Source organism: Hibiscus syriacus, unplaced genomic scaffold (genome assembly GCF_006381635.1).
Source record: "Hibiscus syriacus cultivar Baekdansim isolate YM2019G1 unplaced genomic scaffold, ASM638163v2 tig00110621_pilon, whole genome shotgun sequence".
Classification (NCBI taxonomy): domain Eukaryota; kingdom Viridiplantae; phylum Streptophyta; class Magnoliopsida; order Malvales; family Malvaceae; genus Hibiscus; species Hibiscus syriacus.
Window position 1 is genome coordinate 455,460 of NW_024062802.1, and position 103,691 is coordinate 559,150.

The following is a 103,691-nucleotide window of genomic DNA, read 5'->3' on the forward strand; positions in this document are numbered from 1 at the left end:
TGTTTAAAGAACTATGTTAATTAACTTTATGAGTTCAAAAATATAGTTTGAAAAATAATGGAATTTTAATTATTATTTTTAATGGGTAAACTAAGCTATTCAACACTTAACTTTATTATCTTTCCTATTTTACTCATCATACTTTTAATATTTTTAATATACTTACTGAACTTTGCCATTACTCCTATTTTAGTCACTTTAACTTTTTTTTTTCACGTGACATGGCAATTTTATTATTATTATATTAATAAATGTAGAAATAAAGAAATTATATTAATAATTGAGCCATTTTCTTTAATAGCATACCTTTAATTATTTATAGTTGAATTTGAGTGTTCTTCATGATCGGTGCTTGATTCAGTGAGGTTTTAAGGAGTTTGAGGATGAGAAAATGCAGCCGCCACCATCACACGAGACTGCAAAAAGATATAACTTTCTTTTATACATTTCCTTTTAAAAAAATTCAGTAAATTACTAACCACGAGTCTTGATTTTCATGACTGATAACATGAAAACAAACAAATTTTAGGTAATTTATGCATTTAACTTCAACAGTAGTGAAAAAACACGGGTTTTCTAGGTTTTCAGAGCTAATGAAGAAAATAGTACGTACCGTGAGAGATTTGGGCAAAGAGAAGAGATTCAATTGGGATTTTCCGGTGCAGTGTTCGTGGAAGAAGGATGCCCAGAAATGAAGGTGTTGTGCCGGTGGGCGGGGGATGGCCGGAAAGGAAGGGTTATGTTGGTGAGATTGAGACTGTCGAAGGTGGGGGTGAGAGTTTGGATATAATTTTTGAGTTTATATATGATTTTAGATTTTTTAAATTTAATTTAATATATATATATATTATTTTAATATACATTTATTAACGTAATAATAATAAAACTGCCATATCACATACAAAATAATAAAATCAGTTAAAATGACCAAAACAGAAACAACATCAAAGTTCAGCGAAAAAATTAAAAATATGATGAGTGAAATATGAGATAATAAAATTAAGTGATAAATGATATAATTTACCTTTTTTTTTAATTGAATTAATAATAAGATTAGTGCTTAGGGGAGAGCACAAGGTTCTTAACCTTGAGGTCGTGGGATCGAGTCCCACGGAGGGTATTTCATAATTCGAAAGTCTCTTACGGAAGTTGCTCTCAACCTGGTGTTGGGGGTAGCCTATTATCTTACCTTCCCTTACCCCATATATATATATATATATATATTATATATATGAGAAAGAGGGACAATCATTTATTTTATTAGTGCTTAGGGGAGAGAGAAGATTTGAGAATGGTGTTTGAGAAAGAGGGACAGTCATTTATTTTATTAGTGCTTAGGGGAGAGAGAAGATTTGAGAATGGTGTTTGGGGGGGGGGGGGGGAGGCTTGGTCTATGGGTTAGGGGTCAAGAACTCAAGATTGAAGGTGAGAGATTTAAGGAACTGCCCAAAGATGCTGGGCACAGTGGGAGACAGAAGTAAAGTGGGCCCCAAATACCTGATTACCGTAAACTTAACAAGAAACAATGTCGTGGGCCCTGCTTTTCCCTGATTCGCTAATTCATACAATTTTTTTAATTCATCGGTCACACGTTAATTTAGTATTGCTTTTTAAAATTAAGTCAAATATTAATTTTAACAAAATCAATTATTATTTGATATGATACTTTCTATGGTAAATTACATATTTAGCATCTAATTATTACTTTGATTTCATTTTGGTCATTCAATTTTTTCTTCAAAATCATCACAAATGCTTCGTTTTGATTTTATTTTAGTCATCTACCGTTAAAAATTAACATTGATGTTAATGTGTAATGATAAAATAATATCACATAATCATTAAAAAATGTATCACATCAATAGTTTTACTAATCTTTTAACATCGAATGATCATAATAAAATCAAAACAAAACCTTAATAAAGATTTTGATAAAAAAATAATTCGGTTACCAAAACAAAACTAAAATGATAGTTGAGTGACCAAATATATATTTTTACCATACTTTTAACCCATTAATTGTTTTATATTTTTCGTTAAAAAATCTTATAGCCTTTTGAGTTGGACGTTAACCTACAGACTAATGTACGATAAAATCATATTTTAATGATGTATACTGACACTGTTGTTGCTTTTTAAGCACTTACTCAACAACATAATGCAAATGGATGATCGATCCATAAAATAAAATTCAAATGGTTATAAGATCATATTTTATTATATCTCAATCAACATATTAACGTATAGCTCATACGATCGCCAAAATTTTAATGAAAAATTATGAGTTCAGAAAATATGAATAGTCGAATAAATATTTTATAACTTATAATAATCGGATACTCAACAAAATAACACCTTATAATAAGGGACTATTTTTATAATTTTTAATATTCGACTGACTTATAAAGTAATATTCTATAATTGGAGAAAATTTATGTTCTTTACCCTTTATAATATTATCCTAATAAAAATTAATATTAATTTATGGTTTTTTAATATTTTTCTCTTTAGGTCGTACCGGGAACGGTAAGTCGTGTCTCTGGGTCTGCCTGCTTCCCTGCTCTGCAACAGTCACCAGATGCACGTCAAGTCAACTTCACCGACGCAGATATTTCACCTCACCTGAAACGATATTTTATATTGTTTTACGTATTTACAAAATATCTATTTTTTTTTATAGAAATCTTAATATTCCAATATGTTTAATTTTATTAATTATGATTAATGTTGTTATCACTTGAAAAGCCCAACAAATTTATTAGAAATAAATGCGTATTTAACAGATTTAATTTCAAAACAAACAACAGTGGAATATTTCAATGAGGATGGAAGAGTTTGTGGTTTCGGGGTCTGTCATAATTACATATGCGGAGGAGTGATGTCCACATTCTTTTAGCCAGTTCTGTGCGGAATGGTCCTTGAACTAGTGCGAGTGCGACGCGTGTTAAAGAATTTAGTATACACTCTGATTATGGATGTTCTCTCATATACTATTTTATTAATTAATTATTAGTTGTCTATAGTTTTTGTTCATCAAAAGTGAAAATAAATTTTAAAACTTTAGTTTTAATATTGAGAATTCTCTCATTTAAATAAAATAAAATTTTATGACTACACATTTTAATCTTCACTAAAATTTGTCGTCAAATATGGAATAATATTTTAAAAGTTAAAAGCTAAATTAAACAAAAATACCCATAAATTTAGAGATCTTTTAAAATACACATTTTAATCTACACCGGTTTAAAAGATCATTAGCGGCAATATTTTTTATAGATTGAATCAATTTTTTTAGATGATAAACAAATATTAATATTATCGGTGATTGGTTAAAATTAATATTATAAGTATTTGAGCGAGCAACTGAAAATACAAGGGAAAAACATATTATTTTAGTAAATTATAATTTGGTTTATGGAAATTACGTAAACTGTTTTCTGTAAATAATTTTTTTTCCGACAAAGATTCCACCATTTGTTGCTTTAGACAACAAGGTGGGTCCCATCGTACTGTTCCCGCTGACACTTTGCATTTACACGTGACTTGCCGTTTTGTTTCTCGTCCCTTCCACTTAATTATGCATCGTACTGTTTTCTATAAATAGTAGTGACCAGAAAGAGCGGTAGAAATTCAACCTCACTTTCGAGAGAACGAACTAACGGTGGACAACAAGAAAATCAAACTTAATAGAGGAGTTTCAGAAGAGTCAGATTAATGCCCTTCAAACATGTTATCCTGAGCTAAGGTACATTTGATACATGTATTGAGCCTGTTGAACATATTCTAGAAGTTGCCAACACAGCATAGTTGGTTATCCAGCTCAGCATGATTAGTTACTAGACTTAACAAACTTAACAAACTCACAAACTCAGCTGCTAATACTAATCTGTTTCAACATGCTGTATATATATACAATGTAGTGCATTATGAAAAAATACGTGAATAACACTTCTTGAATTACTTCAATACTTTGTTTTACAACATGGTATCTTTCGCCATTGATCTTGGAGGCTTCTTCCCTCCGTTGCTTCTCTGATAATTTCTGCAAAGTTCGTCTTCTTCTTTCTCAACTAGTGTTTCGTCCATGGCTGATGAGGATGTTGTACACAGCCTTGATCTTGGAGAGTCATCGAGACACAGTCGCTTGTTCACCAACAAGAAAGTTAATATTGTGCTCAATGAAATGAATTACCTGTTATGGAAACAACAAGTTCTTTTAACAGTAAGAAGTCATCGCCTGGAACGGTTGCTCACTGGGGATCTTAAACCTCCGCCGGCGCAGATTCAGTCCGGAGATGGCACACTAGAAGTTAATGAAGATTACGAGATCTTTGTAGCACAGGATAGTGCCTTAGCCTCCTGGCTATTATCAACAATCAGCGATCACATTTTGCCTCAGTTCGTTGGTGCAGAAACGGCCGCGGATGTATGGTCAACGGTTCTCAAGTTTTTTGCCAATCGATCCACAACGACGGTAATGAGTCTCCACTGCAAGTTGAGGTCGATTAAAAAAGGTGATGAGAGTATGCGATCGTATCTTACACAGATCAAAGAAGTTTGTGATGCACTAGCTGCGTGTGGAAGTGCGATTTCAGATTTGGAACAAATAGCCACTATATTGAATGGCTTACCGTATGATTATCAACCGTTTATGGCGGTTATAACGGCGAGCAAAGAAGCTTTCTCTCTTGATGGAGTAAAGTCTGTGCTAGTTGATGCCGAGGCACAACTTAAGAATTTTCAGCTTCAAACTCAAGTTTCCATGAGTGCAAATGTTGCTCGTGTGCAGAGCAACAATCAAGGCCATGGTCAGTACAATCGACCTTATAGTTCGAGTGGCAGATCTGGTGCACGAACGGGAGCTCGTGGTCGAGGACGTACTAGGCTTCAATGTCAACTATGTGGCAAAACTGGTCACTCAGTGGACAGATGTTGGCATCGATTTGATCAGAATTTTCCAGGAGTGTTAGCTCAAAAAGACGAATCTAATGCTGTAGATATTAACTCGTGTGAGGTGACTAATTCATACAATAACAATGCGCGTCCTCAAGTTCATATGGTCTCTCCAAACTCAGACATGTGGATTGTAGACTCGGGAGCCACACATCATGTCACCCCCGAGGCTTCTAAAGTAATCGATGGCTCGGACTACACTGGTCCAGGTAAGCTGGTCGTGGGTAATGGTCAAGCTTTAAACATTAGTAAAACTGGAACTGTGATTCTCAATGCTAAGAATCGAGCTTTGTTTATTCATAACTTGTTACATGTTCCATCAGTTACTAAAAACTTACTCTCTGTCTCAAAGTTTGCTAGAGACAATGGTGTCTATTTTGAGTTTCATGCAAAGGAGTGTCTTGTTAAAGATGAAGAAACGGATGTTGTTCTGTTGCAAGGACAAGAGAGTGGTGGACTGTATCAGTTTGTTACCACAGTGGATGATCAACATAATGGTGCAAACGATTTAGAAGCAAATGTAGTTAATAAAGTTTCAAGTGATGTGAAAAGTTCTTATACTTTGTGGCACATGAGACTTGGGCATCCAGCTCATGCATCACTTGTGAAAGCTTGTAAACACATTGGAATTGTTTTCCCTACTACTGAGAGTACTGTAAATGGTGATATGTGTTGCATGTAAAATGGGAAAAAGCCATAAGATTCCCTTCAATGAATCCTCTACAGTTTATACAAATCCCTTCCAGCTTGTATTCTCGGATCTGTGGGGGCCCTCGCATATTGTTTCAAACAGCTTTTACTATTATGTTTCGTTTGTTGATGCACACACGAGATATTGCTGGGTATACTTGTTGAAAACTAAGAATCAAGCCTTACATGCTTATCAGTCGTTTCATGAAATGGTCAAAACACAGTTTGGTGTTGTGATTAAAGAAGTGCAAACAGATTGGGGAGGTGAGTATCGTCCTATATCTTCACTGTTGACAAAGCTGGGTGTTCATCATCGGTTGTCTTGCCCACATACTTCAGAACAGAACGGAGTGGTCGAAAGGAAACACCGCCACATCGTTGAATTGGCCCTTGTCTTGATGGCTCAAGCATCCTTGCCGTTTAGATTTTGGTCATATGCAGTAAGCACTGCAGTTCATCTAATCAATCGCCTTCCCACACGAGTTTTGCAAGGAAAGTCACCATTTGAGGAGTTGTATAACAAATTACCAGATTATGGTTTTTTAAAAGTATTCGGGTGTAGGTGCTTTCCCCATCTTCGAGCTTATCAAGGTCATAAACTGAGTTATAGATCACAACCGTGCACCTTCCTTGGATATAGCACACAACATAAAGGATATCAGTGCATGGCGTCTGATGGGAGGATTTACATCTCGAGACATGTCATTTTTGATGAACAGTTTTTTCTTTTTGCAGGTAAACAAGATATTCAAAACAATGGTCACAACCTTACAAAGTTGACCATGCAGCTGCCTGTGGTTAATGGAGCAGGTAGAGTTTGCATGAGAGTAGGTGTGCCACACGAAAGTCAAGAACAACCACCCATCGTGCCTGTACAACCTGCTACAATGTCTTCAGATGTAGGACAACAAACGTCTAGTTCTAGTCCTACTATGGATCCAACTAGAGACAGTGTGGAGCACTCGAATGAAGTTGAACAAGAGATTATCAATCAATTATCTAAGGACACTAGTTTAACTCAAGGTGAGTTGCAAGGAGTGATGCAAAACACGATTGATGAAGCACAGTCAGCAGCTGCTCCAGTTACTCGACATCCTATGATGACCAGGAGCAAATGTGGGATATTCAAACCAAAGCTCTATTCCATAGCTCATGTCGAGGCTGATAAGGAACCAAGCTCGATATATGAGGCGTTGCAGTCTCCTCAGTGGAAGACAGCAGTTAATGAGGAGTATGAAGCATTAGAAAGAAACAACACGTGGTCCCTTGTTAGGTTACCTGAAGGGCGGTCTATAGTGGGGTGCAAGTGGATCTTTCGAGTAAAGAAGAATGCAGATGGATCGGTGCAGAGATACAAGGCCAGACTTGTGGCCAAGGGATTCACACAAGTTCCTGGACAGGATTTTCAGGAAACTTTTAGCCCAGTGGTTAAAACCTCTACCGTTAATGTCATGTTAGCACTTGCAGTTCAGAACAATTGGGAGATGAGGCAAGTTGATGTGAATAATGCCTTTTTGAATGGTGAGCTTCATGAGGATGTATTTATGCGGCAACCTCAAGGCTTTGAGAAGGTAGCTCCAGATGGTTCTCAGTTAGTCTGCAAGCTACATAAAGCTTTGTATGGTCTTCGCCAAGCCCCGCGTAACTGGTTTGCAAAATTGAGGAATTATGTGATTAGCATCGGTTTTAAGAGCTCACAAGCTGACAACTCACTGTTTATTAAGCAAGAAGAAGGGCAAGTGATGTACATTCTGGTTTATGTCGATGATATAATCATCACTGGCTGCTCAAAGGATGAGATTGAAAAGGTAGTTGTCTTGCTGGGGAAGAAGTTTTTCCTCAAAGATCTTGGCCAGTTGAACTATTTTCTTGGCGTTGAAGTTAAGCATACAGGTGGTGCTATTTTCCTTAGCCAAAAGAAATACATCATGGAGTTGTTAACCAAGATGCGAATGGATACAACTACTTCAAATCCTACGCCTATGATTTCTTCACTGAAGTTTTTCAAAGATTCGGGTGATGAGATGAACGATGCAAAAGAGTATCGAAGCCTGGTGGGATTACTCTTGTATGCGTGTCATACAAGGCCGGATATTGAATTTAGTGTGAACAAGTTGGCTCAATTCATGCATGCACCCCGGGAACAACACTTTGTTGCAGCAAAACGGATTCTACGATACCTTCGAGGGACTCTTGACTATGGTCTAGTGTTTTCTCCAAGTAATGAGCCAATTCAACTTACAGCATTTGCAGATGCTGATTGGGGAGGTAGTATAGATGACCGACGCTCGATATCTGGATGTTGTGTGTGTATCTAGGTGGGAATCTTGTCATGTGGAGTTCAAGAAAACAGAAAACGGTGTCAAGGTCCACCACTGAAGCCGAGTATCGAAGCTTAGCAGACGTTGCATCAGATGTAACTTGGTTGGATGCGTTGTTAGCAGATATGGGTGTTCGAATGGGAGCCTCACCTGTTATTTGGTGCGATAACTCAAGTGCAATTGCAATGAGTGAAAATCCTGTGTATCATTCAAAAACTAAACACGTTGAACTCGACGTTCATTTCGTTAGAGAAAAGGTTGCAGCTGGGAAGTTGAAGGTCAATTATGTGCCTACTGCACACCAGGTGGCTGATGGGCTAACCAAGGCTCTGCCAAAAGATCGTTTTGCTGAGTTTCGGCAAAGGCTGGGAGTGTTACCGTTTGAAAGCTTGGAGCAGCAGGAAGGATGTTGAAGAATTGAAGCAGCAGGGGAGGATGTTGAACATATTCTAGAAGTTGCCAACACAGCATAGTTGGTTATCCAGCTCATCATGATTAGTTACTAGACTTAACAAACTTAACAAACTCACAAACTCAGCTGCTAATACTAATCTGTTTCAACATGCTGTATATATATACAATGTAGTGCATTATGAAAAAATACGTGAATAACACTTCTTGAATTACTTCAATACTTTGTTTTACAACAGAGCCCGACCTGATTTTATTACTATGGATGTTTTAATAATAGTTGACGGTAGTATGAATACAAATTTTAAAAATTAAAAATCAAAATTAAAAACTAATATGAGGTAATTAAAAATCAAACTAAGTTATCATAAATAAAAAATTTGATCAAATTAAACCGATCTCATACTACGAGATATTTTGTAAAACATCCCTTTTTAGGTGCGTACTGTAGAGAAAAAGGCAGAACCTGCTGAAGTGCACGAGAGGTTTTTAACTACGCACACCTGGCCCTACCATAAACCCTAGCCCCTACCAAAGCTAGATTAGCATTATCTTCTCAAACCATTTTCAGTTTCATATCCACCCAAAGCTGCACGAAAACCCCCAATTTCCACCCGTAAAAACAAAACAACTTTAACGTCAGGAAAACGCCGTTAAACTATCCTAAAATCCCCGACGTGACGGAAAGGCACGGGAAAAACAAAGGGAAAGCCGCCTTTATTTAATTAACCCAGAGAGTTTTTTTTTGTAATTTAATTCAATATTATTAATCTTAATCTGCCTGCACCTCTGCACTAGTATCTGGTCCCCTCGATCCCTACCACTATAAGCTCACAGGAAGTATCCGGTACCACAACATAGAGCCAGACCGGTTAACGCCGGTTGTCGGTTTTTCTGTTGGGTTAAAATTTGACCCTGGTTTAAATGATTGCCCTTTCTCTTCCAAAGTTCTGACTCAACCTTTGGTTAAGTCTCTCTACCCCTCATTCGACACAGACAGAGACGAGGGAAAGATAGACAAAGAAAGGAAGTAAAAAAGATTTGTTTTCCTTTTGTTTTTGGGTGTTGTTTACAAGCTTTGATTTTTCATCTTCTGCTGCAGTTGAAGGTGGAAGAGAAGAATATAGAGAGGCTTAGGTTTTTTTGTTTTTCAGAAATGGAAGAGTGAAAGCGACTATAGATAAAAAAGTGGATTTTGATTGATTGGTGCTGAAATCGCGAAGATTGCTTGATGAACTGAGAGAAATACAGGCTTGTGGTGATTAAATTTCGTCAAGGTGTTGATTTCGTGTGGTGAAAAGGTGAAACTAGTGATTTAACGACGGTGTTGCTGGTAGATTGTGTGGAAATTGGAGTTATGGTTTTTAGTTGTCGATTGAGGAGCTTTAGAGTGTATCAAATGAGAGATCTGAGCTGAAAGCTTTTGGGAAAAAATGACTATTTCGGAAGTATCAACAAAAGGAAATTGTGTAAACGGAAGAGAGAATTTTTCTTCTGGTTACAATGAGCAAAATGATGATAGGAACGCCATGGAGAGGCAGAATGGTCATTGTGCTCGTTCAGCTGCCGTCAGAGGTATGACCCCTTTCTTCCTTTCAACTTCCGGTTCCGGCTTTCCTTTTATCCATAATTGTTAATCTCGAGTTATTTATCCTTTTTCTGGGGTTTTTGTCGACTGCCTTTTTAATATTTATTTGGATTCGTATGTGGGAACATAGACCCTGAAACGGCGTTGTATAAGGAGCTATGGAATGCATGTGCTGGACCTCTGGTGACGGTCTCTCGCGAAGGAGATCGCGTGTTCTACTTCCCTCAAGGTCACATAGAACAGGTTTCTCTTTTACTTTTTTGTCTCCTGTTTTCTTCTTCCTCAAGATCACATTGAGAAGTTATCTTCCATTTCGGGGTTTGTTTTTTTAATTTGCTTCCTAACGTTAGTGTTTCTGGTGAATCAGGTTGAGGCATCTACTAATCAGGCATCAGACCAACAGATGCCACTGTATGATCTTCCATCAAAGATCCTTTGTCGTGTGATTAACGTTCAATTAAAGGTACCTTTCACCTCCTTTATGCATGTTTCTATTTTTTTCTCGGATTTGGTTTACTAATGAGATGAATAACCTTTTGTTGTTAGGCTGAACCGGATACAGATGAGGTTTTTGCACAAGTAACTTTACTTCCTGAACCTACTGTAAGTTTGGACTCTGTTTTTCTTTTTGGGGCTTTAGGTTCTGAGTTGAGGAAGAGTTGAGTTTCTAATGTTTTGTTCTTTGCTTCATCTGATGTTTCTAGCAAGATGAGAACATAATGAACAAGGAACCTCCCATTCCTGAACCCCCACGGTTCCAAGTGCATTCCTTTTGCAAGACCCTGACTGCCTCAGATACGAGCACCCACGGTGGGTTTTCGGTTCTCAGGCGGCATGCAGATGAATGCCTTCCACCATTGGTTTGTGTCTGTCTGTTGCTTATGTCTAGTTCCTGTTTTTGTTTCCTTTTCTTTTATTATGATGATTTGGTTGTGATTCTTTTGGGTTTTTTCTTTAACAGGACATGTCTCTGCAACCTCCAACACAGGAGTTGGTTACTAAGGATTTGCATGGAAATGAGTGGCGATTCCGTCATATCTTCAGGGGTAATGCCATAAGCCTAATTGGTTTTCATGCTTATAGTTAATGCGCCATGGAATTCAAGGAGTTTGGTTTTAAAATATGCTCACAAGTTCTGGCCTTTGTTTTTTCTTTTTTACAAAATAAGCTGCAATTTGCTTGTAAAAATCCCTTTCTTTACTGTTTGGTTCTACTATGATAATACCAGGTCAGCCACGAAGACACTTGCTTCAAAGTGGTTGGAGTGTTTTCGTTAGCTCCAAGAAGCTTATTGCTGGGGATGCGTTTATATTTTTAAGGTTTTTCTTTTTTCCTCAAATGTGCTTTGAAATATGGCGTTTTAGCATTGAATTTTTTGCTTGAGCTTGAGGGCTTAAACGTGAAAATGCATGTATATTTTCTAGAGGTGAGAATGAAGAGCTACGGGTTGGTGTACGACGAGCATTGAGACAGCATGGGAATGTTCCTTCGTCCGTAATATCAAGTCATAGCATGCATCTTGGTGTGCTAGCTACAGCATGGCATGCCTTCTCAACAAGAACCATATTCACTGTGTATTACAAACCTAGGTTTGTAGATCAATCTACCATTTTTTCAAGCCGAGTTATTTTTACTTGCATGACATGTTTAATTTCTCAAAATAGATTATCGGGTGATAAAAGTTAAAGTGACGTTTCTGTTTAAGGAATTAATTTCAGTTTCTTGTCTCTTATAGGACAAGTCCAGCCGAATTTATTGTTCCATTTGATCAGTACATGGAATCTGTAAAGAACAATTACTCGATAGGGATGAGGTTCAAAATGAGATTTGAAGGTGAAGAATCTCCTGAGCAGAGGTATGGGACCTATCTTCCTTATATGGCTGTTTCAAAACAATTTTTCATTAAGTTTCTAGTATTTTATTGTTTAAGGGTATGCGTTCCAACATGATGCGAAAACTAGCCGAGTATGTATTTCAAATTTCTGTTCTGCAGGTTTACTGGGACGATAGTTGGAATTGAAGATTCTGATCCACAAAGGTGGCAAGATTCCAAATGGAGATGCCTCAAGGTAGACTTATTTGGTTTGACCATTGTTTAATATTTGTTAAGAATAATTAAAGAAATTATAGAATTTTCAAGTCATGGGAATTATTCACAATGTTTTAATCGCTTGTAGGTGCGATGGGACGAAATATCTTCCATACCTCGTCCAGAGAGAGTTTCTCCTTGGAAAATTGAACAAGCTCTGGCTCCTCCTGCCCTGAATCCCCTTTCAGTGCAGAGGCCAAAGAGGCCTCGATCTGTTGCCGTATCCCTGTCCCCCGATTATTTGGTGCTTGCTAAGGAAGGTAGGTGATAGCCTGTTAGGTGCTGTCTCATGTGACAGATTTGTAATATATTTTCATGTTTTCCACGTAATAGCTCATCTGGGAAAGATCTATTGACCAAGTTTGTTTTTAGGTTCATCTAAGGTTACTGTAGACCCTTTACCAGCCAGTGCGTTTTCAAGGGTCTTGCAAGGTCAAGAATTTCCGACCTTGAGAGGAACATTTGCTGAGAGTAATGATTCTGACACTGCTGAAAAGTCGATGATGTGGCCACCTTCAGCAGATGATGAGGAGAATGATGTCCCCGATGAAAGAAATTTTGGGTCACAGAATTGGATGTCCTCTGGGAGGCATGAACCAACATACACAGATCTGCTCTCTGGTTTTGGGTCAAATGCTGATTCATCTCGTGTATGTCGTCCGTCCTTGATCGATCAATCTTTAATAGCTGGTAATTCAATGAGAAATCAGTTATTAGATCAAGATGCTAAGCTTGGCTCTTGGTCCCTCTCGCACTCTGGTCTCTCACTCAAGTTAGCTGACACTAGTGCAAGCCCCCCTTTGCAAGGTTCCGATGTGCCTTCTCAGTCACGAGGAAATGGTAGATTTGGTGGTTTTCGTGACTACCCTGTACTTGAAGGTCGTAGGATTGAGCACTCACATGGTAATTGGTTGATGCCTCCCCTAACCTCATCTCATTACGAGAATTCGGTCCATGCAAGAGGCTTGATGCCCAAAACATTGCTGGTTCAAGAGCATAAGAACGGAAAGTCCAGAGAAGGAAACTGCAAGCTCTTCGGTATTCCTCTCATAAGTAATTCTAGTGGCTCAGATCCATCAGTCTCTCATGTTAGTGTGTTCAATAAGCCTGTGGGTCATGTGCAAGCAGCATTGCACCAAGTTCATTCATTTGAATCTGATCAAAAGTCTGAAAAGTCAAAGTTCTCCGAAGATAATTCTGCTTTTAATGAGCAGGAGAGAATATTTCACCTGGGTCAGCCCCATACAAGGGAGAATGTTTCATCTACTGCTTCAACTAGGAGTTGTACTAAGGTTCTTTTTCTCGTTCTTGATTTTTCAAGCTTGCAGTTATAAAATATACGATGGACTTGCTCAATTTTTTTTAGTTTTTGTTATCAGGTTCTCATGCAAGGGAATTCTCTTGGTAGATCTGTGGACCTTACTAAGATCAAGAACTATGAGGAATTGATCGTTGAATTGGATCATATATTTGAATTTGGAGGCGAATTAATGCCACCTCAAAAAAATTGGCTAGTTGTTTATACTGACAATGAGGGTGATATGATGCTTGTTGGCGATGATCCCTGGCAGTAAGGGTTTTCTAGAATCATCTTTCTATTTCATTTTTCACTATTTTGTGTTATATGGTTTACACTTCATCCAATTCTTGCATGTGAATTAGGGAATTTTGTGCCATGGTTTGCAAGATCGGTATATACACAAGGGAAGAGGTCCAGAAGATGAAGCCAGGGCCCTTGAGTTTAATGGTTGATAACAATCCAGTTGCTGCTGAAGGTGGAGATGGCAAAGGAGTGAATTGCCTGTCAGCATCTAGAGCTAAGAATTTATGAAATTCACTTATTGGTACTCTTCATATGGTCATGTCGCAATATCATAAACTTGTTTTCAATATGATGTCTAAAATCAATCTACGTAGTAAAATTGTTTGTTTCTTCTTGTTTCAGGTTTTTGATGGACGAATCTGGAGTGCAATAGTGACATTCCTGCTTGTAAGAACATGAACTTACTATAAAGCTGGGAACTGATTTGTGAGTATATTAGCATAAAGTTCACCTCATAAATCGTAATCCGATATATTTCGCACTGATGCCATGATCTAATTTTGGATATGTTAGTAGCAATTTGGTGTTTTTTATTTTAATATTTTCACATGTATACCCGAATCTTAATTTCATGCACTGCTGCACCACCCTCTGTACAGATGTTTGAACCTTTTTTTTTGCTGTGTATGTAATTAGGTTAATACTGATGTCTTTTCAAGTAAAGCATGTTTTTTTAAATCGTGGATAACATTTGGTGCATTTCAAGTAATGCTTTTTAGCCAGATCCATTTTTGACTAAAACATCAACCGACCAAATGTTGAGGCTTTCAGAACTGAAAATTGCATGGTGCAACAATGATACTACGCGCCCATCCTTATAACATGGATGTACAGCTTTCATAAGGTGTTCTGAAGTTTTTGAGCGCTATCTTTAATAGTCTCACATGTATTGTCTCATAAAATTCTAAGTTCTCTGATGAAGGAAATAATATGCTCTATCATATTAAAATCGTTAAAAATCGGAATTTGAGTTTTACCCGAATCAAACCCCAACAATTTGCGAACTTTAAGTGTTTGTTTACAGAGAAACTGACCAGCTCGTTGACTATGGACTGTGGGGTGGGGGGACTGAGTTTATTCAAACTTTGTTCAATGTGCCATCAGTCATGAGAAGCTTATCACAATTAAACCTTGAAATCCATTCAAAGAACTTCAAAAATGCTGAAACAAATGTTTATTCTTTCAAAAACTCAGTTAAGGTCTAGTTTCCTACCGATCCCAAATTAATGTAGGAACTCTCATGTTTTCAACTTGTAAAACTTGAAAAAGAAACTGCAATTTGCTTGGTTATTGTTCAGATAGAGTTGCTGAAGAACCCTAAATCATGTTGAAACCTACTGAAACCGAAAGTACGGCTTTGATTTACTCGGGATGGATGTCCTGCCCCTGCGTTGCTGGATAAAAATATGAACACATCAATGAAAATGAAGAAATAAAGAATGGGAGATTGAAATAAGATTATTAGCCTGCTAGGGGAAAGTATCAGATATGGATGTGTTAGATTGTTCAGAAGGTTTTTTCATGTACTCAAGAGACCCGGGGTATCATATTAGTTATATCAATTTATCTATGTCTAAATACGCACGTGAGGGAAAAAGAGAGTTGGAGCAATGTTGGTTGAAGCAATACATGGTCAGAGATTACCTCAGCTCGAAAGATATCCTTGGAGAAGCCATTGAAACAGCTAATGACTACTTGCTGGATGTCGGGCCCGAGGTTGTACAAATCCCTCATTGTGGAGTGCAAAAGTACCAGGTGTTAGACTGTTCGCCCACAAAACATGTGGATGTTCACACCTTTTCCTTCTCTCAGCCTCACTTCAACCAACATACATATACACACACATTAAATGGAGCTTTATGTGTTCTGGAACTGATAATGAACTGATGGCATACAGTACGAGAAAGGCGGAAGCAACATGTTGCCCTTGCCGTGGGACTCCGTAACGAATTAGGGCAAATTTCTTCCTTGATATGACAGGACAAGGTAGTCGGAGTGGGCGTCATTGGATGGAAACTGGTTGTAGGTGTGATCCCAGAGCTTGGGAGTCCGACTCCTACTCGTTATGCAGATTATTGATCCTTTGCAGAAGTTCCTTTAGGTACCCAACGGCATCCCTAGAATAGAAGCTCTATCCATCTATTAGTAGAAAGGATAATGTTAAACTATACCATTGCTAAGAAGCAAAAAACTGAGAGAACATGAAACTCCAAAACTCTTCCTTCGCAAGCAACCGCATCACGTAAATCATACTTTTAAACAATCAATGAACTGCAGAAACTTAAACATTATCGATTATATCTATCCATGGCTGTATATTGTCGACATCGGTATCATGAGCGTAAACTATCGAAATAGTTAATATTATTTAAAATAAGCAAATAAATGATATGATTTTAAAAATTAAATAATCATTTTAAATATTTTTATAATATCATTAATATTTTTTAGAATGATTTAGTATGAATTTTATAAAAAAATATGATTATTTATTTATTTATTTATTGTTTACAAATAAAATTAAAATTTATTCTTTCGTCTTAATGTAAAAAATAAATATCTAAATGATATCCATAGTTAATTTTATGTGCTTATTTTTTTCTTAAAAATAAATTCTAACGTTTTCAACGTTACACTTTTAGGTGCTTTTACCGCTAAATGACATGTTTCGGGATTATAAAAATTGAAAAAATTATTTAATTTTTTTATATGTCTAATACAATCACTTAACAATTGAACTTAACGATGTTAATGGTCTAGACACCTAAAAGTATAACGTTGAAAACGTTAGACATATATTTTTACTGAAAAATTCATTAGGCACCTAAAATTAACTTTAGGTATAGTTTGATTACATATTTTTACATTAAGCATTCATATAATAATAATACTAAAGTTCAATATAATAAAAATATATTCACACTATAATTGAGTGACTAAACTTTTGGTCATTAATTTAAAATATCCTAATTTTAATCTTATAATCGTAGTAAAATAATTATTTTGTGGTGATAACATTATAGAAGTTAAATACAAAATATAACGAAATTAATCTAAATGACTAGCTTAGCTCAATGGTTGAATGTCTTACATCTTATGCTGTAGAGTATAAGATTTAATTCATGCTCGGAGCAAGAATGATTTTTAACAGAGAAAGAGAAACATGACGTGAAAATTAAAAATATAATAAAAATTGACATGTCATGCCATATCAACATTGTCGTTAAATTTTTAACGGTGAGATATCAAATTAAAACCTAAACTTTTTGAAAAAAAAATTAAGTACTAAAACGGAACAAAAGTAATATCTTCGGTACTAAATATATAAATATTAAAACGAACAAAAGTCATAACTTTGTACTATACGTATAGTTTACTCATATTAAAAATTCAAGGAGTAGTTCATAATTAATCTAATTATAATTAAAATTAAATTCTTAAAATAAATTAATCATGGAGTGATGTTTGAATTCTTTAATATTTACTTAATAAAAAATTAATTATTGATATATTTCATATGTCACATTAGTGATATGTTTAGACATTTAATGTAGATTCATCCTATTAGAAGATATTTGATAAAATATCCCGCTTTCAGTTGCGCACGGTAGAGAAAAAGGCAAGAAAGCAGAACCTACTAAAGTGCACGGGAGGGTGTTAACTACGCACACCTAGCCCTACCTGAAAGCACTAGGCCCTACCCAAGCTAGCTTAGCATTATCTCTTCAACCCATTTTCAGTTTCACATCCACCCAAAGCTGCCCGTTAATAGCACGACAAACCCCCGATCCCCCCCGTAAAAACAGAACAACTTTAACATCAGGACAAACGCCGTTAAACCCCAACTCCCTACCCTACTATCCCCGACGTGACGGAAAGCCACGGAAAAAACAAAGGGAAAACCGCATTTATTTAATTAACCCACATATTTTTTTTGTCATTTAATTCAAAATTAATTATTATACTGTAAATTATATGAATAATGACTAATATTTGAGTAATTTTTTATTTTTATTTTTTAATTAAAATTTTAAAATAATAAATTAATCATTAATATTATCGATTTATAACAAATTAATTATTCTTAATACCTGTTAGTGTGGTGCTACTGAAAGAAAGCTGGAAGCCCAAACAGAAGCACTGTCCACTTGATGTTTCAAACGAGGAGAACCTGAACCATCACCATCCCAAGGCCATGAACTCCAACAAAGAAGAATAAGAAGATGGAGGCAACATTGGATTTAGATTACTCGTCAGCGGAGGAGGGATTCCTCTACACTCATTGTCTGCGTTTAGTAGTAAGTGGTCTTACGTTGACCATAAAGACCACACTTAAATTGATATGTCGTGGCCTTTGGTGCAACACCTCGCGCGCTCACAATTAAATAAAGCTTTTTATTTGATTTCATTATTTTCATGTTGCCTTCTTTGGGAGTCTTTATGGTTTCACTTCTCTCAGAATAACCTTCCTATTTAGATCCTTCAAGTTGAACATTATTGATCTACACTTAAATTTCTGGCTGTCATTTGATTTATCCATCTTCTTAAACATCACAGATACTACGGCTACAACAATTCGGATCGGATCACAAGTATTAACATCATCAAACTTGTCCTTGTCAACCTCACTGGATAACACTTGGCTCCAGTAGTTTCTCCAACTCAACAGCACATGTGGTGTCATTTTACTTGCTCTTGGCGGTCTCCTCTATAACAAATTTTTTCCACAACTCAGCAAGACATAAGCCACAGTTTGAATCTTCTCCTTTCTAAGAGACCGTAACCTTTTTCCATCCTGTAATATATATATATATATATGGGAGACAAGTTTTTCTAAAGTACACATATTCAACAACACATATCTACATGGATAAGATTATATATATTTCGAAAAGATCCACTAATAGGTTGAAATTAACCACCATGATTGTAAAGGATCAAACATGTTTTCCTCATTGAGCCATGCGACTGTGGTTAGCAACATCTTTAAGCTTAACGACGATAGCGGAATTGAAAGAGTCAATTTTAGGGATGATCAACAGTTTTGGGGAGTCAAACCCGATATACGCGACTGTGTTATGTGGTAAAATGATGTCAAGTCACCAGTTTAACACGCCATATTAGCATTCCATCACCCCAAGTAACGATTGTTAACAACGAGCGTCCGATTAGTTAGAAATTGATAATGTAAATGTCCCATTTATAACTTTAAAAACTTTAATGGGAAAACAAAAAATTATTCAAACATTAATGGTCATTTATCTAGTTTACCTTTATTATTTTAATCTTAATCTGCCGGCCCCTCTCCACTAGTAATCTGGTCCCCTCGATCCCTACCTCTATAAGATCACCGGGAGTATCCGGTACTACAAGAGAGAGCCAGACTGGTTAACGCCGGTTGTCAGTTTTTCAGTTGGGTTAAAATTTGACCCTGGTTTAAATGATTGCCCTTTCTCTTCTCTTCCACAGTTCGGACTCACCCTTGGTTAAGTCTCTCGACCCCTCATTCGACACAGACAGAAACGAGGGAAAGATAGAGATAGAAAGGAAGTAAAAAAGATTTGTTTTCCTTTTGTTTTGGGGTTTTGGGTGTTTAGAAGCTTTGATTTTTCATTTTCTGCTGCAGTTGAAGGTGGAAGGGAAGAATATAGAGAGGCTGAGGTTTTTTTTTTGTTTTTCAGAAACGGAAGAGTGAAAGCGACTATAGATAAAAAAGTGGATTTTGATTGATTGGTGCTTAAATCGCGAAGGTTGCTTGATGAACTGAGAGAAATACAGGCTTGTGGTGATTAAATTTCATCAAGCTGTTGATCAAAGTTTCAGAGAAAGAGTGTTGATTTCGTGTGGTGAAAAGGTGAAGCTAGTGTTTTAACGACGGTGTTGCTGGTAGATTGTGTGGAAATTGGGTTTATGGTTTTTAGTTGTCGATTGAGGAGCTTTAGAGTGCATCAAATGAGAGATCTGAGCTGAAAGCTTTTGGGAAAAAAATGACTACGTCGGAAGTATCAATAAAAGGAAATTGTGTAAACGGTATAGAGAATTTTTCTTCTGGATATAATGAGCAAAATGATGATAAGAACGCCATGGAGAGGCAGAATGGTCATTGTGCTCGTTCAGCTGCCGTCAGAGGTATGACCCCTTTCTTCCTTTTAACTTCCGGTTCCGGATTTCCTTTTCTCCATTATTGTTGATCTCGAGTTCTTTCTCTTTTTTCTGGGTTTTTTTTTGTCGACTGCCGTTATAATATTTATTTGGTTTCGTATGTGGGAACATAGACCCTGAAACGGCGTTGTATACGGAACTATGGAATGCATGTGCTGGACCTCTGGTGACGGTCCCCCGCGAAGGAGAGCGCGTGTTCTACTTCCCTCAAGGTCACATAGAACAGGTTTCTCTTCTTCATTTTTGTCTTCCGTTTTCTTATTCCTCAAGATCACATCGAGAAATTATCTTCCATTTCGGGGTTTGTTTTTAATTTGCTTCCTAACGTTAGTGTTTATGGTGAATCAGGTTGAGGCATCTACTAATCAGGCATCAGACCAACAGATGCCACTGTATGATCTTCCATCAAAGATCCTTTGTCGTGTGATTAACGTGCAGTTAAAGGTACCTTTCACCTCTTTTATGGCTATTTGTATTTTTCTTCTTTTGGGATTTGGTTTACTAATGAGATGAATAACCTTTTGTTGTTAGGCTGAACCGGATACAGATGAGGTTTTCGCACAAGTGACTTTACTTCCTGAACCCATTGTAAGTTTGTAGTCTGTTTTCTTTTTGGTGCTTTAGGTTCTGAGTTGAGGAAGAGTTGAGTTTCAATTTTTTTGTTCTTTGCTTCATCTGATGTTTCTAGCAAGATGAGAACATGGTGGACAAGGAACCTCCCATTCCTGAACCCCCACGGTTCCAAGTGCATTCCTTTTGCAAGACCCTGACTGCCTCAGATACGAGCACACATGGTGGGTTCTCGGTGCTCAGGCGGCATGCAGATGAATGTCTTCCACCACTGGTTTGTGTCTGTCTGTTGCTTATGTCTAGTTCCTGTTTCTGTTTCCTTTATGTTGTTATGATGATTTGGTTGTGATTCTTTTGGGTTTGTTCTTTAGGACATGTCTCTGCAACCTCCAACACAGGAGTTGGTTACTAAGGATTTGCATGGAAATGAGTGGCGATTCCGTCATATATTCAGGGGTAATGCTTTAAGCTTAATTGGTTTTCATGCTTATAGTTAATGCGCCATGGAATTCAAGGAGTTTGGTTATAAAATACGCTCACAAGTTCTGGCCTTTGTTTTTTGTTTTTACAAAATAAGCTGCAATTTGCATGTAAAAATCCCTTTGTTTACAGTTTGGTTCTACTGTGATTATACCAGGTCAGCCACGAAGGCACTTGCTTCAAAGTGGTTGGAGTGTTTTCGTTAGCTCCAAGAAGCTTGTTGCTGGGGATGCGTTTATATTTTTAAGGTTTTTCTGTTTTCCTCAAATGTGCTTTGAAATATGGTGTTTTACCATTGAATTCTTTTCTTGAGCTTAAGGGCTTAAACGTGAAAATGGCATGTGTATTTTCCAGAGGTGAGAATGGAGAGCTACGGGTTGGTGTACGACGAGCATTGAGACAGCATGGGAATGTTCCTTCGTCCGTAATATCAAGTCATAGCATGCATCTTGGTGTGCTAGCTACAGCATGGCATGCCTTCTCAACAAGAACCATATTCACTGTGTATTACAAACCTAGGTTTGTAGATCAATCTACCATTTTTACAAGCTGAATTATTTTTACATGCATGAAATGTTTAATTTCTCGAAATAGATCACCGGGTGATAAAAGTTCAAGTGACATTTCTGTTTAAGGAATTAATTTCAGTTTCTTGTCTCTTATAGGACAAGTCCAGCCGAATTTATTGTTCCATTTGATCAGTACATGGAATCTGTGAAGAACAATTACTCGATAGGGATGAGGTTTAAAATGAGATTTGAAGGTGAAGAATCTCCTGAGCAGAGGTATGGGACCTATCTTCCTTATCTGGCTGTTTCAAAACAATTTTTCATTAAGTTTCTAGTATTTTATTGTTTAAGGGTATTTCTGACATGATGTGAAAACTAGCCGAGATTATGTATTTCAAATTTCTGTACTGCAGGTTTACTGGGACGATAGTTGGAATTGAAGATTCTGATCCACAAAGGTGGCAAGATTCCAAATGGAGATGCCTCAAGGTAGACTTATTTAGTTTGACCATTGTGTGATATTTTTTAAGAATGATTAAAGAAATTTTAGAATTTTCAAGTCGTGGGAATTATTTCACAATGTTTTAATCGCTTTTAGGTGCGATGGGACGAAACATCTGCCATACCTCGTCCAGAGAGAGTTTCTCCTTGGAAAATTGAACACGCTTTGGCTCCTCCTGCCATGAATCCCCTTTCAATGCAGAGGCCAAAGAGGCCTCGATCTGTTGTCGTATCCCTGCCCCCCGATTCGTCCATGCTTACTAGGGAAGGTAGGTGATAGCCTGATAGGTGTTGTCTCATGTGACCGATTTGTAATATATTTTCATGTTTTTCCACGTAATAGCTCATCTGGGAAAGATCTATTGACCTAGTTTGTTTTTAGGTTCATCTAAGGTTACTGTAGACCCTTTACCAACCAGTGCGTTTTCTAGAGTCTTGCAAGGTCAAGAATTCCCGACCTTGAGAGGAACATTTGCTGAGAGTAATGAGTCTGACACTGCTGAAAAGTCAGTCATGTGGCCACCTTCAGCAGATGATGATAAGAATGATGGTGAAAGAAAATTTGGGTCAGAGAATTGGATGTCCTCTGGGAGGCATGAACCAACATACACAGATATGCTCTCTGGTTTTGGGTCAAATGCTGATTCATCTCGTGTATGTCGTCCGTCCTTGATTGATCAATCTTTAATAGATGGTAATTCAATGAGAAATCATTTACTAGATCAAGATGGTAAGCTTGGCTCTTGGTCCCTCTCGCACTCTGGTCTCTCACTCAAGTTAGCTGACACTAGTGCAAGCCCTCCTTTGCAAGGTTCCTATGTGCCTTACCAGTCACGAGGAAATGGTAGATCTGGTGGTTTTCATGACTACCCTGTAATTGAAGGTCGTAGGATTGAGCACTCGCATGGTAATTGGTTGATGCCTCCCCCAACCTCATCTCATTATGAGAATTCGGTCCATGCAAGAGGCTTGATGCCTAAAACATCGCTGGTTCAAGAGCATAAGAACGGAAAGTCTAGAGAAGGAAACTGCAAGCTCTTCGGTATTCCTCTCATAAGTAATTCTAGTGCCTCAGATTCAGCAGTCTCTCATTTTAGTGCGTTCAATAAGCCTGTGGGTCATGTGCAAGCAGCATTGCACCAAGTTCATGCATTTGAATCTGATCAAAACTCTAAAAAGTCAAAGGTCTCGCAGTTGTCCGGCGATAATTCTGCTTTAAATGAGCAGGAGAGAATATTTCATCTGGGTCAGCCCCATACAAGGGAGAATGTTTCATCTACTGCTTCAACTAGGAGTTGTACTAAGGTTCTTTTTCTCGTTCTTGATTTTTCAAACTTGCAGTTATAAAATATACGGGGACTTGCTCAATTTTTTTATTTTTAGGTTCTCATGCAAGGGAATTCTCTTGGTAGATCTGTGGACCTTACTAAGATCAAGAACTATGAAGAATTGATCGCTGAATTGGATCATATATTTGAATTTGGAGGCGAATTAATGGCAGCTCAAAAGAATTGGCTAGTTGTTTATACTGACAATGAGGGTGATATGATGCTTGTAGGCGATGATCCCTGGCAGTAAGGGTTTTATAGAATCATCTTTCTATTTCATTTTTCACTATTTTGTGTTTGATGGTTTACACTTCATCTAATTCTTGATTGTGAATTAGGGAATTTTGTGCCATGGTTCGCAAGATTGGTATCTACACAAGGGAGGAGGTCCAGAAGATGAAGCCAGGGTCCTTGAGTTTAATGCTTGATGACAATCCAATTGCTGCTGAAGGTGGAGATGGAAAAGGAGTGAATTGCCTGTCAGCATCTAGTGCTAAGAATTTATGAAATTCACTTAATGGTATACTCTTGTGATGGTCATGTCGAAGCATCATAACCCTGTTTTCAATACGATGTCTAAAATTGATCTACATAGTAAACTTGTTTGTTTCTTATTGTTTCAGGTTTTTGGTGGAGGAATATGGATTGCAATAGTGACATTCCTGCTGGTAAGAACATGAAGTTACTAAAGCTGGGAACCGATTTGTGAATCTATATTAGCATCAAGCTCGCCTCATAATTCGTAATCCGATATATTCCGCTCTGATGCGATGATCCGATTTTGGATATGTTAGTAGCAATATGGTGTTTTTTATTTTAATATTTTTCATATGTATACCCGAATCTGAATTTCATGCACTGCTGCACCACCAGCCTTGCATTTTGCAACCCCACCCTCTGTACAGAGATGTTTGAACCCAACTATTTTATTTTTTTGAAGCTGTGAATGTAAATTAGGTTAATACAGCCATTTCTACTAACGTCTTTTTCAAGTAAAGCATACTTTTTTAAATCGTGAAAAACATTTGGTGCATTTCAAGTAATGCTCTTTAGCCATATCCATTGTATGGAGGAAACTGCTTGGTAAGCACGGCAACCCATTTTTGACCACAAGAATTCTTATATCTGTGGTGGCCGGTCGACTAGTGGGGTTGGGACTTGGGGTTTGAATAATAAAAAATATCTCATTTTTCTAAGGTTAATGTTTACTTTCTACTGGGAAATTATGTATAATAGTCCGACTCAGACATTAATATTATCTTCTCTTCCATTAAACCGAGTGGTCAGGTGCAGTGCCCATAGTCTCGTCAAATTACATCGAACCAGGACCCCATGCATTGGACATTTATTTACGCCTGTAAAATTTGACTTAAATTTTTTATTGATTTGTTAGAGTTAATTTAAGATTTTGATGCAGAGTTTGACTAAGAGTTTAATTTATTAAGTTTAAATAATTAAAAGAACTAAAAATTGTTTTTTTTAATTTTGAGTTTATTTTTATCAAAATTAAACTATGCAAATATGTGTAAAACTGTTCATCTTTCTTAATTTATTTGAACTATTAACAGCAATTTTCCATTCAAATAAAAAAAATAAAGTATCTAAAGCGGCTACAACCTCATTTCTCATTCCAATAAAAATAACAGTAGTAGCTTTCAATGGTGTATGCATGCATGCAAAATAGAAACCTGGATTATACCAAAAGTATCATTTCTCAAGCAAGAAGATGATTATACCAACCATTACCAACCAAATTTTGAGAAGTGAAAATAGCATGGTGCAACAACGATACTACATGCCCATCCTATGGGGTGGGGAGACTTGGTTTTTGCAAACTATATTCCAAGTGCCATCAGTCATGAGAAGCTTATCATAATTAAACCCAGAAATCCATTCAAAGAACTTAAAAAGTTAATTCTTTCAAAAATTCAGTTAATGGCGAGTTTGCCGCCAGTCCAAATTAATGCAGAACCTCTCATGTTGTTCTCAATTTGTAAAACTTGAAAAAAGAAACTGCAATTTGCTTGTTGGTTATTGTTCTGATAGAGCTGCTGAAGAACCCTAAATCATGTTGTTGAAGCCAGCTGAATCCAAAAGCACGGCTTTGATCTGCTCAGGATGGATGTCCTGCTCTTCCTTGCAGTGCTGGATCAAAATATGAACACATCAATGAAGATGAAATCAAAAATGAAAGATTGAGATAAGATGTAAGAGTTTCATTCAAATTTAAAAGTGAGACAAATTAATCAATATATAAATTTGGGAAAGATTAATAGTAAAAAAAATATATGGAAGTAAATTTATATTTATATAATTTCATTTGTAATCAAGTAGGACTCCTCTGATATTCTTCTTCTCTTGACATTAGTGAATTTTTTCCTCTTTTGCCTGTGTTTTTTTCTCGAAATGATTTTCCACGTATGTCAATTTTATTGGGCGATTATCATGCATGTCGTTATCCTCTAACATAAGATTATGAGCCTGTTAGGTGCAAGTATAAGATATGGATGTGTTCGATTTTTTAGAAGGTTTTTCCATGTACTAAAGCGACTTGGGGTATCATATTAGCCATATCCCCGTATCTGTCTAAATACACATTGGATTGATTGCCGGATACGGTAATGCGAGGGAAAAGGAGATTCAGAGTAACAACGGTTGAAGGAATACATGGTCAGAGAAGAGATTGTTACCTCCGCTCGAAAGATATCCATGGCGAAGCCATTGAAACAGCTAATGACTGCTTGCTGTATGTCGAGCCCGAGGCTGTCCAAAGCCCTCATTGTGGAGAGCAAAAGACCAGGTCTGCGCCCACAAAACATGTGAATGTTCACAGCTTTTCCTTCTCTCAGCCTCACTTCAATCTGCATAATACACACACACACACAAAACTCCATTTTATGTGTTCTGGAACCGATAATGAACTAATGGCATACAGTACGAGAAAGGCGGAAGCAACATTTTACCCTTGTCGGTTGCCCGTTGGGACTCAGTAACGAACCAGGGCAAAGTTCATCCTTGATATGACAGGGAAGGGTAGCTGGAGTGGGCGTCAAAGGAAGGAAACTGGTAGTAGGTGTGACCAAAGAACTTCCGGGGTTCGACTCCAATTCGTTATGCAGATCGTTGATCCTTTGCAAAAGTTCCTTTAGGTACTCTATGGCATCCCCTAGAATAGAAGCTCTATCCATCTATTAGTAGAAAGGATAATGTTAAACTATACCATTGCTAAGAAGCAAAAACTGAGAGAACATGAAACTCCAAAACTCTTCCTTTGCAAGTAACCGCAACACGTAAATCATACTTTCAAACAATCAATGAACTGCAGAAACTCAACATTATCGATAATGTGAAAGGACAATCTTATTTTGCTGATCTTCGGAACGACTGATCGCAATATGTAAAAGCAAAAGATACCATTCATTCACATAATGCACAAATACCACACCATGAAAACAAGCAATAACTAAAGTGAAAGGACAATCTTACTTTGCTGATCTTCGGAACGACTGATCGCAACATGTAAAGCCGATCATTGAGTTTCTTCCGACGGCGCCTCTCGGCCATCAAGTTTTTAGCTGGAAGCCCTTTCCTTTTACCAATTTGATCTCCTCCTGTAACTGTACTGTTTGCATTCGAGGTGCTCCCACCATTTTTGAGAGTTTCTTCAACCTTGTTAGTCTCGGTGAACTCATCCGAATCATAATTCAAAACTGACCCATCAATGCTAACATCTTCCAGTTCATCTCTAATGCAAATTTTATTCTTCTCATTCACTTTATTCATTTCTATCTTCCCTTTATCCCCCTCGGTTCCACTCGAAGCATTAACCTTTCCTCCGCCCAAATCCCCATAATTCCCTCCATTATCAGCCAAATTCTTCCTCAAAGCCGCCCTTTTCTGGAACAGAGTCGGCTGTGCTCCGACAGAAGGAAAACTATCCAGCGGCCTTAGCAATTTAGACCTACTTAAAAACAGAGAATTCCCAGGATTCTCAACGAACCCTTGAAAACCCGTGAACCCGGAACCCGAATTAGCAGTGTCTATCTGATTGCCAGAGATTATGTCAGTGAAACCACCCAAAACCCCAGAATTTTCCCTGTTCAACAAAGGACTAGCGTTTGTTGCTTGGTTGTCAAGGAATCCGATTTCGCCGAAATCAAACCCGTGATCTAAAGGGTTGTTGGAAACGACATTGAGGAGCGAAGATAAACCTGGTTTTGGCTGCAAAAAGAACTGTAACTGAGACGGGTCGAGATTGTTGAAAACAGAAGAAAATGGCGAACAAGAAGAGGTAGAATCCACTGGATGATGTTGCTGTTGCTGTTGCTGATGATGATGGTGCAGTAAGAGATTATTTTGATGGTCCCGGAGAATCGGTGGAAAGATACTGTTGTTTGGAACGTACCATTCGTCATCTAACATGGATTTGAGCGAAAATAAAGAACCCACAGTTTCTTTGTTTTCAATTACAACACCATTGTTGTTGTTGTTGTTGTTAACGTTGGTTCTGGTCCATGAAGCTGAGTGTTCGTTTCCTTTGTCTTCCGTCAAAATGACACCGCTGTTCACCTTCGAAAACATGGTCTTTGTAAACAAAAAACAAAACTGGGTTTTTTTTTGGACAATGAGAGAAGCAAAGCCTGAGTTTTTGTTTTGCGGAGCTTGAGCGGTTATGAACTTAAATAAAAAAAAAAAAGCAGCTTTGAAGGAGGGAAAGATAATTTTTTTAAAAAAAAATTAAATAAATAAAATTGAAAGTTTTTTTGACAGAAAGAACAACCTTCCCTATTTGTCATTGTTGATGAAGACACCGGAGGCTTTAACGACCGTTTTGCAACTTTATGCGTTACCCTCTTTTCCAAGTTTCAGTCACCATATGTTTTCACAATTCCATAATATATAATATTTTATTTACATTTAAATTCAGTTAAACTGTACAAATCTAAGACATATTTGTTGTAAAAAAATTGTTGTTATTTATTGACGTTCTTGGCTTAAGTATCAGTATTATCAGGGTTATGAGCGTTTAATGTCAAATAATTGTGAGTTATATTTCAAAATATAATACTTTGTTCTTACTCCATATTATAAAAAACAAATAAAAATAGTTAATATTATCATTGTGGGTTGATTAAGTGGTATGTATATATATAAAATTCTTGTCGATAGATTCATCTATCAAAATCAAATGTATAATACGATTCGATTTGAATTTAATCAACATATGACGGAATCAAAGTGGACACGAGAGATTTTATCTCTTAATTTTTTTTTGATTTGATGATAATTTAAGTTTCTCGTAATCAGATTTTAAATATTTAATAAATTATTATATTTTTTAATTAAGTAATTTAATTTTTTAAGAGTTGATTTTAAATTTGTCCCTATTTACAGTTTTCTACTCTTGATTGTTGGGATTTATTTGAAAATGGTAATATTTTTTTATGTTTAATGGTAAATTTATTTATGTCGATGTCAGAAAACAATTTGCATGAAAGGGGCTCCCAAGTTTCTTGTGATACCCTTCATTTCTTGGATCATTTTCACACCTTCATATCTGTCCCTTCTAAGCTTCCGGTCATTTTCAAGTAATTTTTCTCTACAAGTATAAATTTTCTTGTAGGATAAAGTACCTATTTGGTACCTCACTTATTTTTATATTTTTGTTTTAGTCATTTATTTTCTTCAAAATTATACTAAATATTACATTTTATTTTTATTTTGGTACCCCACCATTAAGCTTGGCTGTTGGTTTAACATAAATAGCGATGTGGCATGGTATAATAACTGTTTTGGTCTTAAAACTTGTACATTCTATTAAATCGGTCATAATTTAAAATAATTCAATAAATTCTCAATACTTAAAAAAATGTTAAACAAACTATTATTAAATTATTTCAAATTAAAATGAGGATCAAATTGATAGAATTTTTAAATATAAATTTAGATTTATTGAAATTAAATAGAATGTGTAAATTTTGGGACTAAAATTGTTATTATACCATGCCATATCATCATTTTGTTTAGTCAATAGTCAAATTTAACAGTGGAGTACCAAAATAGAAATAAAATGTAACATTAGGTATGATTTTAGAAAAAAACATTTGAGTAAAACATAAATGTGAGAGTATAATGGGTGCCAAATTGATAGTTTACCCTTTATTTTATTGGGAAGGGCCTACTAAATCTATAAGAAGATCACCTTAAGGCAAATGAGACAATGGACCAAATTTTAGTGTACTAAAGGCTGGATGTGTGTTAGAGCGAGAACCCGAGGAGAGTAGCCTTCCCTCTTGTAATCGTATTTAAAATATTTCATATTTATATTTTGTTATTTACATAATGATATATATTTATTTATTTATTTTATATAATTTTATATGTTTTTTTAATTTAAGGTGATTATAAAGGATAATATATGTTCTAACGATCTTTAATTATTTGATAATAAAAACTCAATCACTATTGTAGTATTTGATGCTCAAATCAATTTTTTAAAAAATAATAATTATTCTTTTAATCAGTGAATAATTTAGTTCATATAGTAAATTATTTACGTGATATGAGGAAGTGATGGAGTATCTTAAACAAGTTGCAGGGAGCATTGAGCATTGGGAGTGTCTTTAATATTTTTGGACTGAACCCGTGAACATTGGGGCACATGGAAAAGTATATTTACCCTTCAATTTGTTTTTTTCCCTTTTCCCTTTTGACTTTTATTTAGGGGTAATGAATCGAGCTTAAAAGATTAATCGGTTATGTTAGTGTTTGTTTATTTATTTTTTAAAGTGTTCGTATTCATTTATTTATTGTTGCAAACATGCTCGTTTAATGTTCGCGAGCGTGTTCATTTAGCGTTCATGAACATGTTTGTTTATCGTTCATTTATTGTTCGTTTAGTGCTTATTAACAAGTTTATAAACGAGTTTATTCGTGAACATAATCAAACTGAATACACATTTATTCATGTTTCTTTGTTTATTAAATGAACATAATTTTTTTGTTTTTACTAATTTGTTTAGTTTAAAACGAACATAAATGAACGTTAAACAAATAGTTAACCGAACACTCTGTTCATACAAGTTGCTAGAATGATTGGGTTTGAACATTTAATGAAATTTATGGTGTTCACTCGCCACTCTCTACTTGCTTCATCAAATGTAGTTTCATGGAATTTTAATTTTTAAGTTAAATGATTAAAATGTCGCGTATTTAAACTCGATTGAAGTTCATCAGAAGTGGTATCAATCAAACTTCAACTTGGATAAGTACATGGATTAAATTGGTTGAATTAAAAGTAGATGGATTAAATGTATAAAATCAAAAGAGTATAGGGATTGAGGGCATATTAGACCCTTCCAGGTCATCTTTCAACAGAGATTTTGTTGCAAATTGGTAATCCATGATCTATTAACCGGAATCAAACACTGCTCAAGTAATCTTGTGCAAATTTGACACAACAGATTCTGTGTTTTTTCTCAGACAAATCACCATGAATCTCAACTCTTTGGTTCAGAAAACTTCGGGGAGAGGCTTTCCTTCAAGGAATGACTTAAATAACATGAGTGATCTCTCTGGCTGCGAGAATGGAGCTTCATGAGAAGCTCCTCTGATTGTTGCAAACGACAGCATATTTCCATATACTTGAGTCCACCCACCAACCTGAAACAAATCACGAACACGGTTGGTTTTCGGATACGAAATATTTCGAGTAAAATGAAAAGACGAAGCCATGTCGATGAAAATACCTGCTTCCCTTCGAACCAAACTCTGTAAGGTACGGTTGTTTCCAGTCCCAACTCCTTTGCCAGTCGGCTAACCAGGCAGCGGCTTCCGGTTAATGGGATGACAGAATCTTGATCTCCGCTGTAAGGCCGAAACGCCTTGATGAATGATGATGTTTATTTTTATGGCTACATTACAGCATTGAGATTTTGTTACCTGTAAACCAAGACTGGTATTCCGGCCTTGATTAGTGAACCGACGATGGTGATTGTAGGGCTCTCCAGGTTCAGCAGCTGATAATCCAGTATGCTGTCGACGAAAAAGAAAATCTGGTTCAATCGGTCATGTCCGATACATATTTGCACATATAAACTTTCTTATAGTACAATGTATGTTTAGCTATGTCAAAAAAATAGTACTTGCTGCAGACGGTCCATCTCTGAACCCCTACAAGCCGAGCATGAAGAGCCTTCTGAACATCCTTCCGGTTTAGATAATTCACGATTTTGTCTTCGACACATACGTCTACCCTTTCGGATACTTGCTGTAGTTTAAAACAAAAGATCTTAATCACATTGGAAAATAATATATACATATGCAATTGGTTTTGCAGGGAAGAGTTTTACCTTGGGATTTATAGCCATTGATTGTGAGAGCACTGATGATATGCAGACGTCGAGTGTGACATCATATTTGTCTACGAATCTACTGGTTTCTCTACTTACTTGGCTCATCACGTTCGAACACGACGGTGAAACCGAGTCTCTGTAGTACTCGCTGACATATCGAGAATAGTTGCAGACAGAGGTGAACATTTTGTAGGTTGAGTCTGATATTAATCCATGGGACCAGAAATACTCGGCCCTTGAATTGAAATCAGTTGCGAATTCTAGAACCGGATTACCGAGCTGCCAAGCAAGAAATCGTTCTCTTAGATACAAAACATATCCGTAACATAATGTTGAGCACTGTAAAAATCGAGATTCGGTCATTCCCCTCGTGCCATCAACCCACATTCACTTATATCGAATCTCGATTTTTACAGTGAGGACAAAAGGACTCGGCAAATCTCGGTATGTACACGAGGTAGATGTCCGAATCCCGATCATTACTATTACTGTTTGTTTAGCATGCAAATTTGATTTCAACATAGTAATATACTCACAGCAATTCCTCTTAAATTGAACAGATTCTGCTTCTTGTTGAATTCTACAATAAGTTTTGCCAGTTGAGGAACATAATGACCTGATATTATCAGTAAGTTAGCCAACAGATGATCAGTTTTCGTATGGATTTGGCGTCATTTGTATCGAATCTAAAGTACCTGCATAGCTTTCTCCAGTTACATACAAATCCCTCTGCCTGTAATTTGGAAATCTTTTGTACCAGTTTAGCAAGAACACAAGATTGTCCCTGGCTTGAGAACATTAAAGAAAAAAAATCAAATTTAGAAGAAAATAACACTGTTATATCTATAAACAGAACACTCGTCAACTCGACAAACTCGAAATTTTTTGGACTCACTCGATGGAATTCTCACCCCTACACTTATATCTATAAACATAGTATACAGAAAATGAAATACCAGTGGTCTCATCATCCACTGCTACATAGGAAGAGCTGTTGGTGGCATAAGAGAACCCTACTCCAATTGGTGTCTCTAAATACAACATATTAGCTTCTGCAAAAAAACAGATTAATCGTCATTAGGAATTGATAAATAAAAAAAAGGAGATTAAAGAGTGAGAAATCTGTAAGAAAACCTCTGTTCCAGCTGTAATGATTTCTTACTAGAACCTCTCCATTTGGTCTGAAAGGGCCGTTTTCAGAGAATGCCCCAACACCAAGTGAAGAACAACCAGGTCCTGTAGGAAGAAAACAAAGTGACAAAGATCATTAAAAAACCCAGAATTTTCCAGGACCCGGTTTCATCTTTGAAGTAAAAAAAAAGAAAAGAAAAAAGAAATGCAGACCTCCATTCAACCAAAGAACTAAAGGCTTTGAAGCAGGATGAGTTTCAGCTTCAACAAAGTAGTAAAAAAGAGATTTGCTCTTCTTGTAATCCACAGGAACATACCCAGAGAAGTGTTGAAAGCTCAAATTAGAGGGTTGTCCCGGAAGCCTAGCGATTTTATCAGCTAAAAAAGATTCAATCTTCATGACAAAACACAGCTCTAGCAATAGTACCAAAGCAACCGCCATTGTTTTCCATGAAGAAGAACACATTGTTTCTAGGGAAATCAAGAGTGAAAGGCTAGACAGAGAAAAGAGAATGGAATCTGGGACCTGAACCAGTTCTGAGTTTGTTGCTTTTGTTTTTTTTCTAGAACTGAACCAGCAAAAAGGATACCTTTAGAGGGGAAAAAACATAGAGCATGTTCCTTGGAAAGTGGCTTTACAGGGATAACTTTTCCTATATTTTCTCAGAAAATAACTAGCATTAATCATAAAGTTTAGTTAAAACAAATCCCAGTTCTTAATATTCTTGGCATGTCCAATTCCAACAGTGAATATTACTTGGGTTTTCTTTTTCCAGTAAACTGATGGATTGAAACAACTTTTCTTGATCTGCAAGTACAAACCCAGATTTTGTTTTACTGATTTTCTGCAGATTCTGAGATTTCTAGGAAATTTACAAATGCATGAGTGTTAACTAACCATGTTATCCACCATCATTATTGCTGGGATTTCCACCCCCTCTCTAGATAGTATAAGTGGGAATAACTTAAGTTACAAGGATCAAGTTAAAAAGAAAACATTAATCAAGTATACTTTCAATGCCTGACATGGATCTTGTTTAGTGGGAAACAGCAAGTCAGAAAGCAAATTTTAATCTATTTCTTTAAAAATTTGAACACAACCTCTTTTTATATTTACATGTTGATGGATTAAAATCCATTTTAATACGTGAACTTGATTTCAAGTTTTAATTTGATATTTTTCTCAAGCAGTGCTCCATACATACACACCACAAGTTTCCCATTATAGCTTCAGGAGCAGCTATATATCATGGCTTCCAAGGAGGACCCCTCATTTTCTGCAACAGTAAAAGTAGCTGAAATGATCCAATATGCTTTAATGAAATGCCAAATTCTTGCTGTGTACTACTGTTATATTCTGTTCGGGGTTCTCCGATATGAATACTTGTCGTAATAATACAGTGATTTCGGACCACCTTCGGGGGCAAAAAAGAGGGTTCTGCAGCTTGAGGCGGGGTGGGGGTTAGTTTTCCTGGAAAATAAAATGAATATGAACAAACAGCAAGAGGACAAACTCCATCTCTTGTGTTTGGTACCTATTCATAGTAAAATAAATGGCTGTCCCTTTTTCCCATATATATGGGATAAGATGGAGGTAAGATAGTAGGTTACCCCCAACATCAGGTTGAGAGCAGCTTCCGTAAGAGACCTCCGAATTATGAAATGCCCTCTATAGGACTCGATCCCACGATCTCAAAATTAAGAACCTTGTGCTCTACAAACTGAGCTGGATGTAGTAAAATAATATCAACTAAATGCTTCACATAAAATAAAGATATGGTTGGTATAATTCGATTTTATTTACATTTTGTTAATTAATAAATGTTATTTTAAACTTAATTAAAAATAAATATTTAATTAAAATTAATTGAACCAAATAATATTGTAATTTTACTTTTTGGAGGAGCCTTGATCAATTATCATCATTGCATGGCAAAAATAATGTGAGTGAATTTTTTTGGGAATATCTGTTTCATGATTCCCAAGTAAAGTATTTTGAAAGGCTGTTCACTTTTTCATTCTTCAAATGTGATTTAATTATATAATAATCTTTATTTTTATAACAAATTTTTTCTCTGTCCTTGTGATATAATTTTTATGATTTTTAGTATGTTTTTCGTATATCTTTATGATTATTTTAGTGGTCATACAATGATCATCGCGATATTTATTTTCTGATTAGTTTATTGGTAGTCAATTGTAGTAAGAACCCCTCTTTGATGAAATGTCATTTGCCTATATAGTAAGTACTGTGTACCGAAGTAACTTGTCAAATAATCTGGTTCGCTCACCACTCCTTTATCATTCGTAAAACGTCTCGTTCGATAGAGATAAATTTTTATGAAGGAATATTAAATTATTTGATGTTAAAAATGAGTAATTTTTCATGTTTTATTTTTGCATGAACGTTGTCAATATTAAATTAAGTTGGATAGTGGAGAAAAAGAGAACCAGCTTTTCTTATTTCCGTTAGACTTGTAAAATAGATTTTAAATTTTAAATTATTATTATCAAAAATAGGTTATTAATACTTTTTTGTTTTTATTTTTAAGTCATTCACTAAAAAAAATTATCTAAGGAAACGAAAAAAAACTAATTTTGTTTTTTGAGAAATCTAAAAATTCTGCATCTTAAAAATTCAGTAAATCTTGACGCATCAATTCGATCTATATCTCCTTATTCTCATTTTTCTTACGAAAAAAGAAAATCTAAGTCTCAAATATTTCGTTTACGAAAATTTATAAATTCATAAGTAAAACCATATCTCATTTAAAAATTAATCATAAAACACTTTAGATTTCAACATTTAATAAAAAAAATTGTATAATTTGAAAAACTTATCGATAATAAAACGTTTAATATTTACTTAACGAAATAAACTTTTAAATACAAATATAATTTCAACATTTATTTTACAAATAAGGTTTTATACATGGAAACAACGCTTGTTTCCTTTTCCAGGAGATTGAATGCTTGTTTCTTTTTCTCAGTGATGATTCAATTTAACACTTAGGGGAAAATTGAATGATAATAAACTTGATATTGTTAAATTATAATTTTAAATTTCATTTTTTCTATATAAAGAAACATAATCTCTCTCGTACTAGGGATGGCAAACGAGTACAATTTCATGGATTCCGCACCGTACTCGCTGCAATTGGGGTGAAGATGGGTAAAATTTTAGTGGGTAGTAGACAGGTGTGGATTTAGAAAGTGATGCCCATCGTGGGTAGTGGGCGGGTGATTGGTTTGAGACCTTACCCGCCCCGCATCCCCCGCCCACTAAATACCCATTAAATTTTGGACCATTATGAATTTAGGTATAGAGACTAATTTATAAATGTTAATATTGTATAAGATATAACTTAAAATTTAAACAAATATCAGGGATAAATATTGCTTGAAATTTGAGAATGTGTGACTACCATATATTAGGAGTCTCAGACATTATAATAAGAGAAAATAATCTCAGTGACAAAAAATGCCTTATAATATACGATTTTAACCAACTTTTTTTGGATTTGCCAAAATGACCAACTAAATCGCAATGCGATCGATAATTTGCAACGCGATCTCCGGTATCGCAAATCAGTTTCCAGATTCGCAACGTAATTTTGACTATCGCATTGCGATTTTCCGACTATCACAATGCGAATATATAAATCGCAATGCGATTATGACTATCGCAACGCGATTATGACTAGCGCAACGAGATTCTGACTATCGCAACACGATTATGAACGTCGCAACGCGATGCTGACTATCGCAACGCGATGCTGACTATCGCAATGCGATTTTCAAAGCACCATTATTATCGCAATGCGTATTTTTTTTTTCAAATTCCAAACACGAATATTAATATATCGGAACACTGAACCGTCCACAGTATATCCCGTAATCGCAACTCATAACCTAAAACCCTAAATCACAACTCAGTCTCATCTCCATCTCTCATTCTCTAAGGCGACATCCGTCCCCATCTCCGACGAAATCAGTCCCCATCTCCGGAAAAATCCGTCTATCTCCATTTCTCAGAGCCACCCTCACAATCATTAACGGTCAGAAATGGAAAATCAATCAAATCAACCACCGAGGGTTAGTTTTTTTAATTATTTTTATTTTGAAATTTTTGCATTATTATTAAGTTTTTCATATTGAAATTGATGATAAGTTTACTGGTAATTTCAATAATAGATTAACCATTTCATTTAGATTACTTATTAAATTCATTCGATTGTTGTCAATACTGCTAAACTGTTTAGTCTTTAAACCCTGTGAATTTAGTATTTGTCTTTGTTTTGTCTTTTGGTTAAAGTAATGCAATCCATTTAAGTTTCAATTTTAGTATTTGAAACCGAGAATCGCAACGCGAAATGAAAATCGCAACGACAGAATCGCAATACGATTTTAGTTTCGCGTTGCGATTTTCATTTTCGTGTTGCGATTTTAAGTTTCAGAAACTATTCTTCTTCTGCAAATTGAAACTTGAATGAATTGCATTACTTCAACAAAAAAACAAAGACAAATACTAAATTCACAGTGTTGCAAATTTAAGTTTGAAGAATAAACTACTACTATTTATGTTTATTGTTCTTAGTATATCTTCACAGTGTAGTTTTTGGTATATCTAACTTGGTATGTTTATTGTTTTTGTAGAACTTTTATTCGGCTCAATTGACCTTAAGAAATAAATTAAGCCTGGCCAAAACAATTGCGTCGAAACTTTCACCTGCACAAAGAAAAATATTTGAGGATACTTGCTTCGGGCCATGGCTGAAAGTACAACATCCGGGTGGAGATGCTATGTTGACCCATCTGTTTCTTCAAACCATGACTAGCGATCTACCAGAGACTATACAACGTCGTGATGAAGAGATATGGTTTGATTTTCCACCGGCGTATACGTGTTTTGGGCGGGAGGAGTTTTGCTTAATCACCGGTCTACGCTTCGGACACGATGATGTAGGTCGGTACACTAGACATATTACCCGCCTATCATGGTTATCACGGGTTTTTCCTGAGCTGTCAATGGAGAAGCCGAATTTACATGTGGAAGACTTGACGAGATTATTGAATAAGAAAGATGGTTTTACTCGGATGGATGACGTCGATGTTGTCCGAGTATGCCTTCTAATACTTTTGCATGCCGGCTTTTTAGGAAGAGAGGCCAGACAACCTATTCCTAATGATCTAATTAAATTGGTAGAGGACCTAAATGCATGGAACCTGTTTCCGTGGGGTTCGTATCTATGGAAAGCTACATGGAATAAGTTGTCGTCTGCCTTTGATGATCGAAAAAGTTTGTGTGACGATGGTTCCAAATACACTTTGTCAGGCTTTATTTGGGCCTTTAAGGTAAGAATTTTTATATAATATTTCTAAAATTATAATTAATTATTTAACAATTACTAATGTTTGTTATTATATTGTTTGTAGATTTGGATATTTGAGGTCTTTCCCGCCATGCAGACATATGCATTAAAAACTTCTAATGATATTCCTAGGGCTATTTCCTGGAAGAGGAAACGGACCTTGCAGCAATGGGAAGATTTACTACCGTATACGACAATAAATAATGTAAGTTAATACAAATACTACCATATGTTTATAAACAAGTTATTACTAGTACACATTTAACTTTGTTTGAGCTTTTATATTGTTAGGAGGCCAACACTCCATTACAGAGGCTGACACCTACGGAAGCTGAGCTTGCCACTGATTGGTGGCAAGCTAGTAAGCGTTTTTTTAATGGCACAGATGATGAGCAACCTTTACTTCGAGAGCCATCACCTCACCCAGAACCATCACCTGATCGACCCGACTATACACCTCCACAACGAGAGCAATCACCTATTCTGTCACATCATCGAGCCTCTTCTCCACCATCACCTCATGATATGCGACCGACAAAGATGCCACGACGTTTATCTCCATGTTCTCCACCTCCACGGGATGAGTTAGGGGAGTTACGTGATGAGGTCAATGCCTTGCGTGAAGAGGTCGGTACTTTACGCGATGACAATGGTGCATGGCGTGTTGAGGTGTCTACTTTACGTGGTGAGGTAGCCGCTCTACGTGAGATGGTAGCATCGTTGCAGAATGAGGTTCATACTCTACGCAACGAGGTAAGTTTAATATTTTTCATATTTAACTTGATGATAAATTTACTCGTAATTTCACTTAGATTAACCATTTCACTTAGATTGCTTAGTAAATTCATTCGGTTGCTGCCAATACTGCTAAACTGTTTATTCTTTAACCCTGTGAAGTTAGTATTTGTTTTTGGTTGTCTTTTGGTTGAAGTAATGCAATCCATTCAAGTTTCAATTTGCAGAAGAAGAATAGTTTACTTTCGCAACGTGAAAATGACTATCGCAACGAAAGAATCGCAATGCGAAATGAAAATTGCATTGCGATTCTCTCGTTGCGATAGTCATTTTCGCGTTGCGATAGTCATTCGTGTTGCGATTTTAAGTTTCAGATTCTATTCTTCTTCTGCAAATTGAAACTTGAATGAATTGCATTACTTCAACCAAAAGACAAAGACAAATACTAACTTCACAGTGTTGAAAATTTAAGTTTCAAGAATAAACTACTACTCTTTATGTTGTCATTGAACCTGCACTAAACCTATATGTTGTCATTTTAAATGTTTATATAAGTGAATACTTCTGGAATGTTATCTGATGCATTTTGTGAACAATGATAGAATAATGACTTAGGTGAATACCGTGCAAGTTTGAAATATATTTGTCTTTGTTTTCACTGTTTAATATCATGTCTATTTATTTACTGATTTATGTATTAATTTATTTTTAGCGGCCCGCTAAGGTGGATGCTCTACGTCGAGTTTTTCTTGCAAGACGGAGTTCACGCATCAGACGGCGTGCACGTGCCATTACGTATCCGTTCACCCCAATAGTGCGAAGAATCCGTAAGAAAAAGCCCGACTCACCTGTCATCGTTCAAGAGGCCTCCCATATCGTTCAAGAGGCCTCCCATATCGTTCAAGAGACCCCTATCATCTCTCAAGAGTCCCCTCCCACCGTTCAAGAGGCCACTGTCATCATTGAAGAGGTCCATCCCAACATTCTAGAGCCCGATTCACACGGCATAATATATCGAATTATTGAGAAACCCCCTCACGTGCCGGACATGATGGATGACTGTTGGCTTTCGTATAAGTTATCGGCCAGTACCATTCCGGCAGATGAAGTGGAGAGGAAACAACTATCGGAAATAATTCTGGATAATACCCTTTGGGCTAAGACCGCAGTTGATTTTTATCTACATGAGCGGAGCCAAGGGTGTTACGCTGACATATACAAACTCAACGATGATATGCATTTATTGATTGAACGGTCTTGGTGGGGTGTGTTATTAGGGGTTGAAGACAATGGCTATTTCGATGGGGGGTAAGTCTTATATTTCTTCTTATATTTCATTTTGATTAATTTGTTTTTAAATTTATGTAATTCACTAATATATGTATTTTTTTGTAAAACAACATATTGATGCATGGGTGTCACGTCTTCTAATAGTAAGGAAATTGAAGAAAAATAAAATAAAAAAAATACGCGATATAAAATTATGCCGAAATCTTTTCACGCAGTTCACTTGAAGAATCAACGACATGAATCATATGTGTTGACTAATGGATAAGCTAAAATTTATCCTGCATGGTGGGAGGTCGATAAGGTTAGTATTTATTTTTTTTAAATATTTTAAAGGTGTTCATAAATAAGTGCGCAATTTGAATTATTACTTATGATTGCAGGTGTTTATCCCTATTTTGGAACGTACTCATTGGCTTCTCGTTGAGCTTCAACTCTCATCCCTGAAGACAATAGTATATGACAGCATGATAAATTACATATCATTGTCTGATTTGAGAGATATTATTAAGGGATGGAGCTCTCATTTGGCTAAATTCTTGGATGCGATTAATTATTGGACTTATTCTGGAAACAAGAAGCCAAAGAAGTTCAATGTTACAGTTATCAGAGATGAGACCGCGCCACAACAAATGCTGGAAGCCAGAGGGGATTATGGTCATCTCGTATACATGTGGTTGGAGCGTTTGACGATAGGAAGTACACGGTTTCTACCTCCCACCGATAGAGATAGAGGTGCAGTAGGCTTGTGGTTTCGACATTTTATGGCTAGAGCGATATATGCAAGACGCTGCTTACCTGCATCCGCGTTATGAAATTGTCCATAAACAATTTGTAAGTCAAATGCAAGTGTTGTTAAGTACCTAGAATTCAATAATAATTTATTGTTTGTTGGTTTTAGATGTGTAGAAAGTGTTATTTGAGCAAATGTTTGGTTTCTGCAGGTTAATCCTGAAGTGAGCTGCGTGAAATTGATGTTTGGGTGCATAAACAACTGTCTGGGGTACACTTTTTTTTATTGTTTAATTGATTCTTAAAAGTCTGATTTGTTTAATTGATGAGAAAAATAAGAATTATTATCATTTTTTGCTTGTTTAATTGATTTATAAAAATTGATTTGTAAAAGTTGATTTGTTTAATATTGATGTGTAAATAATTCTTATTTGTGCTTGTTTAATTGATTGAAATGTAAAAGTTGATTTGTTGATTTCAATCTGCATCATATTGAAGACAAAAGACCTGTTGGAGGTACACTTTCGCAACGCTAAACTCAAAATCGCAATGCGAAAGACAAAATCTCAACGCAAAAGTCAATTCGCGTTGCGATAGTCTAATACGCTTTGCGATTTTCTCGTTGCGATAGTCAAATACCCGTTGCGATAATCAAATTCACATTGCGATACTCAAATTCGCGTTGCGATAGTCAAATAGTCGTTGCGATAATCAAATTCGCGTTGCGATAGTCAAATTCGCGTTGCGATAGACAAATTCGCGTTGCGATAGACAAATTCGCGTTGCGATAGTCAAATTCGCGTTGCGATAATCAAATTCGCATTGCGATAGTCAAATTCGCGTTGCGATATTCAAATGAATGTGTAATAAGTGATAACAGCTGAACATATCATAGCAATGTTCAAACTCAAGTTACTAATACATGCCTAACTGAAAATGTTAAAAGTTTACTCATAAAATACACATAATAGTCAAATTCGCGTTGCGATATTCAAATGAATGTGTAATAAGTGATAACAACTGAACATATCATAGCAATATTCAAACTCAAATTACTAATACATGCCTAACTGAAAATGTTAAAAGTTTACACATAATACAACGTTTGCATTTAAAAATCACTTAAGTTAATAGTCCCAAAAGGTGAAGCCGGTTGTGATTTTGATTGCCTTTTTCTTGACACCATATGAGCTTTGGATTTTGATGAGGATCCACATTTTGGTAGAGGAAAAGATGATTGTGATGGCACTGGTGATCCACATGTCAACCTTGTATGACCACTTTCCTTGCACCGACTACATGTCGATCTCTTCTTCTCTTCACCCTTAGACGGTATACGATCGTGAATTTTTGGTCGGCCAGGTAGCCTTCTGTCCATGGCTGGTGGCAAAATTGTTTGTAAGTCATCTGGTATGTCCCACTCAGAAGGATGTGGAATAGGGTAGATAATCTCGGCATAAGTCTGTCGATATACTTCTGTAGTGTAGCAATCCATAGCGTATGCGCTTGAATCATCTTGGTTTAGATGAAGAGCAACTTTTATAACATGCCCACACAGATAACCAGATGTTTGCCATTTCATACAACTACACGTCTTTGCATTTAGATCGACAAGCCCATTTAAGTTATTATCCAGTACTTCAAACAAAGTGTTTGAACATTGTTCAACTCTCCATGACGTTGACTTCACAACACGTTTCGTTATCTTTTTTTCAGTCCATGGTGTAACATGATGTTCCAATGTTCCTGTAAATTTAAATAAATAATAATTAGTAAAATATATGATAAGTTACGAATTTAAAGAAATAATACCTGCATGGTTTCTTTTCTTGTAGTATCACTGTTGAATAGAGGATCGAAAAAACTCCATTAACATAGTAATGGGTAATTTTCGGGAATGACGACTTAGAGCGTTGATTGATTCTGCACTATTAGACATCATAAAACCATATATTGCTCCAAGTTGATGTACTCTTGACCATCTTTCAAACCCGACATCTTCTAGTGTTTGAGCACACTGAGGCAAAACACGTCTTAAACAATTTATATGCTTATTAAAATCCACTTCCCGATAAGCTTTTACAGCCTTCCAATATGTTCATTTGTGATTTTTTATACCAGCAGACCTTGATTTTAGATTTCTATATAAATGAACACCACAAAGTCCATGAAAAGCATCTGGGAAACACATTCTAACAGCGTTGTCAATTGAGTTTGCCCTATCGGATATGATTGTCAGATTGCTAATAGGACCTATGCAATCCCTAAGATGCCCCATAAACCATGTCCATAAATCAGAGATTTTAGATTTGCCAACCCCGTAAGCTATTGACAGTATCCCATTGTTAGCATCCATGGCTACTGCTAATAAGTTTACTCCAAGGTATCGACATTTTAAATGTGTTCCGTCAACTATAATAACTGGGCGCATGCAAGTAATAAACGAACGAATCTACAAAATCATATACACAAGAAATATAATCATTTAAATGTGAAATGCATGTAACTAACAAAAATGAGTCAACAAAATTATATTGATTTACTAACCGCAACACCAATGGCGATAAACAGCAACTCAAAGCGTCCATCTTTATCTATTTTGATATGAGTTACCGACCCAGGATTTTTCAGCTTTAAATTGTGACAATAAGCTGACAGTTGGGCAAACGATGCTTCTGGCGATCCCCTCAACAATTCCAAGGCATAACATTTGGCTCTCTAAGCTTGAGAATATGAGATACTAATCTTGAACCGAGCATTCATGTCAGTCATAATTTCATGTCTCCGATATACCCTGCCATTCAAAAACATTAACTCAACCAGAAAACCACCCAACACCTTTTTGTTTGCCTGTCTATGGTGAGGAAAAACTTGGATTCTTGAACATGTATGTTTATCAATAAAAGTCCTAACTTGAAACATTTCACAATATTTTATCATCTTTGCAATCATACGCCACGTACAGTTTTTGTCAATCATACACCTTGTTTCGAAACGATCTTTGCTTGATTTGTTAACTTTTAGTTGATAGCCATCTTCCACACATTTCGTATACAAAGTTATCTTCAAGTCTTCTTTTGTATCAAAACAATCATCTTTCTTGATACAAATAATTTTTGTGTAACAATCAACTGCTATTTTTACCAACTCTTCTTCCGGTATCTGAAGTAATTCTGGCATATTCCAATTATACTCCTATGGCATTTTCTTCGGGGACTTTTCTTCGGGGATTTCTTCTTCTTCTTTTTCTTCTTCAGGGTTATATGAATTACAGAATGGATGTTCAACATGTTCATTCACAGTCATAACTTCCTCCTCATTATCATCAACTACATCTTCCTCGGCAGTGGCTGTTTCATCATCAAAATTCGGGTATTGACCAATATCAAAATCATTACACGTAGGGTCTGTTTCTTCTTCTGAAACATCATCAAAATCCGAGTATTAACCAAGATCAAAGTCCGGGTATTGACCAAGATCAAATTTCGAATACCGACTAGTACTCACAATTTTTTTCTGTTGGCTCATCATCGTCTAACTGGTTAATACGAAAACCGGAATTTGGTGCTGAAAGTTGATTGGGATTTGAATTAGGGAAAGGTTGTGAGTTTTGAGATTATGTTTGGTATTGGAAATGTGGTGAAACAAAATTTGCTTGGTGATGAAATTGTGGTGGAACCAGTAAATTTTGAGCACCATAAACTGGGGTTGAAAAACTTGGTTGATTACTACCCGCTACTGACCCAACTTCACTACTTCTAGGTTCAACAACATACAATGTAACATCATCTTGTGAAACACTAATGTAAGCAATGAATCGTTCAACATCTTCATTGTCGGTTAACAAATAAACTTTACATTTTCTCTGATAAGATAGTCTAAATCCAGTTAAGGGCTCTAAATTCAATTTATTTGCAACACATAACATTAGAGTTTCATAAGTTAACTTTTTTAATGACAGTTTTAGTTGAAGATTCATGGGTAAAGGCATATATTATAAAACACCATGAACATTCTCCCATGACCTTCCAAAACACAAATCTATCCAAACATGATCAACATTAGATGATTTCATTATTGTAAATTAATTTACTAAACAAACGAGCTGCGAAACTAAAACCTGTTGCCGGATGGGGAAGGATGTCGTTGGATATAGGAACGGATGTCGCCGGAGAGAGTGATAGATGGAGATGGAATGAGTTGCGATTTAGGGATTTATGTTATGAGTTGCTTCTGCTGCGTAGTTATATACCCAAAACATTTGTGTTGCGAAACTAAAACCTGTTGCGAATTTGAAATTCAGTGTTGCGACAGTCAGAATCGCGTTGCGATAGTCAGAATCTCATTGCGATAGTCAGAATCATATTGCGATTTACATATTCGCATTGCGATAGTCGAAAAATCGCAACGCGAATTTGAAAAATCGCAATGCGATAGTCAGAATCGCGTTATGAATCTGGAAACTGATTTGCGATACCGGAGATCGCGTTGCGAATTATCGATCGCATTGCGATTTAGTTGGTCATTTGGCAAATCCAAAAAAAGTTGGTTAAAATCGTATATTATAAGACATTTTTGGTCACTGAGGTTATTTTCTCTTATAATAATGATGTAAATTGTTTACCTGGTACTATTAGCAAGGAAAGCAGAGACTTTCCCCAAGCTAAAACATTCGAATTGCAGCCAATTACAATGGAAATGAACAATGGGAATACCTTTGATTTAAAAAAATAATAATGTTCCAAACTCATTCCCTTCCGATCATTTTTCATTTAAAACTCAAACAAGTATCAACATCTATTACATCATGTATCGTGTTGTCCAATTACACCAAATGTAACATATCAAACATGTGAAGTTTAAGAAGAAAACCATATAATCAACATTAATATAAAAAATAAAAATAAAAAATGAACAATAAATATACAAACTTCAAAAAATTTGATGCAAACTTGAAAATGAGAATGGAAGACTTCACTAAGAGCTCTCCGAAGCATTGTGATCTGACAAAGCAGCAGCCGATGGATGGTCGATTTCTTTACGAGATGCTTCCCATAGCTGCTGCTCTATCCCCAACTTCCGCAGCTCAAGCATACCTCGATCAACTGTCAAATTTACGCAAGCTAATCAGATACTTTCGCTAGAAAGAAACGTTCGATCCCTTTTTTAAAATAGCAGATTTAGGCATTTCATCAATAGCTCGCTCTTTTAGGCCTTTTTTTTACTCGGCAAATCTGAATAGGGCTGTTGATGAGACTCGAAGTTTGGTTTTTACAAAAGTATTAATGAATACTAACCGACTAAACCAACCAGGGTATATTTTTATCCTCATTTAAAGATAAAACTATAACTTTTATTACTCAACTTTAACTTCACTTTTATTTTGGTCATTAAACTTTAAAATCTTTCAATCTATTCACTAAACTTTTGAATTGCTCATGTTTTAATCAATATGCCGTTACATACTTAATGACGTTATAACTGTGTGTCTGCCTTTTAAAAATTATGAAATGGCCTAAAAATCTTGTCATTTTTTTGTAGAAAAATATTGGTTTCAAATTCCCTTCTGATTCCCTACCGATAGAACACATTCCAAATCCCAACGAGGGGAGGTGCAAGAGGAGACGAGTTATATATATATTTCATGTTAATTGGATGATGGAGGTAGTATACTGAGTAGTTTTGAGTTTGGTGAAATTTGGGTTTAGGGTTGAGTTTTGTGTGTCTTAAAGAAATTTTGAGAAAATAGAGGACAAAGAGGCAAGTTAACTAGTGTCTTAAGTGGTGGAAGAATGACAAAAGTATAAGACTGTAAAAGTTTCATCTTCGACAGAAGATAAAATATTAAAAAAGGGAAAAATGAGGTGGACTACACATGATGACCATGTCAGCAAAAGAACAGGCCAAGTCACCCTATTATATTCGATTTAGTGCCTAAGTGATCAAAGCATGATCAGTTAGAAAGTTCAGTAATTAAATTGATTTTTTTTTTAATTTAGCGACCAAAAGAGGAGCGAGGTTAAAGTTGAGTGATGAAATTCGTAGTTGACCCTTTAAATAATAGTTTTAACATGTAGGCTTACCATCTACAGCATTGTGAGAGGTAGGGGTCTGCCCGCTACGGCTGATCCAAAACCGAAGCCGGTCATCATCAATATCCTCTTCTATACCATGTACGTTGGCTCTTCTCCAGAAATATGTCAACCAAGCCTAAAAGAATTAAAAGTGCTATAAGAAAAAAGGAATTCGTGACACAAATCAAGCTTTCTACATCAAGAGAAGCTGTAGTGTAACCCTACTATGATGTCAAAACTCTAAAACTTGCTGTGGTGCTTAAAATGAGCCCTGCTACCCTCAGATAAATGAAAATTTGTTTCACCAAAAATTGATGGGCAGTTTTTATGGGTAATTATTCCATGCATTGGCAGTAGAACAAAAAAAAGTAAACAACCGACGTAACGCTGCCATGTGTTATAATTAAAGGACACATGGTAGCATTATAACCCCGTTTATGGAGTTTTTCATTCCACTGCCAGTGCATAGAATAATAATCCGTACAAAGCAGATTTTGTAACACCTAAGATGCAGGTGAAAGAAAACATATTTATAAAATAATTATTTAACAAATGATTATAGGTGGAGTGGTAAAGGAGTTGTATGCAAATTATTATAAAATACGGGTTCGGTTTTTGGATATGTGGTTTTATTTGTTTTACTAGATTATATAAAAACATGAAGAAAAAATAAAAGTAACATTACAATAATATTTTATATCATTTGGAAAAGGGTTTTTTTTTTTAGTTTTTCCTCAACTGAGTTGGTGCCCTGTTAACTCGTGACACCAATCTCACTTAGGGACTTAATATATGGTATAGATATAAATCAACAATGATGTAGCAACAAAATAGAAGGCAAAGCGACCAAGATATCTGAAAAATCATCACAATGAGAAAATATATTTTACTTTGAAGGATCGATTATGATCAGTATTTGAATTAAAAAAGTAGTTAACCTCTTTGAAAAGAATATCTTCTCCCTCCTCTTCACTTAGTTCTGCAGCTGAAAGGCCAAAAAGAAACCTTACTTAAATAAAACCAAAAGGATAAAAGCAGCAGCAAATCTTTCTAAACCAATTGAGACCGGAGGTTTCACAAAATCAACATGAACGCAGCATGACGACAGAAGAAAAAAGAAAAGAGTGCATCTCTTACCAAATACATCTATCGACCTTGGTTCACTGGGTGATTTCAAATCTGAAAATCAAATACAAGTAAAAGGATAAATAAATACTAGCATAATATTTCAATCATGTCAGAATATGATTTCCAACATATGAAACTCTGGAAGGGAAAAGAACTGCTACCAAATATAATGACACCTAAAGAAGGAAAAAAGAACAGGAGACTATTTCTTCAGGGTGAAAAGGTGGATCGAACAGTCACTAGTTTCACACTCCATTTTACTGAACATCAACTAAATTTGAAGGTAAAGAGAATAAAATCTAGAGTTGTCTTGCAAAAATGAGAACAAAGGCATTCTTAAAAATATTGAGAAATTGAGTCATCCAACTATGTCGATTCCGAAGACCAGAGAAAGGGAGGAAGGGGACTTGCATGTAATGTAGATAAATCAAACCTGAGACAGATCGATGAAGCAAACTCAGCCGTCTCTGTCTGCCCAATGCTTGTCTAACAGCATCTTCAACCTGAAAACAGCAAGAATTTGAAGGAAAAAAAATAACTTCATAGAGTGGTATTTTACAAAAGCGCGCAAGAAATAAACAGGTAATAATAAAATGGACTTCATGTCATTGCATAATTTTTTTTTGGGGGGGGGGGGAGTATTACAACACCTATTTTCTACGGTCAAATTATGTAATTATTCACCTGTACCATGCATAAGTTGCGAATTAGTTCTCATACTCTAACTTGGTCAATTTTAGTCCTTGTATTTGAAATTTCAACCCTGACCCAAACAATATAGGAATAATATCATTAAATTACAAGGACTAAATCTACAACTTACGCATATTATAGAGGCTAATAGTAGAATTTGACTTAACAAATTTAACAACTATAGTCTGGATCAAGAATGGAATTTCAAATTGTGAAAAGTACATAGACTGAAAATGATCAAATTAGAGTTCAAAGACTAAATCTATATCTTAAGCACAGTACACGAAATAATAGAAGAATTTGATTTTTTTTTTTCTAAGTTAAAACTGCAGAATAGACTATCATGGATGTAGCATATATAAATTTAGATAGAAGAATCAATGTACAACATTCAGGCAACAAAAAGAAACCTAAATATTTTATATTCCCTTGTGACAAGAAGTAATCAACCTTTAAGGATGCTAATTCCCTTAGGCCCATTTCAACTGAAAGCATGCTCTCAATATTTCCTTCTCCTGTCAGATCATTCAGATCTCGGGCAAGTTTACTCCTGTCTGAATCACCACCGCCTGTATCATTTCTATAAACTTAATGATCAAAAAGGAAAAAGAAAAGGAATGAGAGTAAACGGGATATGGTCAGAAATTGAACTAGCCTCTATCCCATGCCTCCTCTTTAGCCTTTTGTCCAGCAGAAACAACAACTTCAAATGGAAGAGGAGCAAATGCCGACCAGTATTCATGCTTTGACACTGCTATATCTGCACATATGCCTGAAAAACCAGAAACAATTGCAGGAAAATAAAATCCTTCCAGGTATAAAAAATAAAGCAACTATAAAAGAATATGATAAATCAACTCTATAGGACTTCAAAATGAAAATTCCACCAACAAAACATCAAAATCTTAGCCCGAAAAGAACACTAGCAAAGTTGGTGTCCAAAGCGTACAACAAATCTACACATTAGCAATACAAATCTTAGATCGACAGGACTTTTCACAGACCAAGTCATACATATGACAAGATTCTTGAACTTCATCAATCTTAGGGAAGGTCAAAATTTCATGCTGAAGGATCAATGCATGACATGTATGTGATCAAATTCTACTTTTTATGCAAGTTATTTGGTACAATTAAGATGTAAATTATTTCCTTGCTTAAGAAGAAAGTGATAGTTTATTACCATGCTGAACAGCCAATCCCCAGTAACGAGCAAGCCAGCATCTTTTCAGGACAACTTCCTCCTATAAAAGTAGATTTAACATACAATTAGAATATAAGCACATAGCTATATAAGAGATTTAACAATGAATAGACAAACCATCTCTTCCTGGGTCAAAACCATTCTCTGTGTCATTGAGCGAAGAGCTTTTGCTTCAGATTCTGCTTCACGAAGTTGTTCCACAGCCATAGCAGCCCCATCCTTCAAGTTCTGATCAAAAGAAGTCATAGAATTACTTTCGGAATCAATTGCTCCTATGCACCGGCATCAGAGGCACACTTTACCTCAAGTTCTGAATGAAGGGCTGCAATTTCCTCCTCCCTACCATACTTTGTCTGTTTTGCAGCCTCAAAAGCAGCCTGTGAGGAAGAACAATTTATGTAGAGGAGTGTTTTACAGCTTAAATAATATACCAAAATACTACAATTAGCAGTTCCCAATGAAGAGCTGGGATGGAGGAGGTAAGGGGAGAAAGCTCAGAGAAACAGAAAGATGCAACTGATAATCATTGTTCCATGAAAACACATAAATAGGAAATAGAGGTCAACTAAATACATAATATTCAATTCAAGAACCTGATGACATGAAAGACATAAGCTAAACTAGGTCCAACCTATCTTTAAACTCTAGTATAATATAATGTTTACCTCTCTTTGACGCAAAGCTGCTTCCTTCCTGCAGGAAAAAAAACAGACAGAATCATACAGTGATAGCAAATAATATAACTAGTAAATGCACGAGAGAAACACTTACCTGCTTAATAATTTAGCTTCCAGAGATACACCTTCTCCTAAAGAAGCAACCTGTTAATATAAAATTTAATAAGCAACTACATGAATACAATAAACTAATGAACAATAGATATTTAATTCTCGCAATTCTTGCAATTCACAACTCAAATGCTGACTTGCCATAGTAAATGCACACCTTGAAAGGTGGAGTTATTAAACTTATATAAGTGTAATATGAACTATAGAACTAATTTCACCTAGTACATAATGCGAAGCCCTTCAAAAAAATAAGCAGCACAGGAAGCTGCAGGAGTGCAATACTTCAATGAAAGACTTCTGAAGTATTAGTTACCCATATGCATTTCGAAAACTGTGTCCTCAAGTTCAAATTACTTAATGAACAAAAAAAAGTTCATATTACTTATACTCACCTGCGTCGACAATAATGCTTCATTGATTACATTTTTTATGAAACAACTCGGATGATGATACATATTTTAATAGGATAAACCATCCACATTGTTACAAGTACGAACAAGACCTTGCAGAGCAAAGACAAAAGAGTAACAGACCTGTTTCTCAAGCTCCCTAGCTCTTGCTTCTGCTTCCTCACGTCTTTCTTCAGCAGAACGAAGCTGCACAGCATACATAGGCATAAATGCTACATGTCACAGATAACACAAGCCTAATAATCAAATTTTAATTCTTTCAGCTCCTCTAGTGCACCTTGTCAAGAAGGTTCTCATTCTCTTCTTGTAGCATATCAAGCTGCAACATAGCATATATTAGCTTCAAATGAATTGCTTCAAGAATAAGGTTTAAAGTTCAATATATATATATAGATAGATCTTTACGCTCACAGTCACAGCCTAGATTGCATTTTTAATGCACAGATATAGAGTCTAAATAAGATTAATAAATTTGAGAACTGTATGATTCAGATGTCAAAATATAAATAGAAAAATGTCGGTGATTTACTTCATAACGAAGTGCAGAAGCTTCACGCTGATCTCCAGTGTCTTTTGCTTTGACTTGTCCTACATTAGCTGTAAACCTGAAAAAATATAATTTCACTGCTTTAAATATATTGTACTGCAAAAGGTCCACCTTTTTTAAAATTCTTTTTTCATTACAAAATAAAAGATTTTCGAACAATAATATTTAGACCCAACAACACTCTACAGAACAAAGAGAGAAAAACAAGATCACATGGATGATTATCCAGACAGCGAATGAAGTCAATAAAGAGAGAAATGAAGAACTATATTCCGGAAACTGAATTTGAGTTGAGGCTTAGACATTTTTGCCAACAGAAAGAAGTAAATATGTCATAAACAAAATGATGATGGCATGATATCCTAAGATTCAGTTATATTTCCAGTCAGACACAAAGATTTGGATCACAGCATCTAAAGAAAAAAGCTAGACCAGAAAAATCACGTGAGATTGCCATAAGCTACTTCAGTATAATATGATATTATGAACTGTACTACATTGTAAGCGATTGGCTCAGTTGGCCAATTTAAAATCTCAGAATCTACCAATCTTGCTATCTACCAACTCGGTTACTAGAAATCTTAAACATAATTTCAAGTTTCATCAATTAAAAGATTCAAATATCTTATTTTTGCAATTTTGCTCCCCATACAACTTCAGATGCCATCACGTGAAAAACCACCATTGTACTATTTTCTCTTACAAGTAATCCAGATAATGAAGCATGCTACTTGTTCAAATAGCTAAAAGTAATCTGAAAGCCTTTAGTAAACAAAATAGCAATTAAAACAGGCTTAATCAAATGCATGAATATTTACATGAAGTGCATCCTTAGAGTTTTAAAGTTTGAAGCACCTATAGATTTTATGCATATATACATGTATATTCTCAAGCAATAATGTTCATGAACGCTAACCCTATATCTCTGCTCCGATTAGGAGGATCAATCGGAGGAATAGCAACTGGACCGCGGACTGAAGTTCTACTCGGCGGCATGAAAGTTGGCGTCGTTGATCTCATTGACACTGCCGGCCTCCCTGCTGACGTGGACCGCACAGAAGGATCATGCTCTACAAAATTACGACCTAACTAATCAAAACAAACAAAACTCAAAATCAGATAAAAAAAATCAAATCCACAAAAACCGCGAAGATCTATTAGGCCGAGCTATGGAGATCGCCGGCAAATTACTGTGATTTAAACCGTTATAGCTAGGAATTACGGGAGGACCGCTGAACCGGAACCCTAGACCGTCGTCTTCCTCATCTTCATCGTTGGTCTGCGAAGCCATGACTTGAGCAAGTCGTTGAGCGGCGGCTTTCGCGGCAGCGTTTTGTGTGCGTTTTATAGTTGAGAAACCACTACCCGCACCCAGCTGCGAACGCGACTGAGGATGTGCAGGAGACGATGATTCCGAGCTGCTGGATCCTCCGCTCCACTGCCGTCCGTACACCGGACTCCCAGTCCTCCTCCGATCCATCACTTCAGTTTTAAATGCAATTGTTGTTTATTTATGGTTATGTCCTTTTTCAGTTGAGCTAGAGTTAGGGGGTAGAATCGGAAAGGAGACGATTGGTCTCGTCTCTCGAGAGAGAGACGCAGGTGTTTGTGAGGGATAAAAAAGGGTTGAAAAAAGGTTGAAATTAGAAGGGGGAAGAAGATGAATGAGGCAAGACGACAGCGTTTTACGTCTCAATGCGGGTTTCGCGGGAGATACTTGAAAGGGTAAAAAGCGGGGACCCATTTGACAACGTGTTAGACTGACTTGGAGCGCGTGGGGTACAACATTTCGGCGCCAATGGCGAAGGATCCTCTTACTGTAAAGAATGCGTTTGCTGCAGGGTAACGATAACGGTCAATCATTTTTAACTTAAATGAGTTTGAAAAGTCTGTGTATAATTAAATTTAAGTGTAATTGAATATAATTTTATTGTTATGATGTACTTAGATAATTATTGTAAAATTATTAGTTTTATTGAATTTAGGGTAAAAGATATAAATGGTCTCCAATTATGAGATATTACCTTTTTGAGTTCACTGACTATTAAAAGTTATAAAATAGTCCCCGATTATAAAGATGTGTTTTGTTGAGTCTCTTATTTGATTGGAATAATTCAATTTTTTACATATAAATTTGAAATAATTGTGTAAAATATTTGTATTGCAACTATATATATTGATAAATTCATTGAATGAACTCAATGATTAAAGGGAGTATTATTCTCTTTTAAAGTTATGAGTTCGAACAGTTGTGTCTACCAAGTATGCAAATATTGTTAATGATTAAAAAATATTATGAACAAATACTACTTTATAATCATTTCAATATATATATATATATTTTGATAAATGCAATGGTATAATATAACTGTTAGGATTGTATATTTAACCCAAATTTGATGAAGTACAATTTTATACTATAAGCTAAAATTTATCAGAAATATTAATTTATTTAGTATAATAACATAAATTAGTGAAATTTGCAATAATTTAAGTACCTTGTATTCTAAACGTTTATGCATAATTTTATTAAAATTTAATCAACAATATAAAAAAAGATATATTTTTATTACCATTCAAAACTCAAATATGTTTTTATTAATTATGATGTATTTAGCGTTAAACTCAACTCAAAACTAAAATTTAAATTTTATTGATCCTATCAAATTAAATACACAACCCTCCTTCTCAAGGAGGTAAATAATGTAGGAAATGCACCAACAAAACTGTATTTTTACAAGCGGGTTTATCGTTCAAAAGCGACTGTAGTTCGTGAAGCATGACTTTTTCTTTCTTAACACATCAACGGATTAATTTACCAAATCAATCTTCTTAAACACATGTGTCATAACCATTTTTTTTATAAAAACAATTTAATATTATTTAAAAAAACGATTACAACTTTAATTTGGAAAATTTGGGTGATTTTGAATTGATTTGAATAAAATTAAAAAGAGTCGCCATCAACCTTTGGGTTAGGTAGGTCGAATACCTAAAAACGTCTTTTAAAACAATTTTAAGAAAAATCATTTTTTAAGACAAGATTCGGTCTGCGTTACCAAAGATTCATTTAAATGGATTCGGGAGTCGGTTACGTGCGGGGAAAGGTAAACACCCCACAACGCCCAAAATAGGTACTGTGTCGCTTACACATCGTTGTAAATGGAAATTATAAATCGAATATAAAGTTAAATTACGATCCATTTATTGAAATTTAATCAATTTGCTTCGAGTTAATTATTTAAAGAAAATCCTTTAACTCGATAAGAAATCTTGAAATTTGCAATCCTCCGTCGGGAAAGCTATTTCAACTATTTCTCTTTTGTAAAAGAATATTCTACCGTTGATTATGTAAAAAAAAAATTGCGAATCAACTATAACTAAAAACGATGTTTACATACGAGTAAATTAATTAACTAAAACGTGAATTGAATACAAATTAAAAATTTGAAATTTACATTCACATAAAATAAAATAAATTGTCACTTAAAATAACACACATTGCATCGTTTGAACAAATTAATTAGCAAAATATACTCGACTTATTTCAAGTTTCTATGTCGTTAAAATGCCGTACCGGATCACACCACTTCGATAAAGTGGTACTTTCCACGCCCATTCTACGCATACGTGTTCTTGAAAATATAATCGAATATTTCATACATAGATAAAAATATAATGAAAATAAATGTAATTGGAAATACAAAATGAAATATTCACATTATTAAAAACATTATTTACATAATACAAATAACCGAATAACAAGTACAATAAAAATACATAAATGAAAAAATAAAAAATATTCACAAATGTCGGGGATAAATTCGAACATTAACAAAAATACCTAACATATAAAAATCAATGACTAAAATGAAACTATTACAAACATTGGGACCAAAGTCAAGTATCCACAAAAATGACATAATATACATTAGTAGGACTAAAATATAAACAAGGAAACATAGATGCCCAAACAAAGAAAATAAAATAGACATTAAACCAAATATATTAAAAAACAGAAAATGACTAAAATAAAAGCAATTAGAACTTGAAGCCAAAAATTAAAAGATGCAAAGTTATATTCAGTGATAAAAAAAAATAATTACACAATATGAGATCAGATCCAAACATCCACGAAAGTATATAATACAAAAGAGTAAGGACTAAAATGAAATAAACATAAACATAAAAGATCACAAAGTAATTAAACCAAACATCAAACAATGACTAAAATAGACTATATACGAAAATGGTGACCAAATTCAAATAACAGTAAAGATAATAAATGCATGGGATCAGTGATTAAATTGAAATATTTGAAAATATTAAATCCAGAATCAATATAGACAAATGATATAAAAACATGAACAATGACTAATATAACATTTGCAAATTTCATGACCAAATCCGAATATCAAAGGAAAATGCACAATAAACTGAAACAATGACTAAAATAGCATATATACGAATATGGTGACCAAATTATAATACCAGCAAACATAATACACAAATTAATGACTGAAATACAATCATTAAAACTAAAAGGCTCGAAATCGAAATACAATAAATCTCATTTAATGACTAAATAATGCGGTTACAAAGGATCAGGGACCAAAAGTGATATTAGACCCTAAAAACCCGAAACACGCGGGTAAGTTTACAAAGCTGGGAGGACTAAAAGTGTAGTTATCCCATAACTCGAAAACACGGATGGGGTTGAGGCAAAACGGTCGCGTTTCAGGTGGGAATTAAAAGCCCAAAACACGGGCTAAACCTCTCATCTCCCTCATTTCTCTCGTCCAAGAGAACAGAAATGAGAGAGTTTTAAAACTCTCTCAACTTCTTCTCATCGGGGAAGAAAGGACCGCCTCATACCGGCGGCTTCCCCGGTGGTCCACGGCGGTCGGAGGGAGTAAACAGTCCTAGAAGACTCCCTCCTTCACCCCTAACCCGAAAATCGTCCTATCCTAGCCTAAAAACGACCCTAGCCTCCTAGATCTACCACATTACCTTTCGAATATTTGGGAAAAACATCGACTCCTCGGCTTCCCGATCTCTGAGACGAGGTAAGATTTTAATCCTTTGTTGTTTTTGTGGGTTTTGATACCGGTTTTCTCTGTTTTTTTCTCTCAAGGTTGTTTGCCTTTTCTTTCATTTCCCTCTGTTTTTTTTTGGTATTTTCCCTCCTTTTTTTTTCACCACCCCCAATCCCCCAATATTTCTCTCTACTCTGCTTTATGTCGCCTCTGTCTTTTTGTGATTGTTTGTTGCTGATAGATGTTATTGACATGTTAGATTGCATTGGGATATCACATAGATTTCTTTTCATTTTTCTATTGGGTTTATTCTGCTTTCGTTCTGACTGATGGAGTCTCGGTCACTGTAGGTGATCACTGTTCGATGGACGTGTTCTAATCGGCTCCAATGGCGACGGGGGCGAGGATGAAGCTCGGCTGGGAAGCTAAACGATCAGGCGTGCGGCGGCTGTTGAATGATTAGGGATTAGGGTAGAAACCCATATCTACTTAGGGTTTAGTTAGGCTAATTTGGGTCCGAATTTGGGCTTCGGGTTGAGGGTTGCTGGATCGGGTCATGTTCCAACTGGGTTATATTGCTGTTGGGTTGATGGCTGGTCTGTGATGTACTGGGCCTCAATAATTGGCCTGCAAAAATGTAACTTGTAATTTAATAATAAGAATAATAAAATAATAGTAATAATAATATAATAAATAGATAAAATATAAACAAAATAAAAAAGACCCGGACAAAAACGGGTGTCTACAGCTGCCCCTCTTTGCACATTCTTGTGTTAACAAGAATAGGGCAAAGATGACAAGACAACACGTTTTTGTCTGGTTCTCTCCCTTTTAAACTTATAAATTGGATAATGTTGGTTGTTGGGGACGACACTGCTCATACGTGATGAAGAGTTCGGGTCGTTTTAAGGTTAACGCGGTTCCTACGTGATGAGGAAATCTGGTCGTGGGATGACACTGCTCATACGTGATGAAGAGTTCTAGCCATCTTTAGGAAGAGCGATAACACGGTTCCTACGTGATGAGGACGGCTGGTTATCTAGGGGTGACACGGCTCCTACGTGATGAAGAGATCTGGTCGGGGGATGACACGACTCATACGTGATGAAGACGACTGGCCATCTCTAGGGATAATGGTTTCAAGGGAGACCAACTCAAAGATGTGTTTCAATAGGAAACAAACTCAAAACTTGGATTTTGATAAAAATTGTCTCAAGGGAGACAAAATTCGTTTCAAGAGAAACGATCTCAAAGATATTTGCTTTGTTTCAAGTGAAATAAACTCAAAGATAAGTTTTTCAAAAGCAACTGTCTCGAAAGAGACAAAATTCGTTTCAAAGGAAACAACCCAAAGATGGCATTTAAAGGGAATTGTCTCAAGTGAGACAAAATTTGTTTTTAAGGGAAACGTTCTCAAAGATCGGTGTTTTCATGGGAAATTGTCTCAAATGAGACAAAATTCATTTCAAGAGAAACAATCTCAAAGATGTTTATTTTATTTCAAGGGAAACAGATTCAAAGATGGTAAATTTTGTTTCCAAAGAAACAAACTCAAAGATTTTTCAAAGAAACTGTCTCGAGAGACACAAAATTTTGTTTCCAAAGAAAGAGATTCAATGATTTTTTTTTTTTTTTTTTTTTTTGAAAAGACATTGTCATAAGAGACAAACTTTGTTTTTCAGAAAATTGTATCTTAGTGAGACAAAATTTGTTTCCAAAGAAACAGACTCATATTTTTCTTCAAAAGAAACTGTTTTAAGCGATAAAACCTTGTTTCCAGAGAAACAAACTCAAAGATGATCTTGTTTTAAGAGAAAATGTTTCAAGAGACAAAATTCGTTTCAAAGGAAACGACTCAAATAGGACATTGAAAGGAAACTGTCTCATGTGAGATAGAATTTGTTTTAATAGAAACGATCTCAAAGATTTTTTTTTTTTTTTAAAGAAGTTGTCTCAAGAGACAAAATTTGTTTCAAAGGAACAAACTCAAAGATTTTTTCAAAAGAAATTGTCTTTAAGAGATAAAATTTTGTTTCAAAAGAAACAGACTCAAAGATGGATCACATCTTAAGTGAGACCAAATTTGTTTCAAATGAAACAATCTCAAAAGTTAGTTTTTCATTAGAAACTGTCTCAAGAGAGACAACATTTGTTTTTAAAGAAATAGATAGATGATTTTGTTAAGAGAAACAAACTCAAAGATTTTCAAATGAACATATTCAAAGATTTACTTCAAGAGAAACGGTCTCAAGAGATACAAAATTCATTTAAGAGAAACAGATTCAAGATTTTTGTTTCAGAAGAAATTATCTTAAGAGAGACAAAATTTTGTTTCCAAAGAAACAAACTCAAAGATTTTTGTTTCAAAAAAACAATCTCAAAGATTTTTTCACGAAATTGTCTCAAGAGAGACAACACTTTGTTTCAGACTCAAAGATTTTTCACGAAATTGTCTCAAGAGAGACAAAACTTTGTTTCAAAATAAATAGACTCAAAGATTTTTTCAAAAGAAACAACTCAAAGATTTATTCAAAAGGAACAAACTTCAAGATTTTTATTCAAAAGGAACAAACTCAAAGATTTTTTTCAAGAGAAACTGTCTCAAGAGAGACAAAAATCGTTTTAAAAGATTCAAATATTGTCGATTTTGTTATATGGAAATAATCTCAAAAGTGTTTTCAAAAGTGTTTATTTTGTTTCAAATGAAACAATTTCAGGATTTGTTAAAAGGGAAACTGTCTCGTGCGAGACAAATCAGCTTTGAAAATCTCAATTGATATTAATTTCTTTAAGTACAACAACCTTGAAATTTGTATTATGAGAGAAAATGATGTCTCAAGCGAGACGAACTTTGCTTTAAGATATAGTCTCACTGAGACAAAATTTGTTTTTAGAGAAATTGTCTCAAGCGAGACAAAGTTTGTTTTTGAGAAAACGATCTCAAGTGATCAACTTTGTTTAATGTGAACAAATTCGAAATTTGGATATCAAAGGAAAAGGTCTCAAGCGAGACGAAATTTGTTTTGAAAGAAACAAGAATCTAAGGTGAGATTATTTTGTTTTTAGTGAATCAAATTCAAAATTTGTATCTCAAAGGAAAAATGTCTCAAGCGAGACGCAATTTGTTTTAAAATTCTCAAAATTTGTGGAAAAATGTCTCAAGCGAGACAATTGTTTTAAAGAGAAAATTGTCTCAAACGAGACAAAAGAAAATTGTTCTTAAGAAAAACTATCTCTAGTGAGATGACACTTTATTTATTATTTTTTTTTAAAAGAAAATAATCTCAATAGCTCAAAGTTTGTCTATTGATTCCTGCATGTTGAGGAAACGTCTTCAGAAGATCTGATTGTTGACTTCAGGAAGCCAAATATGTGGATTGCATTGTTCTTTCAAGTTGAACACACCTGGTTATTTCCGAGCTCTTATTTCCTGAAAAGATCAGAATGATGCATTTTTGACTAACTATCTTGGATGTTATGATGTCAATATGAATTTATTTGATTTTTTGATTTTTTTTTTTTTTTGAAATTGTCCTCAAGTGAGGAGAAAAATGTCTTTAATACACATGATGATAAATGTTTGATACAAATTTTATGTATCATGTATGTATGTATGTATGTGTATATGTATGTATGTATGTGTATACTTTTCTCGATCTAGAAGGAATGATCACGAGAGCAGTCTTCACTCTATCGTTGATTCAACTTGTCCTATTTCCACCAATGTGTACTCTTACAAACCTTGACCTGAGACCACTTGTTTATTCCATCAAATTTTGCCCTAAAATTTAGCTTCTCTTGCCCCAGCTTCGATCTTGAGCTTCAGATAGATATTTTTTTTTTTTGAATTCCAAGATACGCCTCCAGAGAGATTATCTTGTTTGAAATGTTTTCTTCCTCTTTATTATAGCTATTTGACAAGTGTCAAGATCAATGCTATCTTTGAGAAATGGTTAAGTAAGGAAGGATAAAAGTCTCAAGTGGTTATTTTGGTCAAAAGTATAGTGTTCTCATTTATTTGATGTTCTTTGATCTGATGGAGTAGCTTCTGTACTCAGTTATTGGAAGTGTTCTCTGACTCCCAACTCTCATGTTCTCATTCATGTTGTGTGATGCCTCATCAAGGGATTTGAGCAATCGTCTCCTATGTAATAATCTTCATATTCGAGCCGCCCTTTCAGGTTTTCAACTCGAATCCTCCTTTGGTTTCAAGACGTTACTCAGAATTTTACGTCTTGAACCCCCCTTAGTTATTTTTCTATTATGCATTAAAGATTTTAGAAAACCTTTATAAGTAAAATTAATCCTGATAGGGGGGGAAATATGAGGATAGTCTCTTCCGCTTAGAAATCCATGTATGATTAGAAGGTTGTAAGGCACGTAATGTAGGCCATGGTTCAGGGTTATGAAAGAAAGGGATAAAAGGCCCAAACATGTGTTTTAAGGGTATTTGAACCAAGGATCAATTAACTCTGATGCCTTCAATCTTGTCTTGCTCCATTTGAATATGCTCGTATGAGTCCTTTGTCTTCTCTTGATGTTCTATCTTCTGGTGAACTAATTCTGGATCAATCTCATAGTTTGAAACTTGATGTGCCATTTGAGTCAGGAGACTCTTTGTCTGTGTTCTTTCCTCTTTTTGTTCTTTGCTTTTTCTTTGCTTTTTGCTTTGATTTCTCTTTGCTCTTTGTTTTTTCTTTGGTTTGATCTTTGCACTCTGCGTCTGTTCACCTTTCGGTATCTCATTTGGATCAATTTTCTTCACTCAGATTTCCTTCACATTGCCCCCCCAGTGTGGAGGGTGATCCTTGGTTAGGTTGAATCAAAAGAAAATATCATTCAGGCTCAAAGGGGACACAAGGGATATATTTTCTCCTTTGTGAAGGGATAAAGAAAGAAAGTCGTTCATCTCATACACAGCAGTCCTTGCAGAAGAGGTATCCCCAGGGGGATAGATTTTCAGGATTAATTTTATTTAAATGAAAACAGTAATTAATGCATGATAGAATTATTTTGAATGAATTCCATTTTTATCTCTTCGCTTCTTGCTCTCAACATGTCTCAATTGCTTATGCTCGTCTTCAGAAAATTGATGCGAGATGCCCCCACGTGTCTTCTTTGTAGGAAGGTTTATGTTCAAGTGAACATCTTGTACTCAATGTCTGTAGGTTTTATTGGTAGAAAATGTTGGTTCTACGTCTAAGAAGACGATGATGACTTTATTGGCTCAAAGAAAGGTATGGGTATGACTTTTGTCTCAAAAAATAAATACAGTGTTTCAAGGTGGAAAGAATATTTCAAGGTCTCAAAGAGAGGGAATGTTTCAAGGTCGAAAAAATATTTCAAGGTCTCAAAGAGATAGAATGCCAAAAATTGGTTATTTGGTAGTGACCAGGAATTATTTCGGGTAAAAAAATCGAGAGATTTTATTTTGGGTTTTAGACAGGATAAAAAAAGGTCTAATCTGCAATATGTCAAAAATCTATAATTCTTGAAGAATTAAAAGAATATGTAATTCATTCGATATTCAAAGAACTAAAGATTAAAATTTGTTCAATTATTTAACCTTAGAAGGTAGCAAAACAATCTCTATGGATGCAAGTGGTTGATGCAATGACTTCTCTGGCTTAGTATTAGGATACCCCGAATAAATCATATTATGGATTTTGTGCTTTAGTGTCTTCAGTTCTCGGTGGAATGTCTGGAGCTTCTTAGATGGAAATGTGCACTGGATCAACATCGTAGACCTCAGGGAACGATGACTCTTTTCGAACCATCCTGGAAGACTCAATCGAACAAGCTTCTATCGTGTTGATTTCAGCTTCTTGTTTATATTCTCAATATGGTCACGTGATCAGGATTACTTCCACTGACTTCTCCACAAATTGATCTCATGTTTTTATGATGATGCATATGAAAATGCTTAAAAATATATATATGCAAAAAAAAAAATGCAAATGCAGATGGAAAAATATTGACCCCAACGATGAATATCCTAGAATAGTCTTCACCAGAAATAAAAGTTTTCACATTACAAGACAATCCAATTTACAAACATGTCTTCGCTTAGATGGTGAGCCTGGAATGGATCACTGCTTCATATCGGATCTTCGTCCTTAATAATGATGCCCTCAAGCGCTCTGTAATCTGACTCCGTTAATGCCTCGGTAATGAGGTCGGTGTGTCGCTCTTTGATAACTAGCGATGAAATGATTGTAGATAAGACTCCTGCTAGATTACTCCTTGAATCAGTGGATATCATCTCAGTATTGAATGATGCACGATCTTCGAGCTCACTGCTTCGTCTCGGATCTTTGTACTTAGAACCGATGCCCCTCAATGCTCTGTAAACTAACTCCATCAATACTCGGCTATGCTGAAGTTGTGCTTCATCCCTGATGGTTAACGATGGAATAATTGTGGATGAGAATCTGGATTACTCCTTAGATCAGTGGATTATCATATCAGTCTCGAATGATGCACGATCTTCGAGAAAATCTCATTCTTGTACTCTGGACTTCTTTTTAGCCCTCGATGCATGTCTGTGTATGCGATCGCTTGATTGAAAACTTTATCTCTTCTTGTGAAAATTTTCTCTCGATATCCCCTTACGGATCAACACTTTTGCATTATGATGATGCAATGCAATGCAATGCAAATGACAAAATGACACAAACAAAAGAGAAGAAATAAGTTAGTATACACAAACAAAAGAGAAAATAAGTTAGTACATGTAAAATTGATACAAATAAAATAATTCAGAGATGGATATAACACCCCCGTCATGATATCTACCCAAACATGCTTTCAATTATAACACCTACCCGGACATGCTATCTACCAAAATGATCTATTTCAAGAAATTGGTCCTAACTGCATGGTATCTAGTTCGCATGCTTTATCCGGAAAAAAAAAAAAATTCTACAAATTTAAAGGTTAAGGTTTAGAATCGTTCCTCCTTCGTGTACACCTATTTTGGGTACCTACTAACGGACAAAGGTTCGGTACGACTATACCTAGGGTGATCGTTCGACGATTCACTATGCTTGGTTTCGGCTCTAACGGAAAAAAGGGACTCGAATTGTCCTTGATGTCGGTGCCCCCTTGGGCTGCCAGACCCTCGATCCTCACCCATTACAGGTTTCAAACGGAACGAGTTCAATTCGAGGGGATTCACTGTCTTATACCCGTACGAGGAATAAATCCCTACGAAGGTATAAGGTATGTATCCCATGGGTTTTTGCTAAAACTCATACGAAGAATAAATTCTACGAGAGTGAAGCATTCACCCAACTAATTTGGATCGAAGCTCGTGTCTAAGCTTATGTTATGCCAATGCGAGTGTGTGTGTGAGGAGGATACCTACCTTCAACCCAAAAGGAAAACAAACAAGGAAAAATGATAAATCCTGACAAAGCTGAAAGCCAAAATAAAAGTTAGTATGACAAAAACGAAGCAATTAAAATTTCAATAAACGAATCATAAATTAACTAAAAACTAGAAATCATAATTTCCACCAATGACAATATGTAAACGACATACAGCCTGACTCTCAAAAAAAAGATTCCCCAGCGGAGTCGCCAAGCTGTCATAACCATTTTTTTTATAAAAACAATTTAATATTATTTAAAAAAACGATTACAACTTTAATTTGGAAAATTTGGGTGATTTTGAATTGATTTGAATAAAATTAAAAAGAGTCGCCATCACCTTTGGGTTAGGTAGGTCGAATACCTAAAAACGTCTTTTAAAACAATTTTAAGAAAAATCATTTTTAAGACAAATTCGGTCTGCGTTACCAAAGATTCATTTAAATGGATTCGGGAGTCGGTTACGTGCGGGGAAAGGTAACACCCCACAACGCCCAAAATAGGTACTGTGTCGCTTACATCGTTGTAAATGGAAATTATAAATCGAATATAAAGTTAAATTACGATCCATTTATTGAAATTTAATCAATTTGCTTCGAGTTAATTATTTAAAGAAAATCCTTTAACTCGATAAGAAATCTTGAAATTTGCAATCCTCCGTCGGGAAAGCTATTTCAACTATTTCTCTTTTGTAAAAGAATATTCTACCGTTGATTATGTAAAAAAAATGCGAATCAACTATAACTAAAAACGATGTTTACATACGAGTAATTAATTAACTAAAACGTGAATTGAATACAAATTAAAAATTTGAAATTTACATTCACATAAAATAAAATAAATTGTCACTTAAAATAACACACATTGCATCGTTTGAACAAATTAATTAGCAAAATATACTCAACTTATTTCAAGTTTCTATGTCGTTAAAATGCCGTACCGGATCACACCACTTCGATAAAGTGGTACTTTCCACGCCCATTCTACGCATACGTGTTCTTGAAAATATAATCGAATATTTCATACATAGATAAAAATATAATGAAAATAAATGTAATTGGAAATACAAAATGAAATATTCACATTATTAAAAACATTATTTACATAATACAAATAACCGAATAACAAGTACAATAAAATTATACATAAATGAATAAAATAAAATATTCACAAATGTCGGGGATAATTCGAACATTAACAAAAATACCTAACATATAAAATCAATGACTAAAATGAAACTATTACAAACATTGGGACCAAAGTCAAGTATCCACAAAATGACATAATATACATTAGTAGGACTAAAATATAAACAAGGAAACATAGATGCCCAAAACAAAAGAAAATAAAATAGACATTAAACCAAATATTAAAAAACAGAAAATGACTAAAATAAAAGCAATTAGAACTTGAAGCCAAAAAATTAAAAGAAAGTTATATTCAGTGATAAAATAAAATAATTACACAATATGAGATCAGATCCAAACATCCACGAAAGTAGTATAATACAAAAGAGTAAGGACTAAAATGAAATAAACATAAACATAAAAGATCACAAAGTAATTAAACCAAACATCAAACAATGACTAAAATAGACTATATACGAAAATGGTGACCAAATTCAAATAACAGTAAAGATAATAAAATGCATGGGATCAGTGATTAAATTGAAATATTTGAAAATATAAATCCAGAATCAAATATAGACAAATATGATAAAACATGAACAATGACTAATATATAACATTTGCAAATTTCATGACCAAATCCGAATATCAAAGGAAAATGCACAATAAACTGAAACAATGACTAAAATAGCATATACGAATATGGTGACCAAATTATAATACCAGCAAACATAATACACAAATTAATGACTGAAATACAATCATTAAAACTAAAAGGCTCGAAATCGAAATACAATAAATCTCATTTAATGACTAAATAATGCGGTTACAAAGGATCAGGGACCAAAAGTGATATTAGACCCTAAAAACCCGAAACACGCGGGTAAGTTTACAAAGCTGGGAGGACTAAAAGTGTAGTTATCCCATAACTCGAAAACACGGATGGGGTTGAGGGCAAAACGGTCGCGTTTCAGGTGGGAATTAAAAGCCCAAAACACGGGCTAAACCTCTCATCTCCCTCACATTTCTCTCGTCCAAAGAGAACAGAAATGAGAGAGTTTTAAAACTCTCTCAACTTCTTCTCATCGGGGAAGAAAGGACCGCCTCATACCGGCGGCTTCCCCGGTGGTCCACGGCGGTCGGAGGGAGTAAACAGTCCTAGAAGACTCCCTCCTTCACCCTAACCCGAAAATCGTCCTATCCTAGCCTAAAAACGACCCTAGCCTCCTAGATCTACCACATTACCTTTCGAATATTTGGGAAAAACATCGACTCCTCGGCTTCCCGATCTCTGAGACGAGGTAAGATTTTAATCCTTTGTTGTTTTTGTGGGTTTTGATACCGGTTTTCTCTGTTTTTTTCTCTCAAGGTTGTTTGCCTTTTCTTTCATTTCCCTCTGTTTTTTTTTTGGTATTTTCCCTCCTTTTTTTTTCACCACCCCCAATCCCCCAATATTTCTCTCTACTCTGCTTTATGTCGCCTCTGTCTTTTTGTGATTGTTTGTTGCTGATAGATGTTATTGACATGTTAGATTGCATTGGGATATCACATAGATTTCTTTTCATTTTCTATTGGGTTTATTCTGCTTTCGTTCTGACTGATGGAGTCTCGGTCACTGTAGGTGATCACTGTTCGATGGACGTGTTCTAATCGGCTCCAATGGCGACGGGGGCGAGGATGAAGCTCGGCTGGGAAGCTAAACGATCAGGCGTGCGGCGGCTGTTGAATGATTAGGGGATTAGGGTAGAAACCCATATCTACTTAGGGTTTAGTTAGGCTAATTTGGGTCCGAATTTTGGGCTTCGGGTTGAGGGGTTGCTGGATCGGGTCATGTTCCAACTGGGTTATATTGCTGTTGGGTTGATGGCTGGTCTGTGATGTACTGGGCCTCAATAATTGGCCTGCAAAAATGTAACTTGTAATTTAATAATAAGAATAATAAAATAATAGTAATAATAATTATAATAATAATAGATAAAATATAAACAAAATAAAAAAGACCCGGACAAAAACGGGTGTCTACATGGATGAATTACTAAAGATAAATTTCGAAATTTACGACAACTGATATCATTAACAAATGTTACGTGTCGTCGTTTTGTTGTATTAACGAATGGATTTTCCATTTTCTTGGCATCCTCAGCTCGCTCAAAAACCATTTCCCACCTTCATTCTCATTCATTCTTGAGATCCCAAACAAATCACAACAACGAAAAATGGCAGTCCCCGATGAATTCCGCCAGTCTCTCATTCCTAGCTTCCTCTATTCCTCAACGAAACCACCCTCCGGTTTCGGCATGCCTTCGATGAACCCCAATCACAATCATGTCAAGCCTCGATCACCGTCCCTTTCGCCATCGTCATCAGCCAAGTACTCGGCCGGTCATACAGGGGTCGCTTCGGGTAGGATATTGATACCCGCACCGAAGGAGAAGATCGAGATGTACTCTCCCGCTTTTTACGGCGCGTGTACAATGGGTGGGATATTGAGCTGCGGCCTTACTCATACCGCTGTCACGCCTCTCGATCTTGTTAAGTGTAACATGCAGGTATTCCTTTCTTCCTTCATCCGATCTTGTTGATTCATTGATCAAGCTTCTACTGTTTAACTACCATTATTGTATAGCCTTCAACTAATATTACAATATATTTAAACTTTCGTGAAATTTGTTTTAGTTAAATTTAAATGGAAAAGGGTTCCACTAAACAGTTACGCCGTATCAGTTTTAAAAATGGTTGATTGACCCTTGATGCTTCGGACGAAATATGAAAACAGTCAATTATTTTCAACATTTTATCACCTACATCAATCATCATGAGTAGCTTCATTGATTTAATTATAATTGTTTATGCAAAATTTGAATGCTTTTGAAATCTCAGATTGATCCAGCAAAATACAAGAGCATCTCATTTGGGTTTGGAGTTTTGCTGAGGGAGCAAGGTGTTAAAGGTTTATCCAAGGGCTGGGTGCCTACTCTGCTTGGTTACAGTGCTCGGGGTGCTTGTAAATTCGGTTTCTATGAATTCTTCAAGAAGTACTATTCCGAACTTGCGGGTCCTGAATACGCCTCAAAGTACAAGACCCTGATTTATCTTGCTGGTTCGACATCGGCTGAAGTGATTGCTGATGTTGCTCTGTGCCCCATGGAGGCTGTCACAGTCCGTGTCCAAACTCAGCCAGGATTCGCCCGAGGATTATCAGAAGGATTACCGAAATTCTTGAACACTGAAGGCTTTGGAGGGTATATATCATAACTGTTTATATTTCTGGTTAAGTAATGGATTTATGCTTTTACTTGAAGTGTTGACATTATGTTTTTATACATGTTTGTAGATTGTTCAAAGGAATCGTCCCTCTGGGGAAGACAGATTCCTTGTAAGCCAAACATTTTCCTTTTGTAACTTCTTATATTGTTGTGATGAAATTGAATTGATATTTGTGATAGATACAATGATGAAATTTGCATCTTTTGAGACAATCGTTGAGTTACTCTACAAGCATGCCATCCCCACCCCGAAAGATAAGTGCAGTAAACCTCTGCAGCTTGGGGTGAGCTTTGCTGGTGGATACATTGCTGGTGTTTTCTGTGCTATTGTATCACATCCTGCTGATAACCTGGTGTCTTTTCTCAACAATGCCCAGGGAGCAACGGTCGGCGATGTATGTACAAACCTTATACTCTTTCATTCATCGATATATATGTGTGTGTGTATATTTCACTTTTGACATGATCAACCTGATCTTTTTTGCTTTGGTTTTTTTAATCTGTTGCAGGCAGTGAAGAAGATGGGACTGTGGGGTCTTTTCACCCGAGGACTTCCTCTTCGTATTGTCATGATTGGAACCCTTACTGGAGCACAATGGGGAATCTATGATGCTTTCAAAGTCTTTGTTGGACTGTAAGTTTTTATGATTTACCGTTCCTATAGACCTATCTATAAACAATCAAATGACTTAAATCCAATTCGTTTCCTGCAGGCCAACCACCGGAGGTGGCAATCCGACTCCCACGTCTGCAAAGAAATGAAAAGGACCAGTTCTCGGAGAACAGGATGCAAGTTTAGTTATTTCTTATGTATGAATTTTGTAAGGGGATTGTTCCCCTTATTGAGAAAGCAATAATATAGGGTAGATGTCCACCAACGGCAAGTTTAGAGTATGGATTTTGTTCTTCGTTCTTGTTCTTTTTTTGTAGGCAACGATTCAAGCTGTAACCTGAAACATGTGTTTCAACACGTATGGGACGAATTAAGTTTAATGCTGAATTCTTCTCAATGATTATACTCTTGGTTTTGTATATAGATGAAGCATGTTAGATATTCGACTTTTGAATTGGTTTCAATGCCATTTTAAAGGATGTTTGCGTTGATCAATCAAATCAAGCTTCGGGGCATGACATTGATGAGATTAGCCGAATTTAGTAAGCCTTAAACCATGGCTTAAGAAGAAGGTGTTGGCAGTTGGCAATGAAATATTTGCTTATGAACTTATTATTAGTTAGTCTAACTGGATGGGACGTTAAATCATTTAAGTAAAATTAGATGTTCAAATTTTGATATTGTGAACGAAATAAATTGAGTTGGAAATCTACTCCACGATAAATATCTATATTATTCAATCTGAATTAGTCTATCTAAGAATTAGATACGGATAATTAAACCAAATATGCATATATATTTGCTAATGAATTCAGCCACGTATAAAAGGTATAGGCCATGCTCTAACTGGACTACGCCTTGAACCTGGATCTACAGGGTAAGGGTCTGGTTTGTTTATGTTTGAACTAAAACAAACTCATGGAGTCCATAAATTGATCCAAATTCATTTTCTTTTCAAGCATACAACATGTTTTAAAGTCCCATCAAGAACTGTTTGAAAGATAGAAACAAATGTATGAACGTATTAAAATTATATAAATATACAACAAAATAGGTTTTTAGCGGCGCTTTTTTAGTTCTATAGCAGCGTTTTTAAATGCTTCTAAAAGCTTTCTCGGCGTATATAAAAACGTCGCAAGAAGCGCCACTAAAACTAGCGTCGCAAAAGGTAGCGGCGTTTTGTGATGTAAACGCCACTAATGATCACACATTCTTTGCGGCCTTTGTAAAAAACGCCACTATATACATAGTTAATAGCGGCGTTTTTATATAATTGCCGCTAAATATCATAACATGTAGTGTCATTTTAGAAAACAAACGCCACTAAAGATAAGGTAATTAGCGGCGCTTTTCAGAAAAAGCCTCCAAAACGCCACTACATGGAATGATATTTTGTATAAACGTCGCTATTAACTATGTATAGAGTGGCGTGTTTTACAAACACCGCAAAAAATGTGTGATCATTAGTGGCGTTTACATCACAAAACGCCGCAAAAGAACCTGACTTTCAGTGGCTTATATTTACAATCGCCACTATAGTTAATTGATTTCGCATATATCATTTTCTACTTTATATTACGCAAATTTAATATTCTATATTATTATCTAATAATAATAAACTTAAAATTTAATCACGACACAAATTATGTTGAAAAAAAAATCAAATTTTATAAAATTAAATTAAAATGTAACATAGTTCAAGATTGTTCACTATAATTTATTCTAGATTCTTTCTCTTTTAATAGAATAAAAACATTGTTCACTAGAATAAAAAAGAATCTTCTAGTAGCAATTTTCCTTTTATCATGCAACTTCAGTTGATTCTTTTTATCAGAAATATACCTTCAATTCAAACAACAATGAAAACAATGGATTCATAGACAATATATTACAAGAAGATAAACTAGAAGAAAAAGCATGATTCTAAACAATATTACCTCCTCCAAATTTCTTGCCTTCAGGATCCATATGTTAATGATTCATGAAATATGTACCATCATAAATTGCAAATTTTTTGTCAAAAGTCAAGGAAAATATCCATGAATATCGACTCAAAACATCTATAAAGGTTAAACAAAGATTTACATGCAGCATGCTACCTAGTTAAAATTTACTATTGAAAGTTTGGAATGATAAATTTTGATTGGGGATTTCTGTTATTCTTTTTTTAGCATGTGTGTATAATATTATACATGCTGGTCTTACCTGTGACTTGATGCAGGAAGACCTGTAGTTTCACGGTCTTCCGTAACGGTACAATCACTCAATCAGTATGTGCACTGCAAATGGAGGAAAAAATATCTGCATATGGACACAAGAGACAATGTTATACAAAATTCAGTAAGAATACCAACCAAAGTATACAAAGTTCAGTGGAATCAACATGGATGATAAAAGCGCACACACACACGACAGTTTATTGCGGCAAAAAAAGATTCTACAACAGAGGTATAAAAACGAACCCTTTCGGAGCTCCATTATTGCATTAATTGTTTCATCTCTATTGTGGTTGTTGTCCTGTTATATTAGATTAAAAAAATACTTTTGAATGCTAATCTAATAAGTTAATGAATATACCAGTTCCTGTTGCAGCTGCAGTGTTTGCCGAATGGCTGCATCTCTTTCATCCTTCAGGTGCTGCACAGTCTGGCTCATGAATGCAAAAAGGAAATGTAAAAAATGAAGGCATAAAATCCAGATTCTGGGTTTTCGTTTTCAAGTTACCTTCACCAGAAAATAACAATAAAGTAGAAGGCAAAAACGGCAAGCTTATAACAATCAACCATGCAAATGCGAAAAAACCAGACATGTCTGCAAGGAACTCAAATTATAAGCATACGTAAACCAAACAAGATTAATGCCTTCCTCATCCCAATGAAAATTTCCAAATAAAATAAAACCAGGCTTCAAACAAAATTGGTATCACAACTGCATTAAAAACAAAGAGGTTCGGAGGAGAGCTTTGAGTTGCCTATATCCGTACTGATTTCTAGGTCTATTCCAATTGTCCGCTCAATCAACTGAAACTTTACTGGAAACCTCAAATTGTACTTACATAAATGTCTTGTGAGGTTAAGCGATTGCTAGCATGTGCACATAAATATTGCATAAAACAAAAAACTAATAATAATAAATAAGCAGATCAATGACTAGACTCGCGGAGTTTGAATCAGCGCCTTGTTCTGGATAGCTCTTAAACCCTTCATCTTCTGAACTTCCTCGAGAGGAAGGAGTTACATAGAAAACTTTAAGCTTGCACCCCTGTATCTCCCTAGTGCTATCCTTATTAAACTGAACGCAAAGACAAGGATGACATTCCAAAGATCGTATAGAACTATGAATAGTATCATAAATGTAGTCAAATGAAAAAGTTATTCTCGCTGTCAGTATTCTTACAGCATCAGCCGGGAGATCATCCACATCGGTATTTGAAGGGACTACGGTACTTTGTAGCAGAAATTTGTCTTTGCATTGCATATCTGGAGGATATTCCCGTTGAGCTTGGAGAGTGACTGGGATTCAAGCAGATAAACGAAAATCAGTATCATCCATATAAGAATCTCAACGAACTAACCAAGAAAAAGCAATGGATGGAAGCAGATTGTGAAAATTTTAATTTATAAGATGGTGTTACGACGGAATGATTTATAGATAAAACCTCTAATGACAGATGAATCCAAAGGCTGTACAACACCGGTGTTTGGTTACACAAAATACTTCTTAGGAGAAGTCGTTTTAACCTAACATGATAATGAATTGGGAGAATTAAAATTATACAAACATAAAAATATCCCGGAACAGAAAAGAGAATACACATAACAAGTAATCGGATGCATTTGCAATGGTGACAGAACCTGTGTACCTTAAATGCCACGTGGTGTTCTGTGTTGTTCACCACTTTAAGATCACAAACGCTTGGCTTTTCAAGCTCAACTGAAACTTAAAATGTTAATCCTCAGCTAACTTCTAAATTAGGCTTAATTTTGAATGCTAATCTAATAAGTTAATGAATAAAATACTCTAAAAAGATGTGAACAGAAGCATTTAAACCTTTGAAAACAGCAATGTAGCAGAGACATTCACTTCGAAACTTCAATTAAACCCTTAAATCATCAACATTGAAGCTTGCAAAAGAAGCACATCACTAAGCAAGAACAAGAAACGCTTTGAAACCCCAAATATTTTCAAAGATTACCCTTTCACTAAGACCCAAGTCCCCAGCAAGAGAATTTACAGTGATCAAAAGTTAAAACCCCACAACCCCAAAGCAAAAAAGTGAAATCACAAAGTGTTTCACTTCACTCGCTACTCAAAATAAAGGTCTGATTTTTGTAACCCGCAATACACTTGTAGAAGAAAGTATCAAAATGGTAAAAACCCAACAAAGTTTCCCATTTTTTAACAGTCCAAAAGCTTGTTTTTCCATTTGAAAACACAGACCCAAGAGAAAAATCCGTGAACAGTGAAACATAAGCTATATAGAAACCCAAGGTTGCATTTTTTAAAGAGAAAAACACTGTAATCCATCCCAAGATCATGAATTTCCATCACTATGTTAGCATCTAAACTCTGAATTTTGCAGAAATTGAGTCTTAAAGTTTTAAGCTTTCCAAGTCAAAACAATGGGAGAAAGGTAAAATTTTGTTCAAAGTTACCTCACGAATCATGGCTAAACGTATAGTTCCCTCTTCAACGCGGCCTAACTGAAGCTGAACTTTCTCTCGAACCTCCATCTAACATGCATTTTATATTCAACTCACTCACGCTTCTCTACCAATAAAAAGAATACAAAAATATTGTCAAATTCAAATAAAAACCAAAACCTCGCGAAATTTAAAACAAAAAAAAAAAGGAAAAGAAGAGAAATTGAGCAGTGAAATGAAGGGCGAGAGAGAAAGGTTGGAAGGGAAGGGAATTGGAAAGGAATTGAAGAGAGTAAAAGGGTAAAAATGGTAGATCAGAGAAAGTTCGAGAGAATTCTAAAGCAAGCAGAAGAAGAAAGCTGGAACTTTTAGGTGTTTCTTCTTTTTCTAGGGTTCGACGGAGGAGAATGACGAAGCGATTAAAATTTCCCCCTTTAAAATTTCACCCTTTTGTACTCTCCTTCAGGTTTTTGGGGGTCCGTAGCTGGGCTTCTTTCACTGGATCTCGGGGTTTCATCTTCTTGGATTTGAATTCCAGGTTCATATCTAGAAAAAAATGAAAAATGGTTAAAAAGGGTGTGGGACTTAGAAATCGTAACCTTGCGTCGTTTGTATTTACAAATGCCACAAATTTACTGATAAATTGCGGCATTTATTCTAAAAAACGCCACTAAAGTACGAGTCTTTGGCGGCGTTTGTATAAAAATGCCATTAAAGTACGGGTCTTTGGCGACGTTTGTATAAAAACACCACTAAAGTACGGGTCTTTGGTGGCGTTTGTATTAAAACACCACTAAAGTACAGGTCTTTGGCGACGTTTGTATAAAAACACCACTAAAGTACGGGTATTTGGCGTTGTTTGTATAGAAACGACACTAAAGTCCGGGTAAGTAGCGGCATTTGTATAGAAACGCCACTAAAGTACGAGAATTTAGCGGCGTTTGTGCTTACAATGCCACTAAAGTACAATATTTAGCGGCATTTATACACAAACGCCGCTAAAATATGAGCATTTAGCGGCGTTTGTGCTTCAAACGACACTAAAGTACATTATTTAGCGGCATTTATACAAAAACGCCACTAAAGTATAGTATTTATCGGCATTTATACAAAAAACGCCACTAAATCACAATTATTTATCAGCGTTTACAGCATAGATTTGATGATAATTATACTATAGATCATTAGTATCTTTAAAAGATTACATAAATTATTAAAAGTATTTATATTTGAGATGAACCTGTTGTGTTTCGATATGATTATATTGAATTAATTTCTTTAATATAAAAAAAGGAGGTTTGAGGCTGGTCGAGATAAATTTTATGAAGGAAAGAATAAGTTCGAGCAGAGTTGAATTTAGGTTAAAAAGTATCTAATCTGACCCAAATAATTACTATAATATCTCCACATATATTTATGAATAATTATTATAATGCTTGTATGAGTAATGATCTCTATCACGTCGAATAAAAAAATTATTAATATTGAGTCCGATTGAAAATGAGTTTTTATATCAAAATTCGGAATGAATAGAACATCAGCAAACGTTGAAATAATACAAAATCAAGTAGAAGACTTCAATTTTCAGATCAAAATGGAGACAACTAAAAAATCTTGCAAATATGTACTAGCAAGTACAAAGAGATAATAAACAAGGGTAGAAATGCCAAGGAAGATGTTCATTTTTTAGCTGCCATGTTGACGTTGCAGTTGACAAATCTACGACGCAAATGCAACTTTTCTCGGAAAATCATAAGAGGACAAGCCACTTTTGATGATGGTGATATCGTAAATCTTTGATAGGGTCCAAAGCCGTTCAAATTGAGAGAAAAATTATGAGTTTTCCGCCAGAAAGAATTTGTCAAATCACAGGTTTATGTGTACACAACGCGTTTTGCTGAATAACGACAGAATCATTTTGTCTGCGTATTGGATGTAGATTTCAGTGTGTAAATATCGCTTTTCATTTGATGTTTGTAATTTTGCTTTAGACGTATGTCCAAAAGCCACTAACGCAGCTTTGTTTATTTCCTGGGGAAATCTGTCAAGCATCTTCTGTCTGGGTTTGATGTTTATCTGATATAAACGCCACGAAGTCATTAAACAAATCTACGTATACATGCATGGGATCAAATCTACGTATGCATGCGTACATATCAAATCAAATCAGATTGGTAGACAACTTGCTATTGTTGTTTTATGCGTAAATTTTGTAAGGTCGAAGACAAATAAGCCGTCAATTTCAAACCAAGTAACTGCTTTCTAGCTGTGTATAACAAAGACAAATTGACTATGGAGCAAACGACTAGGTTTTCTCGAGAAGGATCTTAAGAACGAGTTCTGTTACATCCACAAGAAACAGAAAATAATTTCTCTTTTACTAGCTAGTAGCTACTACATGCGAGACTATGATCTATGTGAATCTAGGACTTATATGAACCGTTAGACATGTAGAGCGTATCCTGCAAGCAATCATCAATAATCATGGGTCGATCGTTTACAAATCCTGTGAATCCATCCTGCATATGATCATCAATGATCACGTGTCGGTACACATGATCTCATTTGATGACAAATCAATTCATCCATCACTTCCTACGATGTCCAATCGATATTAATGTCACGATAACTTTTAATCAACACCTATCTTGAGTACGTACACACTTCTTCTTAAAGAAAACTAGACCAACACTACTATATTATCATTCCATCTCTCTCTATTGTTATCGTCTATCTCACCAGTAAAAAAAAGGCAATACATGCTATATTGATTAGCACCTTAATCTGTCTCCTCCCATTGTCTTCTTTCCAACCCTCAGGTGATATTACGTGTATGATGTAAGCTTAAGGATGAATTTAAGATTGTTGAAAAATCTCACTTATCCATAATGTTTTTCTTAATCTTTTTATGATTGACTGGTGTATGGCAAATTGCAGCTTCACTACAAATCATACGCTCATATTTCAATCTCATCATTTGGTGTTGACACTTTAGTGTTTTGTTTTTATTTTATGCCCACATTTAACATCTCTAAACCAACGGTAAATAAAAATTTTAACACCTGTAATATTTAAATTTATAAAAAGGAAATCAGAAATATTAGATATAGGGTCCGATTAGCCATCTTAGATTGAAGGAAAAGACGGGGGGTTCATGGGATACAATTAGAAAAAGAGGAGGCACTCATGTGCTTTAAATGTTGCAGGGACAATGACGAGGCTTTTGTCTCAAAGTGTATGCCCTATCATAGCCCGCTTTTAACTTACAACATATGCCTCTACTCTACTCTGCTCTACTCACTGCTGCTGTTTTCTTTTTACACACAAACTGAAGAAGAAAATCAAATTCCAACACCCAATGGCTGAACCCACTGCCATCAAATCATTATGTACCAGAAACGTATATCTCTGCATCACTCACATGTATATTTGACTACTATAATAATAGATGAATTTAGATATTACAAAATCATATCTTTTAGACTAGTATCTATGTTAATTCAGGTTTTACTATAAGGAGCCTGAACCTAAAGTGTTGGCATATATTTTCAAGGTGGGTGGAAATTGCATTTTTATTTTTTTTCTGAATTAAATTGTTTAATTTTTAAAATAATTTAAATACATATTTATTTTTTAATTCTTGTTGAGTTGACTACAATTTGCATTAAACCAAATCAAAGGAAAAGTAAAACGGTGTATTCTTCATTAAAAAAGGATAAGGATAACATACACAAATCGGACCCCTAACTATATGATGTTGCTTTGTTGAGCATTCTACTATTGAAAGTTACAAAATAGTCTCATGATTATAAATTATTGTTTTGTTGAGTCAACGACTATTAAAAGTGTCACATGACTATTCATATGTTCCAAACTCGTCATTTTTCATTAAAAAATTGGCGTTAATTTTCTCACCGAGATATGATAAAATCTTATACCAAAACCGTTTGAGTTGTATTTTATGGATTGAGTCTATGTTTACATAATGTCATCGAGTCAATGCTTGAAGCAATGACGGTACCAGTAGACATCATTAAAATATGATTTTATCATATCTAAGTCAGTAGGTTAACGTACATCTTAGAAGACATTAAATTTTTAACAGAAAATGACGAGTTTGAAAATATTCTTTAAATTATATTTAAATGATTTTTTAATTAAGTTAAAAATTATATAAAAATAAATTTTCATTAGATTGGATACAACAGACCACCTCTAATTTCCTCATCTAGTTATTGGGTTTGGATGATTCTTGTTAATTGATGGGTTGAGACATGAGAGATAAGAAAACAATTAAATATGCATGGGAAAGAGTTACCCATCTCTCTCTATCTCCTGATGTTTATATAAACCCTAGGAAATGGGCATCTCTTGTTTCCTCACAGCCCCACTTTTAACTTCATCACTTCCCTCCAAACACTCCACATTTTTTCCTTCTCTTTTTCAGTTCCAAAAATTGCTTCTTTACATGGCGGCCTTTTCATTTCAATCTCACCCTTTTCTTCTTGACTCCATTTCCATACCAAACACGCCTACCAAAGTGTCTGGTTTTGATGGAAACACCAATCCTCACTATTTCTCTCAGCTTTACCAGGAGCCGTCCCCTGTTGGTCCTATGTACCATGAAAGCAGCTCTGTTGATAACGGTTCTAAGGCTGTTCATAGCGACAATGAGCTTTCCCCCGTCACGACTAGAAAACAGAGCACCGATGAGCACTCCACTGTTGTGGATAAGCTCGAGAGTGGCGAACAAGTCACTCAGAAGACAAGGACAAGAAATGGGACAACCTTGAATTCTGCCCAATTTAAGGTATTTAAAAAAAACTCTTTTTTTCCCTGAAAGAATCCATGTTTCAACTGTTTTCTTTTCTTCAATTAACCCATCAAAAATTTCCCATTAGGGTACCAAAGAAGGTAAAACCAAGAGGCAAAAGAAATGCAATCATCCGTTGAAAAACGAAAAGAAAGATCCCAAAGCTGTTAAAAAACACCAAAAGAAAGCCTCCGAAGAGCATCCCACTGGCTACATTCATGTTCGAGCCAGAAGGGGTCAAGCGACCGACAGCCACAGCCTAGCAGAAAGGGTAATGATTTTACCTAACTCGTTTTTATAATCACCGAATTATTAACAGTTACTAATTAAACGAAACTGTTTTATATTACAGGTAAGAAGAGAGAAAATCAGTGAAAGGATGAAGATATTACAGCGTCTTGTTCCAGGGTGCGACAAGGTGATCGGAAAAGCACTTATGTTGGATGAAATTATCAATTATGTTCAGTCCCTAAAATATCAAGTTGAGGTAAACAACTAAAAAATAATCCGTAATATCATGTTAAGATCAAACAAGCAATGAATAATCTGTTGTTTTCTTTGTCTGTTTTTTTATATAGTTTCTGTCAATGAAGCTTGCTTCTTTGAATCCCATGTTCTATGACTTTGAAGTGGACCTGGAAACATTGATGATCATACCAGATGTAAGAAGAACATGTTTCTTTTTTAAGTAATTATTACAAGCCATTGTTTTCCATTACTGAAGCTGATGAAATCTTTGTCTCTCTGACATTATTATTGTTTTTCTTAGAGAGTTAACAGTACAGAAACATTCCAACCACTTGCAATGGCGCCATCTCTACAACAGCCCAACCCCATTTACACATCCATTGTCCCATCTCATAACTATCCTCTTCTGGATGTTTCAGCTGCACTGTTTCTTCAACATGGGCAAAGACCCAATGTGTTCTCGAACCCTCAGGTATTATTTTCATATATAACTGAATATTTATATAAGAATTATTATTTCATGCAAGCTAACTATTTAGCAACTTTTCCAGGATAATGGTAGTTTATTGTGGGACGTGGAAGACCAAAGACAAAAAAATTTCAACTCATCTGAGCTCAACGACAGCCTATGTTCTTTCCATTAATATTAATGCAGAGAGAGGGGGGGTTGCCCTACAAACATCTGGTAGGAAAGACCTCATGTCCTGTTCTTTTATCATGCAAAAAAAAAAAATATTAAAAGAATCCATGTGAATTTACATAAATTCTTTTTCAGCAAAAATACCAGAGAAAAAGAAGAATCAAAAGAAGGTTTCTGGGTTTTCTGCATAAACTAAAAGCAGCATCTGAATATGAATAAAGAGGGCAGCTTTGCAAGGCAACTTTCAATGGAGGAAGAATAACATGAAAGACAGATATAAAACCAACAAAAAAAAAGACCATATCTTTCTGTAGATCCATTGTTTCTGTCTATCTTGACTCTTCCATCTCCTATGTCACTTTCATGCACAAATTCCTAGACCCTACGCCTGTTTATCGTGTTCTGGCTAGATGCTAGAAGAAAAACAAAGAACTATTATTATTATTATTTTAAGTAGTAAAAAGTAGTATGTATTATTATAAAATCAACCTTAAAAAGTTATTTTCTTGTTTAGGTTTTTTTTTTACAGTTTCTCTGTTGTTACAGTTATTTTATATTTCTTCTAGGGCCATTTTCATATCACCTACTGAATTCTAGGTCAAACACAAAGGTGAAAATAATGAAGAGTGACACATGGTATTGAAATAATATTAAATTTTATTTTTAAATATTTACACACTCTCTCTCATAATTTGTATATTATGTTGATTATGTATATAGTTTTAAGAGATATATATATATATAATCAAGTAAAATAATAAAATTATTCTTAAAAGATGATTGATAAATTTAATTGATTTATTTTAATAAATATAGAAGAGTAAAAATATAAGAGTAAAAAATTTAAATATTATTTATCGATTTTTATAATATGATATTTAGATGAATCAATTTTAAAAAATAAGAAGATATTTATTGGAACGTATAGAGTAATATATTGTATTATTATACGAATTTTACAATAAATAGGCACGGCTAGGTAGGTTCTGATACTATGTGGTCGACATGACAAGGTTTGTGACTCTTGATTAAATTCTAGGTGGAATCTTCTTGTGTTTTAGCATTTATGTAACCTCTAGATCTAGTTTATGGATTTCGATTAAATCTAGCGGGATTACATTAAAGATTCTTAAAGATATTTTCTAAAAACATTATTTGATAATTTAAATCATATTACAAATGACATTTATAAAAGTATAATAAATAACGATAAAACCTAACTCGTGAGTATAAAACTAAAAACGACCAGGTAAAATAAAACATGTAATAAATCTGAGTACAGTAAATCAAATATCAATAGCAGAAGCAGTAAACATCATAAAAAGATAAGTACTTCAAAAATAAGGCATATGTCACCATAATTAAAAGCAGTTCTGAAAATAGAAACATTACAACAAAAAGATGTGTACTAAATGTGTCAATCTTTCAAGTATCTGATACAGAGTGCCTATCCAAGAGTATCTGAAAGGGGGTAAAACAATTTGAAAAGTGAGCTAGAGGCTCAGTGTATCCCAACAATGTGGAAATAAAAACATACAGTTATGCTTTTAAAATAAGTGCAGATCACAGTTATTAAAACATCAGAACATTTTTTAGTTTAAAAACTCAGAATCATCCTTCAACCAAACGCCACATGCAGTTCCCCATAACTGCATAACCTAATGGAGTACCTTGGGGCCTGAGAGCCTACCCAAGACAATTCTCGGGGCCACGGAGGCTTACCCAAGAAAAATTTCGGGGCCGCAGAGCCTACCCAAGGGTCGCCTTAGGTCCATAAGGAATTACCAGTCGGTATTGAACCTATCCAAGGAATTACCAACAGCGACTGAACCTACCAAAGTCTTCATACCAGATCCCATAATACCCCGAAGAAAACATTTTTCATACGATAACCAGTAGTAGTAAATTAGAGTTCAGACATATCACCAATTCAGTAAAACAATAACTAGTGATTATAAGTCAGACAATCATGCTTTAAATTTTAGTAAATCAAAAATCAGGCTTCTAATCAGGTAAATTTTTACAGTAGTCAAATTAGTTCAAACATTATATTTCAAATCAGAACAAAATAATCATGTCCACATAAGATTTCAAACATATATATTTAAAACAGCTATATTGCACACAAGGAACACACCTCACAAAATGGATAAGTCCGAGAATTCTACTGATCACCGGCTTCACTACGCTCCATGACTGAACAGGAACCTAAGTCATATCAGAACAGGGTCATATACTGAATAATATTTTAAACAAAATATCTAACAGGGTTACAGAACTATACGGGTATTCACGGCCTCTCGAGGACGAGCGGATCGAGAGGAACCAGGTCGAGCAGTCGCACGGTCAGGAGATCCCCGAGTACCTCACCGGCGATCGACGATGCAACAACGATGGGAGTCGATTTTGGTCGGGTTCTGGTCGGATATGCCTGGGAAGCGCTATGGTGGTCAGCATGAGACTAGCCGGTGACTGAAATAGTTGAATCGAAGTAAAAACGAAACAACGGTTGGGTGCTTCGGCGTTGGCTTCTTCGTAAAAAAAGATGTCGGTTTACGAAACAGGGTTGGTCGGGGTTAGACCGATGATCACTGTTGAACCCGAAGGACACGGCGGTACACCTCACCGCTGATAGGAGGAGGCTGGTCGAAGGGTGTCGGGGTGAGTTTAGGAAATAAAAAGTTTGGGTTCATTGCACAAGGGTTTTAATTCTGGGTAAAACGAGATAACTAATAAATATTAAAACATATATTTTATTAAGATTATACATAAATAGTGCCTAGCCACTAAGTTAGGGTATGGGTGCCCATCCTGGGTGGTAGGGGTTTAAATCCCTCAACAACCAATTCATTCATTTTTCTTTTTTTTAGCTGATCAGAAAAATGGGTTAATTCGGGTTAAGTCCCTAAACTTTAAAGACTTTTGAATTTAGCTCAGAAATTTTAAAATTTTTCAGTTTAGTCCAGAAAATCAATTAATTAATTTAGATAAAATTTTGGGATATGACAATTTATGGGGGCTTCAGCTTCATTTATGAGATTTTACGTTTTCTATTTTAAATAAGATATTTTTTAAAAATATATATAACTAATTTAACTTAATGTATAGAATTAAATTATTGTTTTCAAATAAATATTTTATAATTATAATAATTTAGACTATATGTTTATTATGTTCAAATTTCATCAATACTCTTGTTTGTCCAGTGATATGTAGAGAGTATTCTTTCATCAATAGCAACTTGCTATGTTCTTTCTCTTGCAAGTTGAGGTGTTGAACATCTAAACAGTGTAAGTTAATAATTGGCCTGAAATATAAAACAATATATATATATATATATATAATATTTTGATTGTAAATAGATGTTAGACATCTTTCACTTCTAGTGTCCAAATATTGCCATGGCATGTCTGGTTATGGATCAACAAAATCTTCAACACAAGACGTAATTGCTGTCCAAGCATCAAAATTTCTGTTCATTGATGGCAATATTAGAATAATCTATCTTCATATCTAACACTAATGAACGCGACGTGAGGAGAACAATGCCACATAACACATAGAAATAACATAAATATGCAGATTCGAAAAGGTTTTGGTTTTAATTATATCATGGTTTCGATGCTTTTTGTTAGCTGATTTGAGGAAGATTATGCAATTTGTTTGATCTAGTAGATGATACCGGAACAAAGGAGTATTGATTTTGATGATCATAGCGTTTTCTTTTTCTAAGGAAACTAAGAATACTAAGAAGCAAATAAAGGTAGACAGTCATATATACTCGGGAACAAAACTAGGAATGAAATAAATTGTTTAATTTAAAATTAACGAGGACTTGATAAATATTTAATTTTATAGTTTGAAGGGAATTAAAGCTTAGTTTTATAAGCATTTAAACTTTCAGGGTTCAAAATTGTTATTAAACAAAAAATGTTTAGGCCCATCCAACTCTGTGTAATGGACATGGAATCGGGAAAAGTGGGGATCATGATTTAATATTCTCACTAGTTAAATATACCATCCCAATAAACAATCAAAAGCTTTGATTCTTCCCTCCAAAAAAAAAAAAAAAAGCTTTGATTCTTAAATGATATATACTAGATTTTGGGTCTAACTACAAGTTTCATCCCTCTACTTTAAAAAAATGGAGAAGTTAATATCTCCACTTTACATATGCTTTTTTATTTATTTTTTAGAATAGTATGGTGATTAAAAGGTAATATATATTTATAATATTTCTGAGCAATTAATATTGTACTTAATTGAAAATCAAACTTACTCGAAGAATCATGTAATTTTTTAGACTGAAATAAAAATACCCTAAAAGATATATATATTTTTATCTGAAACTCGTATTGAAATCCGAATAATATTCTTCTTTAATTATCATCATCCGTAGCATGACCGGTAATTAAATTAATTGTCTCTTTTTTTTACTTGTTGTATAGATGCAGACAATCCATGTGGTTTCAATTGCTGTTTTTTACCCTGACCCACATACCAGCTTATTTCCTGCAATAAAAGGCTCAAGTTTTCTATAATGCTACAACGACTAGACACAGAACAAACTCCGATCTTTCTTCACAACTTCACCCACTGTCTCGCCTCCAAAAATTACCACGGAAAACTCTGGTAAATTCGAAAACAATATACAAATATATTTAATAATTTAAATACTTTGCCATCTGGATAAAGAGGTGTTTTATTAGCAAACGAAATGGAGTAAATGCTCTTCGTACATGTAAGCTCACCAACCGATCAATCTTGTTCTGCAATGTCCCTTATGTTTCTCTATTTATTTATTACTATGTTTCTGGTCTGCCTATTATTGCGAAACACTGGAATGGTCCTCATCTATCATACGTAACCTCTTTTAATTAATTAAGGTTTATACTTTGTTAATAATGTCTGTAAACAACCACATAAAAGTATATTTTTCATTTTAAAACTATAGAAAAAGAAATACGAAATTAGTGGATGCAATAAAAAAAATAAAAGTACATGCAGGTCCCAAAGTTTAACTACAATGATAATGATGATGATGTGTTATATATGCATGACCTATCAAAATCATGAAGGAGACATGACTAGCATTAAAGGACCCATCATGGTCATTTACATGGCCATGCTAAAACTCCTTATCATAGAGGTTTCTTAAACACAATAACAATATAAAATAATGTGGATGCTAATCATACATGCCATTGCAGGACGTACGTCCCTGAAATATACCAGTCGAAGAAGTTTTCATTGATTTGGAGGTTTAGTTTAAACAAAAAGTTGGCCACCAGAAGATAACGACGAGATTTATGAAATTGCAATGGACAGTATAGGCCTACCTTTTTAGGGAGAGGGACCGGTCTAGAGCGGTGATGTCTAGGAACTCGGGAAGCTGCGGCCGAATGGACCGGACCGGAGGGTCCACGTAGAGGACCATACTCGCATGGCTTGGTCGCTTCCCCATTGAACCGCCTTGTCTCCTTTGCCTATAGAAAATGTTGAAGATGATGGTTTAGGTATGGGCTGCAACAATAAATACATCATTTTTTATATTAGCTTGTTTTATAATAAAAGAATCTTGATGTTAAATAGTCATATACATATAATTATATTTGAAATTAAATCGAATTAAAGTTTCTAAAAATATTTATAAAAAAATTCACTAATTTTTGAACACCTAAATCAAAGATAAATAAGTTCAAACATACCCTAGCCGCTCTTTCCTACCACTTTTTTCTTTCCTTTAGACTTTATATCATTTTTTTATAGATCATATCAACTCTTTTTTCTTTAATTTTGTTTAGCCGTCGATAGCACTAATTTTCATAGTAGTTGTCGATTGTCGTTTATCTTCTCACTTTGTTTCTTTTAGTTTTTAATAAGAATAATTTTGTCTTTGTGGCACGTTTTTCGTCTTTTTTCTCGGTCGTTTGGTCGTTCTTTTCATTTTATGTTTTCTTAGAGTTGAATTTGACGACGTTACGACTGATCAAGATGACATTTATTTGTAATCATGTTGATCTTCCCTATTATGGACCATCAAATTAAATTTGGATATGCGCTTTTACGCTCGTAGATAGTTTATCATGATGTTTGGCTATGATTTGCTATTCTCGATACTCTTTTAATAACTTAATCCCCCTTTTTGGCTCATTTGTCGATGCTATTAGATTTGTTTGTATCTACTTTTTTGTTCAAGATTTTTGGTTGGGTTTTTAACATTTTCCATGTTTGATTTTTGTATGATCTAAAGTGGCTAGTTTCATTGTTATACGAAAATGTCCAAATTATGTATTTAGTTTATGATGATAGTTAAACCTTGATTAATTTTGGATATTTGTACTTTTTAATAAGACTAGCGACTTCTATTAAAAAATAAATAAATTTATGCATATTTAAACTAATTAAAATTCATTGGACAATCTTATACCTCCCTGAATGTCTTTCGTATATTATTTTCGTACCTCAAAATCTCAAGATAACCTTTTCATAGTCAAGATATGTCATCTTCACACTGTAAAGTCTCTAGAGAACCCATCCATAATCAAGATCACGGGAGAACATCTTCGAAGAAGAAATCTTCAACGCTTAATACTCCTTCGGAAGCTATAATCTCTTGACATGAAATTTGACATATTCGCGTAACATATCAGAATTAAATCTATCTCTAGTTGACCGTATCTTTTTAGCCTGCCAACATACGAGTAGCTATTATGATTCTACGTTTTGACATCAACACTAATTGTAAAGTCTCTCGACCAGGAACAACATAAGGATTTAGACTCTCCCTAAACCCTCATTTTCTTTTCTACCTCTTCATGAAAAAAAATTGACCTTAATCGTTCCATCATCGATTGCGACTTTATATCTCAATATGAGATGAACCGTCTACCATAATAAATTATTTCTTCCCATCAACAACAATAACGCTGGGACCATAACCTAAGTAAATGTCTGCCATGGAGTCTCATGCGATGTCTGATTCAGGCCAGGAGAAATATATTTGTAAAATGAATATTTCTCAGCTAATGTCCTGGACAACAACAGAATGGTCCCTTCATACAGTACAATTCTAACACGAATACTTGAGATTAGTCCTTTGGTGTTTAGGGCCAAAAGCAGCAGAGCTAACTTAGAATTGCAATTGGCTCAAGCCTGCTCTGGACGGTACGTTGGAGCTGGTCCACCAAAAGTAAACAGAGGTGAAATAGATATTAAAGGGTAAATGTTCCGAGTAGACCTCATCATGGGTTATAGCTTTGATTGTGCTGCTTTCACATGAGACTTTTACACTGAAACAGACATTGAGAAGATGGGGGCAAGTTGAGCAATGAAATCCAAATGGGAAACTATTGACAAGGTTCATTGACCCAACATGTAGGACAATGGTGTTTTTGCTTGCAACATTCAATGTAAATTGTACAGCAGTAGTCAGTGGCACCGTAAAACAAATTAACTGCTGCTTGAATCTGATTGAATTGCGAAGACGACGTAACACTGAGCATCCAAGCCCCTTTGGCCCTTTTTATACATGCCCATCCTTAATAAAAAAATAAAAAAAAATTTACATGCCCATCCCTCCCACGGACTACACATGCAAGCACGTGACATAGGTGGTCTAATACCATGAAAATAAACACTCCATTATTCCTAAGCCATGCAATTTACACGTAAAACATGCATATACTATATGAAAGTATTTTTTCCGTCGACACATTATTCAAGGAAATAAGTTAATGCAAACTTAATTACCGATGTAATCGCAAAATAAACGTCGTTTTTTAAGATCAATATAATATTTTTACATTCATACACAAACATAAAAAAATGAAGCTCAATCAACATAATTTTTTTCAAAAAAATAAAAATAATGAAAGAAGAGAAAAGGAGAGAAAACATACACTTCAATATGTGAAATAAAAATAAAAGACTTCGTTTTTATAGTAGCAAGAAACAAAATTGTTCGATTACCTACTACTCAACTGCTATTTGCATTATCCACAACATATATATGTATATGATATTAATTGCGAAAGAGATTTAAGGTTGAGAAATGAAAGCATATAGAAGTTGGTTCCTACGGTTTTACCATGTCCTTTGTCCGGTGCCCATACCTCCATGATGAAGGAGACTACACTATATTTGTTAGCACATGAAACAGTGAAAACGACATTTGTTTTGCACTCCCTACTATGACCGATAATTAGTCTCCATTAGGGGGAAATCTTATAAGTGGTCCTTTAAGACTTAATGGGCTTTATAAACAAAAGTCCATTAGGATGGAGAAATGGATCTGACTAGCTTATACAAATATTTTCCATCAAATGGATCTGGGTCGTGGCTAAAACGTCTTTTTAAAGGAAAAATCTGGATTTTGATTACTAGATCATTCATTTTAATTATCTTTACTCTTATTTAATTGATAATGGTACACCCACAAAAATAAAGAAAACGAAAACTTGAGTAATTAAACATGGTTGGTATACAGCTATCGGACGGCCAAATAAATGCTGGCGATGTGTTTGTACCAGTGGATTCATACAATACTGTGGGAGCGAAACGCCAGAGACGACCCAACGTTCGATTAGGCGACATCAGCGAGCACGATTCTCATACCCGGAGACAATCCTCTTTCGTCGCTACTTCCATCACCAAGCAATGGAAACACACGTCCCACCACCAATCCATAAACCCCGCATCCGCCGCTGTCCCTGTCCACAAACAATTAAAAAACACATCCCACCACCATTCTTTAGACCCCTCAGTTGTCGCTGTGAGTGGTAAATCGTCCAAAACTCGCGCCACGGAAAATCTCAGATCTTAGTTGGACACAGGGCCGGCCCTGAGCATAGGCGAGGGGAGCGATCGCCTAGGATCCCGGTTTGGAGGGTCAATTTTTGAAAATATTTTTAAGTTTAATAATTTAAAAAATATTTTTAAACATCATTTTTTTATTTAAAACACTCGGAAACATGGTAAATGTTCTTGATTTTTATAATAAACTGTGATATTTATAGTAAATTGTGATATTGATTACTTTTGTCTTACATTTCGCGTGTAATGTTCGGTGTTCGCAGAAACAATATAAGGGGCCATTCTTGAAAATATTTTTAAATTTAATAATTAAAAAATATTTTTAAACATCATATTTTTATTTCAAACACTCGAAAATATGGTAATCCAATAGGCCACATTTTGATGATTGGGAGGTGAACTAGGTGTGAGCCCCACTTATCTTCTTATCATCACTTCCTGGCCTAAGATCCTTAAAATGTCATGATCGGGCCTGGTTGGACACTAAGACCCAGACCTTCGATGTCTCTGAGTCACGGGTACTAAAATAAAAGAACCAAACCCTTGTTGAATATGCATTAGACGTCGTAAATCTCTTCGTATTAGGTTTTTTTTCTTTTGTATTGTCGGGTAGAATGTATTTTTTTCCTTTGTTTAAAATTAAGGATGTCTTTAACGAGACATTATACTTTCATATCGATTTATGATATTTATATAAAATTTTATTTTTCGAGAAAAAAATTAAGTGCTTTAAAGGAAAACGGATTTCGAACATGTTCTATTCTGGATAAGGTAACATGCTAGCCTGGCAACGATTCATTTGGTATGAGCTATTATACTTAATATTTCGCAAGGTGTTTAATTGTGTATTAAAACATAGCTTATGAAGCGTATGCGGCTGTACTAACTTTTATATTTTGATGCATCTGTTAGAACTGGTTTGGATTACTATATATATTTACCTTCTATTATCGGTTTGTAGATTATTAAACGTATTTATGTTCGAGTTGAGTTTTTTTTAGATTCAAAAGTTTAATTGAAAATTTGAATGACAAATATTATTTCGAGAAGATGATTAATATACTTCAAAACTAGTTTCATTGTATGATCATAAAAAAAGATCGAACTATTAATATATCAAATTTTTAAATAAAGTTTTATTAATTTTAAGTAAATTTTATAAAAAAAAATTAATACAAAAAGAAAGATAAATGAAATACCATGTGTTATCCTTGATCATATACGCTTAAATTGTTTAAGCTAAACTCTTTTCCTTAAAAAAATGTCATGTGAAAAAATACAGATCCACAAATTAGACTGATTTAGCGAAATTATCTATTAATAATATAAGAAATTATCATGATTACGACACAAAATAATATAAGCTTCAATCTATTGAGTAATCTTAGTGATTAAAAATAATATTGTGAAATTTATGAAATAATTTTTTTTAGTGTTGCTACTTTTTTTTTTTTGCATATAGCCTCCAAATTATATTTTTTAATACAAAAATTTTATCTCGATATAACACTTCAACTGTGATATTCATTTTATTTTGATTAACAATAAATGGCATATAATAAAAACATGTTAGTTATCCATTTATCCATTTTCTTTTTTAGGACGAAGTAAGATAAAATTATAATTTAAATATTAAAATAAAAACGTGAGAAGGAATATAAATTAAGAGTGAAATCGAAAATTAAACCTTATTACCAGTAAACTAAGCCTTATTAGTTTCGACGTTGATCTTTTTTCTTTTCTTTCTTCCTATCACCTTGAAGAACATATAGAGCGAGTTCCAGTTCATAGAATCAAACAAAAGAAATTGAAGTGAATCCATGTGCGGGTATTCTCGCTTTTAGTTCACGGTGATTTGCATTTCCTTCCTCTCTTCTTTATAAAAAATGATATTATATATAGTTTCCAAAACTCTATAGTACTTGATTACAAGGCAATAATATTTATTAAACAGATAAACATTACAAAAGACACCGTACAATGTTGTTGCAGTGACTGCTGTCTTCAATACTGCATGCTGCATGCGCTTGAAGAAACTTCAGTAATATCACTGCTGCAACCTGAAGAAGAAGAAGAAGATGACTCAGCTGTCATGCCATCGTTTTCTCTCATGAAATCAAACAATTTTGGCTTTATCTTATGAATCAAAGCCTTGGGTTTTTTCACTTTTTCGTTACTACTGTCACATAAACTCTGCATAATCTCCTCCTCATCACTGCTCTTCTTACGTGATTTCTTAAAAAATACGTGGCATAGAGCCCACTTTTCCATCTCATGATTTAAATAATTCTGGATTATTGGGTTGTTTGCATGCAGAGAGTCGAAATCATTGTTTGATAGAGTAACTAGGCGATATTCATGCATGATCCAATCAGTTCTTGATCCATGTGGAGGCTTCCCCATGTGAAAAACTAGGGTTTTTCTCATCCCTGCTACTTGGTTTCTCCTTGATATAATTTGCTTATCGGAACCGGTTGCCTTCCAATATCCAGAAGTAGTCGCTCGGTTTATCCGGTTCCCGGTTCTATACTTTGCTTCCTTCGTGCTGAAAAAATACCTCTCCTCCTCCATCTCACCTACACCTACAGAAGAAAATCATTTATTATCTCGTCCTACATGGATAATGAATGCAAAGATAGAAAAGTTTCGACTGTCACTATACTTGACGGTATCCATCGATATTCATAGCAAATGAAGCACAATAATTAAACTTGCGACCTCAAATAACAAAGAGCTTAATTACCAGGCAGATCCCAGGGATCAAAGTTGCAGACACTGAGGTCAGGGATGATAGAAGCAGGCAAAGGATAGGAGAAGACCTTGCATTTCAAGTACTGAAAAACCAGCTCTTCGTCCGTCGGCTGGAACCGGAACCCCAGCGGCAATTTTTTCAGTCCATTCACCGACAGATTGTTCATATCCTTGTTAAGTAAATTAGTACCCCCTGAATCTTCCCTTTCTTCTGCTGCAAGATGAGAGGTAGCAGTGTAAAGCAATGGCCATTGAAAGTTGAAAGTATTTATAGGGCCAACAAGATGAAGGAAAGCACATCAATGGTCCCTCTTTATATTTTATGATAGTTGAAGTTTATGAAATCAAATTAACCCATAATTAAATTTATATCAATTAAATATTCGAGCAAAACTATAATTCACGTGTGTTTTTTTTACATGGAAGGTTTTTAACGTGTTGGTCCTTCTAAATTTGATAGCATGGTCCCCTAATGTTTTTTAAATGAATTTATCATTTTAAGTACGGTATAATTAATATAAATAAGTCATATTTTTATGTATACGAGAGTGTAGAAAGTTTCTTAATGTGTAAGTTTCTTTAATTTGCTATTTTTATTTTAATTAATCCCCCCATTTTCTTTACTCTATAAGGGGCTTTCAATCGGTCAAAACTTGCATCTAAAAAAAATTAGCGGAACCTATTCCCATATATAATGGGATGAGGGGAGGTAAGGTAGTAGGTTGCTCTAACGTCAGGTTGAGAACAACTTCCATGGAAGACCTCCGGTAGTCAGAATTACATCATATCTTATAAGTAGGGTTTAAACATCATAATATATATTTAAAATAATAAAAGTTTATAAAACCAATACACGACGGTGTTAATTTTGTTTATAGAATTAGAATTTATATAGCCATTATATTAAAAAAATTTAAATAAAATTATCTTAAAAATGTAATGTTTAAATAAATTTACATAAAAGCTATTGCTTTTGTTATAGATTTTAAGAAAAAGAATAAAACAAGTGTGCCTTTTTTTTAGTCTTCCATGAAAGAGACATTGGAGTTTTGTGCTTTTCTTCGCAACGAAGAAGTTATCTTTGCTCTTTCCACGCAACGAAGAAGTTATCTTTGCTCTTTGCTCTTCACTTATTAATGTTAAATGCAACTATGATAATATCTATATTGGATTAATATAATGAAGCGAAATATTATTTTTTTAAATAACTTTTAAATCTGAATTCAATAAGTAAAATAAAATAAATTAGAAAACTACACTATAAAAGTGAAATATAATGAGATTCTTGAACCCGAAGAACAAGGAAGAGTAAAGATAGTGTTACCAAGTGGGCCAAATTTAAATTGAAAATACATAGGCCTAACTACTAATATGTGGATCAGAAATTGGTATCATTCCATGTTATTAAAGTTGTTCCTCATTGGTTTCTTTTGTAATTTGGTTATTTATTATAAAATTATTTAAAATTTAATTATAATTAAATTAAAGAATTAACTATAAGAAATTTAAAGTATAATTTAATTTAGGTCCTGAAGCTGCTTTCTACTATTAAAATATGATCTTACCATTTACCCATTGCTTAATCATAGAATCCAATTGGGATCCCCATAAAAGGGGTCCAATATTTAACTAGTGAATTAAATTATATAATTGTTATAATTCCAAACAAACTGATACTTAGGTTAAATTGATTTAATTAACTTAAATATTAGTCTTGATAAAATTTTACAAATTCATTGGCTTTAAATCCCTTATTCAAGGGGTTTTGAGTTCAAGCACACTGAAAATTAGGGTTGTAAATGAGACGAGATAGATCGCGAGTTATTCGAGATCGACTCGATCAAGGCTCGATAAATACTCGGATCGAATGGACTCGAGTCGAGTTCTTAACGAGCTGAAACGAGCTACTCGATATTCGACTCGAAAAGCTCGTGAGCAGCTCGAAAATATAATATATTAAGATTTTATTTAAAAAACAAATTAATAATAATCTTTATATTTATGTATTGATTTTTTTTAAAAAAATACAGTAAGATTTCATATATTTAAGGTTCATGTTCGAGTTTGAGTTTGAGGCTTTAATTGAGTTAAGTTTAAGATTTTTTTTTTCATTTCGAGCCTTTTCGAGCTCCTCACGAGCTTCAGTTCAGGATTTCGAGTTCGAGTCGAGCTTGAAAATTTTAAGCTTGCGAGTTTACGAGTCGAGTCAAACTCCATTTCAGAGTTTTCGAGTCGAGTCGAGCTCAGCAATACTCGAGCTCGACTCGCCTAGTTTACACCCCTACTGAAAATGAAAACGGGTCGATTCAAGGTTCTTGAAAGTTAAAATTCAATTTCCACTTTAATTGGATAATATGTCATCACTTTATTGGTTTAAATATAATTATTAAAAATAAATACATAAACTGTTAATAAAGAGAAGGAGAAAATAATATAAAGGATCGAATAAAAAATATATATTCAATTCATAAAATATAATATTAGTGATGCTTTTATTAGAAAAAGAATTGAGTAACTAAAATAAAAAAGAAGCATGTCGGTGACTATTTATCTAATTTATTGTAAGTAATAATATATAAAACTATTAACATTTGTTTTCATTTTATTATATGTTTTGGTTCCTTTTGAAATCTTCTCATACAATACGAGTGATTTAATCCGATCTAATGTGTCACATTAAGACCACCAGAACGATACACACTAAAAACTCAGAGAAATTAAATTTTTTGATAAACCATTTAAAAATCCTTAAACAATTTACAAATAAAAATATAAGTTCAGAATTAATTTATAATCAAAATAGAATTCAAAGTGCACTTTATAAAAACAAATTTCAGATTCTAGTATAAAACATTATATGACCTATATATTCCTCAATTACATGCGTCGTACTCCGCAAGCAATGCAGTGAAATTCCATATTGATGTCGGTAAAAGTATCGGATCAAATCCTTTAACCTGAAAAGGGTGAATATCATAGTAAGCTTTGGGAAGCTCAATAATATAAAAACTACCAGATGAATGCAATAAGCCATCAGATATAAGGTAAAGCACAAATTTTCTTAACGATGCAAACATCATCAAGTTATAGCGAGGAGGTCAGATTTCATTAATTATTTATTCTGATAACAGTAAGGAAATTACAATTTTAAGGAAATATTCAGAGAGATGATTCAGGAGATTTAGTTGAGGAGTCTAGTGTGTTACAACAAAATTAGAGAAAAGTGTATACATCTTTTAAAAACAGTAGTAGTTTAAGGACATGTTTTAAAACCACAGTAATACACTCCAACTGAACACCAATATGCAATCCCCTAGATCTGCATCCATAAAGACTTACCCTAGGCCCATTGGGCGTAGGAGCCAACTTAAGGAAACATCTTGGGGCTTGAGAGCCTACCAAAGAGAGAGTTTCTTGAGGCCTGAGAGCCTACCATAGAGAGAGTTTCTTGGGGCCTAAGAGCCTACCCAAGGGTCACCTTAGGTCCATAAGGAATTACCAGCTTAATCAGAGCTGAACCTCCATACTCCAGAATCCTACCCAAATAGTATCTCAATAAAACAATTCATATAGTAAACAGTAAATTTCATGATCCATAAGTCAGACATAATCATATTTCCTAGTGAAAACGGGTAACCAGAGAGCATATATCATGCAACCATAGTCCATAAATGGCAAATCAATAAATCAGAATATCGAACAGTTAAAATACTCGTAAACCAATCAGATAACAAATCATATTTCAGAATAGATAAAACAATCATATAGCACACAGGGAACACACTAGAGGATCCATTTATTTTTTGAGATACTTGGTATTTATTAGGTAAGAAGCCACAAAATTTCTATAAACTGATTGAATTTCATAAATGAGATCCCTATAAAAGGGGGTTTAATAGTTAACAGATTCATCAGTCATTCAGAAAGTGATTTATCAAGATCATTCAGTATTCAAATTTATCATAAGGGTATTCAAGAGTTGTTGCATCATAATTATTTAGGTTTCATACATTCCTAAAGTGATTCCATCAATCAGGCTTATAAGGACATTTTAGTCATTTGATTCCTGAGAAATTTGGTAAATCAGTTTAATAAGAGTAAATAGTAATTTACAATATTTCAGAGTTCAAGCGTTTTATCAGGCTTCCAAGTCCAATCGAACTGTACAGATCCCAACAAAGGCAATACTTATAAAGTATAATGGTAGAGAAACTTCACGAATATTCATTTCTTAATTTTGACGGCGTTATAGAGTCGAATTGATCACTTTTAGAACCATCATTGGAAAGATCATGAAGAGACAAACATCTATTTAAGCAGTATTTAATTACTTCTCGTATTGTAATAATATTAGGGATGATCGACCTACTTAGGTCGCATTCTATAAACCTTAAAAGCATTACAACATTTAAAGCTTCATCGGTATCTTCAAAAGTAATCCAAAGGCATTTGCTTAATCCAAGTAATGAGGGTATTTAGGTCATTTTGGTATTTGAGATAGATTTATTCATTTCATAACTTGAGGATATTCAGTCATTGTAGGGCTTGGTGGTATTTTGGATCATTTTACACTTCAGGGGTATTTTGGTCATTTTACAGTTCAAGGGTATTCAAATCATTTCCTTTCGTCCAGTCTTTCCATTTAATTCAATTTTTTGAACAATTCAAACATAAATAATACTTCCTATGTTTTAGTCTTTAGGTTTTTTTTAATGATAAATCAATAGTTCTAGGTCTTGTGTCTAGGATGTTTGGAATTAATTATTAGTAACTTTCTGAACATATCAACAAATTTACAGGTGAATCATTAAATTTATCGGGTCGAAAACGAATTCTAATGTCAAAGCCATGCCATTTTTACATCTCGGTGGTAATTTCGTAATTTCTTGTCCAAGTGCTTCCGACATTAAAAACTTTTAATGAGTATAATAAAGATTTAAAGATTCTTAGGTTATTTGTTTTACCAATTAATCATTGAACTTTGAATTTATTTTCTTTTCAGTCTACTGCGTTCTTGTAAGAGTCATTCGAGTCTTATTCAGATTAAATGTTTATAACATTCGGATCGAGTTTAGAATTGATTAATTATACACATATGGCAACATAATCATTCATGCGGTAACCAATACCAATTTGTTAATACAAAAGGTAGTAATGTATAACTTCGTTTCCGAGTCATTTCGATCGACCATTTAAAATCCACTACATTACTCCTAAAGTTTAATTCAACGTCCCTTCGTAACTCGAATACATAGCAAAAGCAATTATATCAGAAATGAAACTTAATCACGAAAATTAGATTGACTTGAAGGGCAAAATGTTAAAAAACAACTTACCAAATTGAATTTGACAAAAAGAAATTCGAATTCGAACTAATGATGTCAAAATACATAAAATATAAATTCACAAAAATTTTGATTTTTTAATTTAAATCAATGGTCATACCTAGTCAAAGTCAACGAATTAGACCAGTTCAAATTGACTCATGCTGATTTGCGTTAACTCGGATAAGTCTGAGTTGACTCAATCCTAAGCGTGCAGCCAGTGCCTAACGACGGCGACAGGATCGGTTTAATCGAAGGATTACTCCAAATTCATCCATTCCTCACAAAATACCCAATTCAGACCCAGATCAACACATTTATACAACCAAATCGAAAGAAAACGAACGGTATGCTTACCCCGATGGCGAACGGCAATAACGATGACGGTGGGCGACGAACCCCGGTTGGGTTTTGATCGCACGTTGGTGGTGAGTCCAGCCACAGTGACAGTGAGGTGAACCGACGGTTAGAACGGCCAGAAAACGTGAAAATCCTAACGGTTGCTTGGGTTTGTCCGACAAAATTCAAACGTTATTCCATGACAATCGACGACAACTTTTGACGATCGGTTGGCAGGGTTATGCTCGCGAGGTTATGCCAAAACTGGTGATGATAGCGATGCACGCCACCACTGGCCGGAGAAGAGCAACCGGAGATGGGCAGTGGGTTGATGAAATACTGGTATGAAGCTTTGGGGTGTTTCACGATCAAGGGACTTGCTTTTGGCAAAAAGGGTTAACACATTTTAATCATTATATATATATTATCTAATTTCAAATCAAATGTTGTGGCCTAGTCTGAACGGGAAGGCCTTAGGTTATAGCTTTGGTAGGTCATTATAACATACCTTACGTTTTTCTCTTTTATTTCTTTTTTTTTTCTCACACATATACATTGTTATGTTGAAATCAATATTGCGGGATAATGTCAGTCGGATAACTTCGAGGGCTTGTCTGTCGAGAAGAGTCCAGTCTTCATTCTTCATGCCCTCTGGTTGCTTTCCTAAGAGAGGTTGATATAGATTTTTCTGGTACAGAAAATCTTCAATCTGCATCTTCCAAAAGCCAAAGTCTGCACCATCGAACTTTTCAATTTTCATCTTCCCTTCGTCTGCAGCCATCGCTCCCACTCGAATCTGGTTTCGTTTGGATCGTTTCTGACAATTCTTGCGAACCACCGTGTATTAGAACACCTCCATCGACAAATTTGTATCGCCGACAAAATTTTACTATTCATGAAATTCACTATTTACGTGAATAGTAACCTCACAAAAATTGACAAAATTCATAACCAAAAGCTCTGATACCAGTTGTTGGGAAATAAACCAAGTACAAGTAATTTTCCTATAACCATATTAGTGAGAATGCAAAATAAAAGCGGAAAAATAATACCCGAAATTGATAACGGAGTTCAGCCAATTGTGCTTACGTCTCCGGACTGCTGCAGATCTTTTACTAAGAGAGAAAAATTTACAGGTGTTTACAAAACACTCACTACTCACAAGAAAACTATCTAGTATTGGGAGAAAGAAATGATTTTTGGGATGGTTTTGAAGCTAAATGAGCTAGGGTATTTATAGTTGAAACTTAAGGACTTAATCTTGTAAATACCCTAAAGCCTAGGGATTAATTGTGATTATCCCATTATCATTTTTCAACAAACATCTACCAAACTTTGAAAAACTATTTTTCAAAGAAACATTTACCAAACTTTAAAAACCATTTTTTCAAAGTTGATTACCAAACTTGGAAACCATTTTAATAATTTCAACAATCTCCCACTTGAAGACTGATTTTAATCTGTCTTCACACCTCGATCAATGCAACAGCTTTTCTAGTCTTGTTACTCTAGCATGCCAACTGAAGTTGAACACAACTTCAGTTTGTCTGTAGTCACCATCTTTGTCAACATGTCTACCGGATTTTGAGCTCCACTGATCTTTTCAAGTTTCAAAATCCCATCTTCCAGAAGAGACCGGATAAAATGATATCGCAATTGTATGTGCTTTGTCCTGGAATGAAAAGACGGATTCTTTGCTAGATGTATAGCACTTTGACTATCGCAATACAAGACATTGTTTTCTTGTTTCTTGCCTAACTCTTCCAAGAAACTTTGGAGCCAAACCATCTCCTTGCTGGCTTCCGTAACAGCGACATATTCTGCTTCAGTTGTGGAAAGAGCAACTATCTTCTGTATTTGAGAAACCCAACTCACTGCGGTTCCTCCTAGAGTATAGACATACCCTGTAGTGCTCCTTCTGATGTCAACATTTCCGGCTAAGTCAGCATCTACATAGCCTGTCAGTATCGTATCTCCACCTTTGAAACAAAGTGTTTTGTTTGTGGTACCCCGCAGATATCTGAGGATCCATTTGACTGCTTCCCAGTGTACCTTGCCCGGATTATTCATGTGCCTGCTAACAGCTCCCACTGCTTGAGCAATATCTGGTCTGATACAAACCATGGCATACATCAGACTTCCAATTGTTGAGGCATACGATACCTTCACCGTGTGTACACGTTCTTCCTCCGTCTTTGGTGATTGTTTTTTGGAGAGTCTGAAATGAACACCTAAAGGTGTACTTACTGGTTTAGCATCTTGTATGTTGAACCTGGAGAGTACTTTATTGATGTACTCAGCCTGTGATAATATCAAAGTCCCCGACTTTGTGTCTCTCTTGATCCTCATCCCAAGAATCTGCTTTGCAGCGCCCAGATCCTTCATAGCAAACTGCTTTGACAATTTTTGCTTCAAGTTTATAATCTCTTACATGTCTGAGCCTGCAACGAGCATGTCATCAACGTACAACAATAAAATAATGAAGCTATTGTCGAACCTCTTGATGTAGCAATAATGATCTGCTTGGCATCTGGTAAAACCACTGCTACTCATGAAACTATCGAACTTCTTGTAGCACTGTCTAGGAGCTTGTTTTAAACCATACAAGCTCTTCTTCAACCTGCATACCAGGTTTTTCTTGCCTACCTCTATAAAGTCTTCTGGCTGCCTCATATAGATTTCTTCCTCCAAATCACCATGAAGGAAAGCTGTCTTTACATCTAACTGCTCAAGATGTAAATTCTCTGCAGCTATAATTTTCAACACCAGTCTGATTGTAGATAGCTTCACGACTGGAGAGAAAATTTCATTGTAATCAATACATTCTTTTTGTTGAAAACATTTGACAACCAATCTTGCTTTATAGCGTTTGCTCCCATCGTGCTCTTCTTTGATCCTGTAAATCCACTTGTTATGGAGCGCTTTCGTGCCTAGTGGTAATTCAACTAATTCCCACGTCTGATTTGAGATAAGCGAGTCCATCTCATCTTTCATGGAAGACTCCCACTTGACTGAATCCTCCACTTGCATTGCTTCATCATAGCACTCTGGTTCACCATTGTCAGTCAGCAACAAGTAGTACAAAGAAGGAGAATACCGTTGGGTTGGTTTAGGAATTCTGGAGGAGCATCTCAGTTCTGGTGTGCTTGGTTCTTCCTCTTGAACTGTTTCAGGACTGATCTGAACATCATTTCCAGAAATCTTCTCGAACTCAGTAAATTCCTTTGTTTCAGCTTCGGTATTACTTGATTCTACGGTTGACCTGTCTTTGTACATCACATTTTCATTAAAAATGACGTCTCTATTTCTAATGATTTTCTGATTTTCGTAGTCCCAAAACCGGTAACCAAACTCATCACCACCGTAACCAACAAATACGCATTTGTTGGACTTGGCATCAAGTTTACTTCTTTCAGCAGAGTTTATGTGTACATAAGAAATACAACCAAACACTCTTAAGTGTGAAAGGTTTATTTCTTTCTTGCTCCAAGCTTCCTTTGGTATTCCGCCATCCAAAGGAACTGAGGGCCCACAGTTGATTAGGTAAGCTGCAGTGTTGATAGCTTCAGCCTATAGAAATTTGGGCAATCCGGCATGTATCATCATGCTTCTGGTACGTTCATTCAGAGTTCTGTTCATGCGCTCTGCTACGCCATTCTGCTGCGGTGTTATGGGAACTGTTGTCTCCATCTTGATCCCATTGTTTACGCAGAAATCTCTGAATCTACTATCTCTGTACTCTCCTCCATTGTCAGACCTCAACCGCTTGACTTTTAAACCAGTCTCATTTTCCACCATGGCCTTCCATTTTCTGAAGTTATCGAAGACTTCTGATTTTTTATTCAGAAAATAAACCCACACCTTCCTTGCTGAATCATCGATGAAGGTGACATAATATAGTAAGCCTGCAAGAGATGTGTTGAAAACATTTTTGATATTTCGATATAACAAATTAAGTTAAATGAATTTTAAGATTTTACAAATGATTTTACAAACTATTTTTGAAGCAATTTTCACAAAGTATTTTGAACCAAAAACAAGCCTTAAATCAATTATTCAAAGGCATGCACCGATGCATCAGTCCATGTATCGATGCATCGATGAATTAATTGAAACATCGAATGCATTCTATGCACCGATGCATTCTCCATGCATCGATGCACTCTGAATATTTTCAAAACATCGAATGCATTTGATGCATCGATGCACAAGCCATGCATCGATGCACTCAGGCTATTTTCAAACATCGAATGCATTTCATGCATCGATGCACACTTGGTGCACCGATGCATCAAGTGTTCCAACGGTCAAAATATTTGAATTTTACACGTATGCACCGATGCATACTTGATCATGCATCGATGCATGAGACGCTCCACCTAGAAAAATTAATTGTTTTCACACTTAAACGGCTCTATTATCCCCACTAATTATCACCAACGTTCAGATGTGATTCAAGGTGTATTTAAACAAGTTCTGAAGCCCTTGATCAACAAGAAATCATAGAGAAACAAGAGAGAAAGCATCAAACACCAAGTTTGTGCAAATCAAGCCAATTTTCCTTTCAATATTCATTTTACTTTCAAGAACACCATTTGTGCTCATTTGTAATTATCTTTGAGTGTTTTTTTCTTGTTCTATAATTGTGCAAACATCTTACCTTGTGAGGTTTTCTTGTAAGTTTGCAAATTTGTAATCTTCTCTTTGGGAAAAAGAGTGTTCTCAAGAGTTGGGGTATACTCTTGAGGTATTTTGTAAGGTTATCTCTTTGGCCTCAAAAGAAAGAACAAATTAGTGAATTTGTTAGAAAATCCTTAGTGTGGATAGCTAAGGTAGTGGACGTAGACATTGTTTGAGAAAGTCGAACTACTATAAATCACTGTGCAATTACTTTCAATTTTCTGCAAAAGCTTCCACGAAATTTTTAATTGCCAATTCACCCCCTCTTGGCCGATTCCGTAGATCGATTAACTCAACAATTGGTATCAGAGCCTCACTCATTTGAAGGTTTAATCGCCTCTTGAGTCGATTCGGGAAGATTTACATCGATTACCAAGTCATCAATGGCCTCCACTTCAAATTACGACTCCGGTCTCGATTCGATGCCCGTCAACAAGCCTCCTTTCTTCAATGGAGCTAACTACGCCTATTGGAAGAATAGAATGATGTACTTCATTCAAGTAAGTGACATGGGAGCATGGAATGCCATAGAAGAAGGATACATTAAGCCTATCACTCATCCAAGGTTGTGGAGTGAAGAAGATACAAAAATGTTCCAGCTCAACTCCAAAGCCATCCATACTATCTTTTGTGCTCTTGGACCAGATGAATACGGAAGAGTTTCATCGTGTACAACTGCCAAAGAAATATGGGACAAGCTTCAAGTCACACATGAAGGTACCAATGAGGTAAAGAAATCAAAAATTAGTATTCTAACGCATAGCTATGAAAATTTCAGGATGAAACCAAATGAAGACATCAAAGCTATGACGGATAGATTTTCAACGATTGTCAATGGTCTCAAATCATATGGAGAGATCATCTCAAATGAAAAGCTTGTGAGAAAGTTAGTCTACTCCCTCCCAAAATCATGGCAATCAAAGAAGACGGCAATCATCGAGTCTAAGGACCTATCGTCCTTAACTCTTGAAGAACTTATCGGTTCACTCCTCACTCATGAGATGATGCTTGAAGATGAGGTGGACCTTGATAAAGTTGAAGAGACACCAAAGGAGAAGGAGAAGAAGAAAAACATTGGAGTTGCTCTCAAATCCACAAAAGATGAGAGTGATTCTAATGATGATGATGATGACGAGGAAATGGCATTGTTTGCCAAACGGTTCAGAAAAATGATGAGACCTTACCGAGGAAGAAAATTCAAACGAAATAAAGGCCTCAAAGATGAACCAAAAGAGAAGGACCCGATCATTTGCTATGAATGCAAAAAACCAGGGCATGTCAAATATGATTGCCCACAATTGAAGAAGAATGGTCAATCAAAGAATAAGCACAAGGCTCATGTGGCTACATGGAGCGATGAAGAAGGTTCCAATGAAGAAGAACAAGAAGTAGCAAACTTGTGCTTAATGGCATTTGGGGAAGATTCTAAGGTAACCTCTAACTCATCTGATTTTGATGATTTATCTTATGATGAGCTATTAGAGGAATATAATGGGTTGGCTTCGGATTATGAGAAATTATTTTTAAAATACAAAAATGATGTTTCAAAGTTGAAAAATGAAAATAAACTCATATCCAAAACCAACAATGATCTTGAAAGTAAAATCAAAGATTTGCAAATCAAACTAGAAGAGTTTGAAAAGAAAAATTTATATTTGCAAAATTTACTTTCAAAGGTCAATGATGATCATCAAAAGAAAATTGATGATCTTAAAACTTCTTTTGATAAAGTTGGAACAAAACGTTTTGAAAAAGGAGAAAATTCAAAATCCAACTTTGTTAGAAAATATTTTAGAAACTACAATCATAGAAATCCTCAACGAACCTTAAATGGTAAAATCTTTAGAAGTATATGGGTTCCTAAAGGACTCATTACTACTAAAGATAAAGATATCCTACACAAATGGATACCTAAGGGGACTAGGATTTTGGAAACTAATGAATATGGACCCAAAAGAATTTGGGTACCAAAAATCAAAAATTAATCTATGTTTGTAGGGAAAGGAGCATTGCTACAAGGCACGGGAAACAAATTCAAACTCATGGTACCTTGATAGTGGATGCTCAAGACATATGACCGGAGACAAAAGCCGGTTCATTGAGCTTAACGCCAAAAATGGAGGAGAAGTGACTTTTGGAGACAATTC

General features: G+C 35.1%; 7 protein-coding genes and 3 pseudogenes across 7 annotated transcripts; 4 read left to right on the forward strand and 6 right to left on the reverse strand.

Moving 5' to 3' along the window:
* The first annotated feature begins 9,376 nt into the window (after positions 1 to 9,376).
* Positions 9,377 to 14,221, forward strand: LOC120136224 (auxin response factor 2-like). The gene is made up of 15 exons (XM_039152328.1): positions 9,377 to 9,950; positions 10,094 to 10,206; positions 10,331 to 10,426; positions 10,510 to 10,566; positions 10,668 to 10,823; positions 10,925 to 11,009; positions 11,192 to 11,282; positions 11,388 to 11,552; positions 11,699 to 11,818; positions 11,957 to 12,032; positions 12,141 to 12,312; positions 12,425 to 13,344; positions 13,432 to 13,622; positions 13,715 to 13,896; positions 13,998 to 14,221. Exons 1-14 carry the CDS (start codon positions 9,809 to 9,811, stop codon positions 13,881 to 13,883), a joined length of 2,553 nt encoding a protein of 850 aa, XP_039008259.1. The 5' UTR covers positions 9,377 to 9,808; the 3' UTR covers positions 13,884 to 13,896; positions 13,998 to 14,221.
* A 261-nt stretch (positions 14,222 to 14,482) lies between these two features.
* LOC120136228 (transcription factor ICE1-like) lies at positions 14,483 to 27,819 on the reverse strand. The gene is made up of 6 exons (XM_039152331.1): positions 26,692 to 27,819; positions 26,169 to 26,393; positions 25,896 to 26,066; positions 25,202 to 25,350; positions 25,045 to 25,081; positions 14,483 to 14,556 (listed from the first exon to the last, which is right to left on the reverse strand). The coding sequence occupies exons 1-4, from the start codon at positions 27,784 to 27,786 to the stop codon at positions 25,267 to 25,269; spliced, it is 1,575 nt and encodes a 524-aa protein (XP_039008262.1). The 5' UTR covers positions 27,787 to 27,819; the 3' UTR covers positions 14,483 to 14,556; positions 25,045 to 25,081; positions 25,202 to 25,266.
* LOC120136230 lies at positions 14,911 to 15,794 on the reverse strand (annotated as a pseudogene).
* LOC120136223 (auxin response factor 2-like) lies at positions 19,205 to 24,193 on the forward strand. The gene is made up of 14 exons (XM_039152327.1): positions 19,205 to 19,784; positions 19,931 to 20,043; positions 20,166 to 20,261; positions 20,349 to 20,405; positions 20,506 to 20,661; positions 20,759 to 20,843; positions 21,025 to 21,115; positions 21,222 to 21,386; positions 21,533 to 21,652; positions 21,790 to 21,865; positions 21,975 to 22,146; positions 22,260 to 23,182; positions 23,261 to 23,451; positions 23,544 to 24,193. Exons 1-14 carry the CDS (start codon positions 19,643 to 19,645, stop codon positions 23,710 to 23,712), a joined length of 2,556 nt encoding a protein of 851 aa, XP_039008258.1. The 5' UTR covers positions 19,205 to 19,642; the 3' UTR covers positions 23,713 to 24,193.
* Positions 27,820 to 30,696: 2,877 nt separating the features above from the next.
* Positions 30,697 to 33,171, reverse strand: LOC120136232 (serine carboxypeptidase-like 45). The gene is made up of 10 exons (XM_039152332.1): positions 32,904 to 33,171; positions 32,694 to 32,795; positions 32,516 to 32,611; positions 32,255 to 32,347; positions 32,096 to 32,175; positions 31,557 to 31,838; positions 31,350 to 31,474; positions 31,147 to 31,239; positions 30,954 to 31,071; positions 30,697 to 30,867 (listed from the first exon to the last, which is right to left on the reverse strand). Exons 1-10 carry the CDS (start codon positions 33,154 to 33,156, stop codon positions 30,718 to 30,720), a joined length of 1,392 nt encoding a protein of 463 aa, XP_039008263.1. The 5' UTR covers positions 33,157 to 33,171; the 3' UTR covers positions 30,697 to 30,717.
* Positions 33,172 to 45,587: 12,416 nt separating this feature from the next.
* Positions 45,588 to 53,279, reverse strand: LOC120136231 (annotated as a pseudogene).
* Positions 53,280 to 64,172: 10,893 nt separating this feature from the next.
* Positions 64,173 to 72,814, reverse strand: LOC120135805 (vesicle-associated protein 2-1-like). The gene is made up of 6 exons (XM_039152001.1): positions 72,731 to 72,814; positions 72,469 to 72,584; positions 72,232 to 72,363; positions 71,649 to 71,718; positions 64,894 to 64,906; positions 64,173 to 64,186 (listed from the first exon to the last, which is right to left on the reverse strand). Exons 2-6 carry the CDS (start codon positions 72,547 to 72,549, stop codon positions 64,183 to 64,185), a joined length of 300 nt encoding a protein of 99 aa, XP_039007932.1. The 5' UTR covers positions 72,550 to 72,584; positions 72,731 to 72,814; the 3' UTR covers positions 64,173 to 64,182.
* LOC120135806 lies at positions 67,323 to 69,443 on the forward strand (annotated as a pseudogene).
* A 5,294-nt stretch (positions 72,815 to 78,108) lies between the features above and the next one.
* On the forward strand, positions 78,109 to 80,047 carry LOC120135804 (transcription factor bHLH137-like). Its single transcript, XM_039152000.1, has 7 exons — positions 78,109 to 78,525; positions 78,617 to 78,799; positions 78,881 to 79,015; positions 79,107 to 79,190; positions 79,298 to 79,468; positions 79,548 to 79,681; positions 79,772 to 80,047. Exons 1-6 carry the CDS (start codon positions 78,184 to 78,186, stop codon positions 79,638 to 79,640), a joined length of 1,008 nt encoding a protein of 335 aa, XP_039007931.1. The 5' UTR covers positions 78,109 to 78,183; the 3' UTR covers positions 79,641 to 79,681; positions 79,772 to 80,047.
* Positions 80,048 to 90,428: 10,381 nt separating this feature from the next.
* On the reverse strand, positions 90,429 to 91,432 carry LOC120135808 (NAC domain-containing protein 83-like). The gene is made up of 2 exons (XM_039152003.1): positions 91,194 to 91,432; positions 90,429 to 91,026 (listed from the first exon to the last, which is right to left on the reverse strand). Exons 1-2 carry the CDS (start codon positions 91,366 to 91,368, stop codon positions 90,455 to 90,457), a joined length of 747 nt encoding a protein of 248 aa, XP_039007934.1. The 5' UTR covers positions 91,369 to 91,432; the 3' UTR covers positions 90,429 to 90,454.
* Between the last annotated feature and the right edge of the window lie 12,259 nt (positions 91,433 to 103,691).

What these genes read in the sequence shown, in the direction of transcription:
- LOC120135804 (XM_039152000.1), top strand. Translation starts at nt 78,184, where the DNA reads ATGGCGGCCTTTTCATTTCAATCTCACCCTTTTCTTCTTGACTCCATT. An exon ending in TGAATTCTGCCCAATTTAAG is followed by an intron (nt 78,526 to 78,616) that starts GTATTTAAAAAA and finishes ATTTCCCATTAG; the next exon opens with GGTACCAAAGAAGGTAAAAC. An exon ending in CCCTAAAATATCAAGTTGAG is followed by an intron (nt 79,016 to 79,106) that starts GTAAACAACTAA and finishes TTTTTTATATAG; the next exon opens with TTTCTGTCAATGAAGCTTGC.
- LOC120136223 (XM_039152327.1), top strand. Translation starts at nt 19,643, where the DNA reads ATGACTACGTCGGAAGTATCAATAAAAGGAAATTGTGTAAACGGTATA. An exon ending in CTTTACTTCCTGAACCCATT is followed by an intron (nt 20,406 to 20,505) that starts GTAAGTTTGTAG and finishes TGATGTTTCTAG; the next exon opens with CAAGATGAGAACATGGTGGA. An exon ending in GTCCATGCTTACTAGGGAAG is followed by an intron (nt 22,147 to 22,259) that starts GTAGGTGATAGC and finishes GTTTGTTTTTAG; the next exon opens with GTTCATCTAAGGTTACTGTA.
- LOC120135808 (XM_039152003.1), bottom strand. Translation starts at nt 91,368, where the DNA reads ATGAACAATCTGTCGGTGAATGGACTGAAAAAATTGCCGCTGGGGTTC. An exon ending in TGATCCCTGGGATCTGCCTG is followed by an intron (nt 91,027 to 91,193) that starts GTAATTAAGCTC and finishes CTGTAGGTGTAG; the next exon opens with GTGAGATGGAGGAGGAGAGG.
- LOC120136224 (XM_039152328.1), top strand. Translation starts at nt 9,809, where the DNA reads ATGACTATTTCGGAAGTATCAACAAAAGGAAATTGTGTAAACGGAAGA. An exon ending in GATGCGTTTATATTTTTAAG is followed by an intron (nt 11,283 to 11,387) that starts GTTTTTCTTTTT and finishes TATATTTTCTAG; the next exon opens with AGGTGAGAATGAAGAGCTAC. An exon ending in GTTGGCGATGATCCCTGGCA is followed by an intron (nt 13,623 to 13,714) that starts GTAAGGGTTTTC and finishes CATGTGAATTAG; the next exon opens with GGAATTTTGTGCCATGGTTT.
- LOC120136232 (XM_039152332.1), bottom strand. Translation starts at nt 33,156, where the DNA reads ATGTGTTCTTCTTCATGGAAAACAATGGCGGTTGCTTTGGTACTATTG. An exon ending in AGTTCTTTGGTTGAATGGAG is followed by an intron (nt 32,796 to 32,903) that starts GTCTGCATTTCT and finishes TTCTTCCTACAG; the next exon opens with GACCTGGTTGTTCTTCACTT. An exon ending in ATACCAGTCTTGGTTTACAG is followed by an intron (nt 31,072 to 31,146) that starts GTAACAAAATCT and finishes TCGGCCTTACAG; the next exon opens with CGGAGATCAAGATTCTGTCA.
- LOC120135805 (XM_039152001.1), bottom strand. Translation starts at nt 72,549, where the DNA reads ATGCAATGCAAAGACAAATTTCTGCTACAAAGTACCGTAGTCCCTTCA. An exon ending in ATGATCTCCCGGCTGATGCT is followed by an intron (nt 72,364 to 72,468) that starts GTAAGAATACTG and finishes CTTTGCGTTCAG; the next exon opens with TTTAATAAGGATAGCACTAG. An exon ending in AAGGCGCTGATTCAAACTCC is followed by an intron (nt 71,719 to 72,231) that starts GCGAGTCTAGTC and finishes TTCATGAGCCAG; the next exon opens with ACTGTGCAGCACCTGAAGGA.
- LOC120136228 (XM_039152331.1), bottom strand. Translation starts at nt 27,786, where the DNA reads ATGTTTTCGAAGGTGAACAGCGGTGTCATTTTGACGGAAGACAAAGGA. An exon ending in TCGTTCCGAAGATCAGCAAA is followed by an intron (nt 26,394 to 26,691) that starts GTAAGATTGTCC and finishes TTCTACTAATAG; the next exon opens with ATGGATAGAGCTTCTATTCT. An exon ending in TGGATATCTTTCGAGCGGAG is followed by an intron (nt 25,351 to 25,895) that starts GTAACAATCTCT and finishes ATTTTGATCCAG; the next exon opens with CACTGCAAGGAAGAGCAGGA.